Raw genomic sequence first — 121,896 nt, 5'->3', positions numbered from 1 at the left:
AATATCATCCAAGGGGAGAATGTGAAACAGGGTATACCCCAAGTTCTAGAACTTTCTAGATGGTTCCACCAATAGAAATAGGAGCCTCTCCTAGGACACTACTGGATCCCTAGGATGGATTTACCTTTGATGTCGGTACCATTCCAATATCTCTGATGGAGTCTGACAGAGGAACTATACAGTTGCAAAAGCCAGCTTCCCTTTGAAAGTTCATTCAGATTGACCACTGTCAGAGGAGAAACTCTCCCATTATGGCAGCATCAGGCAAAGCGACCACTGGGAGTGAGCATTAAAAAGAAAACAGTGATGAATGACCAGGAGATGAAGGACAAGCTAAAAAAAAAAAAAAAAAAGCAGTGACCAGAGACAAAATGGGAACAGCAGGAATGGTGAAAAGCAATGGTCACCGAATAAGGTTGCTGTGCCACAGTCTATTGGCTCTGGTATCAATTCCAACTTGTATCATCTTCCCTGTATCCCAGCAAAGGAAGACTGAAACCACATCTCCCAGTCTCCGGTATGGCTGCATTTCTGGGTCCGTGCAGGTTCAGTGAACAAGATCCACTTACAGAAGCTTTGGAAGGTGGAAGGCTTTGCAAGTGTGCCAGTGGTTAAGTGGGTACCAGCAGAGGTGAGGGTTGGCAGCAAAGGGGCTCCATGTGCCGATGGCTGGTACCACTTTGGAGGGTACAAGGATGACACCAGACGTAGTAGCAGTTGGCAAAAAGTGTGACCTCAAAGCCGAATGTTAAATGGCAGCCTCTAGTTCTCCTGCCTCCAGCCTTTCCGGGGATTTGTAAGCACTTGCTTCTCTATGTTAAATCCTTCTGGCAATACCTAGAGTGGTGAGGCAGACTGGCTGAGTGTTCACCAACCCATTTTCTTTTCTCCTGTGCACCCAACTAACCTGTATGTCTCCAAGCCTTCCTTAAGAATTAGGTGTGACCCTATGTTAATGGACTGGGACCCATCCCAATTCATCACAGTTGGACACCACTTTCAGATCTGAGCTAAACAGCCAATACTTCAAAGCTTCCGTGCTTCTCTCCCCTCTGCTTGTGGGATGCAGACAAGCACAGTGACCTTGAAAGCTACGTGTGGAGGCGGGGGAGCTGCAGGATGGAAGAGAATGAGCCTGGGTCCCTGCATCACTGTTTGGAAGAGAAGCTCTTGGCCATCATCATGGCACCGGATAAAACCACAACCAGTCTTTGGGGGTGGCGGGGGGGAAGGAGGTGTTAGAGATGAAGAAGATGTTATAGACACAATGACCAAGAACAAAATGGTGAAAGTAGCGATCACTGAATAAGGGAGAAAACAACACCAGCTACTGCTATGGCGCTAAGTCTCTAAGGCTATGAGGTTTAATATGGCAGTTAGCGGCACCCCAGTTAAAAGACATTCCTGTTTCTGCTTCTGCCCTGAACGGACTGATATCAGCTACCAAGGTGAAAGAAAGTCAAAATAAACCAATACATAAAACATACATAAAACAATACATAAAACCAATACATAAAACAATACATAAAAACATTATAGGCCACAACCAAAAAGAACACATGAGCTGCAAGAATCTGCCTAAAAAGAGAGATTTGGAGTCAGTTTAAATTTCCTGAGTGAAGCCTCAGGAATGAAGTTCCTTTGATGTCATATTAAACCCTGGCCCACGGTATCATTCCATCCTTATCCTCCTCTGCCTGCCACAAACACTGAGCTCCAGACAAACCACATAGAAGCCCCCAAACACACCACGGGTCTTTCTTTAATATTCCCCAGAGGGGCCGGGCCCGGGAAACCATCCTTCCGGGTTCCAGGCCTAGAGATGGCCCCCAAGGAGAAGCCTCCCTGCTGGACAGATTAAATGCCATCCTTATCCACAGCGGACCTTGATTCCAAGAGCCATTCCCTTTGAATGAACTCCAGGAGCAGATGCAGATCTCAGAGACAAGTGGGCGCATCCCAAGCTACAGATGTGAGGCCTGGCAACTGAACTGACAACTCAAATAGCATCTCTCGTCGATGAGCCAGGCCAGCTGGTCTGTCCCACTGGCTGGGAGCGTGCCTTACAAACGTGCCTGCCTTTTATTTTCTGATGTGTCACAATTCACCCTTTTCCTTGTTTCGGAACGTTCTGGAGCACAGGAGGCTAATCATCCCTCATGGTGTGACATCTGTTTGAGATGACCGAGGGCTCAGGCCCAGAACCTCCCTACGTCATTATGAAGGCAGCCCTATAGTCACCGTCGGTCCATCCACTGCCATTTCCTTCTCAGTGGCTCACGAATCAAGAAGAGACGGAAAGGATGTTCTTCAGGCTGGCAATGAAAACACACCCTAAAAGAGAAATAAACTGAACTAAAAGTAGAGTCCAAAATAAATACCCATCCCTGTTCTGAGAAGATGATGTCCTTGTTGACTACAGCAAAGCAAGTAGCAGAATGCATGCATCTATTTTGGTCCCACCCCTGATAAAAACGAGCCTTCATTTAGGCTTTCAGGGGCTCAAAAGAAAGGGAAAGGGGTCTCCGCTCCTGCTGCTGGTGCCAATCTGTGTTTTGACGTCAGAACACAATAAACATCGGCTCTGAGGGGACGTCTTGGAGTTGAGGACGAAGAGAGGGTGCTCCCACCTTTGGATCTCTTTCACAACAAAATGGCACCCGCTTGAGGAGTTCCTACTCACAAGTCTTGTAGAGGAGAAGATGTAAATTCTGACCCCAAGGAGCTGTGTATCTTGTCAACCCAATAACCACACTGAACCTAAAATTCATAATGAGAAACGAGGGTAATAACTCTTTGTTGAGGGTAGAGCATGCGCTGAAAACTGTACTAAACACTTTCCATACTTATCATTTAATTTACCCAACAGGACCCTGAGGTAGGTGGTTTTATTCCATTATATAGAGAATGATACTGAGTCTCCAAAAAATTAAGGACACTGTCCCAAAGCCATACCACTTGCGAGCAGCAGAACCAAAAGTCACATCTGGTTTTATTTGACTCCAAATCCTGTGCTCTTAGCTATGGGCATCTTTAATTAAGATCAGAACTCATCTGGGTAGACATGCTTACGGCTCAGGGGTAGAGATTGGGGACCAAATGTTGACTAAGTCTGGGGACAAAGGAAGTTTCAGGTTTGGGGCATGCTGCCAGGTAGGTAGGTTTGATCGACACCCAGAGCTAGGTCCTTCCCATGGCAATTCCAGGCCATGGGGGAACAGGTACAAGGAAGGAGGTCACCAGAGATCTCCCCCAAATAATAAAAATGTAGGGAACCTTGAGAGCAATGCTGTTAACCCCTAGGGGTAATTTCAGTCCACAACTTCTCTTTTTCAGCCTAAAGAAGCCAGACTCAAAAGGCTACATATTATATGATTCCAGAGAGAGAAAAGAGATCAGTGGTTGGCAGGCACCAGGAGATGAGGGTGGGGTCTGACTCTGAAAGGGCACAAGAACACTTTTGGGAGGTGATGGAAATGTTATGCATCCTAATTGTAGTAGCCTTTATACAACTGGCATTTAACTGCACACTTAAAGTTGGCAGATTTGGGACACCTGGGTGGCTCAGTCGGTTAAGTGTCTGACTCTCGATTCCAGCTCAGGTCATGATTTCATGGTTCGTGAGTTTGAGCCCCATGTGGGGCTCTGTGCTGACAGTGTGGAATCTGCTTGGGATTCTCTCTCTCTCTCTCTCTCTCTCTCTCTCTCTCTCTCCCTCTCTCTCTGTTCCGCCCCGACTTGTGCTCTCTCTCTCTCTCTCTCTCTCAAAATAAATAAGTAAACTTAAAAAAATTGATATATTTTACCTCATGTAAATTACATCTCAATAAAGCTGATTTAAAATATATACATCCAATTCCCGCCACCACCACCACCACCCCAAAGGGCACTAGCTGATGAATCCTGAGCTAAAGTTTCCACTGTGCAACTGCATCGCAATAAACTCCAGCATCTCAATCCTTCAATTAGTTGTTCAGCCTTCCCAGTAGGGAAATTTCCAGCAGGCAGCCCCTGCATACACTCCTGATATACCACATCCAGTGGAAGAAGGTTCTGAAGGGAAATGTCAGGCAAATGCTTCTGTAGCCATTTAAATAAGAAGCTGATTGCTAGGGTTACTTTGGCTTCCTGCCTTCTTTTCCAGATCTTCAGAGATCATACTATGAATGTGGTAGAACATTCATCTGGAAAATTGCCCGCTGGCCAGATTAAGGTAGCATCACTGTTTTTTAACTTATATCTCACATGACATACTGGTCTTTATCTTCACATCTTGTTGCATTTTGAAGGCCATACCTGTCTCTATGCTCAGCCTGAAAAATACAGAATAACACTGCTAAAAATACTAAATATTATAGCTACCACCTGCCTAAAAAAAAAAAAAAGGTATGGCATGTATTAAAAATGAGCATTTCAGTAGGACTAACTACACTAGCCAGGTCTATCTTCCCTTCCAGCTCTAGGTCACCTGTCCCCCTATACATTGTCTTTGGTAAAGGTATTTCTCTCTCCAATATGGCCACTTAGTCCCTTTGCTTTCTGGCCAAGACCTTCTGTTTAGGGAAGATCTGGAGGCTTCTGACCCATTTTAACAGCTCAGTTGGAAAAGGAACATAAGCCACACAAATATAGTCTAACGTTGGAAATAATCAGATCAGTCATGCAAATTAATAAGTACATAAGGTCATATCCCAAAAGAAAAGAGTGCAGTCTCCTACAACAAAAGCTGCCAGAAAGAATGGATTTTAAAGGGAAATGAAAACTAAAGAGCCAGCCCTGACTTTGGACTCTTTCTAAAAGTCTTGATGTTATCTGCTGCTAGGTGTATGATTTCCTGGGCATCGGTGTTCGGGAGGTAGCCACACTGTACCTCACAGCAAGGTGGAGACCATCCTACTAAGAGGCTTTTTATAATAAAAATAAAAGAGTTTAAAAAAACCCAAAAGACAACATTTATATCAAAACACACTTTAATCATTTATTAAAAGGGGATGGTTATAGCATTTAAAGAGCCAGTCCTATAGACTGGGACTCATGAACATCAAGGGGAAACAGACCAAGACCAAAAGAGAAAGCCATCCAAAAGCACAGAAGCACATACACCTGCTAGGTTTTCAAACTGCACTGACTTACTAGATATTTTCAATGGTTTTTTAAAAATATGTCTTCCTCAAATAAAAAAAATTTATTTTCTTACAACTTTTAGGCTTAAACAAAGACAACACTTGCATGAAACAATTGATATGACTTAATACAAATGCCACATATGCTCCAAGGGCTTTGTCATGTAACCAGATATGCTATTATTTTATCACTGCCATCTGTTCTTACGGTCCTAGAGTCATGTAACTGTAATTTCATGATGAGACAAAAAAAATCTATTTGTTTTTCTTCTACCCATTCCATAAAAAAACTGGTTAATTTTCATAAAAAGCAGGAGGTAGGAAATGGGTGGAGGGAACTGGTTGGTAAGTCTGGTTCTAGTCTTCTGCGTGCCTTTGGAATGGAGTTATGAGGTAGGAGGGTTCTACTGACTCTTCTAGAGGTGGACAAAAGGGATAAAAGAAAAATCAAATCCCCCACCTGCAGGTCCATCTGGGACTGATTTACAGTGTACAATTTAGTGCATAAAAGAGCCTCTCTCTAGAAAACTCTGAGCATCTCACAGATATAATACAAGCATGCTAAGTTTACTAATCTGCTACATATAAAACACTGTCCAGATGCTAGTAAGAAAAACCAAAGATGGAGACTTGATCCCTCAAGGAGTTTCAAGTACTAATCTGCCTAATTGAGATCAGGTCTCTTTCAGGCATGGATGAATTAACCTGGCTACATGGAGGAGAGCTGGTCATTGACACGCATTCTTACGAAGAATCCCCAAAAGCCATAGGTTCTCTTTAAGTTCCTTGATTTCCAGAGCTGTCTCACTGACACCTTCCTTGAACCTATAACGTCCCTAGACCCCCACAATCCTATCTACCCTGCAAGGACCTTATTTTCACTAGGGAAATGCATTCTCTGGAGGCAGACGGCTTCCAAAAGAACTTACCAAATCAGGGCAAATATCCTAAGTCTTCAGTGCGATAGAACTATGCTCCCAAGTATCACTACTAAGCAAACTCACTTCCAAATCCCCCCCGTGGATAGCTAAATAAGTGAAAAAGACCATTTTTTTTTCAAGGAACCTTTCATTTCTCTCTCATCCTTCCACAACTTACTTGGGTTCCTTGTTAAAGATCAGATCATAATTGAGAAGGTAACCATCATTATAGACGAAAAGTTTCTGGTCAAAAGGGTGGTAGTTAATGCTCTGAACTCTCTCCCGCATCTTAGGCATTACAACGTCTAGACTGCCCTCTCTCCCTGTGTTTGTGTCATAGTAGTAGAAAATCTCTTCCTCTCTGGTGTTCAGAGTGCGGGTGGCATACAGAACCCCGCACACCATGAAGGCGTTAGAAACCGATGGTTTATACTGTCTCGTATACCAAGTGTCTAGCACCGTGAGTGTGGTGTCATTGAGTTTGCTAATCACCATGTTACCAGTGCTGGCTTCGGTTGCATAAATCACCCACAACCCATTCTCATCCACAGCCAAGTCAATATCTTGCCAATCGACATTAGCATACGAAAAGCGGTTATTATAGGCGGCATCAGGGACAGGTTGAGTCACTTCAACCCTGTTGTCATTCAGGTTAATTTTGGCAATATTCTGGCTGCTGTACATGTTGACATACATGTAGTTGTTATAAACCGCTGTACCACTGCCTTGGCCATAGGTAATCCGATATTCTCGGGCATTTATATACAATAGCAAATCATCCAGGGTATTGTAGAGTCTGTAATATTCCAGATATCTCCCATCTGTATTCAGAGGTGCCACCCAATACAGCCCTCCATTTGGTTGCTGGGGAGAGTAATCCCGACCCCAGGCACCATACTTAAAGGAAAACCCTCTCCAGTTGAGCTGAACGATGGTCGGCTTGCTGATATTCACTATACCACCATGGCCACAGCTTCCTGTACAAACAAGAACATACAAGGGCATTCTTAGAGAAAAATGAATGACGAGATACAAATGGTTTAATGTCCTAAGAACCAAGGAACCCATAAATACTTTTCTTGTCAAGGTTTGGCAACGACCGTGGTTCTGATGGAGAAGGATCAAGACCTTCTTTTGGTGTCAGTCTCAATGCAAGCCTCCTGTCAGCTCTAGAGAAAACCACCTCCTATTTCCATTAATGGGCTTTCATTCCAGAGATGGGGATGCTAGAACTGCCAAGAGCCATATTAAAAAGGTTTGAGGGCCTAGAAAGAGGAAAGGAGGACTTGGTGGATTTGACAGATTTTCTTCTACTAGAAAGCATTTTGCAATCTTTTTTTTTTTTAATTTATTTTAGCGTTTATTTATTTTTGAGACAGAGAGAGACAGAGCATGAACGGGAGAGGGTCAGAGAGAGAGGGAGACACAGAATCTGAAACAGGCTCCAGGCTCTGAGCGGTCAGCCCAGAGCCCGATGCGGGGCTCAAACTCGCGAGATCATGACCTGAGCCGAAGTCGGACGCTTAACCGACTGAGCCACTTTTTATTTCATTTTTCTTCTAGAGAAATCAAAAAGAGCAAGGTCATCCCAGATCCTACCCTTTTTCCATAAAGCCACAAGGTGCTATTTGCCAGGATCAGGGACAACTGTGACGAAGGAGAAGACTGCCCTGGACAAGTATCCATGCCCTTCACCTTTCTGCCCCTCCCTGGAACCCCAAGTGCATATGCATGCCAGGTACCATTGCCGCCCCAAGCCAATCTCAGAAGACAAAGTTTTAAATATGGTATTTTAAAGATACAAAAAGATAGTCCTCTAATGGTGGGATTTCCGCCTTGAGAAGCCATGGAAGTGATTTTAGGGCAATAGGGCCTGATGTGTGCCCAAAGCATAAGCCTATTGCGTAGATCACTTGGTGACCACCTTGCTGCAGTTGTAAAGTAGGTCTTGCTGTTTATACCACATATTCTACTGGGTCATAGAATGACAGCAAAGCAAGTCCTTCACCTTTCTCAATCTGACACTGTCGTCATAATGTGTACAATCAAGTGGGACCAGGCTCACCGGTCCACTGACTCTAACTTCCTTGTACCAGCAGTGAACAACCCAGGCTGGACAACTGGCCCTACACGTCACACTCTGAAATGCCTGCCAACCCAAATCATTTATGAGCTACAAAAATAACATAAAACTCCTCCAGGGTCTTTATAATAACTATCCAGAGTTGAACACACATTTTGAGGGATCTTAGTAAATATCTCTTTAAAAGTGGGTAACATTGTTTATTGGATGACAAAGAAAATTCCACTTCAAGTACATTTGAGGTCATTTTCCCTCATCCTACTGCCTGGAGCTGAGCAGGTGAGGGAAGAAGGAACAGAACCTGAATCACTTGCTCTGGCTTTGAATGCTTGGAGGGAATCAGGGAGCCGTGGAGAGCACATGATGTGAGCTACAGCCAAAAGCAGAGCTCCAAAGAATTACCTGATTTATCGGGGGGGGGGGGGGGGGGGGGTAGGACATTGGTTAAGGGAGAGCAAAGCTTTGCCTGTAAGTCTGTGCCTCTGACCGACATGGAAAGACCTATTCCTTTCCTTGCTAAATGTCCCCCCCCTTCTTCCCCTCCTCACTCAAGGACTGCTCAGAGGTGAAACCATTACTAGAAACCCTGCTTTTATTCTTCCAATCTGCTGGGGCTTTTTGGTCCCAGAATTAAATACGTGCTCCTTAAATGCTCTCATAAATCCGCAGTTGGTGGGAAAGCCAGCCAACCATACAACAGGTAGAGAAATGAGACCATTCTGTACCCAACCTCAAATAATTTTGCATATCATTAAGCAGAACACAGGCGCTGGTTTATTTTAATAATGCATGCACCATTTCATAAATAAAAAAGCAACGTGTGTTCAGCCAAGAGACTGTTCTCCACCAAAGAAATAATAAATAAAATTATAAATTATTATTTCTTCTCCTAAAAGTGATCTCTCAGATGAATGCTTGTTTGCTTTTGTTTATGAAACAATGCATGAATTATTAAAATAAAGTTAATGGTGTGTTCAGTTTAATGATAACAAAAACTGTTTGAATTTCCATATGCTACAAACCAGATTTGCTAGTTAAAATACCTTCCCGAGAACTTACTTATTTAACTACATTTCACTCTAAGGAAATGTAAGAAAGTCACGTTTTTCTTGCAGGTTGGAAGACTTAGGAATTGTTTGTTTAATCGAATCTTGCTTTCCTGGAAAGAAAATATCCCGAACCAACAGCAACAAGATACATAAAGAAAACTTACGATGTATAATCTTATTCAAGCATTATCACGGGGTTAAAGATAATAAACTGTTCTGTCTTGGATGTGGAAATCCTTAGATATAAAGGAATCCAAATAAACTTCTCTTCAAAATTACTACTTCTACTACGACTACTAATGATAATGGCTTATCATTTTACAAGTCGACCAGGAAATTAAACATTGTACCTGGTATAAATACCAGAACTGTATGAAGCCTACATCTCTTTTTCTCACTTCCCAGCCATTCCTAAACACTCTCCTACCCTTTTTTGTTACCCCTCTCTCATCCTCAATGTCCTTTGGGCCATTTGGGGGGCCCTGGCTGTGGTCGAAGGAAGCAGAAACAGGGAGGAGAACTGGGCACTGTTGCCAATACTACAGATGTGGCTACAGCAGTGACAGGCCAGAGAAAAGGCTATGGCGGGCTTCCTCGACTCCCGGCAGGAAACTGGCCTGGAAACGATACTGAAACTGACAGCCATCCTGGTGCCCGCTGCTCCTTTTTGCCCAGCCAGAGCCTCCTCCCCCCAATCTGTGCCAAGCTTCCCCCAACCCCCCCTTACCTCGTCTCATATCCCTTCCCCGCCCCTTCCTTCATTTCAAGGTCTTAGCCTTCTCGGCCGTCCCAAGCTTCCACCCCTGGCACAACCACCCATTGCCCAACCATAATCCAAGAATGTGAAAGACCAATGCATCGCTTCACGTCTTCCTAGTGGACAAGAACACGCCACAGAACTAAGAGTAAAAGTACACTTTTAGCTATTCTACAGGCAAGGAAGTAAAGATACATCGGTGTTAATCGGGCTGGTGAGTGGTTGAAACGTTCTTGTTATTGCGGGAATCACAGGTGCACCTCTCTATCAGAGCATCTATGGAAGGCAGCCTGGTACAGGTGAAGCTATTGGCAGACAGATTCCAATTCAAATCCTGACTCCGGTACTTACTGGCTGTGTAAGCTTCTGAGCTTCAGTTTCCTTGTATTAAAAAAAAATAATAATAATACCTACTCTGTAGAACTGTTAAGAAGAGAGAGAAGGTATGTACATGCAACTCAACAAATGGTAACTATCAGCATTATAATCACATCACGTTATATATAGCTGAAAGTTCACACAACTGTCTCCCTTCCTACATAGTGGTTTCTGGAGGTTCCTGTATCCATCCTGGGAACCCTAGCTCCCAGAACAGGACCAGCCATGCAGTGGCACCAAATTATGTTTGTGGAATAAAAGAATGAAAGACTGATCAAAGCCCCCAAACCCAGCTTACCTTATTAATTAAACAACTAGCACTCTACCCTGCTACATATGTTTTACAAAAAGCCTGGTATTCACTCAGCAGAACATAAAGCAAGGGAACCCTCCACACAAGTGTCGCCTTGGTTGGCAATCTCATCATGCAATTCATTAGATCTTGTCATGGTGTTCTGAAAATACCCCGGGAAGCCACATGATAAGACTTTAACACACCCTAACTTGGCTTTTTTATCTTTTAAAGAATTTTTAAATGCTTTTTATTTATTTTGAGAGGGAGAAAGAGAAAGACAATGAGTGAGGCAGGGACAGAGAGAGAGAGAGAGAGAGAGAGAGAATCCTAAGCAGGCTCTGCACTATCAGCACAGAGCCGGATTCTGGACTTTATCTCATAAACCATGTGATCATGACCTGAGCCAAAATCAAGAGTCAGACGCTTAACCGAATGAGCCACGCAGGCACTCCCTAAGTTGGCTTTTTTAAAGTCTCATGCTTAGTAGCATTTTTCTTAAGTCAATGACTATCTGCAGGGGAAACTTAATCTTGGATCTATCAGTGCAGTCTCCTACCTAGACAACTGCACTTTGAGCAAAGAGGAGAGTACAATTCACCTGTGGGAATTAGGCAGTTAACCTGATCATAATCACAAAATGATGAAGACTAAATTATTGGGTACATACTCCCCAACACTGCTTTTCCTAAGGCTTGGGATTTTGGCAGGTCACTATCTTTCATCAGCCATTTACTGAGCACCTACTGTGTGTCAGCACAGAACCTGACATCATCTCCAAGCACAACCGCAGTCGACCCCTGGGCGTGTACGTACATTTTGCCTATCTCCAGTCGTCTAGATTCAGGGGGAGATCAGAGAGAGAGAGAGAGAGAGAGAGAGAGAGAGAGAGAGAGACAGTTGTTCTCAGGAAAAAAAGTTAATGAGCAGAAGGGCAATTATTTTAGATTAGAAGGTTCTATGAAATGAAGCAGAAAAGGATACCATTTGCAGCATAAACCAAATACAAAGCGCATTTTATTGAACCCTCACTACATGTACTGGTTCTAAGATCAAGCTGACCACAGACAGCAACCTGCAACTGGGAGAGAGGAGCCCCGAGAGCACGGAATTCCTTTATAGCTGAGACTTGCGTGCAGTCTTTTGTTCTGTGCAACTCTGCAGTGAAAAAAGCAGACAGGCCAGATTTTAAAGTCCCATAATAGTGAGTAACTTTAATTAAAGTCTCCACAGGCTGACAACTTTGTGGTGCCTGGGGAGTTTCCAATTCTGCATTATCAACCAATCCAAACAGAAAGAGAGCAAGTAAAAGAAATTGATTTAAAAACATGACAAAAAGTCAGTTTAATATAAACATCATAAATATAATATGAACAAAGTTGGAGGAGGGCCAAGTGGCTTGGCCGGGATCCAGGTACAGCCAAGGTTGTGGGAAAGTGAGAGGAAATCTGGGTCCAATTTGCTTAAACAACACAGCTGGGCTGGGATGACTCACAAAAGTCTAAGTGTGAGGACCTAGGGGAAAGTTCTCGAAAAAAACTTCTAACAAAAATAATCCAGCAGGCTCGCTTGTTTTCCTCTGTAGATATACTAAGAAGTGTACTTTCTCTTCCACTGCCGTTCTTGGGTTATTGCCACGGACGCTCTAGGTCCTGAGATACCCAGGGAGTGAGGGGCCTTGCATTTCGGCCTCAGCCCTGCCACTAACCACCCATGTGGCCTCAGGAAAAGCAGCACCCTCACCACCTAAGTTCCTTCCTCTGAGACATGATGGACCTGAGCTAGATGGTCCTAAATGTCCCTTCCAGTTCTAAAATGTCCTCACTCCAAAGAAGGAAGGAAGGAAGGAAGGAAGGAAGGAAAGAAGGAAGGAAAGAAGGAAGGAAAGAAGGAAGGAAGGAATAGAGGAGGAAGAGAGAAAGGAGGGAGGGAGGGAGAAAGAAAGAAAACCTTGTTCACGTGTTATCAGGGCTTGTCATTGCTTTGACCCTGTCCTCAAGGAGCCCTGCGTGGCCCAGCAGAAAGAGCTCACATTTTCAATGCACACTGACACCACTGATCCCAGACTAAATTTAACCTCAGTGTGTTCCAGAGGACAAGGCATGGCCTTTGTCCTGAACTTCCTCTGTATGTCATACTATGACAGGTTGCCAACAGCAGAGGGAGGGAAGAGAGTCTCCTGAACACCACCGAGAGGCTTATAACCATGGCAGTATCGAATTAAAGCCTTAAAGAAGCCAGTTACATTGACAAGGATCCAGAAACACACAGCCTAAGAGGAAACAGTCTGTGGAAACAGAAATTAACGAAAGTAACAAGAGCTGTATGATGTGATGAGAAGGTACAGGCCCTTTTCAGGCTGAGATGCTTATGACCCGCAGGGAGGGCTTCCCTGTGACAGGGCTGCACAGGGCGACAGAGCAGGGCTTTAGTTCACCTGGAGGGACGTGCTAAAGCACACAAGGACCGCTTTCGTTCACAGCCAGGTTTTCACTTCAATTATCATCGTTAATAATAATAACAAATTCCAGCATATAAGTGTCAATCATAGAGCGCAGTGCTTCCCAAGACTTGTTTCATTAACCCGCTCACAGGTAAGTAGTATTCTCCCGTTTTATCGAGGGGGAGATTAAGGATCTTTTGCTGTGGCCACATAGCTGGGAAGCTCAGGTCTTTGGCATCCCAAAGCCATACTCCTGACCTCTACACTCCACTGCCTCCATTCATGGAGGTATTATGGAGCACCCACCTCTATGCTATACCTAGCCCCAAGGATTATTTAGAGAGTATGAGGCCATCCCTGCCCTCCGGGAACTCACACTCTAGGCAGGATGGCAGGCCACACCCACAAGTACTGTACAGGTGGACCGTTAAATCCTCCCTGAATCCTCGGACACGCGAAAAAACAGCAGGTGCATTTCAGGAAAGCTTAAAGGAAAAATACAGGCGTGGAAGCAGGGACAGAAAGAAAGCAAGAGAAAAGGAAGAGTCAAGGCATAACCCAGCTCATCGGATACATGAGCCAATCAGCCCTTGCCATCCGCGGGACAGCACCGACGCCTTGCAGATTCCAGAGGCTTTCACCAGACCCCCCCCCGCCCCCCTCCACTCCCCTCCCCCCCCGCCCCCACAGCAATTCCATCATCACAGAGCTGTTTTCCTTGTTAGCAAATGCAAAGGGGACACGTGTAATGTGTGAGTTTTGCTTTAAATCCACTCACTGTTGGTGGTTCTCCTCGATGAGCCCCAGAACTTGCCAGCATGTGGAGCTACTAGGAGAGAGATCTTGGAGCTCGGGAGAGTAAACTCAGCCCTGCAAAAATCCCATCCCCGCTTCAACTCTGCAATCCCAAATCCCTTCCCCGCCCCACTCTCAGCCCTTAACCGGACTGGCTCAGGTGGTGACAACATGGCAGGCTTACCAGGGGCAGGAGGCGGTGGGGAGACCGTAACATTTTCACCTTTAGAGGCTTCACATTCCTTCAGCCTGTTCTTCAGAGCCAGGATTTCCCGGCGAATGGCAAGGACATTGTTTTTGTCTAGCGTCTCGAGCTGCTCTACCAGGAGACTCATATTCCTTATCTAAGGAAATAAAAATGCAGAGTGACTTTATATTATTGTGCAATTTCTTTCATAAACATTCCAGGGCTGAATTTGTCACTTAGTGAAACATTGCTAGAGAGTACACCCGAGATTCTTCGGAATGGTTTCATTTGGAAGAATACATTTTATGGTTTAGCGTGAACGCCTGTCAGATCTCAGGCAGATGTGTGTGACAAGAAGAAAATGGCAAATATTTTAACAGATTTAATAATAGAGCACAGGCTCAGTCTAAGCCTCCACAAAGGTCCATTAAAGTTCATTTCTAATAACCTTCCCCTATAAACTCGTGTTTACTCATGTTGTATTATAATTAAGTTTCTAACGAATGGCGAGGGCCAGAGAAAACTTATCTGAGATATGTAACTAGACTTCTCCATTACAGCCCACATCATGTCCATGCTAGTAAATTCTCGTTGAGATAAATTACCCAACCATAACATTAATGTGATGGTCTTTATCCATAGAGCTTAAAAGGCTTCACTAAAACATAATCGCATGAAATTCCTTTAAAGAGGGTTGCCAGTATGTGGAGAAGTGTTCCAAGAGGAATCAAGGATCACATGATCATTCAAAAGGAGAAACAGACCTAGCAATTCCAAAATCCGGTAAATTGTGGCTTTCTAGTCCCACAAGGATAAATCCAGAACAGAGAAGGCACTCAATCTAACTTGGCCATGGAGTTGTTCAGATTTATATCATCACCTTTCTAGAGACATTGAAAGGCCACCTGGGTCTGGGGCAGGCCCACTGGATGACACCTGCTCCTCAATGAACGCGTTCCCATTGTGTTCCACTCACTATTCAGACACCCCCCAAAAGCAGAACACAGGACATGCCAGGCGGTCATGAGAGAGTGCAGAATTAGAAGTCAGAAGAGAGATCCATAGCCTGGTCCCAACACCTGCCCACTTCTTAATTTATTATTAAGCCTCTCAGAAGTGAGCTCATGACTTACCTCCACTTCCAGCTGGTCAACAATTGTCGTGCTTCCAACAAAATTGTCCTTCAGCTGTATGATCAGTTTCTCCATCTCCTTCACTTCTATCTTGATCAGCTCAAAGTCCAGTTCAGTATAAGAAATGGTGTCCTTTTCCATGATCTCTACTCGGACAGTTAGGTTTGAAAGCTTCTTTTCATACACACTGATTAATTGGACATACTCCCTTACCTGAAAGGGAATCAAAAAGCTTAAGTCAATTCCCAAAGTAATACTATACAGTCTTCCTCCACTACCAAGACCTTGGGGACTATTTGTTTGCTGTCAATCTTTTTTTCTTTTTTCTTTCTTTCTTTCTTTCTTTCTTTTTTGGTAAAGAAATGGATCAAAAATATCAGGGTGCCTGGGTGGCTCAGTTGATTAAACGTCTCACTCTTGAGCTCAGCTTGGGTCTTGATCTCACTGTCCCGAGTTCAAGCCCCGTGCTGGGCTCCACGCTGGGTGTGAAGCCTACTTAAAAAAATAAATAAATAAAAGAGGGGCTCCTAGGTGGCTCAGTCGGTTAAGCGTCCGACTTCAGCCTGGGTCATGATCTCTCGGTCTGTGAGTTCAAGCCCCGCGTTGGGCTCTTTGCTGACTGCTGAGAGCCTGGAACCTGTTTCAGATTCTGTGTCTCCCTCTCTTTCTGCCCCTCCCCTACTCATGCTCTGTCTCTCTCTGTCTCAGAAATAAATAAACATTAAAAAAAATTTAAAAAAAGAAAAGAAAGGGATCAAAAATATATTTAACTAGTGCTCGCTTCCGCAGCACACATACTAAAAATTTAACTAGTTTTTCTTTAATCTATCTAAATGCAAACGAAAAAAAAAAACATTATTACAATTGGTGGGGTGGATTTTGCGCTTGCCTAGACTAAAAATAATTTTGTTTCAGAGTCATCATTCACAAGTATATTTTAATTTCCATTTTAATGTTTGAAGATATTAGGTCTCCAAACTGAACTGGTTTGAACCAGACTCCCTTGCCTTCCCTCCTCCCCTCAATGCACATACTGGATCTAAACCAGGGTTTCCCAACCTCAGCACTATTGATATTTTAGGCTAGATCATTCTTTCTTGTTGGGGGGGGGGGGGGCTTTCTTGTGTATTATAGGATGTGAACCAGGATTCCTGGCCTCTAGACACCAATAACAGCCACAGACCATTCAGCTGTGACAACCAAAAATGTCCCAGCCATTGCTAATGTTCCCTGGGGGCAAAATCACCATCACCACCACCCTCCCTCCATTTAGAAACACCACTCTAAATCTAAATATTTTCTAGAAGAGAGAGAAGTGCACTGGGTAGAATTCCTTCTCTGGTGGCCATATGCATTGAGTTTTGAGCCCCTCTACCTTTTACAAAGTGCCATAAAGACCCAACTTTACTACACAATATGTGAGTGTGTATGTGACTATAAAGTGCACATTTCATTAAGTGCACCCACATTTATTTCAAGAACTGATTATTGCAATCAGACCTTTACGCATTTGTTGCATATATTTGAATGTCTGATCATTAAGTTAAAATACTTCCAAAAATTCCCTTGGTGATTTAGTGTATAATTGGAAGCTCCAAATGGGTATTTCAATAAACACATTTGGTGGTTCTTTTTGTATCTGATCTCTGAAAGAAATGCCATGGCCTTTTTAAGGACCTGCTCATTAAAAGTTGCTGGCTTTACACTCTTTCTAAAAATTCGAACATAAGTGATACTTTTCCCCAAACTGTGCTAATGTCAAGGAGCTGATCCACGGTGCCTGGATGAATTCAGAGCCAGATGTTGGCCTGTAATCCTCCCAATACCAAAGGCAGTCTTAACTTCTGTCATTTTCGTCCTTCCACTTAACCCCACTGTGCAAATTAGAGCAGACTCATAGGCCACAGACCTAAAGGGCTAGGGCTCCAGGCAAAGAGGATTTTAATGAAAGTTGAAAATGCAGCCCTCGGCACTGCTGGTGTATCTCCTCGGGCAACTGATGCTCACTGCCATCAGATGCGCCATCGTCAGAGGCTGACAAGGCTGGTGACATTTTGGTGGTTAAGGAAGTTGGAAAAAAACAGAAAACCTGACGAGTCTCCCTCAAAGGTATAAACACAAATATAAGGTAGCCAGGTTTTAATTTCTGCAAAAATCAAGCATAAAAACTTGCCTGTAAAAATAATAATAATAATAATAATAATAATAAAGTGCCAATCCATCGCAGAAATGGAAGTTTGCAAAATGAATATTCTTGTTGGCATTTGGTCTTGCCAGCTCTTGGAACAAATGAAACACCCTCTGTTTTCCTGGAACATGTTGGTGGCACATCGCAGCTGTTGTTCTACAAAAATGAGTGATCCAACTGTCATCCCTGCTAAATAAAATGTGGCTCTCCCAGATTCTCACTGAAAACCAAGGCATAACCTGGAGTTTGCTACCTATGAGGATGTGTGGCATGCCTGCCCTCGTTCAGCCACAAAATGAAGAGTCCCTAAAGATCTGTTTCGGGAAAAAACTCGAGGTTCTTTTCAGCTGACATTTAAAGGAAAGCTCGATGACGTTCAGGAAAACTAGAATCATCCATAGAGTTACTAGAAGACAGGAGGGAATTTGAGGACTCTACTGACTTAAGTAGATTGCTCATGTAAACCCTTTACATGCACAGATTTCTAGTGTTGAGCTGGTGTGGGCAATTCCCAGAACATCTAGCTCCCCCTGGAAGTGCAAGGTCAGAAGCCACAGTGCAACTTGCACCAGAGATGTAGAGCAAGAATACGGGTCTAGCCACAGGGGGCCCGAGTCGCTCAGTTGGTTGAGTGTCCCATTCTTGATTTTGGCTCAGGCCGTGATCTATTGGTTTGTGAGTTTGAGCCCCATGTTGGGCTCCACACTGAGTATGGAGCCTGCTTGGAATTCTCTCTCTCTCTCTCTCTCTCTCTCTCTCTCTCCTTCTTTCTTCCCCCCCCCCTGCCCCTCTCCCCAGCTCTCTCTCTCTCATAAAAATAAAAATAAAATAATAAGGGTCTAGCCCTAAGAGGACACCCCCCTGTGCCAACATCTTTATTACGAGCTCCTCATCACTAGCAGTTTGAGCTTTAAAAGACTCATCTATGCTTGCCTTCAAATCACCAATCTAACAGAGCTTCCATTTTGTTTCTTATATACATATTATATCATGGATGGGCTCTAAGAATCAACATTTGTCTGGGGGGGGTGTTTTGGGGTGTTCATTGTTGTTCTGCATGGTAGACATAGTCTCATAATAGATAAGGATGCAGCACAGCTGGCTATTAAGCTAAGGAATCAGTCTGGCTCATGTTCCTGCCTCAAAACCTCTGATCATAATTATGGCCGGATTATCGGAAACAGATAAATGTACTTTGCAACATACTGTTATTTTAATATGTCTTTAACAACAAGAGGAGTTGAGCTTGAATTGACCATGAAGACATGAGAAATGCTTTGGAGCTAGGTCCACCTAAACTCAAAGCTGACTTCAGTACTTAGTAGGCAAATCACTTAATTTCTCTAAGCCTTAGTTGCTCCTATAAACTGGGGGTAATGGTAGCAAGCTTACCAGGTTTCTGCAAAGACTAGGGAAAATGCATACTAAGTGCTTCACTTACTGGATGTCTACAAGTTACAGCAATTATTAGAGAAACAGTGCTTTCAGGGGTTTTTTCTTCATCTCATTTTTAATTTATTCTCTTTCAGTGCACGACACGTTGTTCCGTCAAAGTTCTTTGTTTATAAGTTGCCTAAATGTCTCCCAGACTACCTTGACCTTCTCATGCATGAGGATCCATTGGCAAACGTGTGTCATATGAAATAACTCGCCCCAAACGCCACAGCCCTCTGGACAAAGAAAACCCTGAGCTGTCTTTTTGTCGTCCCCTCCTGAGTATAGTCACAAGAAGACATACCATAAACAACAGAAAAGTATAAAATGCTTTCAGCAGCTCATGCAGAGGCAGCTCCCTGTCTTTCCTGTGTACTGACAGATAATGAATCAACGTAAGGCAGTCAAAACCCTCTTCTGCGGGCCTGTCCAATCGGGCGTTCCCTCCAGGCCTCCAGATGAATGGTGATTTCCAAGGCAACTTAGGGACGGCTATAATAATTCACCTGAAAATTCAAAAGCCCTCGGTGGAAGAGATAACTTTGGATTGAAGGCATTACTGGCCTTCTACATCTCTTCTTTGAGGTTGATAACAGCATGGCAGAGAGAAAAGGGACTGGGATGATGTTGGAGACCCAGATTCCTGACTTGGCTCACTCGGCCAAGAGAGGAATGACCTCCACATTTATGGCTCTTGACCTTTATGGACCCCATGTTTCCCTCCCTAACATGGGAAGAGCGCTGGCCTATCGGCCTTAAAGAGCTGCTTGAGAGAAGAACAGGACTGAAAGCATTTTGAAAAGCAGAAACAAGGGTGCCTGTGTGGCTTAGTCGTTAAGCCTCTGACTTTGGCTCAGGTCATGATCTCACAGTTCGTGAGTTCGAGCCCCACTTCTCTCTCTCTCTCTCTCTCTCTCTCTCCCACCCCCCTCGCTCACTTGCATGCTCTCTCTCTCTAAATAAATAAATAAAATTTATTGAAACAGAAAAGGAAGCTGTTATTATTGTTGTTGTTATCAATGTCGCACAGAATTTCTGATGCAAATCTCAGCCAATACCTGTCAATACCTGTCTCAGGCCTCAATCACAGATTTCTTTAGGACCAGCTACTGACGTTTGGGGAACTAAAAGTTTTCCCACCTACTCCTCCCTTCCTCCCTGCCAACTATTAGCAAGGCAGATGTCATCTTCCCCCTCATAGGATCGGAATTAAACGTCCCGTACTCTCAGCCCTGGCGAGCTGCACACCTCCTCTGGATCAGTGTGGGGTTTCAAACTGCCCTTCACACTCCTGCCAGCAAAGAAGACATGCAAATCAGTAGCTTCCACTATTTCAAAGCAAATGACTCTAACTGAAAAGATCTTTACTTAGGATTTTCCTCCACTTGTTATGTTTTTATGCATAACTTCTTATCTGTGCTTGATTATGCTGGAATAAGGCTATGAATATTAATGGTTGGAATTTATAATTTAGTGCCGTGCCTTTTCTGCTGATTAATTCAAGGACATTTTATTTCTTAAGAAGCTAGGTTCCTAGAGTAGTCAAACACATTTTCCTGGACATCCATTGAAACGTAGAATATTTATCTACCAATTCGGGAAGAAAGCAGGGTCTCAGCCTCATCATCGTTTTTGTCTTAAAGGATAACTGTGCTGGATGGTGAGGCAGCTAAGTTTAAATTTCTCAGGAAAACTTATTTTGAATCCTGCAGTAAAGCCAGAGCTCCTTGTAAATTAATGGCGTTGTATTAAATAATGCATAATGTGATTATAGCCTAGCTTGGACTTCACCTGTGCAGAAAATGGGAGCGTTTCTAATTGATTTTTAACGTGGCCAAAAAACGAAGAAGGGGTCAAAACTGGAATGCCAGGTCACATTGCCCCACCGGCTCAGAGAAAGGTACACCCGGTGGGATAACTTCCTCTGGCTAGAAAAAAAGCTCTAATCAGGGGGTTGGAGTCAGGATTTTTACCAAGGCTGTGTGACCTACTAGAATTGATTCAAATTCTTCAGGTTTGGTCTAATGTGGGACAGGCCTAATGTAATGCTCCTGCTGAGACAACAGAGAATAACGCACGAGGGAGAGAATAAGAGAGACAGAGACAGAGAGGCAGAGACAGAGCCAGAGGGAGAGACAGAGAGTGGGAGGGAGGGAAGAGCGTAAATTGGAAAGAAAAAACAAGAGGAAGAGCAAGGAAAGGAGGGTGAAAGGAAGGAGGAGAAGAGGAGAAGCTTCCAAGAGTGAAGGAGTGGGGAAGGGGAAGGAGGAGGAAGAGAAGGAGGCGGGGCTTTCCAAAAGTAAGAGAAGACAAAACAAAAAACAGAAACACAAATCAGGAAGGAAAGGGAGAGAAAGATTAGAAGGGTGGACAAGGGAAGGGAGAATGGGCAGAAATAGGAAGAAAAAGTGAAAGTGAAGGAAGAGAGAACAGAGGAGAGGACAGAGAAGGCAAAGCTGGAGGGAAGACGAGGACGATCAACAGGAAGAAACAACAAAACCAAAACCAAATACAAATTGCAAGGTTGCGTTTTGCAGGGAGAGCTCAAGGCTTCTTTCCAACTGCATGCATACAATATTGAAGTGAGTTTATCCGTGGCGTGCATGATCTCCAGCCCATTTTCTTCCACGTGCCCTCATTTTTCCCGCTATAAAGAACTCCATAGGTGTGCCGTGAAATAAAGTCTAACTCCTCCAAAGGATGCAAACATGCTGGCTTTGGCACAACCGAAGAAGCCTGCAGACAAAGTCCTGAATAAAAAGTGTTCTGTTTTGTTGGTTGGGTTGCTCTTATCAAGAAGTTGTTGCAAGAGAAGGAAAAGCAATACTTACTTTAGAAAGCTCTTTCTCGAACTTCTGGGAGAGAACGTGGGCTGTGAATTCCAAGCGTTCCACTCTCTGCACGGGAAAGGTCGTGTCTGGGAGGGTCACGGAGCAGTGGCAGGTCCCGTGGTCATCCTCGAAGCCAGTGAAATTGGAAAGCGACTGTAAATAAAAATAAGTTCAACATCAGTACGAAGCTGGGAAGTGAGCTTTTGGGTAACTGGAGTGCCAGAAATTGGCCTGTCAAAAGAGGGCTCAGGGGCGCCTGGGTGGCTCAGTCGGTTAAGCGGCCGACTTTGGCTCAGGTCATGATCTCGAGGTCCGTGAGTTCGAGCCCCGTGTCGGGCTCTGTGCTGACAGCTCAGAGCCTGGAGCCTGTTTCAGATTCTGTGTCTCCCTCTCTCTGACCCTCCCCCGTTCATGCTCTGTCTCTCTCTGTCTCAAAAATAAATAAACATTTAAAAAAATAAAAAAATTAAAAAAAAGAGGGCTCAGAGGCAAGCAAGTAGAGTCCAATACGTAAATGAATAGCATCAAAGACACGAGCTAAGAGCTCATGTTTCTCAGGCAGTGATTACACTCCGTGTGTAGCCACATCTCCACCAGTCAGGCTAAACCAGGGTCAGGCACCTACACCTAAAGGAAGATTCTCCTTTCTTGAGTAGGTTTCAAGGTAATTGTTACTATTCCTAAGTAGGGTGAGGGAAAGAAGGAGGTGATGAGCATCCTGAATTCCAATTCTCCCACTTTCTGGACGTGAACCCTCTGAGTCTCAATTTCCTCATCTGCCAAACAGAGATAACCCACTTCACAGGGTTGTCCCCGTGAGTCACCAAGTAATGTAAACCAAGTCCCTGGCACGCCGTAGGCGATCAGTAAATGTCACTTTCCCTTTCCTTCCACGTACTCATTTTCTCTTCCTCACCGTTACCTCCAATTGCAACCCAATGCCTTCCAACAGAAAGAGAAAAACCTCACGCATAGGAGTTAAGGGGAAAATATACAATGCAAATTCACATCCTCTCTCCACCTGCAAAATTGCATAATTAACATTCTTTAGAGTGGGGAAAAAAACAGCCATGTTTAAAAGACTGAACAATGTAGGAGTCTGAAGGTTTTGTGCAAAAAAAATGTTTAAGTTTTCCAGCTTACCACTTGCAGAAAAGTCGTTTTAAAATATTTGATGTTTCTTTAAGATATTCAGGCTCACACTTTGGTGCCGCTGCATATTTTAAAATGACAGGTTTGAAAGATCCTGTTTTTCTTTTGTCCCCCTCGAACTTCCCCAAGGGGATCCCAGCACAATTAACATTTTTTTTTTATTACAACTATTGCCTTCCAGAGTAACTCTTAGCAGTGGACTGGCTGTGCTTGACAATGATCTCATCTGATGGCTAGCCCAAAGCTCACCTGTGGAACATTAGGCTGAAGTGTCTCTCCGAAATGACCGAGGGGAGAACACTGGTTTGCAGCATTTGAAGAGATGCAGGCCACACCTCTCAAAGTTTAGGAGGTCAGCTGGCTGCAGCGGAGGTGGTGCGCTCTGTGCATTTAGTATCTACCAGCCTCCATGATCCCCGAACAAGCCGGACCTAGATGCTTCTACAGTCAAGATGTGTTCTGTCAGTGACCTCTGGACCAATTAATTCAGGCTTTTGCAACTAAATTGCTTGTCAATTTAACCTAATCTTCTTTAAGATAAGCAAACACACACACGCACGCATGCACATATATATATATATATGCATATCAGGTAAATTCTTGACACTGCCCTCAATTTTCTTTGCCAATCACATCCCACACCTGCAGGAAATGGGGAGTAAGGAAGAGAGACAAGCAGGTTTATGCTAAACATTGGGGCTGGGAGGGGATTAAGGTACGGGTCTTTGCCAGGGATGAAGAAGGACTGGACGAGCTACACCAGAATGGAACCCGCTTTATCACTCCCACTGAAGATAGAAAGCATCTGGCTCAAGCACGCCAAGGCTTTTTCAGGAGGACCAATGTATCATGGACTTTTGAAAAAAAAAAAAAGCTTATTATTACAACTGTCTACCCCCCAAAATGTCTCGCACTGCATTTTGACAAGGGGAGGTTAATTAGCTGCACAGGACAGGGTTGAACCAGGCTTAGACTCCTCTGGAAAGCTCTGTCAAATCAGAAAATAGTGGAGATCATCAAGCAGTCTCTAGACAATCAACTCGCTAACAACTTTTAGTCCTGAAGTTCACCTGAAAGGCAGGCAAATAATTATGAGCCCTGCTGACAGCCATTCCACTGTCTTCTATTGAACGTCTCTGTCCCAGCACTGTGGACTCCCTAGCTGCCGTCCTGCTTATCATCAGCCCCGCGTGCTCAGCTGACATCAAAATGGTCCATAAGTTTGATCAGTGTCTCCCATTAGAGATATTTCTGCTCCTCACATTCAAAGACAATGAAGCTAATGGTGATGGGTCTCACTCTGTCTGCAGTGACTGCTTAAACTCGGTGTGAGTGTAGCATAAGAATTGGAGACCCAGGCGTGTGCTTGTCCCCTGGCCTCTGAGAGGGTATGCAGTCCCCCTGTGGAGGACAAATAGGACCCTCTGTACCTTACAAGACACCCCGCACTGATGGGTTCTCACTCAGCGTGTGTTCAATTCACATTTATTGGTGTCTACAACTTGCCAGCTTTTGGTGTCAGGGAGACAAATAAGACCCAATTCCCGCCCAGTGAATCAGCCCCATTGTCATTAGGGAGCCTTAGTGTCCTTTTTTCCGACAAGCCCAAACCCCTTTAGCCTGATGACAGAAGAACATGACTCCCGGTTCCGACTCTGCCAGTTACTGTGTGAACAAAGCATGGAGCCTTCTCTTGTCTGTGAAATGAGGACCCTGCAAGCAGCCCCTTCTTTGGAGGGGGACATCTGAGGCGTGTGAAGTGCTCTGAGCGCGAGAGCTGAAGGTGTGACTCACATTTGTGACTTATGGTTGCAATTGGCTCTAATTAGCAGCCAAGCCTAAGTGCCTGTAAAGATTCAAGGCATAAAATAATGGTACTCAACATTTTCAAAGTACAGAAAATGATACGTTTGGAACTTGCTCAATGACAGTTATAAAGGGGTTTTCCACCACTTTCCAAAGAGCTCATCAAGCTGACAGGCAGCCCTAGAAAATTGGGTTTATAGTAGAAGTGACACCTTGTCTGCCATAAAAAAAGAAGTTGGGGTAGTGATACTGACTCACCAGAGGGAGATAAGCGAACTGGGAAGGAAATTAAAACCTCTAAGCACAATTTAACTACCATTCCTTATCTACTTTTAAATATTTGTCTTTTTGCCAAACAACAGGCATATTGGAGTTCTCCGTTTCTTGACCTATATTTTATTTTCTGTCATTTTAGCTCATCTTACCCAAATGCTGCTTTCTGAGTGGTGATGACATTAGTGTTAACCAGTTCTAATTGTCCCCAGAAATTATTTAGTATCGTGGAATAAAATGATGCATCTGATTTCTGGCTGCAAAGAATGTTCACGCATAGTCACGATTCCCAAACCACGCTTCTCCTAAAAATTAGCAACTTGCATCTATACTCCCCTCAAACAGAGAAAGCTGCCTAGACAGAGATGCTGAAGAGGATAGGCAGACTAAGTTTGAGTTCTATCATTTGCTGGCTTAGTGACTTTAAGCCAACGACGGCACCTCTCTAAGCCTCGGTTTCCACATCTCTAAAATGGGACCATTAATTTTACCTGTCTCTGAGGGTTAAATAAGATAATATATATTATGTACTTAACCAAGTCCTGGCATTTATCAGGTGCTCAACAAACATTGTTGCGGCAGTTTCTATGTGAGCCTTCATTCGAACCATTTGTTGATCAACAAATTTTCATCTACACGGTTCTGATGTCAAAATGGAAACAATAAAAAAGCCTTTTCCTCTCCTTATCCCAATGGCCCTCCCATTCAGACATGATCACGTGAGCAGCGACCTGACCTGTGAATAAAGATCACAGAAGTGCAGAGGGGCAGGCTTTGGGGGAGTTAAGACTCCTCCACCCCAAGGCAAGCCTGGGTTTTCCAGAGCAGGGCTCCTACAGAAAGGCCCAGAGCAGACGCAGGCAGAGTTGGAAGAAGGAAATGCTTCCTGCCCCCTAATGTCTCATCCCTTGGTGCCTCTTCCCCTCTCCTCGAAGGAGATATGAAGAGGACTCATCTCCCAAAGAACTAGGCTCGGGGTACGGTCTAGGGATACAGCCTAGCTGGGACAGTCCCTTCCTAGCACAGGCTTTGGTTTTGTTGTTGTTGCTGATTTTGTTTGGCCTGTTTATTGCTACTGCTGTTGTTGTTTTCGGAAATGGCTCTTATGATTCCCTATAAGGAAAATGGAAGACAGTTAATACTCTTCTGGGGACATATCTGTGTGTAAGAGCACTTTCCTAAAGACCTCCCCTGCTTCCGCCATCCATCTCCTTTACAAACTAGGCTCAAAGAAATCCTCAGGGCTCCAGCTGGAGCAAAGAGGCTCTCACTCCCTCAGGGCGATTCTTCATCATCCTCAGGGTTCCCAATGGGCAGCAAACCAGACCGACTTTTCTGGAGCTACTCCTGGCAGGGCCCCTTCCCTAAGAGTTCTCATCTGGAACAGGATCTGGACATCTCTATTTTTGGTGTACCCCTCCCACCCCTGCCCACCCCCAATTCCCAGCGTAGCCAGGTTTGAGAACCTCTTTAAACCTTCAGTTCTTTCCCTAAAGCTCCCAGCAGAAGAACCAAGATGTCGTCTCTCTTGCTAACAATTTAATTATTTTACCCAGGTTTTAATTCATTTCCAGGGCGCCTACAGTTAACAAAGGGAGTCGTAAATCTTTTAGAGTGCTCAGGTCTAGCCATCCATGAAATTATATTCAGGTCCCCAAAAAGTGAGAGGAAGGGAATTAACACAGCTCTCAGGCCGTGGGGCCTTCTCACCTGAGACTCGGAGCCAGGGCTGGGAGTGAAGCTGTCATTGGAGCTGGGGCCAGAGATGAAGTTGGAGCCGAACACAGAGTCAAGGAAAGAGCTGGAACTGGGGCCAGGGACCAGGAGCTCCAAATTCCCTGTGGTCTGGCCAAGGAGGAACAGAAGGGCCAGGGGGCAGAGGAGGCCTGTCCTCATTTTGTGCTCTTAGCTGGAGCCACTGGTTTCTACACAGAGCCCAGGGGCTTCTTATAGTGCCCAGTGGGGATTTCCCCACGTCCAGTTTGTAGGAAAAGAGGAAGCTGCCAGGGAGCATGTGACCACCCCAGGAGGGTCAGGACACCCAGGAACCTGAGTCACCTTCACACCTTGTCGCTGAGTCCCACTCTGCCAGCTGCCCTTAGATCTAGATATCTCCTGCCAAATATTAACTCAAATGTACATTTTCAAGCCCAATATCTGGTTTCCAACTTGATACTTCCTTGAAACAGATAGGTTCAAGGTAATCTTTATGGCTGAAACAGAACTTGGAGGTCCCAGGAGTGAACAAGCCTCAGCCCTTTGCCCAGAAGCCACACCTAGTGGTTCCCCCCTACCCCACCCCTGCCCCCACCTCCCATTTTACTGAATGATGCTTTTCAGAGGAAAGTTAGGGAACTTGGTTTAGAGACTGTGAGTCTCCCTAGGGGGATTCCGTCTTCAGCTGCTACTGCCCAGGTTGTCTCTGACCTCTCTCTTGGAGTCTGCTTCTGGACAATGTTCTCCAACAACCTCAGCCAGAGCGAGATATCAGCAGTGTTTTCGCCATGGATGCTCATGAGGGGTTCTGCATTGCTGAGCACTTTCCACTAAGAGCTTGATGAAGGAGAAAGAATCCAAACAGGAGGCTGCCCCAGATCCAGTCAGGGAGGTCCATGTTGAACAGTTTCCCTCTCCAGAAGGTTCTGTCTGATCTCCATTGTTCCAGACCGTCTTGTGAACTGGTCAAGGCATATTTGTCACGAAACTGAGAAATAGGGATGCATCTTCAGGCTCCATTTGGAAAATCTGCCTTCCTCCCTGTAGAGTAAAAATGTGTTAGCCTGAATATTAAAAACCAGCTTTCTCACTCATTAGTTAGTGGCCTTAGGCAAATCACTTAGCCCCTCTAGTGTTGTAACAATTCCTAAATTGTTAGAATTAAATGAAATATTATATGAGAAGTTGCTTATAAGCTTTGAAGCGCTATACAAATGTCAGATTTTATGCTTTTTGGTTTTATTTTTAATTTCCTAAAGCCTGGCCCAATATGTAAGATTGTTGGGTTCACAGCAGGGAAAGAAGGCCGCTGCCCCACTCCATCACCCACCCTACCATAGGAATGCTTTGGAAAGCCTGATCTGAAGGGTTCCTTTACCTCATGCGCTGCATAAGGTCTCAGATGTTAATGTGAAAAACAGAGCCTCAAACCCTTGGTACACTATTCAGATTCTCATGGGAGGGGACAAGCAAAAAAAAAAACTATGAATGAATGAATGAGGGAAGGAGGATAGGAAGGGAAAAGAAGTCTCTCTCTCTCTCTCTCTGTGGTGCACCCAAGGCCCATGCGGTTGCATCCCTGGCTCAGTTCCCCACATTGCCCCTTGACTTGGGGGGTTGAGTGGATGCCCCACCTAGATCAGTCTCCCCAGCTTTAGAATCCAGCCAGCCAGGCTGTCATTGCTGCCTCCCCATTGAAATACACCTCTTGAGCCACACAGGAGGACTTCGCAAGCCAAGCTTATACCCATATTAGTGTAGATGTGATCAGAGGCAGTTAGTGGAGACCCAGAAAGTGCAGGAGCATTTTTCCAGAAGCTTTCTGGACACAACTTCTGCCTACATTATCTAATCTGTGGTGGAGACTGAGGTCAGGGACAGGTAATCCATGGCCAGGGTAAGAGGAGTATTTTGAAGCCCCCACCTCTCATATTCTACCCTGTGTAGAGTTGTCAGATTTAACTAAGATATAGGGCACCCAGTCCCATGTGAATTTCAGATAATGAATCATTTTTTAATTCAAGTATGTCCCACGCAATATTTGAGACACACTTATACTAAAATAATTGTACGTTGTTTATTTAACATTCAAATCGAACTGGATGCCCCGTATTTTCTCTGGAATCCTACCGTTGAAGTCTGCTTGCGCCACCTGGACAGAGCCTCCTGGGGCAGGCTGTGAGCCGCAAAGTTCACTGTTCCCTATGGGAAGCAATTCAGCCTTGGCCTCTTTGGCTGAAGTTTCTAGCTATTAGACGCCCAAACCAAAACAGGAGAAGCACAGGGCATCTGTGAGAATGGAAAATTGGTACACCGAATGCATTATCCTGAGACTGAACGCTATGAATATGGATATAAGGAGGAGAGCTTGCCTCTCCCTTCCATCACATTTCCCCTCTTCCTCCAGATTCCCACCAAAGCAAAGGGCAAAATCTCTTCTCATTTGCCAGCTTCTGTCTGTGGCTCTAATGAGTTTTCCTTGTCCCTTTTACCAAGGAGCATGTCAGTGCCCTTGTCAGGGGACAGAAAACAAAAAAAAACTCATTAGCGATAGTAGTCCGTAGTCATGACTACCTTCAGGGGCTTCTACGACCAATGCTTTAGGAGACCCCTTTCCAGAGGGGTTGTGTTCTTGCAGGAATGAGGCAGCAGTTCTCCCAAACACAATTGTGCCCTGCCAGAACAGAACCCCCACCCCCACCCCCCACACTGTGCTCATGAGCTGCTCTGTTCCTGTGTGCCTCTAGTTTTCAGAATAAAACTTGAATCTATTTGGTAGCCTCAAAGGCACAAAAGAACTGGCGATGCCTCAATAACGAGATTATTAATAATAGTTTGATCAGGCCCTCTGCAAATATCCTTGTCCTGAGAAACAATAAGCCTCCTGGTTATATGACAGCCTCCAAGACAGGAGAAAATTATCGGCACCACAAAGCAAACAGTGTATTATTTATAAAAATGTGTTCTGACACTGGGTTTCTCTAGAGTAAGAGGTCACTGAAATTCACTTGAGTAACACAGCGTTCCTCACTGACAGCTTGAGGTAAAGTTACTGTAGGCACTTCATCGGGGAAACCCCCAAAGGTGTACTTCTTGGACAGTTGCAACACGCAGGAAAGATGTCCATATAAACATAGCATTAATTTAATTCCCTTGCCGTTAAAAACCAATACCAAACATAACTGTGGTTCTTCCAGAAAAGAGTGTCTTTAGGGTACCTGTCTATGAAAAGACAAGAGAAGTCATGTTTAGTCTACAAACTAACTACAGAGATTGCGTTGGGGGTGACCACTCTCATGTCTGTTGACTCTGTCCCCAGCAACCCTCAAATCTCTATTAGCAATGCCCATCATCATGTGTAAAAATAATAAACTGACACCACTCATGCACCCTGGAGAGAAGGTTAACAATGTGTATTAGGCCCCACTCTGTGCAAAGTATCAGGCCCTAGGAAGAGTTAGCAAGTAAGAGAACAGCATAATTTTTGCTAATGACAATGTCTAATCCTTCTGGGGAGGCAGAGCCACTTCAAAGAATATTCTAGAAATAATAACAACAAATTGAACACAAAAGGAATTGCATCAACACTGAGGAATGACTGGATAGCCTATGGTGATCCAATCCAGGTGGTGATGGGGAAAATCTCACCAGATGGTGGAGCTTCTTAGGATGAAGAGGAAGTCCTTGTTGGTTTTGAGCCTGAAAACCTGCCCAGTGCTTGGCACTTGGTGTTCAATATTTGCTCACTGGAAAAACGTATTTAATAAATGAATGAATGAATGAATGAATGAATAGGGTGATTTAATAATAATTGTGAAGGAGATTCTTAAATTACTATTAGAGAAAAATATGAATTTTTTCAATTACTAGTAGGGAAAAGGGAAATTACGTGAGTGAAAGAACTCAGGCAACCTGAATTCTCTCCAGGGTCATGATTATGCCCATGCCTCTGCAATCTCAGATTGCCAATCCTGGTGACTCCTCCTCAGATCAGAATTCCTAAGGCTGTTCCTCAGCCTCACCCAAAACCCCAAATCAACGTTCCAATTCCATAAGCATATCCTATCTCAGGAACTACCTAGCTTTGGCTATCCCATAATGGTTTAGAAGATTCAAATTACCAAATTTTCAACCAAAAACTTATGTATTCAGTCTGCAGGAAAATCATCAACATTGACAAAATGCAGAACCAAGCTAGTAAAAAAAGCGTAACTTGGGGCTCCTGGGTGGCTCAGTTGGCTGAGCCACTGACTCTTGGTTTTGGCTCAGGTCATGATGTCACAGTTCACAAGATGGAGCCCTGCATCTGGCTTTGTGCTGACAAGCGCAGAGCCTGCTTGGGATTCTTTCTCTCAAAATAAATAAACAGTAAAAAATAAAAATAAAAATTTAAACGCATAACTAACACAAGCAGTGCAAAGTTCTCTGCAGATGCTGAAAAACACCACCAACAAAAACGCGTTGGAAGGTAACATATAGTGTACTAACTTTTTAGGAAGGAGAAAAGCTTTACACTTTTTACGGAGGAAGTTTGGACCAATGAGCCGTAAGTACACTCAGAGTATTTCCCTCAGGGATGCTGATGTGGAGTCAGGAAACACCCACTACCACCAGGGTGGACAACCTCAGGCTTATCTCTGGAGCCCACAAGAGAGTCTCTGCCCAGAGACCTAAGACCATGGACTGCTCCCTAAATTCCTCTTGCCTTCTCCTGACCACTGCATTGAGGCATCCCCTCACTGCATCCTTATAGCAACACCTGAGTTTGCTATTGGCCGTTGTAAGTCACCTGTTAGCCCTCAAAGGCCAGGTGAGTTGGTTTTCCCAGCCAGAAGTGAAGGTACTTTCTCCTCTCGCTCATCTCCCCCTTTACAGAAGCTTGCCTCATATCCAGATCACCTGAGTTATGAAGTCAGGCTTCTCCACTAGCATATAGTTAGTTGTATGTGTCTAGCTTCATACATCTCTCACCATGAGAAAGAGTCAAACTCTTTCTGCATCCAAGAACGTTTGTCGCCTGGAAATTCTGTACGTGACCACTGCAACCACGACAGCATTTTCAGATTTAGTCATGTCTTTTATTTTTTGTTGTTGTTTCCATCACTTGCTCGGCCCCGAATCTTCTCAAATCCTGCAAATGCCAAATCCAAGTGAAGAATTCTGTACTTAGGGGCAAATCAATGTAGTGAGAAGGACAAAGAGTCCAAAATACTGAGCAAAACTATTGGATCTGCCAACTTCCTAGCTGAATGACTTTGGACACGTAAGCACAGCAGAACATGTCAAACCTGAGCGGTACAATATGCTGGCCACTGGCCACATGTGTCTATCAAGCCATTGAAATGTGCCTAGTCTGAGCCAAGGTGTGTTATAAGTAAAAAAATACAGACTGGATTTCAATGACTTAGTATGAAAGAAAAGAACATAAAATATCTCATTAGTAATTTTTATATTGATCACATGTTGAAATGGTAATATTTTAGACATACTGAGTTCGATAAAACATTTTGTTAAAATTAATTTCACCTCTTTTTATTTTTTAATGTGGCTTCTAGAAAAATTCTAATTACATATGTGACCTATATTATATTTCTATTGCTTGGTGCTATGATGGAGTATACAGCATTAATTGTGATGGAGAAGTTTTGGAGGTTACTGAAACATCAGAAGTTGTACCAAATGGCTGTTTCCACTGACAGGAGGTTAGCTAACCAGGTGGGTTACTGTCATTGGATTTCAAATTTAACATTTCTTCATGAGTGTTAAATGTTACAAAATTTCTCTCTAAAGAGCCTCAAAATGAAATTATACGTAATTTTTTTCTTTATCTTAAAAAGTTTATCATGTGAGAGAAAGGAAAGATATTTCTGAGCTATTTGGGACAAAGGGAAGGAATCATGTTTAAGAATTACCTCTCCGACAGCAGTCAAGTGGGTTTTTTTTGAGCTCAAGAGATTAAAAACTAAGGTATTTCACATAAATTTCTGCTCAGAGTTCCTTTGGGGGCCAAAGACAGATACAGTAATGGTAATGGCAGGCCTCCACTCCCCTCTCAGTGAACAGGAGTAAAAACTAAGGTATTTCACATAAATTTCTGTTCAGAGTTCCTTTGGGGGCCAAAGACACAGTAATGGCAGGCCTCCACTCCCCTCTCAGTGAGCAGGTAGATAGACAGCAGCTGCCTCTTTAAACCATACACCTACTCCCCAGCTGGCCGTGGTCCATACCATTCACCGGGGCTCTTTCCTTTATGTGTGTGACCTAGCTAGCTTTTATGGGCCTTTTGGATAGGCAATTACTATTCCAAAGATTTCACATTTGAAAAGCTAGCTCTTCTGAGGCAAAGAAAATTTTCTCAACAAAAAAAAGAAAAGAAAAGAAAAGAAAAGATCACAACAAGAATGTGGCAATTTGGATATTGCGTTTCCTCAATTTCATCAGAACAGCATAATGGTAAAAGGTATTACCACAGATTACATGCCATATGACTAAACTTAGATTTATGAGTTTTGGAAAACAATTAGAACACAATGCAACCGATTTTGAACCTGCTATTTAAATAGAACAAAATTTAATGAATCATAAAAGGAAGCAATAGCCAAACATGTGCAGGAAATTTATGCAAATATGATCACAGAACTATCAAATAACTCAACCTCATCTATGATCGTTTTAACATAATTGAAGTTGACTGCTGGCTTGTCCATCCTGGGCTTCACTTAACTACCTAACCCAGCTTTGACTTATCAGGGAGTTGGCCCATGAGGGGCACAGGGAAAAATGAAAATGTGGGTCTCCTGTTCCAAAATTGTTAAGAATTCTAAGTCATAGCGAAGCATCAAGGCAAGTGTGAAGCCTTCCTAAGTGTGGGGCCCTGTGGGACAGCACAGGTTGTCCCTGTGATGTCTGATGCCCATGAAGCTGACTGCGACTATGGAAAAGGGTATCTAATCAGTTCTGGGTGGGGGTTAAGTCTTCCTACAGGAGGTAAGTCCCAAGACAATGCCTGAAACCTCCTTTTCTAGTCTCTATCTTCTAATCATGGACGTGGCAGCAGCGAGTTGGAACAGTTAGCCTCAAGCTATCACCTGTGCCTATCAAGTAGGAACTGGCAACTGACTGCTAGAACCCAAGAGATCCAGCAATATTGTGATGAGGGGGACAAAGCCTTCTCTGATTTCATCTTGCTTTTAAGAGTTTTGCATTTCAATTGCTACATGATGACATTTCAGTTTCCACTTTCCTTACAGGACAGCTTGCTACTATACTTAGAATGAATAATGGAGACTTTGATGTCTTTGGGCAAATTAATATTTAATGAAAAGTTTTCAAGATTATTTAAAATTTTTTTAAATTTTTAATGTTTTGAGAAAGAGAGAGAGAGAGAGAGAGAGCATGGGGGGTGGTGTGGAGAGAGAGAGGGAGACACAGAATCCAAAACAGGCTCCAGGCTCTGAGCTGTCAGCACAGAGCCCGATGTAGGGCTCAAACCCACGAACTGTGGGATCATGACCTGAGCCAAGACAGATGCTCAACCGACTGAGCCACCCAAGTGCTTCTTCAAGATTATTTTTTAAATATTTATAAAACATTAACTGAATTTTTAGGTGTATTGCTTCATTACAATCCTTTAGTGACTAGACCAACTATTACCAAATATAAGCAGTCTATGCATATCTTGAACCAGACCATTCCCTGGGTCAAGCACATTGATGATGCTCTACCTGTTCTTAGTTAAAGTTTGTTTTGTTTTGCATGTGAATGTTTGGTGTTGAGATCCCAATTCCTTCATTCATAGGATGGAGGAAAGAATAATCATAATGTTTACTTAATAGGACTCATTTATTTACAAATCTTTAGCAGGCGTGTCCTATGTGTGAGGCACTGTTCTAGGTGTTGAGTGATATAGTAACAAAAATAAAAATCCCTACCCTCAGGGATCTAACAGTTTCATACCAAACAGACAATGAACAATATAAATAAGTAAAGTATGTAGTATGTCAGATGGTATGAAGTACTCTGGGGAAAAATAATGTAAGAAAGGGACATAGGAGAAGTTTGGGGCAAGGGTTGCATATTTAAATCGGCTGGTCAGGGAAGGCCTTTGTGGGATGAAGACATTTACGTAAAGGTGTAAAGGGGGTAAGAGACAAAGACATGAGGTTATCTGAGGAAAGAGCATTCCAGGGAAAAGCAAATGCAAAACCCCAGGGCAGGCATGTCACCTGGAATTGAACGACACAGCCAAGAGGCTGTGTGGCTGGCACAGAATCAAGTGGAAGAGGATTGGTGGTGTCAGAAGGAATGCCACACCACACTGGACCTCAAGAGCATTAGAAGGATGTTGGCTTTTACTTTGGGTAAGTGGGAGCCATTTGAGTTGAGGAGCAACATGGTCTAATGTACACTTTAACAGGATCAGTCAACAGACTATGCTGAGAAAGTTGTGGAGGCTTCCAAGAGAATCCAGGCAAAAGACAACATGGGTCAGACCAGACTGGCAGCAGTGGAAATGGTGTGAGAGAGGAGAATATTTGCTGTGGGATGTAAGAGAAAGAGAGGAGTCAAGGCTAACCCTCAGGTCTCTGGCCTTAGCAAATGGAAGGATGACGTTGGTGTTAACTGAAAGGAGCACATTTAGAGGGGGAGTTCAGGCTGTTTGGGAATGTCAAGGTGGAGATACTTTTTAGACATTCAAGTTGCGATGTTGTGTAAGTAACTGGATCTATGAGTCTGGAATTAAGAGAAGAGGTTCGGGTCCATGATACATATCTAGAAATTGTTAGCATAGCGATGATACTTAAAACCATAAGACCCGGTGAATCACCAATAGAGAGATTACAGATTTTTTTTTTTTAAAGAGAAGACATCGGAGATCTGAGATCTGGAAGGTTGCAAAGTGAAAAGTCAGGAAACTGTGAAGGTAACAGTCCAGGAGATGGAGAAGGAGCTGCCCTCAAGGTCAGAAGAAAGCCAGGCAAGTGTGACATCTTGAAGCCAAAAAGAAAGAATTTCAAGGGGGAAAGAGCGATCAACTATGTCAAATGACTCAGATGAGTCAAGTAAAATGAGACTGAGGATTGACGACTGGATTTAGCAACGTGTGGATGAGGGTGACCCTTTGGGAGAACAGTTTCAAGAGAGGGGTGAGCCTGAAAGCATGATTGAGGACGTTTATAGAGAGTGAGGAGAAAGAAATGGAAGACAGTAAAGTACAGACAATACTACCAAAGACATTTGTTTACAAGGGTACCAAATAAATACAAAGACCAAAGGAGATAATGTGTGTGCAAGCATATTTTGAAAATTACAAAAGCACTATGTAAATGCTGGCTGTGAATGGAAAAACCCAAACCTGTTGTGTTGTAAGAATATGGCTTTCAAAATGTCAGCCAGACTCAAGAATTTCTGTGCCCCGTTTGAGCTTTGGCACCTCAAAAGACTGTGTTTCGTTACACCTAATGCTGTTTCAAGCAACCACTAAATCCTCAAAAAATCAAAGTTTGAAGACTCCTGACTGTGATAAGCATGGTCTACTAAACTCACCTTTCCAACCTAGTTTTACAATCAGCTCACAAAGTACAGGATGAGGAAAAAGTCAGAATATAGACCCAAAGAAAATCTACAGTTGCACTTTAATAAAAGGTTCTTTGTTCTTCAAGGTTGCAGAGCCTTGGAAAGTTCCCAAAATAACCAATACATCCTACTTCATTACAGCATCAAGATATTATACAACAAGAAATTTCCAGTAAGAGAATGTTCTCACCCTCTGCTGCTGAGAATGAACACCTCTGATACTATCAAAGGGTATTACAGTTGTTCAAAATGAGCATCTGTCCTATTCCCAATTCAGGATGTCAAGTTAATATTTTATTCCAGAGATATGCAGAAGGTCCACAATGTACCTGCAGGAGTCATAGGTTAAGGCAGGGTATCTCACCCCAGTTTGCTTCATCCTTGGAGGACACAGGCCCATAGGTCACTTAGAGCCAGAACGCCCAGCTCAGAGCATTGACTGAGTATGAGAGGGGAGTGGGGTCACACTTGGAGCAAAGCCAGCATTTCGATCAACATGAGCTGAGGTTCTATGCTTTTCTAGAGATCCCTCTACCAACTCATTCACCCAACAGATGCACCGGGCAATACACTGTGGACCAGCACAGTCCAATACAGACATGATACAAGCCACAAATGCAAGCCTCATATGTGATTTTCAATATTCTAGCAGCCACGTTCAAAAGAATACAAAGAGATAGGTGAAATTAATATTAATAATACATTTTATTTAGCCCAGTATATCTTAAGTCTTATCAGTCCAACAAGTAATCTATATAAAAAATTATGAATGAGAGTATAAAATTACTTCACATTTTTCCTCTTCTATTTTTTTTTTACTGAGTATTTACATCCAATGTGTATTTTATACTTCTAGCACATCTCAATTGAAGTAGCCACATTTCAAGTACTCAGTAGCCACCTATGGCTAGTAGCTACCATATTGGCCAGTACAGCTCTAGACACTGGGGATTCCATTGTGAACAAATCATGGCTTGCCTTCAAGAAGATTTAAGAAGTCTTCCAGAAGACCGTCAGGCATAGACAGGACTCAGCCAAGAAAGCAGGCTGTCAGAATCATGCCAAATGAAAGCTATAGGCAGCGTGTTAGTGACCTGCAAGAAAGTAGTACCTCATCAAATCTGAGGGTCCAAGGTCAGAAAGACTGCCTCAGAAAGTGGAAGTCTTAGCTTAGTCCCTTAAAAGTAAGTAAGAATGGAAGAGAGTGAGAGGCAAGACAGGGCACAGGAAATGTGGTGAAGACAGAGGAGCAGCAAAGTCCTGGGAGTCAGAGAGAATATGGCATGTCTGGGAACTTAAGTCATTCATTGCTGCCAGATCTTCGAGTCTGAGGAGACTGAGAATGAAGCTCTCAAGGTAAAGAGGGGAGGGACCACAAAAGGCCTTGTGAGGAGGTTGGACTTTCTCCTGAGGGTGATGGGAGTCCTTAGAGAATTCTGAGGGGGATGCTTGGTCACCCCATTTTCCAGGTCCATCTACTTCGAGCCCCTCTTTTTCAGTACAGAATGGGTAACCTCTATCGGGGAGGTGAGCTGCTTAGAGTGCTCCACTGGCTGGTGGCAGAGCTGAGACCGGAGCCCTGATGGTGACCAGGATCCTACAAGATCCTTCTCCTCTCCCACTGGGCAGGACACAGATGTATCTGAGCGAGAGGGGAAATGCCATCTCTCCACGTGGCAGATTTTGTAACAGAACTGATCACACCAACAGGTGAGGCAAGAGAGTCCAGAACTAAGCCCCTGTGGGAGGAAAAGGGAGAAGTGTGATTGTCCAGGAAGGCAGTGGGTGGCCAGCTATGGGTTCTGCTCACCTGTCTGAGCAGGATTGGGATAAAGAAAGAAGTTCCATCTGGTGAGAAGGGGAAGTACAAACATCAAAATAAAATTTCAGATGGACACAGGCTAGTGGAGCTAAGCACGTAGACTACGACAGTCTTACCCTCAAATGTGCCAGGAATCTGGAGAGCCACAGGCTGGCTGTGCCGTGTCTTCTAGCTGTATCCATCTATTTTTTAAAAGTTTATTTATTTTGAGAGAGAGAGAGAGGTAGGGGCAGAGAGAGAGGGAAAGAGAGAGAATCCTAAGGAGGCGCTGCACCGTCAGCATAGAGCCCGACATGGGGCTCAAATACACAAATCGCAAGACCATGATGTGAGCTGAAATCAAGAGCCAGACACTTGACTGACTGAACCACCCAAGAGCCCTAGGTGTATTCATTTTAAATGCATTTTTATTTTAAAAATAAACATGGGCACATTCCAGACTCACTGTCTCACTGGATGGATTTCTAGGCAGGGTGGGGCCTCACCCCCCTCTCTGGAGGAGGCCTCCAGTTACAGCCTGGGAAATGGGGAAAGCATATTAACCTGTATCTCAGGCTCAGGGAGGTTAAGTGACTCCTTCAAGGACACCCAAGAAATTGGTGGAGAAGCAGAGTTTAGGACCCACATCTCCTGGCTCGTTGGCTTCCTAGCATAGAAATGTGCACGGGAAGTTAACCACCGAGTAGGAAGCCAATTCAAGGCCACGAGTATCATCGCCTAACTGTTCCAGTATGTGGCTTAAAACCTTTGGGTGTGATGTGTTTATAGCTCTAGAACTACCCTTATAAGTGAAAACATTTCCAAGAAGTGTCCGATCTTAAAATATTGTCCATTAACGAAGATACAGAAAGAGCTGATGACCAGGAGTCTGGATGTGAGCCCAGAGGACACAATGGGGCTCTATAGGGCTGTGGGAAGGTACCAAGGCTGGCACCACCCTCTTAACGGTCCTGAAAACAACCTGTGGCCATTTACTGAGCACCTAATGTGAACAAGACACTAAGCTATATGCCTTATGGGATACACAAAGAAGTACAAGGAATGTCTCTGCCCTCTACATACTGAAAATCTAGTTGGGGAGTATATAATGTTTCTATTGATCCTGTAAAAAAAAAAAAAAAAAAAAAACAGCCACAAAATGGGTGGTTTAAGACAGCACAGGGGCGCCCGGGTGGCACAGTCGGTTAAGCGTCCGACTTCAGCCAGGTCACGATCTCGCGGTTCGTGAGTTCGAGCCCCGCGTCGGGCTCTGGGCTGATGGCTCAGAGCCTGGAGCCTGTTTCCGATTCTGTGTCTCCCTCTCTCTCTGCCCCTCCCCCGTTCATGCTCTTTCTCTCTCTGTCCCAAAAATAAATAAACATTGAAAAAAAAAAAAAGATTTAAAAAAAAAAAAAAAAAAAAAGACAGCACAGATTCATTGTCTTACAGTTCTAGAGCTCATCTCACTGGGCTAAAATCAAAGGCATTGTCAGGGCTGTATTCCCTTCTGGAGCCCCTGAGGGAGACTCCACGTTTCTGTCTTTTCTGGCTTCTAGAGGCTGCTGGACAGTCCTTGGCTCATGGCCATTGCCTCCATCTTTAAAGCCAGCAGTGTCCGGTCAGGTGTTTCCCATGTCACACCTCCCTGACACAGACTCTTTTCTTTGCCTCCCTCTTCCACTTTTAAGGACCCTTGTGATTACATTGGGCCACTGTAGATAATCAGGATCATTGCCTGATGATCTCAAGGTCAAGGTCAGCAGATTAGCAACCTTAATTCCATCTGCTACCTACTCTCCCTCTGCATGTAACCTAACATATTCACAGGTTAAACATTCAGATATAAAATTATTTCTGACATAAAGTAAGAGCCACACGGATCATAAGTGCAGCAGAGTTCAGGAGGGGAAAGACCCCTCCCTGCAGGGGTACCAAAAGAGGCTGTCCAGGCCAAGAGCCACTCGATGTGCAGGAGACACCAAGACATGCCATTGGGATGAGGGGCTTGATCTCTGTGACCCCTTGAGTCTGTCCAGTGCTAGAGTGTTATGTCCTACAGAAGCAGCAATAGGAAAAGTAGTAGCAGTGGGAAAGGCCACACTGTGATGAGGATGCTCTACAGAGATGAGGTTCCAGGCGCCAGTCACAGAGGATGTGGATGCCTGGCCCAAAGCTCGTCCCCAAAAGCACTGAGCAGCAATCAAGGCTGATTAAAAGATGCATCTGACGTTGATGCAGAGGATATGGGGGTGGAGAGTGATAAGGTGGGAAGGGCGACATTTTCAACAATCAAGAAGGATGGAAAAGGGAGAGGGCTTGGATGGTGGTGGGGACAGGGCTGAAAAGAAAGGCATAGGCACATGGGTTTCTTGCAGGCGAAATGAGAGGATCCACGGGTTGTAGAAAGTGGCAGGGGGGTGGGGCAGAGGGAAAGAGGACATCTGAGGAGCACGCATCGGAGACATGGGCTAGATTCCCATAAGAAAGTGGAAACACAGACTGTGGCCTGGGGAAGTGGCAGGAAGGAGCTAATGTCTATGATCAAGAGGAATGTAATGAAGATGGGGGGCGTGAGGACATGACCTTGTGTGACATCCTATTTAGGGGTCTGGAGGAGCAAAGCAGCCACTGAAGGAGATGGAAGCAAATGAATCCTATAGGCCACCCAGAGGGAACAGAGCTGCTCTGTGGCTTCTGGCACTATTAAGATATGAACACCTTATCGGAGAGGAAATGCAGTAAACTGTTATCAGCCAGGGTGCTTATCAGCAACTAGTCTATTGAAAAACTACAGAGAACCAGGAGGGTGCTAAGAGTTTGGAACAGGTGGGTTAGGAGTGACAGAACTGGGACTTTGCCAATAGGGTGCCCCCCCCCCCAGAGCCATGATGCCACAGGACAAGTCAGGAGTGCTGCCTTAGCTCACAGAAGGCTTCTGAGAGGACTCCTAGGGGCTGGAGCTACCTCTGAGACTGCTGTGGCAGGGCCCCTTCCTGGTTTCCCCACAGAGCCTCCAGGTTGCTGTTCTGTAATGTCTCTTGGGCAACCCCGTGTGTGTCCACAGTCTCAGGCACGATGCCCCATGTGTAAGGTACCAGTCATGTGTGTTGATTGCAGGAATAGATGGAGAGAAGGGATAGAGCCACTCAAAGTACTTCCCATCGTGGTATTTCTTTACCCAAAATTATACTATGGTGAAAGAAAACACACTGTATTGTCTCATTATATGAAACTCAAAACAAAGGCAAAGCTAACGTGTGGGGCTAGAGGTCAGGACAGAGAAGCAACCCTGGGGGCAAGGCGTGGTGACAGCGTTGTGGCACAGGGGAGGCTTCTGAGGGGTAGGAGTGCTGTTTCAAGGTCTGGGCTGCTTACACAAGGAGACAGAATTGGTGAAAATTCTGACTTGTGCTTTTTTCCGTATGTCTATTATATGTATAGGAAAGAGTTTGCTTTTTAAACATGCTCTGGGGGAAGAGAGCCCTGTGCTCCTGAGTGGCAGGTCAGGAGCCCTGAAACAGGAAGAGGAGGATATGCCAAAGGGAGGCCGAGGAACACAGAAATGAAACCTTGGCCATCCTATAAGGGCCACGCTTTGCTCCGAAGGAGGGAATCTGGTTGATTGATGGCTGAGCATCCCAACTGGGCGAGCTCACCAGGCATGGTCAGGGTGAGAGGCAGCTTTGGAGTTAACTACTTGTCACATGAAGAAGGCACTGTGGACCCTGCAGTCAGCAGGACACTGGTCTCTGTGCCGATCAAATTTATATGTCAACTCGGCTGAGCTGTGGGGCCCAGTTGTTTGGTCAAACACTAACCTGGGTGTTACTGGGAAGGTATTTTTTAAATGTGGTTTACATTTGCAATGAGCTGACTTTCAGGAAGGCAGATTGCCCTCCATAATACAAGGGGCTTCATCCAATCAATGGAAGATCTTAAAAACAGTTTCCCAAAAAAGAAGGAATTCTGCCTGTAGAACGCAACATGGAGATTTTACCTGAGTTTCCAACCGTCAGACTCAAGACTCCAACATCAGCTCTTACTTGACTTTCCAGCCCACCCCACACATTTCAGATTAGACAGCCCCCCACAATCACATGAGCCAATTTACATAAATATTGGTTTATAGAGTTCCTATTCATATTGGTTTACCCTGCTGGTTCTGTTTCTCTGGAGAACCCTGACTGAGGCAGCTTCCAATAGGCTGTTTTCCAGAATCTCAAAGCATCTTTCTCAGGCCTCCCAGGAGAGCAGACAAGGTGGGGAAGGCACTTTCGTTTTGGGGCTACTGCCTAAAGTCAGAAGCTCTTCCATAAAGGAAAAGGAAGCCACGGCGAGTCCAGGCATCTAACTGGTGGCTTTGTCCTCTCTCAACTCAGTGAATGTCACCAGGCACATTCTAGCTAGCACTGAGAAAAAAGGAAGTGCAAGGAGAAGGAAATACTGAGAGAAAACAACACATTTCCAGTTTTTCCAGCTAAGGTAACTTTTAAGATTTGTTCCAGGAGTCCCCCAAAACTCCAAACACACAGCCACACTCCTAGAGGGATATCTAAACCCACCTCAACTCTGACCCAGTTAGATGCAGCAGAGGAAGTGGGTGAAACAAACAGGAATGTTGCAGGGCTTTAATCTTCTCCAAACACTGAAATATTGTTGAGATGTTTTATCTTTCATTGCACACGGAGGAGATTAAAAAGCCATGATAAATGGTGTGCTCTCCGGGAGGGGATGCCATATATAGGGCAATACATAATTTCCTGCTTCTGGTACCATTCGGGATAATTGTCCTGGTAACGTGAAAACAGGAGGGATATTAATTTAAGATTAAAGCACAATTATAAGCCCTGTCATACTGTTAATTTCTTTTAAATGTTCCTCTGAATAATTCCACCTTGCAAGATGGAATAAGCACACAATTAAAAACTGCATTAAATAAATGAATAACTAATTAATGAATAAAAAGAACTCTGAAAATAAAATGGGCCATGCAAATTCTAAACAATAATTTTAACAGCAGGCCAGATCTTAATCCTTCAGATCTTTGAAGGAATTGCACTTGGGTGCAGATAGATAGCATCTCTCTCTAGATTTAGCTCTCAAATGGCTGTGTTCTTTGCTCACACGTGGCCAGCAAAAGCTTTAGGTGGGGGCCCTGCAGGCAATGAGGCTACATAATTGACCAACCTGAACACCATTCTCCCTCTCCAAACCTTAATACCACTGCCTTCTCCATGATGCCTGGAAGTCTACACTTCGCTTTGTCCTCCAGCCAGAAATTCTACCAGGGTGATTCTGCCATTGATTAGGAATTCCATTACGAAATGCAAATATTCCTGTAAAGCTTAAAGGTGAACCATTCATTAGCACATTGATATGAATCAATTTAATTAGATTGCTTTCCTCCCAACACCTAATTGAGGCCAACCTCTTCGGGGAGTAGAATGAAGGACAAAGGAATGGTCATTTTGCAGCAAAGAGTAATTGTAGGCTGAGACAGGTGGAAATGCCTGGTGCAGGGGCTTTCTGGGAACCCAGGGAAGATGAGAGAGTAAGTCTCCATGAGGAGTCTCCATGACACTTCTGATGAGGTCTTGGGGTGGTGGGGGGGGATTGGAACTGATGGCCAAGAGAGAATTCTTGAAGATGTCTTTGGTGCAAAAAGGAGATTTTATTAAAGCACGGGGACAGGACCCATGGGCAGAAAGAGCTGCACTGGGGTTGTGCAGAGTGACTGGTTATATACTAGGGAGTTGGGGGGAGATTAAAGTCAAGGGGAAATTCCTTAAAGGGATTTCCGTATGTTAAAGAAGACTCATGGATTACTGGAGGCCTGGCTATTGTCAAGCTAAGGTTGTTTTTTCCCTCTAGCAAAGCATTAACATTTAGACAGTAGGGAGTTTCTGGACAATAGGCTATTGATAAGAGTGTCCTTTTCTTGTAATTGTACTAAGATATTTGTAAACCCACGGAGACTCTATCAGTTTAACCATTTGTTTTCTGTCCTTTCCTTTGTTCTTGGGCAGCCAGGAGTACCTGCGGAATATCACACATATCCCGTGGGGGGCCAGTGTGTGCTATCTTGTGCTTGGCTCTCAGCTTGCTTTATGGTCCCTCATCACTTCCACAAGGGAATGAAGACTTTAAGGATGAGCCATACAGATGAGGAAGAAAGTGGGGGGCACTATCATCTAGGATTGCCTTCTACGTGCCAAATGAAGGTCACTAGGATCATGTGCATTGTACCAACTTAGGAAACTGAGACTCTTAACAAGTTATTAATAACTAAGACCACATAGTAATGTGGTAAATAGAAGACAAGAAATGAAAACGCCCATCCCTCTGACTCCAAACACCATGTTCTTTCAACCACACTACACATCTTCACAGCAACTGATGAGTTAGAAATGATTGCCTCCATTTTTTAAATGAGCAAATCAAGGCTTTTAGAAGCTAGAGAAGTGGGATTACTGGGTAGTTCCAGGTTTGCAAACATCAGCTCCTTGTACAGAACGTTGGACCAGCAGAAACAAAACACTGGCTCCTTGTACTGAACGTTGGACCAGCAGAAAACGAGGCTGAAATGTTGCAAGTGAGGCTACGGGCAGAAGGAAAAAAACGCTAATGCTACCCGCAAATCTATGAGTCAAGCTCAAATCCTCGCCTCCAGGCTCTAACAGGATGTTCTGACCTTGAACTAACACAAGTTGCCAAACCTGGGAGAGAGTCCAAGTTACACCAGAAAGCATTGCTTTCACTTCAAACCATCTTGTCCTAACGGCCATTGATAAGAGCTGCAGTTAGCAGTTCTGTTATCAGGGGCGCATTACCAACATAAAAGCCTGCGGTTATTAAAATTATCACTTAATCCTGGGAGGACTGTGAGATAACCCTTTTCACCAGGTGCAGGGTAATTCTGAGAACACCGGGCTCACAGAAAAGCCTGTCACTGGTACCCAAGGAACCTTCTCATGAGGCCGACTATAGCAACAGAGCCCAGTGCCACCTGCACGTCCAGCCTCTGTGGCTCTCTGCTTACCTGGTAGGGTCCCTGGGAAGCCGTCCCAGGCTAGAAGCCTGCTAGCAACTTGACCTGAGTGCCCACCAGACACAGCCTTCTCAGCTGGTCACCACCAGCCCCCCTGGGTCCCCAGAACCTTCCTTCTATCCACTCTGCTCCAGCTGGTTCTCCCAGTTCCTGCTCTTCCCTGGTTCCCCCTGCCCATTGACATCTTCCTCCCCCAGAGATTCCACCATGCAAGCTCCCTAAACCTGCTGGGGAAAGGGCTTCCCAGCAGTATCCTCTGTTTCCTCATCAACCCCCAGTCCCTGGCCCACCACCTGTGTCTCTCTCCCTGCTCTTCCCTCCCTTCTAGAGTTAATCTGATAAACTCACCCACAGTCCCCACTATCGTTCACTTCCTGCATCCATCATGAATTGCAGAGGATTGTGGCAATGCCTAGCTCCCATCCATTTGTTAAGCTCCCACTATGTCTGGGGCCACGTGGGGGTCCAGATATCCAGTGGTGAAGAAATAGGCAACATGTTGGGGGTGCCTGGGTGGCTCAGTCGGTTAAGCATCTGACTTCGGCTCGGGTCATGGTCTCGCAGTTCACAGGTTCGAGCCCCACATCGGGCTCTGTGCTGACAGCTCAGAGCCTGGAGCCTGCTTTGGATTCTGTCTCCCTCTCTCCCTGCCCCTCCCCCACTTGCGCTCTGTCTCTCTCTCTCTCTCAAAAGTAAATAAACATTTTAAAAATTTAAAAAAAAAAAAAAGGCAACATGTTGGCCCTTACAGTCAAATGCCTTTGAAGGCAGGGTCAAGTTGTATTCATGTATGAAATCCAAGCACCTTATACATAGTAGGTAGTCAAATTGCAGTATTAAATCTAAAGCGTATAATTACAGTTTACAGGAGTTTTTGATTACTGTCTTAAAATGCTTGAGTGTAAATGGCCAAAACAGAATCAATAGGTTTTCCATTATAGATAACATATTTACATCTTAATGAGAACCATTAATCCTTTAATTAATCATCGCTGTTCCTACCCCACCCGCCATATACTAATGGTTAGGATTTCGGTTCCTGGAAGGCCTAAGAAGGAGATATTTGAAGAAGAAGCCCCTCCAAACCACACTAAATGATCAGCCTTCTACTCTGTACACAAGACATAGGCCTTGGTTGTCCCATCTGGACTCCCCACACGACAACTAATAGAGTGCCTTACTTAACATTTTTTAGGAATTTAAAACTCATGGCCCAAAGCCAAATTTAGCCCACAGAGGTTTTGTAACATCCACAATTGGTTCCACGTTGTTTCATAAATCTTGAATTTTACAAAACGCATGTCTCAAGTGTGCCACAGGCCTCACCATTCTCTATTCTCTTACATCTGGCCCCAATTAACAAATCTATGTTAGTTGCCTGGACTCCACCTCCATCCTAAGAGGCAGTTGGATTTTTGATTCCCAAGCAATATATAACAGTTTAAAATCACTTTGATGCCCACAATAACCTTATGAGTTAAGTAGGGAGGTATCATTACCCCTATCTTGTGGTTGAAGACCCTGAAGCTCAGGAAAGAAGTGAGTGACTCCATTTTCAGTCAGTTTTTTGTGGTCTGTGTCAGCCTGGTTTGCAGGGTTTTGATGGGTTATATCGGTGGCAATGACCAGTGACTACCTCCAAGGCAGTGATGACATCTAGGGTCTAGCTTCCTTCAGAGACTTTGAACCTGTCTCCATGTATCCCTCGAGGTTCCGGAGCTGGAACATCAAGGGTTCCATCAGACCTTTCAGACAGCACGCAATTTTAGTTAATTAATTAGCACACAATTTTGATTAACTAATGAGCACAATTTTGGTGAATGTGCCTATGCTGGGAGAAATGTCTACAGCCTTCATTAGCTCTCATCAGTGTGTCACAGCAGTGTCCAGTGACTACCTGGCTGGCAATCATTTCCTGGAGAATATCTCCCACCTACCCACAGTATATAAGGCCACCTGCTTGGGCCTGGGAAGGTCTCTGGGGGTTTACAGTTAACCCAATGAAAGAACCATTATCTGTTCTTGCCAGTAGTCTCATGCATTATCTCTGTAACTGGTGGGCGAGAAGGCAGCAGCAGGGAGGGGTCTAGCCAGCCCTTGTGAGTGTCTTACCCAGAAGAAGACCCAAGCTTTTCTGAACTCTCTGGCACTAGCAACAACGTAAAATATTGCCGAGGAACAGATGAAGGAGGACGCGGTGTCTCAGCAAAATTTATCAAAACCAATAGGAAATGAAGAAGGCACTAAAAGCTTCCTAAAGATGGGGAGAGGGATCTAAAAGGCAAAATCGTTCACACAATGTAAATTCAACAGACCTCAGCAAGAATGCCGTACAAGACCCCTCCTGATTGCTGGAGCTTCTCCCTAGACCTTGCCCCATGCCTCACACTCGTAATCTTCGTGACCCAGCCACCCTTCATTCACCCATGTTTATAAGACACTTGAGTGGTCTTTTTCAAAATGAAAAGTAAATTTCACACTTCCTGTGTTAAAACCTATTGTTCTTCCCCAAACTTTACTAAAGCCTACAGAACCTTAGACTTATTGAGCACCCAATACCTAGCTACCAGGGCTGGCAACACAGCAATGAGCAAAACAGCATTTACAAACAAACAGTGTGCCCTTGTAGAACTTACATTCAGATATCGACAAAGAGGGAGTTGGTTTACTCATTTATTGGCTGTCTCTTCTGCTAGAATGCAAGCTCCTTAGGCATACTTTGACCATCTTGATCAGCTGTGCCTCCACTATGCAGAACTATGATCAGTCGTAAATGCCTAGGGGCATCTGGGTGGCTCAGTCAGTCAAGCAGCGTCTGACTCTTGATTTCAGCTCAGGTCATGATCTCACAGTTCGTGAGATCAAGCCCCACATGGGGCTCAGTGTTCACAGTGCACAGCCTGCTTATGACTCTCTCTCCCTCTCTCTCTGCCCCTCCCCTGCTCACTCTCTCTCTCTTTCTCTCTCTAAACATTTTTTTAAAAATCAGAGATGCCTAATAAATATGTAGTGAGTGAATAAATGAAAGAAATTTTCTTGATTCAAGACTTTATCCTCAATTTTAGAACAGGGGTCTGATTACACTTTCCTCTGGAAGTGTGGAAGACCATCTGAGAAGATCCTTCTCACACTGGGTCTCACCACACACCGGGATACAGTGGGGTACAGTTAATCTACCCTGGGCCTACTTCTAAGCTTGGGCAGTGAAGAAGGGCAGTGAATGAGTTGACTTTTCCTGGCCAAAGTATTCCAGTCTGTCCCTCTGCCTTGCAGGAAGCCAGGCAGAAACTCCCATTTGGGAGCCTCTGGCTACCTCATTCTCAGTCATGAGTCCCCCCTCCCTTTATCACCAACCCCTAAGGCAAGAAGTCTCAGAGGGCCCCCCACCTTCTCTGGCAGCACCTGCCTGGCTGCATCTGCTGTCTCTTCCTGGTGTGTTCAATCAGCACCCTCAGTTCATAATAAGGTCTTCCATTTGAAGCGAGTGGATGAAATTGGCCTCTGTTTCCACCATCAGACCCCCACGACCCCCATCCCCCACCAGCCATTTTACTTTGGAGAATGGGTTGCATCCACCCAGACCCCGATTAGTGGATGGAGATTCCTGTCACACAGAATGGGTTAAAGAAGCTAACTTTTGAAATAATGCTTAGCACCTTCTTCTGCCAGAGCTTAAAACACTTTGTAGGCAGCATCTAATTAATCTTCACCAAGTCCCCAAGAGGGAAAAAAAAAAAAAGCTTTTATTATCTTCTTCCAGAAGGAGAGAAAACATGGAGAATCAGCATTTTCCTCCACGGAGCGGATCTGTGTCCAAACTACGAGGCTGCTACCTCCACAAGCCACATGCTGGCCATGGCACCACCCTGCCCTGTCCTAGGGAGCTGCAGAAGAAGAAGAGACACAAAAGAGAAATCTAAAGGCCCCTCCGACTGTGATGGGAGAAGGTGACAATGACACGCCATGTCGCAGCAGCTCTTGTGACTCTACTTTCTCGCTCTGTCCTTGGGAAACACCAGCGTGCTTTGAGATGTAACAAGCTTTCATACTGAAAGATTCTTTTTCATCTCCCTGGGAAGTTGGGATACCTGGAGACTGAGTTTTGAATTACATATATTGACATCCAATTATACAGCTCTGCCTCCACGGTGTAACTCCCTTTGTCAGATCACTCTTGCTGCTATGATCTGCTCAGACCCTCTTCACTTTCATCGGGATGACTCCCTCCCTCTCAGGGCTTCTCAGCAGCTGGCTGCCCCAGGGAGAAGTCACTGAGCACAGGAGGAAGCTGAAGGAGAGAATGTCAGGCTTACTCAGGTTTTGGAGCAGAGCCAGGCAGCCGGGCGTCGTTGAGAAGAAGTGCCCCAGGAGAGTGATTTTGTGAAGAAAGCTGGTCTCTAAAGACACCTGTTCCACTGTCTGTGTCCCCTCTGTTTATTCCCTCATGGGACACAACAGAATCCCCTGAGTCATCTCTTCCAGTGATCCAGGTTCTAAATGTGATATGTCAAATGTTTCCTGCTCTGTGGTCACAAGCATGGGTGGCATAATGTGATGGCTCAAGCAGGGACAATCTAATGTGAGCCTCTGGAGACACAGTACTCTCACCTGGAGATCCTTCCTCTGGATTTCAGAAATTTACAAACTTCCTGAAATTGTAAGCAAAAATGTCGACACATGTGAATATGCCTGTTGTTCTGGAGAAGGAATCCACAGTTTTCATCTGATTCTCCTATGGTTCTATCTCTTAACAATGTTAAAATCATATATCCAAAAGAGTGACCCCAAGAAGAAATTTTCCAATAGTCTGACCAACAAAGTGAAAGAAATATGAGGGACAAGCAGGTCCGTTCACTGATACTAACAGCTCGCACGCATGGGAGATTTCCCAGATACCAGGAATTGCTCTAAGTACTCTCCACTTAGGAATTTGGGGCACCTGGGTGGCTCGGTCGGTTGAGCGTGAGAGTCTTGATTTCAGCTCAGATCATGATCCCAGGACTGTGGGATCGAGTCCCATGTCGGGCTCCACACTGAGCATGGAAGTTGTTTGAGATTCTTTCTGTGTCTCCCTCTCTCTCTCTCTCATTTAAAACAAGAAAGCAATTCATTTCATTCTCCTAGGTGTCTTATAAGGAGCTATTATTACTAACCCCATTTTACAGATGATGAAATGAGGCACAAGAGTCACAGCAAGTAAAAGGCAAACCTGGATCTGAAACCAGGAGGCACGGTGGTGAAGCCTGTGTTCTGGATGCACATGTGTGAGTGCCCTGTGGCCCGCCCCCTAGTCTTGGGTTCCTTTTCACCCACACAACACTGAACAGTTTGCCCCCAGGGCTGCAAAACCAAACTCTACATACCAACTACAACAGGAGAGACAATGGCTTGGGCAAATCTTTTCCCAGAGACGATACACTTGAGATGATCTATTACAAGCAAGTGCTTTGTAAGCCGCACGGTGCTAAACAAATGTGAATTAGGATGACAACTATGGTCTACGTTTTGTCTGATAAAGTACAATAAGAAAAAATCATGCCAAGTGCTGCAGGATATTTCTGCTTGAGCCAATCAGCTTCTGCTTTCTTCACTGTTGACCACATCTTACATTTAACAGGTACTCCTCACAACGTTAATTTAAATGCACAAAATCTGACATTCCTGTTTAGAAGTACTGGAAACATAAAACTCCCACAACTAGAACATCTGGCCTCACAGCGGCACAGATGTGTGTGCCACACATTTAACGGGATTTTTTTTTCCACTGCTCTGCACCCAGTGGGCGCTCAAATATTTTGTCAGTGTCAATGGTGACATTACAGGAGGGTACACTTTTCCTAATGCTATTCCACTTAGTTTCAAATTTCAAATTTTCCAATATGCCCCAATAAGATAGAATTTAACAGGAATTCTTCAAATAAAAATCCTCTTCATCTAACTGCAGTTCATTTGCCCATGATCTCAAGACCTTGTAGCCATAGAAAATGCCGCTTGAATCCAATTCAATGTATCTTATTTTCCAGAGTTAAAAACAAACACGTAAGAAAAGTCAGGCTGCAAATATATCCAATGGTGAAAACAAAATTGAATTACTCCTGCTTCTCACGTCAGTATGAAATCTACTCTAGGATGACTTTCAGCAGACTTCCCATTCATTCATTCATTCATTCGTTCATTGAACAAGCATTTACAGAGCACCTCTGACGTGCCAGGCACTGTCCTAGACTTTGGGGTTGCATCGGTAAGCAGAACAGAAAGATTCCAGTCCTTGCAGAGCTCACATTCAAATGAGAGAGTCATAGATAAACAAAAGCAGAATAAATAAGTGAATTAGAAAACATTTCCAAAAGTAACAGGTGCTCTGGGAAAAGCAGAGGTGGATAAGGAGGATCAGGAGCACTTGAGGGGCTTGGAGGGGCTGCAGCATTAAATGGGGTAGGCAGAGTGGACTTCCGCTGTGAAGGCGAGAGTGCGTAAAACCGTGAAGTCCGTCAAGGAGCCAGCCACCCGGATGTCTGGGAGAAGAGCAGTGCCAGCAGACAGGCAGAGGCAGAAGAAGAGCAAAAGCAAGGAGGCCAACGAGGCCACAGCAGGAAACTACAGGAACACGGTGATAGGGGCGGAGGTCAGAGAGCAGGGGTGCCTGGAGAGGGCCCAGCTCTGGAAGGGTCGGTGAGTCATTACAATGACTTTTGCTTCACTCTGTGTGAGATGGTGAGCCACCGGCAGGTTGGAGCAGAGAGGAGGCAGCATCTGACTATTATTCGAAAAGCAACCCCCTCCGGCCACTCCAGTAAGTCCAGATTGTAAATGTGTGTGTGGAAGTTGGGAGGGAGACTCCAGAATAGAAGGAGGAAGACCAATTAGGATGCCATTGCAGTTGCCCAGGCGAAGAGAGGGTATGCGGCTGAACTGGGAAGGTAGAAGTGGATGTGGTGAAAAATGGCAAGGCTTTAGAGGTATTTTGAAAGGAGAGCCTTTGGGATTTTCTGATGGTAGATATGGGCTGCAAGATAAAAAGAGTCAACATGACTCTGATGCTTGGGGCCTGAGAATTTTATTATCAAAGCAAACCAATTCCTCAGTTCTGTTAATGAAGAAGCAAAGAGAGCAGGGGCGGGGGCAAGGATGGTCTTGGCTTATGATGGCAGATACGGACTGTCCGATGGCCAAGGGACAATTGCCAAGGACATCCTTTTCTGCTCACTGCCCCACCCCTGACAAGGCACCTTGGACCTTTATTCTCTCCACCCTTTCCCTCCCCATCTTCCTACAGACCCAGAACAAGAACCGATAGACCTAAACGGTGTCATGCATATCTAGATTAAGTTGTTTCCTCTTTTCTTTTCTGATGCCATTTGTCCTAATACTCACTCTTCAAGCTTCCAGGAGTGCTCAGAGCCCTGATCTGGTGGGAGCCATGAACAAATGTACCGTTCATGGTTTTAGAGATGCTGATTCAATGTCCCTTCAACTTTCAACTCTATAGAAGCAAAATGGGTTAAACACAAATTTCATGGATTGAGGAAATTTCATGGGTTTTTCTGAACCCACCTGAAAAACTGGTTTAGTAGGTGCCATTTCAGTTACACCCTAACCCAAACCCAGAAGTTCATATTTGCTCTTTTTACAGAAGGCACCTCATTAAATCACTGTCTAGTCCGTAACCAGCTTTATTGGGACATAAATTCATTTCACTAAACCAATAAATGTTAATTCTTCACCCTGGAGATTCTAGTCGGTCTGGTTTTATTCTGCTCAAGCTCCTGAGGCTGCCATCAATTACTCATGTTTGGGTTTATATGTCATTATGGAATCACTTTAGCTAGAACTAACGGGAAGTGAAAGGGACAATAAAGCTAAGCCTCATTCCAAAGAGAATATACAGAAGAGGGCATTCACCTGAACCCCATTATTCTTTTCTATAAATTAAAATATCCTGGCATTCTGCAGCAGCAATCCATTATATTTAGATTCTCCACGAAAGCTGGGGCAGGCAAGTGGCTGGTACTAAGGGCGGCAGCTGGAGGGCCTGGATTCAGAAGGCTTGGGCTTGAGACCTGCTTTGCGATAACAAAGTGTGTGACTTTCAGCCAATCGCTAATGTCACAGAAACCCAGTCTCTTCATTTGCAATGGAGCACAAAACGATACCTGTCTCACAAACTGGGGAGAAGTACGGTGGGGGGGGCAGGAGAGGGGCAGCATCTGGTTCAGAGGTGGGCTCTCTCTTTCCGTTCTCCATTATTAACCCCAATTTGCCCCAGCAGCCTTCCACTGGGTTCTTAAACAAGTGATTTAACCACTTTGAGCTTCAATTTCCCCATTTGAAAAATGGGGCTGATCATATCTCTCCTCCACTTTCCCCTCACGAGGAACACTGATACAGATCACCTCTGTAATGTTCTTAGCATCTGACCAGAAATGGGGTCAATTTCAGAAGAATGTAATACCACTGAAGCAGGATTCCATTTTTAAAAACAAAGGCATTATCTCTCCAACCAAATGTTCTCTCCTATGATGGAAGGTTTCTCTTTAAAGCCGTCAGCTCTTTTTTTCCCTCAGATAGAAAATGGCTTCCTCTCTCAGAACCATATATAACTTCAGAAGCAAGGGGGGGAAAAAGCAGAGTTGGCAAAAAGTAGAGGTGAATTGAATGCCTGTACATCCCATTCAGGATAAACTGCCCTTGGTGTAAAACAGTCAGTAACATTTTACAAGGAAAAAGTGCGGATAAATGACTGCAGTCCCAGGACAGTGCTCCTGATGGCTTTTTATAAACCATGCACGCTGCCTGGACGCCTCTGTGCCTGCTCCCCCCCCAGCCGCCTCCACTCCGGAGAAAGATCGTGAGCGGGGCTTCGAGCCAGCCATGCCCTCAGTGCCAGCAGGCTCCAGCCAGACCTCACTCCATCTGCAAGCCAGGGAGGCTCATGTTAGCATGGGCTCCTTCCTGGGGCTGGAGCGGGTCCTGCAGCCAGACTTGGACCTCGAAAGGCGGAAAGAGCCCAGTGCTGAGCACTGAACAAAGGAGGAACGGAGCCACAGGGTGAAATGGGACAGGCATGAGTCGCCCTGGGAAGCCCGCCTGCCAATTACAAACAGTGTGACCTTGAACCACTTCTTGAAAATGAGATTTGTAAAACCTATCACATAGGTTATTGGCAGGATCAAGTTCTACAGCAAATGCAGGTAACACAGAGTTGGTGTTCGATATGTTGTTATCCTCTTCCCTAGTTACCGGGGTTATAGCTCATTTAGTCCTCACCAGGATGCCACCGAGCAATGAGGATTTGTAACTGAGGAAACTGAGGCACGAAGTGACTTGCTCAACAGCCACCGGTCTGTCTCCAACACCATCCAACTGCACAGAGGTCAGCCTTTTTATCAATAAGGAAACTGAGACTCAGAGAAGTGAGTGAGTTAAATGTCTTTCCCAATCTCTCTGAGGGTCAAATTCAGGACTTCAAGTTTCCAATTGAAGGCTCTTTGTTGCATTAGCTTAGAGTCTTAGAGATCATCTTCATTTCACAGATAAAGAAACTGAAGCCCCAAAAGACAATGACTTGCTCACGGCCAGACCCTAAATATCAACAAAGGACCTTGAGCTCTTTCAGAATATTCTAATATGTCTTCAGACCCTGTGATCTCCCAGCCTGGTGGTTTCTACTTGTCTCACTGAGAGCCTGCCTTGCACCAGACACAGTCTCCACTCAAGGAATTAACAGCCAAGTGGAAGAAGTCCATCTGCCAGGACACCTGAGTGGCAGGTGTTACTACAGGGGTAAGTCTGGATGGGAGGGAGCACATGGGAAGGACACCTGATCCAGCCTGGAGACGTGGAGGTTAGTGCCCTCGAGGGAGATCGATCTCAGCTGACGGCTGTGCAGGAGGTAGTCAAACAAAATGGAGGGAGAAGAGTGTCCTGTGTTCAGGAACTGGGAGGAAAGCACTAATAGCTGCAAGTTTAGGGAGTGTGGCCCTATTAAGAGGATTGGAGCAGGAGGGGGAAAGCAAAGAAAGACCAGGCTAGAAAAGGGAGCCAATTGGCTAAGGCCATGTAAACTGCTCCAAGAGTTGGAGCTCCACGCTGTGAAAGGCAGTCGTTCCTTGTTCCTCAGCGGACGTGCCTGTGAGTGGGAGGGCAAGACTTCTTTCACCCAGTTAGCAATTCCGTCTGCTGAAAGACACCATCGGTCTCCCAGCAAGTCCAATTTCCCATGAATATCAGACAGAAAGGGGGAAAAAAATCAAACTATTGCATAATGTATCTTGATTTCAGTAGCCTTCCTTTCTCTGTGAACAAGACGGAGAAACACGGAGAGACAATCGTCCTACTCTATGAATGTATCGTATTTTCATTCTGGACATTTTAACCCAAAGAGTTGATGAAAGGGCTGGTGTCCCGCTCAAGAGAAGTCTCTAGCAGCAAGCCACAAAACTCTCGCCCCTGATCCTTTTCTGGTGTGCCCGTACCAAGGCTTTGAGGAAGAGGTGGAAGGCTTGTTTATCAAAAGCAGAGACTCCAAGATATCAGGAATATCCAGCACTTCAAAAGAAACAATTTTACAAATCATCAATAAAGTCATATAAATAAAAATATAGCAAGGACAAATGTAAAATCCAGCATTTAGACTCAAAGAATTTACTGCATTATGAGGAAGAACTTGATAGTGGTTTGTGCGGGGGCAGGGGGGGAGGAAGTATTTTCATTAACTGAGTGACAAGATTGCTAACCAACACAAACTGAGAAGAGCAGTTTTTTGTTTTGTTTTTGTTTTGTTTTTATTGGAAGCGGAAAGAACTGAACAAATGGATAAAGTCTGGCTTGTATTTTCAGGCCGGTGGGGTCTGGGGCAGGCGTGGTCCCAGTGAGGGCCACGACGAGTATTTCTGGGAGTGACTCCTGCCCACCCCCACAGGAACGCCTCCCGTACACCCCCAGGTACAGAGCCCCTCCAAACCTCCTTTCCTACTCCCCCTAGCAATGGCGTAACTGCTGGGAAGATGCGACACAGGAGGCTGCAGGGACATCTCCTGCATTTCCATATTTCACCCCATTAATAGGTTCACAAAGTGGCTTTGGCTAGTGTACTCAGGGACTTGGAGAAATCATAGGTCTGACCCTTTCTAACCCCTAAAGCTCTGGCACAATACCTTTTCCTGAGAGTCCATGACCTTGCCAAGCTAGTGCTCATCAACCTTTTTTTTTTTTTAATTTTTTTTTTCAACGTTTTTAATTTATTTTTGGGACAGAGAGAGACAGAGCATGAACGGGGGAGGGGCAGAGAGAGAGGGAGACACAGAATCGGAAACAGGCTCCAGGCTCCGAGCCATCAGCCCAGAGCCCGACGTGGGGCTCGAACTCACGGACTGCGAGATCGTGACCTGGCTGAAGTCGGACGCTTTACCGACTGCGCCACCCAGGCGCCCCTCATCAACCTTTTTTTTATATCAGTGTGTGTTTCATTCCTTCTAGTGGCCCCTCAATCCTACGCGTTGAGAGACCAGATAGATCTGCCGGACCAGCCCTCCAGACATCCTAGACTGGCCTGAGTGCTCTGTCCTAGAGACTCACCCTGCACGCATGGCTCTCTTCAGCGGGACTCTGCCAGTGCCAGAGGGGACGTAACCCAGCTGTAGTTCACGATGATCAACCCATATTCACTGGAGGCGTGGTGAAGTTTCTAGAAATGTGGGGTAGGAGAAACAGCTGAATGACTTGGATGATTTGTCTTGGGGAGGTATTAGTGCAGATACGATATTTGTCTTTGGACATCTGAATGGTCATCTCATAGGGAAAAAGTAACAAGCATGCTCTGTGGAGCTCCGACATAAATAGCCAGCTCTGAAATGTGTAAAATGAGTTGAAACATATTTTGGTTTGTGGTAAGGCCGCACTGCCTGACAATTTAAGCCATCCATAAATGAAATGAGCTGCTTAGAAAAGGAACAATTTCTCTGTCATTGGAGGTGTTCCCAGCATATTCCTGAAGGCCAGGGGGCAAGAGTGTTGCCAAAATTACGCCCACTTTGGTAGGAAGTTGGAGAAGAGGTTGAGTTCTTTCTGAATCTATGGTTCTCTAACCTGCTGGATCTTTGTTCAGATTGCGAGGCTGCTCTGTGTCATCCATGTAAGTACATAGATCCCTGAAGATCAAAAGACAGAGAAGAAAAAGCAGGGGACTTGAGTCCGTCGTTATCTAGGCTTCCTTTCTGATTTTATTCCATGAAATGGATGAGACTCTGGAAATTGTGTTATTTCCCTAGACAAACTATCCTAGTTTATATCCCTTATCAGAAAGATTTCCGTTTTCTTCCTCCTAAATCTCTAGGCCTAACTCTTAAGCCCATTCCTTCTGGCTTGATGCTCCGTGAATATGAAGAACAATCAATCATATCCCTCATTATACCAATTCATATAACTAAAAATGCGTCGCGTAAAGCTTCTCTCCTCTAGGCTGAGAAATTCCAGTTCATTTCCTGCTCTTCTTAAGTGCTCTTTCTAATGATCACTTCCCTGAGTTCCTCTAAAAGTTCTCTAAGACCGAGCACAGAACTCATAATGACTCTATTTGCTATAACAGTGTTCCCCAAAATGTGTTCCGTGGAACATTACTTAATGGTTTTGTTTTGTTTGTTTGTTTTTTTTGAAGTGCCCTGTGATCCGATACATTTGGAACATTCCAGTCTAAGTGAAGTTAATAAGATTCATCAGAGCTCTCCCTGTGCATTATGAATCTCACGGGGATGCAATATGTAGCATCTCCCCAAACTTATGTGCACAGAGATCTCTTTTAGAGCATCTCAAAGGCCTCATGTTCCACCACAGAACACAACCTAGCACGTGCTCCACTATAAAATGATGTTCCCCCCACACACACACACACATACCACAGAGCTCTCCATCCTTGAGCCCTTTCCTAGCTATGTGATCAGGCCTCCCTCTCCTTCCCTCAGGAACCACCTCCCCAGCCAGGTTTGTCTCACAGCCCCACCTTCCTGCCACCACCTCTGTTGGCTTCACTCCCTGCCGGGCCAGACCCTACCCAAACTTCAGTCCCAGGCTAAGCCGATGTGGTATAACAGAGTGCTGATGAGCAACGGAGGTGCCCAGGATCTCAACTAGGGCAACCCCTTCAAGAGCCAGAGAAGGCCAAGAACTGCCCAGGTTGGCTTTCCCACAGCAGGAGAGAGAAAGTGCTGGGTCTGTAGCTCCCAGTTCAGTGCTCCTAAAGCTCACCAGGGAGCTGGTCCTCAAGCCGGGAACTCACTGCAAAACCATTTTCCTGGGCCTCACTTCAACCTCGTGAATCAGACTCTCTTAAAAGCCTTTTTTTTTTTTTTTTTTTTTTTTTTTTTTTTAGCCCACAAGATATCCTAGGGCTCTGCCAGGTTTGGGAACCACCACATCACATGGCACCAGCTCCAAAAGCAGGGTCACACATAAGTCCAATTTGGCCTCTGCTCCCAATTTATTTACTAGTCTGGGGAATTCAACTTATCTGAGCCTCTGTTTCTCCATTGGTAGAATGAGTCGTTTGGACCACTGGTTGACCTGTAAGATTCCTTCCAGCAATTTGATTCTGTCATTACTAAGGGCTACCTTAGTTGTGCTCAATGTTTACCCATCTATTCTGGCTGGCGCTATTCTCTCCTGACTCTGAGTATTTGCATAACTATCTTTGCATAACCATAACCAAAGCATAATATATATGTAAAATATCTCCACCTTATAATAATATTTTTGGAGTGTCTCTGATGGAACAGGTGCTTTACAAAGTTATTGCTAATGCTTACAACAATCTTCAAGGTATTAATATCCTGTTTTAATAAAAAGAAACCAGATGCCTACAATGTGAAATAAAATTTTCAAGGTCATGCCATTTTTAAGCTGTGGAACTGGATTTCCAAACCAGGTCTGCCTGATTCCAGACACTATGCTCTGTCCACAGTGCCACACTGCTTGTAATGTGAGTCATGTTTCCTCATTAAAGGTGTAAGTTTTCTCCTCATGCATCCCTTACAGCACCAGCACCTAGCTGAGTATCAAGTAGGCACTCAATAAATATTTGTTGACTTGATTAGTGGATTAACTCTCTCCTTCTACCTGGAGCAGAGACCACATCTTTTCCATGTTGTTAAAAAAAAAAAAAAGAGAAAAAAGTGCAAAACCCAGAACCCATCTGCAAGTTCTCAGTTAGCTCACAGGAGCAAATTATATCTGTGTAGACCGCACCTGTAGACGGAAGCTTAATTAATAGGCTTATCTTGGATTGAATGAGTCTAGGATACAGTACCTTAGGCAAAAGGCACAGGGGAATGTGTTGACTTGGAGGGGGCATGTTTCATTTCTCTCGTTTCATACCATTAAAACCATGTTAATGAAAATGTATTATTGGTAGTAATAATAATAAAGATGAAAATCCTCCCTTTCCTGATCCCTTACAAATGTTGTTTTTCATTTTGAATCCTAAATCCTCCAGGGAGAACAGGGAGGGAGTGTCACAAATCCAGATAATGATCTTGGGTATTACACTGTTCATTTGGAGCTCTGATTTAGCTAAGCTGACAGATGTTGGGGAAAAACATGTCTAGCCTGAAACTCTCTGGTGGCCGCCCAGCTGTGGCTGCAAAGAGGAATTGAGGTTTCTCCAACAGAGTTTCACATTCATTTAGATTCCAGATTTGACATGCAGAATCGCCCTGCTCTAAAGGTAGAAGTTGAAGCTCACTGATGTTGGGAACTGACTCCAGCCTGATGCTTTGGGGACTGACAACCGAGCCTAACCACACAGCTCACTCAAAGTCCTTGAAATTACTGTCGCTGGTTATGCCCCGCTGTCTTGACAAAAGTGCCTTTCTTATTACCCAGTTACCATTTACACTAGGAAAAAAAAAAAGCACCTTTGTGTTAACTGGCATCATGTGACACTTTCTTTGTTCTCTCCCCACAGCAGTTTAGAAGAGGGGAATATTTAATTCACCTTTAAATGATACCACTTTCCCTAATGACAGTCAGAACTCATGTTTTTTCCAAAATAAATAGGCGAGAGGCACCCTGGGAAAAGACCCACTTCAGAGAGACAAAACAACAAAAAGGGCGACCTTTGATGTCCTTGGGCCTTAGTTTTCCCACCCGAAAAAAATTTTAAAGGCATTTTGATCTCAAAGGAGAAAATCTGTTCATTAAATATAAGGCAGGAGGTCTGTTCCTTCTCATCAACGGTGGAGGGAGGTCAGCACTTGGCCTCGGCTTCAGAAAGCAGAGGTTGGATGAAGACATTGCGGGAGGCTCTTCCTGGGCTCTAAACCTCAAGTAAACAAATGAGCCTGGATTTCATAAACGCTTACACAAAATTTACAGCACCTAAATAGCCTAAATGTTTTCTGAGAAGCAGAAGCCTTCCGGTAATCTAGAATACGTGGCTTAGAGCATTGAGTGCTAATTTTTATTACAATGAAGACTGTGGACAGGAAAAAAATGAGGGAGTTACTTGTAAACATATTTAAACTAATTCATAGAAAAGAAAAAGACATCGATACTTAATTTGTCACCATAAATGAGTTCTAACCACTGGTCTCTTAGAAATACTAGTGTCCTAAACATTTTCTTAGAAATACTAGCCTCCAGGTTCATTCAGAAGAGCATGGGACTCTTGATCTCAGGGTTGTAAGCTTAAGCCCCTCGTTGGGTGTAGAGATTACTTAAAATTAAAATCTTTAAAAAAAAAATGCTAGCCTACTTATACCTCAACTCCCTTTTCAAGTAAATAAATGCATTTGCAAACAGGGTTTGAAAAGGGAATTTTAACGAAAGAGTCACTTAGAGGTCAACCACGCCCTGGGACAGAGGACTGTGGGGAGACCCCTGACCCCTAGCCCCTGTCCCTCGGTCATGACAAAAGTCTTGAGGCTACCCTCTTGGACTTTTATTTCTTTCTCAGACTCTGGGACCTGGCTGTGTTCTGTACTACTTTAAAAGTCAGTCATCTCGTTTAGAAGACATTAGTAGACTCATTGTACCAGCATCAGCTCTGCCATAATGTCATCAGAATTCACTCATGTCTTGCTACAAAATGGGAGAACAAAGGTATTACTCCAGGGTCAATTGTCCATGAGAATGCCTAGAATTTGTATTGCACCTTTATTTTATAAGGGCTCCAAAGTCATCAGAGGAAGGCATCCACATCTAATATAGCCCCAGAGAATGATAGCATCATTCCTTCCTTCCCCCATCTTTATGATGGAGACAAAGACTCCTAAGCAGAAAGTTTATGTATCTTGTTCAAGGTCAACCAGATCATTCCTTCACTCATCCAGCAAATGTTTGTGGAGCATCTCTTCTGTGCCAAGCTCTACGAGGTAAAGGATGACTAGAACTCTGTCCCTACCCCCAGAGGGGCAGCAAGGGGGGATGGAGAGATTATCACAGGGAGGTGGTGAGGCTATCATTGAGATGTGGACAGGGAGCTACTGGAGTAGAGAAGAGAAAGCTCCTATTTATCTGAAGGGGGGCAAAATCCAGAGTAGAACCCAAATGTTAATTACAAAAAAAAATGCCTACTCATCCCTCTCCTAGACAAGCAGTTCTCGCCCTAGCAGAACATTAGAATCACCTGGGGAGCTTTCTCAGTACCGAAGCCCAGACTCTCCATAGACTCATTGAATCAGGATCTCTGGTACGAGGGCCTGTTATGGACTGAATGTTTAGGTCCCCCTAACATTCGTATGTTAAAATCACATCCCCAGGACGATGGTGTTAGGAGGTGCAGCCTTCGGGAGGTAACCAGGTCACGAAGACGGAACCCTCACGAATGAGACCAGCACCCTCATAGGAAGGAACGGAAGAGTTCTCTTTCTGTCTCTGTCTCTGTCTCTGTCTCTGTCTCTCTCTCTCTCCCTCGATTCTCTGTCATGTGAGGATACAATGGGAAGATACCCATCTGCAGACTGAGAAGTGGGTTCTCACAATGTAACAGATCTGCCAGCACCTTGATTGAGCATGGACTTCTCAGCCTCCCGAACTGTAAGGAATAAATGATTGTTGTTTAAGGCCCCCAGTCCATGATATTCTTGTTATAACTGCCCCAACCAAGACGGTACCTGAACATTCATCTTTTTTGAAGGCTTCTCAGGTCATTCTGTAATGTGCTATCAGTGGAGAACTCCCATGTTAGACTAGACCAAGGCTGTCTCGACAAAAGCCAGTAGGTCACGTAATAAAGCAGTGTTGTTTATCTCTTTATGTGTGTGCCACATCCCACCTTCTAGATCATCAGCCCCTTCAGGCCAGGGACTAGGCTTTTAACTCTTCCACAGCTCCATTCAATCCCAGGGGACCAAGCACACCATACTTACTCGATAAATATTCAGCAAGCACCTCCCTCCACTTCAGCGAAGATAACAAAATGATGCTTGAACTTGTCCATGAACGTCTTATGTTCATAACTCAGTGGCTGAGGTTGTGCCAACACAATAATGAAGTATCACAGGTAGGTTTAGTTCAGCTGGATCAGAAGGATGTGTATGATTAAATCCAAAGACAATGATTGACTTGATGTCCAGCCACCATCTGCTAATGAGTTTTTCCTCTGGAAAAGTGGAAAACAAAAATGTTGCCCAAGACAGCACACTGCCATTTATCAGAGGGCAAAAGACTTCAATTCCAGTGAAATGGAATTTTTTTTTAAAAGCAAGTTGACAGCATCCAGTTCTCAGTTGGCAATCAATGGATATAGAGGGAAATGAATTCAGGCTTTTGTTGGATTAACTGCTGGCCTTGTAAAACGGAAGCCACCAGGAAGCTGTGCCAAGTTTGGGGTCCACTAAATCAGTCAGAAGTTTTCAGCATTAAAGTCTCCCTGACAATGGCTGTCTGGGACAGCAGGACAAATGGGGGCTGCTGGCTGAAGCCTCCCTGGTGAGATGCTGCTCAGTGAGGTGCCCATGCCAGCTCGCTTCTCCTATGCCCAAGACAGAGTGGAACTTTTCTGACTGAACTAAATCCTCCAAGCCTCATTAAATCACGCTTTAGTACCACATTGTTCGGCCATCGCGGCTCCCAGTGTTGTATGTCAAACCTGTCCCCTCACCGTCTCGGATAATAAAATGTTTTATGGTTTTGCTGGATGATTGCTCCGCGTCCCTTTTATTTTCAAAATGGCACATAATAAATACCCCCACAGAGGAAAGACTGACTTAATGGAAAACACTGCACCGGGTAGAGCCAAAAGCAATCAGGCTCACCCTGAAAAGACAGCACAGCTGGTGGGGGTTCTGGAACTGTGTCATTTGCAAATGTTTTCTCATCCATTCATGAAAAGCACGTCTAGCAGGATGTAACTCTATGCCCACCCACCCCCCCTCCACCCACAAATAAGCGGCCTATGAACAGTCAGCCCCCCCATATGGTCAGTCCTGACCTGGCTGCAATGACCAAACCTCAGTTCAGCCAAAGGTACCTTGTAGAAAGATCCAGTGGACACGTACATGCTGTGCTACAGGAGAACTGACAACTCCTACTCACCTCAGGAGGCCAGGGAGCACCTTGTCATTCTTGGCACATCTGTACCTTCCCCCTGACGGCTAATCCTGTGAGTCCTATCACTTTGTTGTCTGCTAGAGTAACTGCCATTCCCTCTCAAAAAAAGTCCAATTTAGCTTCTAAAGAAGGGACCTGTTATCTAGCATTGAGGACGTATGGAGTTCTGTTTCGAGTTCAGTCTGATATTTTGATATCCCAATTCAATTATTTTAATAATACATAGGCTTGAATTTCAATCTAACCTAGTTCAGTCGACTTTAAAAAAACGAAACTTTGATGCCTTTTTGTAAAAATTAGCATTTGACTTTGGTTTTAGGTTCCAAAATTGGTGTGATATATTCCATTTTGGCTTTGAAGCTTTTGCTAAGTACTTTGTTATAGTCAGACTCATTATCTGGGATAGGACCATGCTTGCGAATTGTACCCTAATCACATGATCACTGCTGGGAGATTCTGCATGTAATTTAGCCAAAAGTTAGCATTGCTCCCAATATAACGGTTACAAATGGACATCTCTAGACCTATTCATTTAACTCAGGGGAAATTGAAATAATTTCTTCTTTGATCGTTCTTATTTAGAGCTCTGACACAGCCTTTAAGGTAACCTAGAGACATACAGGTTAGCCAAAGAACTGTCTGTTTTGCTTCCTAGCATAAAATGCAAACGTCAAACATCTTTGAAGGGTGAACAGATACATTTATTCGTGGTCACTAATGGCCATCTTTAATCAATGACACCATCTCTTTAAGGAAACAAATGAGTCGAATTTGTCTTGTAAGTAGGAGATAATTCATTAATGAAGTTATTGCTCTTCCCAGCCAGGACATTAGCCAGCAACTGGCAAAATGGACTTTCTCTGCCAAGGTCCTATCAGTCAAGAGAAAGCAAGTATTTCTATGTCAAAACCATCATCTCCAATATAAAAACCTTTTTTAGAGTGAAAGAGGTTTGTCTCAAGTAAGACCATCCAGAGGCAGCGCAATGGAGGAGGGAGGGAGGGGGGTGGGGGGCCCACAGCTGCCTGAGCTTCTGGCTTTACCTAGCAAGCCAGTGTCCAGGTCATCCGTAGTCAGCACCGCAGGCCCATGTGTACCACAGGACGATGTGTGCAAACCAGCCACCATCTCGGTGGAGAGGTGGACATGCCTCCCTAGGAAGCTTTCATGACCCTGGGAGGAAATAAAAAATAACCAGTCATCTTGGCACACTTTTCCTAGACTCTGCCCCATCATCGGAAAGCAAGACAAAAGCCTGGACATGCCCAAGACATTGAAGGCCTTGCCAACCTCCCTTCTGCTGTGGTCATCTCCCCAGGCACTGAGAAGAAGGGAATGGTCCATGTTGTGGCTCGAAGATGAGTTCCCCAAGCTTTTTTATTGCATACCCTAGCCATAGATGTTCTGAGCACCCACTCCTGGTAAGTTTACGTTTATTTATTCATGTGTAAATCAAAACTAAATACAACTATGTTAATATATCATGTGCATTTTTTAACTTATACATAAAACAGACATTTTATAAGAATGAGATCAAATATAGGGCTCGTGTTGACGAACTAGCTATCTCGGTCAATCTTTCCGGTGAAAACAACTAAAGATGCTAGGTATGTATTTTCTTAAATCTGTGTAAGTGTGAGGATAAACTGGCAAGAAAGTCATAAGTCTTCAGAGGCCAAAAACTAACTGAAGATGGAACCCAGGAAGTCAATGGAGCACGCAGGCACCTTCTACCTGGGGACATTTGCCTAATCTGGTGAAGTCAAGCTTCAGTTTTCATGGTCATGGCAATCAAAGGGCACAGGAGATAAGGACCTTCAGACCTCTCCACTTGTAAAGAATCTAATGTGAGTCCCCACTTACAAAGCTGGAACCCCAAAGGCTATACTCTCCATGTACGAATGGATTCGAAGTACAATCACATCCCCCACTTAGGAGACAGCAGAGGAATTGGCCTGTCTTAAACCTTGACATAAAGTAAAGAGGAAAAGAAATGTCTCTTGAGAATTTGTAACCAGCAATTGACCCTCACACAGCTTTTTGGTTCAAGTTCTCTGGGCCTTAAGCCAAGACTTTAGTTTAAAGTGGCCTTAGGTAGGGGCCCCTGGGTGGCTCAGTCGGTTAAGCGTGTGATTTCAGCTCAGGTGATGATTTTGCAGTTCTTGAGTTCTTGAGTTCGAGCTCCGCATCCACAGAACTGACAGCTCAGAGCCTGGAGCCTGCTTCAAATTCTGGCCTCCCTCCCTCTCTGCTCTTCCCCCACTCACACTCTGTCTCTCTCTCTCTCTCTCTCTCTCTCTCTCAAAAATAAATAAACATTAAAAATTTTTAAAAATAATAAAGTGGTCTTAGGTAGGTAGTACCCCCGATACCTGATAAAAACAAACCAAGGACTCTCTGGAATAACCCATCCTTGACTCTGGCCTTAAAGAATTCCAACTGACAAAGTTCCAAGAAATCAGATATCATAACAACAACAACAACAAATCACAAAATACCCAAGGAAATAAGGCACTCTGAGCAAGAGCCTACAGAAACAATTATTAGACAGAATCAGTCATGGAAAAACTTGAAATGCTAGAATAATCAGACACAGACTACAAAACAAAAATACATGTTTAAAAAAATAAAAGAGAGATTGAAAATCTATATAAAAGGGAGAAGAAATTAAGTGATCAAACTTATCAGGAAAAAAAATGCACATAGAACTCTTAGAAATGAAAATTGTATTTGAAATTAAAACTCAGCAGATAGTTTTACCAGCAGATTAGAAATAGCTAGTAACATAACTAATAATGAGGAGATCTTCAGAAATTATCTGAATTTCAGCACAGAGAGACAAAAAAGTTGGAAAATGCATAAGTGACATTAAAAGCCAGAGAAGAGTGAAGGGGGTCTGTTGTACATCCAATCAGAGTTGCAGAAGAAAAAAGAATGAATGAGGAGCAGAAAATACTCAAGAAAAAAATAGCTAGGAATTTTCCAGAGTTCATGAAAGACCTTAGCCTAACATTCAGGATATATAAGGAATCTCAAGCAGCAGGTTAAGTTAAAAAAAAATCCAAGGGCTCTTGGGTGGCTCAGTCAGTTGAGGGTCCAATTCTTGGTCTCAGCTCAGGTTATGATCTCACCATTCATGGGTTCAAGCCTCACGTGGGGCTCTGTGCTGACAGCACTGAGCCTGCTTGGGATTCTGTCTCTCCCTCTCTCTGCCCTGTCCCTCATCTCAAAATAAATAAATAAACTTTAAAAAGAGAATCCACACCTGGACACATCATAGTGAGATTGAAGAACACCAAAAAACAGAGATGAGAGAAGAGCTGTGTTGTCTACAAAGGAACAACTATGAGACAGAGAAGCTGACTTCTCAATGGCAGCCAGAAGACAACAGGAAGATACAGAAATGCACTTGAATGGAAATAACAAGCAATCTAGGATTATATATCCAGCAAAAATATCTTTCAAGATAGAGGTGAAATTTTCAGACTCTCATTAAAAACAATATTAAGGTACTGCAGTCAGGGAAAACAAATTATCTTGAATGAAATATATTAGATGGAAGAAAAATATGATGAGGAAAAAAAATACTAAATATATGGTTAACTCCAAACACATGTTATATAAATTGCATAGAAACAAACTATGTTGCTGCATGGTGAAGGAAAAAAAACAGAGAGTCTGGGTCCCTGGTATCTTACAAAACTTCATTCTCTGAGCACATACTTGGACTCTTTACTTCTCAATGTATTGTGAGTGAGTGGGATTAAGGTATGATTTATACACAATAAAATGCATACATCTTAAATGTTTAGTACAATGAACTGTGACACCCATGTACAACCACATAACCAACAGCCAAACAAGATATAGACTATTTCCCTCCCTGCAGAAAGTTCCCTTGTTCCCCTTCTCAATTTCCCTCCTCCTGAGGCAACCACTCTTCTGATTCTTATACTCTAGATTAGTTTTGCCCTTTCCTGAAACTTCATATAAATGGAATTATGTGAACTCTTCTTTTGTGTTTAGAGTCTTCTGCTCAATGTAATGTTTTTGAAATTCATCCACGTTGTATATCAATAAAGTATCCTTTTTATTGTCGAGTAGTATCACATTATATGAATATACAAATAAATTATTTATCTATTCTCCTATTGATGGACATTTGAATTGCTATTCTTCTGCTGATCCATTCTAATTTGGGATTATTGTAACAAGGCTACTATGAACAATCATATATAAGATTCCTGGGGATGCACATTTTCTTTTGGGTAAATACATAGAAATGAAATTTCTTGTGTCGCATAGTAAGTGTAAGTTTATGAATATGTGACTGTCAGTTTTTGAAAGAGATTACCTCATTACAGTGCTCCCAGCAATGTATGAGAATTTCAGATGCTCCAACACTTGATATTCTCTCCTTTAAAATTTTTTTGCCACTCTAGTGGGGTTTTAATTTTCATTTTCTTGATCACTAATGATATCATGTGCTTATTAGCTATTAATATATCTTCATTCAAGAAATGGCTACTTAAGAATTTTGTCCATTTTTATTGTTTCTCTTTCTATTGTTGATTAGTAATAGTTCTTTGTATATTCTAAATATGAGTATTTTTCCAAATAAAGGCTGTCTAATGAATAGAAATTTTTAATTTTGGTGAGGTCAAAATCAGTGTATTTTTGTGCCCTATCAAGAATTCTTTGCCTACTTCAAGTTCACAAAGATATTCTCCTGTTTTCTTCTGGAAGCTTTATAATTTTTAAAATTTTAAGTTTGTAATCCATCATGAATTAGTTTTTGTGGATGATGTGAAGAGGGGGTTAAGGTGCATTTTTTTCATACAAATATCCAGTCATTCCAACACCATTTAAAACACTTACCTTCCTCCCATTGAATTGCATCAGGGTATTTATTAAAAATCAGTTGACCATATATATGTGGGTCTGTTTTTGGCTTCTGTTTTATTCCATTGATCTGTCTATCCTTACATCAGTATAATATTATCCTTACATAACTACTAAACTTTCTTGATTATTATAGTTGTATAATGTCTTAAAATCATCTGTGTAAATCCTCCAACTTTATTTTTATTTTTCAGGATTGTTTTGTTAGATCTTTTGTATTTCCATAAAAATCATGGATTCATCTTGACAATTTTATCATAAGCATCTGCTGAGCAATGGATTGAGATTTCACTGAGTCAGTAGGTCAATTTGCAGAAAATATCTTTATACTATTTATTTATCCAATCCATTAACATTCTATCTGGACTTTTTAAAAGCCATTTCTATCCATTTAAGGTTTTGTCACTCAGTCAAAATTGACTCTAGTTACTAAATCAATAAGGGAATATAGGTAGAATGTCTAATTTCCAGATAATAAAGAGGGGCAGGGTAAAACAAATGTTTAATTGCTCAACCCAAAGACAGAATGAGGGGTGGGGGGTGGGGGGAAGAAAAGAAGGATATAGAAAAAACCATCATTGAAAGCATAAAAGAAGGCTATGGAAATATATCCAAATAATGTCCAGTACAATGAATATGAATCATCAGCCAGGATGTCAAATAGAATGTGCTGCCGGCTCCCTCCACCCAAAACAGTTGCAAAGAAATTACAGAAGCAAGAGGGGGAAGAGGATTTCAGAAACTAACCAAAAATTGAGAGAAAATTCTGGAAAGATGGAAGTATGACTTGAATTGGTATCAGAGGATAGGTGGGAATGTAAGTGGTGTAGCCTGTGGTTGGGAGAAGGCAGAGATAGAAGTATAGATTGGTGGGAAGATTTTAAAATTCTACTCTTGCCTCTTTTCCATAACTGCCTTGATGTATTCTTTGATTGTCTCTTCTCTGTAGAAATCAACGGAAACAGCCCACACTGCAAGTTCAGTCGTCCAAGAGGGAAAATAAGGGAAGTGCATATATGCTCTGCTAAAGTGAGTAGTTGAGGAAAATAACCATTAGCTGACCATCTACCCTTAGCCTTAATTCTTCTACAATTTGCCTTCCAAAGCCCCAGAGCTGGCAGATAACAACCTGCGAGGATTACATTTTTCCGTGTGGTGTTTCCCTTTAGGGAAGGTTGGAAGTGAAACTGTAATCACAGTTGCTCCCTGGCACCGTGGCAGCAAAGCAGGGGCAGTCATCAGTGACTTGTGGAGCTTGGACCTTCCTCACAGGCTGGCCCCTCCTCTCTTTTTCAATTCAAAGACATGACAGATTGGAGTCTGGCCTTCAGCCCCCTTTTCAATGCACCCTTCTGGACCCTCGAAGAGTGCAACCACCTCCAAAAAAATTCAATGAGCTAGACTATATATACCATCTGAAGCAGAATTATGAGATATAATTTGAGAGAAGCTCAATGAATATATTAAGGAGATAAAGGAAGATATTAGCCACTTGAAATAAGAATAAGAATCCACTTTTAAAAGAGGAAATATTATATGTAAAAATATGAAAATTGAAATAGCGAACAAGATAATGAGATAAAAATAGACCTGATAGAACTAAAAAAGAAGGAACTGTGAACATATAAACTGGAAATTCATATTGAGGAACTTTTGAGGAGGCAACAGTCAAGACACAGAGATACAAACATATAAGACAAAAACTAAAAGATATGAAGGGCAGAAGTAGAGGAACCAGTATATAGGTAATAGGAATTACAAAAATGAAGAATCCAAATGAAAAAGAGAAAACATCATAAGAATGATGGAGACAGGGGCACCCAGGTGACTCAATGGGTTGAGCACCCGACTTCGGCTCAGGTCATGATCTCATGGTCTGTGGGTTCGAGCCCTGCTTCGGGCTCTATGCTGACAGTTCAAAGCCTGGAGCCTACTTAGGATTCTGTGTGTGTCTCTCTCTCTGCCCCTCCTCTGCTCACATTCTGTCTCTCAAAAATAAATGAACATTTAAGGAAAATTTTTTTTAATTAAACAAAAAACAGAATAATGGAGACAAATGTCCCCCCAGATAACTCAAATTGAAAGAACTCATAGAGCAACCAAAAGGAGAGATAGGAAAAAATTCACATTTTAGAGAAATTTAAGAATATTAACAATAAGGGACATCTGGGTAGCTCAGTCAGTTAAGCAGTCAACTCTTGATTTTGGCTCAGGTCATGATCTCACAGTTCATGAGTTCAAGCCCCACAGTGGGTTCTGCACTCACAGCACGGAGCCTGCTTTGGATTCTGTCTCCTCCACTCTGCACGTATGATATCACGTGCATGATTTCTCTCTCTCTCTCTCAAAAATAAATAAATATTTTTAAAATTTTAAGGATCATTAAAAATAAAAAGAAGATTCTACAAGATTCCAGAGGTGGGGAGAAAAAATCACCTCTAAGAAAAACAAGAATCAAGCACAATGAGCTATCACCTCATACTTATTAAAAAGGCTACCATTCAAAGCAATTTTTTATTTTTACTGTTTATTTATTTTTGAGAGAGAGAGACAAACAGACAGACCGCGAGCAGGGGAGGGGCAGAGAAAGGGAGAGACAGAGAATCCGAAGCAGGTTCCAGGCTCTGAGTCCTCAGCAAGACTGACGAGGGAGGGGCTTGAACTCATGAACCATAAGATCATGACCTGAGAAAATGGCTACCATTCAAAAGAAATGACAAGTGTTAGAGAGGACGTGGAGAAAAGTGAACCTTCATGCACTCTTGATGGGAATGTAAATTAGTCCAGACACTAAGGAAAACAGTGTGGAGGTTCCTCAAAAAATTAGAAGTCAAACTACCATATGATCCAGGAATCCCACTTCTCGGCATTTATCCAAAGGAAATAATAACAGGATCTGGAAGACATCTGCACTCCCATGTTTATTGCAACATTATTCCCAATAGCCAAGATAGGGAAAGAACCTAAGTGTCCATCAACAGATGAATGGATAAAGAAGATGTGTTATATAATATATAATGAAATATAATTCAGCCATGACAGAAAAGGAAATCCTGCTGTGGATTCCCTACGTGGTCCCACACAGAGGGGTTTTGAGGGCATCATACTAAGTTAAATAAATCATGCAGAGAAATACAAATACTGTATGATATCACTTACATATGGAATCTAAAAATACCAAACTCATAGAAAGAGAGAGTAGAATGGTGGCTACCAAAGCCTGGGGGCAGGGGTGGGGGAGGCGTGGAGGAGGGAAATGTCAGTAAATGGTACAAACTTCCAGTTATAAGATGGATAAGTTCTGGGGATCTAGTGTGCAGCATGGTGATTACAGTAATAATACTGTATTATATACTTAAAAATTGCTAAGAGTATAGATCTTAAATGTTCTCACGGCAAAAAAAGAATAGTTATTATGTGACGTGATGCCTGTGTTAGCCGACACTATGGTGATAATAATACTGTAATATATAAGTGCACCAAATCAACACATTGTACACCTTAAACTTACACAGTGTTACGTATCAACTATATATTAATACAGCTGGGGAAAAAAGAAAGAGGCATCAAATTGACATCAGGTATCTCAACCATAATACAGGATCCAAGAAAATGATGGAATAATATTTTGAAGAATTTCAGTGAAAGAATTTTGAAACTATAATTTAAAATATACAGCCAACTCATTATGTAGCTCTGACGAGGTAATAAATATTTTCATGCATCTGTGACCTTACAAGTTTGCCACATTTGGGGGGAAGACCCACATTTGGGGAGACATACTTAAATAGCTGAAGAAAAGATCCTAGGAGATTTTATCTATGAAAACTAAGATATGTCAGATATGAAAACTAAGAGTCACTAAATACTTTTGTGAAATGCATTGTTGTCTTAAAAAATAAAAAAACAACAAGCAGAGGAAAGGGATATGACCAAACAAAAGAAAACAGGATGTGTATCCACCATATCTAGAGCTAAAATTCTACACAATCTTAACAAGATTAGAGGAAGAATTTCAACACAAAGGAGATATCAGAGCATGCCAAGTACTTGCAGTGTTAAGAAGACATGGATATTAGTATGCTTAAGAAATCAGGGATAAATAAATACAAGCCTGTGTCTTAAGTTAAAGGAGGCTACCATATAAAAAAAAATAAAATACATAACATTAAACTAATAGAAGAAAACTCACACCCATACAATGGAAGAAAGGAAGCACATGCTATGGAACACATAAAATAATTCGCTAGCAATTAGTTTTAATATCATAATAATTAAAGTAGAAGTCATTATGCTAAACTCAATTAGATAATACAGAACTTTATATTGCATTTTAAAATAAACTACAACAAAACAGAATATTAAAACATACAGACAAAAGCAGCACCTAAAAGACTCATGGAAAGGCAGAAAATAAAAGATTGATGAGACACATATGGTCTAAAATAGAGCTGAGTAGTAACCTTAGTGTCCAACAATGTATGTTATAAGGCAAAAAACATAAATGGCCTAAAAGTGGTAAAATAATAGGAGAAAAATAAATCAATCATAAATCATACTTGCAGCAGACAATACTGTCTCAAAATATATTAGGCAATAATTGATAGAACTGCAAATGAAATAAAAAAATCAACAGTTGTAGTTGGAGATTTAACTTACTCTTCTCAGAAACCACAAAGTTGAGCAAAGGGCACTGAAGATATAAACTATGTAGTGAGTACGTTTGAGTTCAGAGCATTTGCATTTTTAAAAATTTTTTAATGTTTGTTTATTTTTGAGAGAGAGACAGATAGAGCGCAAGCAGAAGAGGGGCAGAAAGAGAAGGAGACACAGAATCTGAAGCAGGCTCCGAGCTCTGAGCTATCAGCACAGAGCCCGACATGGGCTCAAACTCATGAACCATGGGATCATGACCTGAGCCGAAGCTGGACACTTAAACGACTGAGCCACCCAGGCGCCCCACACGTGCATTTTTACAAACATGCATGGGACATCTACAAAAGAGCTATGTGTTAGGTCATAGATGAAAATGCAAAACGTCCAAATGACCAATATCTTAAAACTAGGTAATGTAATAAAATAAAAAATTAATTGTAGGGGTGCCTGGGTGCTCAGTGGGTCATGATCTCATGGTTCCTGGGTTCGAGCCCCCGCGTCAGGCTCTGTCACCCTCTCTCTCTGTCCCTCCCCCACTCACTCTCTGTTTCTCAAAAATAAATGAATAAACATTAAAAAAAATTAATTGTAAAGAGTGGCTTTAAAAAAATCCTGTGGCTTTGAAAACTAAATAACATTATTAATAAATAATTCTTGAGTTACAAAAAAAAAGCAGAAATGAGGGAAATTTTAAAATGGGAATGAAAACACTATATGTCAAAAATGTGGACAATAAGAGGTATTTGATTTTTACAGCTTTAAATGCATGAAGTGATGGAGGTATGGTGGTAATCTTCTTGCAATATATAAGTGTATCCAATTAACACGCTGTATACCTTAAACTTATATAACTCTGTATGTCAGTTATAAGTCAATGAATCTGGAGGGAAAGAGAAAATAAGAAAGGTTAAAGATAAACAAGCATCTGATTAAGTGAGATGGGAAAAAGGTAGTGTGACAAACCCAAAGAATCAAAAAAGAAAGGAAACAATAAATGCAAAAATCAATGAAACAGACTAACAAATGATAGAGCTCATTAAAACTGGTTCACTTAAGAGGTTCGTAAAAAGAAGCAAACCTCTGATAAAATAAGAGAAAGATTTTTTTTTAATATTCAAGTAAAAATATACAGACAGAGGAGAAATAGAGAGACTTTTTAAATAAGAAGAGGGTGTCATAAATAACTAACTGTTAATAAATCTGACAGTTTGATAAAATGGATAAATTCTTAAAGAATACAAAATGCAGTATATGGTACAAGAGGAAATAGGTAACTTGAACGGACAAAATTATTAAGTATTAAATACCTGAAGTATTCAAACATCTACCCTCTCAAAAAAAATAAAAAGTTGGGGTGCCTAGATGGCTCAGTCGGTTGAGTGACCGACTTCGGCTCAGGTCATGATCTCACGGTTCCTGAGTTTGAGCCCCGCATCGGGCTCTGTGCTGACAGCTCAGAGCCTGGAGCCTGCTTCGGATTCTGTGTCTCCCTCTCTCTGCCCCTCCCCTGCTCTCTCTCTCTCTCTCTCTCTCAAATAAATAAACATTAAAAAAAAATTTTACACAATAATAAACAGCCAAATGATTTTATAGGTGAGTTTTACTAAACTTTCAAAGAAGCACTAAATTCTTATACAAGCTATTCCAAAGAAAAGAAAAGAAAAGAAAAGAAAAGAAAAGAAAAGAAAACAGAAGCTATCCAGCTCATTTCAGGCAACTAGTGAAACCTCAATTCCCAGAGCAGATGAGAATAATAAATAAATAAATAACAGCATTTTACTGATGAACATAAATGTAAACAAGTTAATCTAGTCCTACTGTGGTAGGGTCCTCTCCCTAAGGAGAGGGTAAAAAAGAGAAAAAGAGAAAAAACAAAAAAAACTCAAGGTAACCTGGCTATGGGTGTATGTGACAACATCCCTCATGACCTTGTAACATAAGACCACTTAATCAGAATACATGTTTGTGTGTGTTACCATATATGGAAGACAAAGAAATAGAAAATGTATAAAAAACGATGCCACGTGATGCTTGGTGCTCAGTTCTACAGTACGAACCCAACTGAGAGTTGCTGGCGGGAATAAAGTTGCTTCCTGAAAAAAGCCTTGGTGTCATGACTCTGCGAGAATCCTGCTACACTACAGTGTATTATAAATACTAATATATCATTTTCAAGTGTGATTTATCCATGTACTGTAAGAATGATTCAACATCAGGAAAAAAATTCTATCAGTGCAACTTCACACATTAGTAAACATTATCTCAATGCAGGAAAAGCCTTTATTAAAATAAAACATCTATTCATAACTTTAAAAAAACCTTAGGATAAAAAGAATAGAAAGGAACTTACTTTACTGGATAAAATTTATATACAAAAACCTATAGTTAATATTATGCTTAATGGAGAAACTTTAGATGCTTTCCCTGTAGCGTTGAAAACAATGCAAGGATTCCCAGAAGCCTCACTACTCTTAACATAACTAGAGTTTTGCCCTATACTGTAAGGGAGAAAAGGAGGTATGGTTAAGAATTAGACAGGAAAAGATAAAATATCTGTCATCCTCTGATGATATGATCATCTGTTTAGAAAACTTAACAGAATTGACTTCAACCTATGAAAAGCAATAGCCAAAAATAATCCATTCACAAGTGCAACAAAAATTATTAATTTCCTTGAATTACATTAATCAAAAATACACAAAAGCTCTATGGTAAAATATTTTAAGTTCTAACAAAAGAAATAGAAGATGATCTGAATAAATGAAAAGCTGTTCCATGTTTTTGGATGAGATAATATAATAAAGATGTCAATTTTCCTCCAAGTTAATCTATAAATTCAATATGATCTCGAAATTCCATTTAAATTTTCTGAAATACTCAACAAATTTAATCTAAAATTTTTGTGAAGATACAAACACTTATACATAGTTTAGTTGGCCTTGAAGAAGGGGCAGGCATTTGACCTGCCATACTTAGAATACTCTTTTTTTTTTTTTTGAGTTAAGACTTCATTTTTTAGAGCAGTTTTAGGTTCACAGAAAAATTGAGAGAAAGATACAGAGATTTCCCATTTAATCCCTGCCCCCAACACACGCATAGGCTCCTCGCTTCATTATCAACATTTCCCACCAGAGTGGCACATTCATACAATTGATGAACCTACATTGGCATATCACCTAAAGTTTGTAATTTACATAAGGATACACTGTTGGTGTTGTATATTCTATGGGTTTGGACAAATGTAGAATTACTTAATCTATCTTTATGGTATCTTACAGATAAATCTTACAGATTTTCGCTGTGTAAAAGTCTCCTTCCATTCATGTCTCCCTTCTCCCTTACCCTGACAACCACTGATGTTTGTACTGTCTTCATAGTTTTACCTTTTCCAGAATGTTACATAGTTAGAATCATACAATATGTAGTGTTTTCAGATTGGCTTCTTTCATTTGGTAACATACATTTAAGTTCTTCCATGTACTTTCATGAGTTGACAGTTCAATTTTTTTTAGTGTTGAATGATATTCCAATGTCTAAACATACCACAGTTTCTTCACTAACAGAAGAACATCTTGGTTGCCTCCAATTTTGGCAATTATGAATAACACTGCTGGTATTGTGCCGATTTTTGTGTAGACATATGTTTTCAATTTCTTTGGGTAAATAACAAGTATGATTGTTGGATTGCATAATATATTCAGTTTTCTAAGAAATTACCAAACTGTCTTTCAAAGTGGTTGTACCATTTTGTATTCCCACCGGCAGTGAATGTGAGTTCCTGTTGTTTTACATCCTTGCGAGCATTTGGTGCTGTGAGTGTTGTGGATTTTGGCCGTTCTAATCAGAGTGTGGCCATATCTCGTTGTTCATAAGAAATTCTTTGTGTATTTTCTTTTTTTTTTATGTTTTATTTATTTTTGAGAGTGCAATTGGGGGAGGGGCAAGGGATCAGAAGTGGGCTCCGCACTGACGGACTAACAGCAGCAAACCCCACGTGGGGTTCGAACTCATGAACCGCAAGATCATAACCTAAGCCAAAGTCAGGTGTTCAACCAACTGAGCCACCCAGATGCCCCTGTTTGTGTATCTTCAATAACAATCATTGTAATTTGCAAATATTTCTCTCTTTTGCAAATAGCCTATCTTCTCATTTTCTTGACATCGTCTTTTGCAGAACAGAAGGTTTTTTTTTTAATTTTGTTTTAATGAAGTCCAGCTTACCAATTGTTTTATTCATAGATCCTGCCTTTAGTGTTGTACCTCAAAAGTCACAGCCATTCCCAAGATCATACAGGCTTTCTCTTATGTTATCTTCTAGGAGTTTTATAGTTTTACATTTTACATTTATGCTTGTGATTCATATTGAGAGAATTTTTGTGAAGGATATAAGGTCTGTGTCTAGACTCATTTTTTTTTTGCATATAGATGTCCAGTTGTTCCAGTATCAACAAAGACTAACTTTGTTCTGTTGTATTGCTTTTGCTCCTTTGCCAAAGATCAAATGACTATATTTACGTGGATCTATTTCTGGGCTCCCTATTCTATTCCAATGATCTATTTGTCTTTTCTTTCACCAATACCACCATCTTGATTGCTGGACCTTTATCTTGAAGTCTTGAAGTTGAGTAGTGTCAGTCCTCCAGCTTTGTTCTTCTCCTTCAATATTGTGTTGCCTATTCATGGTCTTTTGCCTAGGACACTCTTTAAAGCTATAGTAATAGTAACAATAATAATATGGTTTTGGTTCATGTAACTCAGAGACAGATTCATAGATATATAAGAATCTATTATGCAATAAATGTGACATTAAAAATCAATAGGAAAAACAGATACTTTAGTAGATGCTGTCTTGTTGTATGAAAGAAAACAAACTAGATTTCTTCCTAATACTACCTACAAAGTTGAATTCTAGATGAATTTATGACATGAATATAAAAGGTAAAAGGATAAAGTTACTACAAGAAAAAGTAGGTTTTCTTTGTAATCTAGTATTGGGAAGAACTTCTTAAAACTTTAGATGCATACACCATTAGGCAAAAGAATTGATGAGTTTGATTACATCAGACTTAAGGACTTCTATTCAGCAAAATGTACGATGGAAAAAAATTAATAAACAACCAACAAAACAGAAAAATGTATTTGCAGTGTCTAAATCTGACAAAAGACTAATATGTAGAATATCCAGAAAATGACTGCAAATCAGTAAGCAAAAGATAGAAACTATAAAAAAAAAAGACAAAGCATATGAATAGGCAATGAACAGAAGAACATCCCAAAAGGCAACAAGCACATAAGAAAATGTACCAAAACACTGGTAATCAGAGAATACAAATTAAAGCAAAAATGCTTATCACTTTATACCTATTAAAATCGTTAAAATTTGAAAGGTAGATGAGCTCAATTGTTAGGTGAGGATGTGGGGACATAGGAAAACCCCATCCACTGCCAGTGAGATTATAGACCAATGAGAGAAATCAACCCTGCCTATTCAAACTACATACACACATTCCCTCTGGTCCAGAAAATCTGGTCCTGAATATACATTCCAGACAACTTCCCACATAGGTCCAAAAGGAGACATGTTGGAGGATGCACATTGTAGCATTGCTTAGGAAAACAGGGAACTGGGGCAACCTGGAGTTCATCACTGGGAGAGTCAATATAATAGAGACTATGAACAAAGCAAAGAGTAGGATTTTTGAAAAGAGCAATAATATTGACAAAACACCAGCAACATTGATCAAGAAAAAAAAATGGCACAAATATACATTTTTAGGAATAAAAAGAAGATACAACTTCACGCAGTGGAAATGTTTTTAAAGAATAAGGATATTATGAACAATTCTATGCCAATAAATTTGAAAATTTAAATGAGATGGACACATTCCTACAAAATTCCTAGAAATAACAAAATGCATAATATGAAATCCCATTTTAAAAAAACTTGAATCAGTAGTTAAAAATCCTTCCATATAGAAACACAAAGGGTTTTGCCAGAAAATTCTATCGAACATTCAAGAATAATTTTAATCTTACAAAAATCTACCCAAGAGCAGAGTAAAAGAGAGAATACTCACCAGCTCAACTTATGAGGCTGGCAGCATAACTTCAGTTCTAAAATCTGGCAAAGACCGTTTGAGAAAAGAAAATTACAGAGTCAATCTCATTTATGAACATAGATGCAAAACTCCTAAAGAAAATATTATCAAATCAAATATAGCACTATGTGAAAAAATATACTGTGTCATGAACAACCTGGATATATGCCAGGGTTGAAAGTTTGACATTAGAGAGCCAATTTGATGTACTTGACCACAATAAAAGATAAAATAAGAAAAAGTATGGTCATTTCAATAAGTACAAATAAATGCATTTGATGGAATTCCAAGTATTTTCATAATAGAGGGCAAGTTTCTTAGCCTTTTAAAAGAGATTTACTGGGGCGCCTGGGTGGCGCAGTCGGTTAAGCGTCCGACTTCAGCCAGGTCACGATCTCTCGGTCTGTGAGTTCGAGCCCCCAGTCAGGCTCTGGGCTGATGGCTCAGAGCCTGGAGCCTGTTTCCGATTCTGTGTCTCCCTCTCTCTCTGCCCCTCCCCCGTTCATGCTCTGTCTCTCTCTGTCCCAAAAATAAAAATAAATAAATAAAAAATAAAAATAAAAGAGATTTACTGAAAAGCCTAAATGACTCATAAATCTTTGTGATCTTGGGTTAGGCAAAGTCTTCTTAGATATGATACCAAAAGTACACATGACGAAAAAAATAGATAAAGTGGACTTCACCAAAATTAAAAAGTTCTGTGTTTCAAATATCATCATCAAGAAAATTAAAATACAAGCCATATAGGAGAAAATATTTGCAAATTACATATCTGATAAGGGACTCGCATCTAGAATACCTAGAGAACTCTTACAACTCAAAAATAAAGACACATAACCTACTTCAAAAATGGTCAAAAGACCTGATAAACATTTCTCCAAAGAAGATAGATGGTTAATAAGCGCATGTAAAAATACTCGTCATCATTAGCAATCAGAGAAATGCAAAACCCCAAAAGATAAAATGTACAGTTAACATATGACCCAGGAATTTCATTTCTAGATATATGCCCAAGAGAACTGAAAACATATGTCCACACAAAAACTTGTACATGAATGTTCATAGCAGCATTGTTCATAATCGCCAAAAAGTAGAAATAACCCAAATATCCATCAATCAGTTGAAACCGTGCTCCATAGGGTTAATGAAGTTGAAACTGGAAGAAAGTTCAAAGCTTGTTTTTCAGAAAATTGTTTCTCCTTTATCTGCTATTGTGTCTTTTCGGACGCCAGTAACAAATCCACTAGCTGTCTCTGCAGAAGCCTGCACTCAAGGTCAACTGATAAGGGTCCAGACTATGAACAAGCAAGACTCTACATTCCTTACCCAAGATAACAAGCCCAAGACCCCATCCAGTTTATACTGGCTCTCAGAGCATGCCCATAGCCCATTCTCCTTGTCCTAAGATAAGCTCCTGACATCAGGCTCAGTTATATCTCAGTCTGATGTTGTCTCCACCCCAAAGTGAACATGGGATGTGTGTTACACACATGTTTGCTCAATGCACATGCACCATCTTTCCTCGTGAATAGTCAGAAGTTTCCCTGCCCTGTTCATCAATATGTATGTAACTTCAACCCCTATAAAAAACTGTTCTCTCCCTCTTCAGGGAGGTGGATTTGAGGCTTGTCCTCCTATCTCCTCATTTAACTGCCTCACAAATAAACTCTTTCCTTGCCACATACCTGATGTCTCAGTGATTGGTTTTGCTGAGCATCAGGCAGATGGAACTGGGTTTAGTTACACAATGAATCCATAAATAAAATATGCCATACCCACACAATGGAATATTATTTGGCAATACAAACAAATTATGTACTGATACATGCTACAACAGGGATGAAACCTAAAAACATTCTACTAAGTGGAAGAAGCCAGCCACAAAAGGCCATATATTCCATTTATATGAAACATCCAGAATAAGCAAATCTACAGAGAAAGAAATATCAGTGCTTTCCCAGGATTGGCTGCGTTAGGGGTGGATATTGGGGGAAGGACTGTTAGAATGGAGAGTGAATGGCTGCTAATAAATACAGGGTTTCTTTTTGGGATAACAATAATGTTCCAAAATTAAACTGCGATAATGGTTGCATCATTTTTTGAATAGATTAAAAACCATTAGGTCATACACTTTAAATGGATGAATTGTATGGTAGGTGAATTATGTCTCAATAAAGCTATTTTTGAAAAAGAAGACAAGGTGCCTATAATCTCTATAACACTGCACTGGAGACACTAGGCAGTGTAGGAAAACAAGAATGAAAGAAAGGAGAAAAGGAAGAGAAGGACAGACAGAAAGAGGGAGGAACAGAGGGTAGGTGGGAGTATGGATTGGAAAAAGAGAAACAAAATTGACAATACTAACATATGATTAGCTACTAGAACTAATAGTAAAGATAAACAAAGCCACTGAATATAAATTCAGTATTCAATATTCAATTGCATTTCTCTGTACCATCAATAATACTTGGAAAATACAGGGGTTTTTTTCACTACAATACCCCCCAAAAACTAAAAGCTAATAAAAAATATGCAAAGTATTTATTACAAATTATGAAGTTCTATGAAAGACATTAATGAAGAGCTAAGTAAATGGAGAGATATCCATGAGTTGAAAACTCCATATTGCGAAGATGTCCATGTTTCCTATTTTACTTAGAGATGTGATGTAATTCCACTTAAAATACTGAAGTTTACTTATGGGAGATGACAAGGTGATTCTAAAATGCATACAAAAAAGCAAAGGCCAAGAATAGTCAAGGGATTTCAGAAGAACAAGAATGGGGAGGTAGGAAGAGGACTTGAGGGGATAGGAATTAAGATTGCACAAAAGGGTGGATCTAGGTTATGTAGGGCCTGAAGTTTATGCAAATTGAGTACCCTTCTAAATAAAATAATACAAAATTATAACTATTAAGTCAGAGACCCAAGCAAATGAGAGGTACTGAAATGAGGAGGTATTGTTGTTCAAGGTTCTTGAGCTTCATGGTAGATCCACACCCATCTGCATGGTAATGGTGTTGGAAGAAACAAATATACTAATGGAACAGATCTGGGAAGCCATAAGCAGACCACCCGCATCTATAAACACTTGATTTAAGATTGAAATAGAATTACAGAGCAGTTGGTGAAGAATGGGGTTTTTTGATGCCAAATCCATTGATATTATTTTGGAGCCTTCCTCATGACATACTCCAAAATCAATTATGGAGTAAACTAAAATCCCAAATGCAGGAGTCAAACCCATGAAATGTATAATAGAAAATATTGAAAAATATCTTTATGATTCAGCATGAGAGAGACTTCTTAAGACACAAAATGTACAAAGCATAGAGAAAAAGCTTTTAAAATTAGATTTGATTTAAGATATTCAGTTAAAAACTAGTTTGCATCAAAATACTGTATAAAGAAGATAAAGAGACAAAATACAAGCTGGAGAATATACTTCAAAATGCATTTAATTGGCAAAGGATTAATATCCAGAATATATAATATTTTAACGTTCTGAAATGCACATGTCTTTCATATTTTAGCATCTTTTAGATCAGACGCATCTTACTATCAACAGTGTGTCACAATTTGTTAGTATTTCTCCTTCTTAGTAATAAATAAAATAGTAGCACCTCTTATAATCAGTGATCTCTTAGATTTGATGAAATTCATTCTAACGAACCACAGATCAACGCACAAAACAAGGCAAACAAAACAATTAGATCAGGAAGAATACTTGAACAGGCACTTCATAGAAAGGAAAATCTGCATAAACTATAAATATGGGGAGAAAATGCTCAACCTCATTAGTAACTGGGGAAATGCAAATTAAAACGATAATGTCTTAACACTTCACACTTACCAGCAAAGCAAAAATTAAAAGTTTGACAATACCAAGTGCTAGAGAGAAGGTAGAACATCCAAAACTCATGAATTCTGCAGCTGGGAGTATAAATTTGGACAATTATTTTGGAGAACATTTTGGCTTCATCTAGTTTAAAAATAAATATACATAAACCTATGACTCAGCAATTCCAACCCTAGATTCGTTCTCAAGAGAAATTCCTGCACGTGCACACAGGCGGTGTGTGCAAAGTACATTCAAACGCTGCCGTTTGTGACAGCAAAATCTAGAGACAACCCACTAGGTTGGATAAATAAATGTGGTGTCATCTCACATGGGATATTATGCATCAGTGATAATGAACAAAGTATGGCTACCCTCCCTAATAAGAAATGATCTCATGAACACAATATGGAGCAAAAAATAAATTAAATATATATATATATACGTATATATATATATATATACATATATATATACATATATATATATACACACACACACATATATATATACGTATATATATATATATACACACACACACACATATCAAGCTGCAGAGTACATATAATATGCCTCCATTTGTAATCAGAAACATGCAAAAATTAAAGAACATTTTATTCAGCCTGCAAATACACATTTTGAAGCCATGAAAAAGAAAGATGATGAACACAAAACTTATAATAATGGTTGCATCCTTAGAGTAGAAAGAAAGAGAAGGATCTAGACAGTAGTGCCTCCAGGCTTTAGAGGAAATTAAAATATTCTATTGAAAACAGGGCCATGGGTACACCTATGTTTCTTATATTGCTATTCTTTTTACTCCACTCATATTTTATGGGTGGTCTTTTAGCATTTACCAAATATTTGATTTCTTCCATTTAAAAAGTCAAAGTCTTCACATCTAACCAGTTTTTCTACTAATATGTTGTACCACCTTGTGAAAATCAATCATAAGTAAATTTTACTCTCCAGTGTCTCTGGCAATGACTGAGTCACCAGGAAAAGGCTTAAGGCCAGTGTACTCTTTTAAAGATGACAAAAAGTTCTGTGTGCCTAATGGAAAAATCTTGTTAAAAAATAGTGTATATAGAAACATTATTGTGCTAAATGGAATAAGCATTAGTTATCTAGAAAATTCATAAATGTGGAAAGACTTAAATACTCATAACAGATGAAGTATTATACATTTAAAATAAAATACTTATGAATAGAAGTCCTCATATTTTCTTTCCATACCCAATGAAAAACACTTCCACTTTAGAAAATGCTGCACTAGAAAATAATAAAAATAATAATAACAAAATTACCTGGATTTCTTGATATCTCACTAATCCAGATTTCTTAAGCTTAATCTCATAGTCCTTCACCGAGCCTAAAAGTCAACTTTTTACAATCATTTTTAGAAAGGAAACTTCCAGAAGTTTAAAGTCAGCAAAGATTTATTAAAAAAAATTAAATAGCTCAGTCAGTTGAGCATCAGACTCGATCTCGGCTCAGGTCTGCACTGACAGATGGAGCCTGCTTGGGATTCTGTCTCTCCTCTCTCTGCCCCTCTCCTGTTCATTCTCTCTCTCTCTCTCTCTCTCTCTCAATCTCTCTCTCTCAAAATAAACAAACTTAAAAAAATTAAATCATGGGGGAAAGCTTTAACAGTACAATTTAGCATCTGCTATGTGCCAACGTCCATGCAGAAAGCTAGGAATGAAACAGAAGGCAAAACAGGGTTGCACACTTAGATGCTTCCAGTCTAGTAAGGGAAACAGCCATTAATCAAAGAATCACTCAAAGTTCAATTACAATGGAGATAAGTGCTTCATGACAAGTGTCAACAGAAAGAAATGGCCTGGCCAGCAAGGATGGTGCTGAGCTATGAAGACAGAGTAGGTGAAATTTAGATACATGTGTTGGGGGAAGGGGAAGTGAGAGGTGATGGAAAAAATTCCAGGCAGAGGCACCAAACAGTGCAAAGTCACTAGAGCTGAAATTGCACATGGTTTATAGTTAATAATCACACCAAGAAGACATGGAGGTAGTAATAATAAATATGTAAACAGTAGTTTGCTCAGGTGAGCAAACAGTACACTAACTTGTTGAATAAATGGCAGCTGTTTCATATCTAGACTTCGGTAATCATAACTAATCTTTTTATGTGATTGATAAAACTTGCACTACCAACTTTCTGGTTTCAATTCAGATTACGTTTGGGAACATGTGAATATTTACAAGGTGAACTCAAGAGTAAAATGTAAAGACAATGAGAAAGTAAACTGGTGGATTCAAAAAATTATGTTATCACATTTAACATCTGAAAGTAATTTCACTCAAGCACAGAAAGCCTAACTTCATTTGTTCAACACTCCGTGGAAATATAGTCACTCATTCATTCATCAAATATTGAATTAATGCCCAGTATACCCCAGACAATGTGATAGGTATGAAGAATATATGGATGTAAAGATATGGCGGCCCCTCACAGAGCTTGCTGCTTCATTGTGAATTGGTCACCAAAGGGAAAGTCACATAGGAAATTGGGGCAGAGCATTGCAGGCAGTAACTCACGCATTGTTAGGGTTTGACAAATCCTTAAAGATTTTGAATAGTAAAAAATATAAGAGCAATCAACACACAGAAAAAAAGAAAGCCCGTTGGAAACATGAAGAAAAACCAACAGCTACTGAAGAAAGAAAATACAACCATTATATTCTACTGGAATCTGAAGTATAAGATAGTCAAATAAATACTCATAATGATATGATCACTTCACTGCTATAACCAAAAATAAATCTATTTAAAGGATAGAGGAAGGAGTAGGGAATAGAGTATGAGAGGTACATTATACTAGAAAGAGAATAATGTCTAAAGTTAATAAACCAATCAATAGCAATAACTATGCAAAGAAACAGCTAAAAGAGTTCAAAGCAGTTGCTTCTGAGAGGTGAGCTGAGAGATGGTTGTAAGACAGCTTCTTTTAGTCTCACAATAAGCCCCTTTGCAATCTTTGGGCTTTTGTTTTTCATGCCCATATATTACTTTGATCATTTTTAAACAAATGCTATTTTTAAAAGAAACTATTACAAAGGAAAGTCTTTAAAAACTCATAAGGTGCAGTACATATATCAGTAAATGAAAAATAAAATGTGACCATGACTATATGAGGGAGATACAATGGGGACTAGAAGGAAGGAAGCATGGGCCCATAAAATGCTATTGCAAATCTACTCGGGTGCCTGGTCCAAGTGGGTCCCTCATTAGAGAAATATGATGTGATCATTCCCATCTTCACTGAGAGCCAGGTTTTTCACTGTGCCATTTCTTTCTTATCTGGTGGGATTTTCACAGGCCCAAGGCTCTTGGCATAGCTGCTCTATTGCATTGCCATTATGCAGAGCATGCCTACTCTGCACATTTCCTAAATACCTCTGAGGGCATTTTCCAAACACGAAACACATGAACAGGCATGGCAGAGAGGCTGGCATGTGAAACCTCCCAGTTACCTAATCTTGCTCCTCATGAGAAATCACTTTCTATTGCAGTCTTATCTCCTACATTTTGTGGAATAATAAACTCACCATAAAAAAGAAAAACGTAGGCTTTTTTTTGGAAAGTCACTGCACATGTTCAGTTGTTCTAGAAAGTTCTCTTGGGAGACATTTGTTCTAAGGACATTTTCTTCTTCATGGAAAGGAAGGCAAAAGTAGGCTAATTCTTAAAATGCTGACGGCCACCTCGGCCCCCTCCAGAGAGCAATGCAGTCACTCACCTGTCTTAGGGAAATGTGTATATTTAGAGTGAAGCTCTATCCTGAATTCTATATATGAAATAACCATTTACCTTTGGGTGATTCTGAAGTATCTATCACCCCACCTGCCTTCTCTCATCTATTCTGCATCCTCTGGGTCCAGGAGCATTAATGGAAAGCTATTGATCATGTTGAGTGAAATGCTGAAAAGGTTACTGAGAGTCAAGGGGATCCTGCTCTCAAGGGGCACAAAAAAGCAGCCAGGCTTCCAACTCAATCAAGGATTTATCTTATATATTGACAAAGGCTACTTCTGCTCCTCTCAAGGGAGAGGAGCATGGTGGCTGGCTCACTCTGCCCGATGCCAAAACTTCCCCATTAGGGGACTAGTAAGAATTTGGAAACATTTTATTTCTTGCTCTGTAGCTTTTAAATGACTAGCCAATCAATTTTTTAACTTAACCCCACCATCCTCCAGGTCAAGAGTCAGCCTTGTCTTATGAAGACATGATGAGGAAGACAAAGAGGGTACAGGTACGGCTCTGCAGGAGTGAGGGGGGGTGGCCACAAGCAATCCCCCTTCAAGGGGAACAAATCCTCTTCAAGAAAGGCAGAGTTTTGCCAGGTCTGGGCAGGGCAGTGCAGGAAACTTGACCTGTGTGTCTTTGCAATGAATTGTTCATTCCTCTGCAGTCTAAATGTCTACCCTACTATCAGAGTAAGCTGCTAGAAACGTCACAGGATTTAGAGAAAGAGGGCATTAAAATACATGTTTAAGAAAGCAGTGAAGGGGAGAAGGTAGTTGAAGAGCACAAACCTACAGCCATAAAGGATATAAGTCCTGTGGATGGAAGGTACAGCACAGTGACTACAGTTAATAACACTGTATTGGCTTTTCAGACGTAACGGCCACCAAATGTTGATGCTCAAGAAGAATCGTATTGCCATTTATGACCTGCTTTTCAAGGACGGAAAGATGGTGGCCAAGAAGGACATCCACATGCCTAAAGACCACGTCATGAAGGCCACACAGTCTCTCAGCTCACAAAGCTACATAAAGGAAGAGTTCGCCATGGGGTTCCTGGGTGGCTCAATCAGTTGGGAGTCCAACTTCAGTTCAGGTCATGATCTCATGGTTCATGGATTTGAGCCCCATGTCAGGTTCTGTGCTGACAGCTCTGAGCCTGGAGCCTACTTCGGATTCTGTGTGTGTGTCTCTCTCTCTGCCCCTCCCCCTCTCAAAAATAAATAAACGTTAAAAATTAAAATTTAAAAAAATTGAACAGTTTGCCTGGAGACATTTCTACCGGTACCTTACCAGCCAGGGTATCCAGTATCTCTATGACTGCCTCCACCTGCCCCCTGATATTGTGTCTGCCTCTCTGTGCCACAGCCGTCCTGAAACCTGAGACCAGCGGGCCAGGGCCCAATAGTCTGGAGGGAAACTCACAGGAGGGGAAGCTGACAGAGACACCTGTAGACGAAGCACTGTGACCCCTGATGCCAACAAGAAAGCTGAAGCCAGGATTGGGTCAACAACTGAATTCCAGTTTAGAGGTGGATTTTGGTTATGGATGTGGTCAGCCACCTGAGTAAAGCTGGAGGAGACTATTCTCTGTTGAATAAATCTGTAGCCAGAAAAATAAATAAATAAATAAATAACACTGTATTGTATATTTGAAAGTTGCTGAGAGAGGAGATCTTAAAAGTTTTCACCACTTGAAAAAAAATTGTTTTATCAATATGTGGTGATGGATGTTAACTAAACTTACTATGGTGATCATTTCCCAATATCTACAAATATGGAATCATGTTGTACATCTGAAACTAATATAATACGTCAATTAAATTTAAATCTAAGAGAGAAAAATAAAGAGAGGGAGAAAGATGGAGGGAGGAAGAAAGGGAAGGAAGGAAGGGAGGGAGGAAAGGAAGAGAGAGACAGAATGAAAGAAAGACAGAAAGAAAGGGAGGGAGGGCAGGAGGGAGAGAGAGAGAGGAAGGAAGGAAGGAAGGAAGGAAGGAAGGAAGGAAGGAAGGAAGGAAAAGAAAGGGCAAGAAAGAAAGAAAAAACAAAAGAAAGAAAGAGAAAAAGAAAGAGAAAGAAAGAAAAGAAGGAAAGAAAGAGAGAGAAGAAAGAAAGAAAAAGAAAGAAAGAAAGAAAGAAAGAAAGAAAGAAAAAAGAAAGAAAGAAAGAAAGAAAGAAAGAAAGAAAGAAAGAAAGGGAGAGAAAGACAGGAGGGATGGGGGGGGGCAGGGAATGCTTCATAAAACATATAGATGTGCCCAAATTGGCTTCAGCACAGAGCCCTGAGTTCTGGAAGGCCCTCCTGGCAGGAGGGGACTCTTCCCAGTATGCTCTCTTCCATCTTCATCTTTATTCAGGGAATTAAGGCCTGGCCATCAGGAGTGCCAGAGCCTTGATAATTTAAGAAGAGGTTGAGGTCCCCTCACCTTCTCAAAAGCTGACCAAAATTTTTTTTTGTTCAACAGTTCTTCATGGGATGTCTTCTCACAGGTGCCTCCCTTCACCCAGAACACTCTCTGCTCTTCTGCTCATCCTACAGATCCGGCTAAGGTTCAGCTTCCTTCAAGAAAGCCCGGCCTGCTCCCCACAGGTTAGAATCAAGCCCCTCTGATATGTGACCCAGCAAGAAGTATTGCAATATTTGCTCCTCTCTCCAGAAAAACCATTTCTTCCAGTCAGGGCCTGACTCATTGTAGGCATGTGATAAACGTTGTGGGATGAATGTGTATATAACTAGGACTATGGAAACAGAAAGATGAATTCTTTCTCTGAGCTCAGGGTCAGGTAGCTGGGATGAAAAACAGCAAGCAAATATACACCGATTCCTATATGCCAAGCACGGATTTAAGTGCATTGCATGTATTAACTTATCTAATTCTCACTGTGACCTTACAGGTAGGTACTACCATTATCTGCATTTTGCAGATAAGGAAACTGAGACACAGAGTATCTTGCCTAAGCTCCCACAGCTAGTAAGTGTCTGACATGGTATATAAACCCAGGCAGTTGGCTCCTGAGTCCAAATTCTCACCCACTTTGCTGTGTTGTCTCAGGTCCCAGATGAGGACAATATACAGTGTGAGTCACACCCACCCCGTGCATAAAGTGAGGTACACAGTGCTCCGGGAGACAGGAAAAAGAAAGTCATCCTAGTTAAGGAAATTTTCTGATGTCAGACCTTAGCAGCACCCTCTGGCCTCTTCCTCTCCCCTGCCCTCAACCTCATAGATTCTGCAAACAACCAATTTTGAAACCAAGTTCAAAGTTTCAGAACCTTTTAACACCTGATCAAACTCAGTGCCTGAAATTTAAATGGGAAGTTGAGGTTCTAATTGTAATATATTTCAGCATTTGGCTATAAATTGCTTTGTGAGTGGAACTGGCAAAAATCCTTTACCTCCCAGATGAGAGAAAATAAGCTTGCTAAGTATTATATATGGCACGACCTGACATAAAATATTTTTTAAAAGAAGGGCCTCTTGTTCTGACCCCCATATTTATGGGCTTAAAAATTGAAAAGGTTTAAGATGAGAGGGGTTTTTTTGTTTTTTTTTTCTTTAATGTCCATCTTTTCATTCTTTCATTACCATGAGAACAAAGTGGCAATTCGGGGCCATCATGGGTAATTCCACAATGCGCCTTCTAGGGAATAAGGGAGAAAGAACCCTGTGTATTCAGTATTCATATGTTCCTGCAGGGCCAGAGCCCATGACCTTGTGACCTGTAGCCACTGATGGCAAATGCCCAAAGCTTCACATCCTTGTCCAGCGGCTTGCCCAGCATTTTGAAAGGACAACGAAAACCTTCCTGGGCATCTGGTCGCCTTAACCCCATCCTACTAATGGCTCATTCTGTCTTTGAAGAGGTTGACATTTATTATTGTAATAAATATCATTTTCATCCTTCCTGACAACATAAGTGACTAAGGCAACTAAAGAAAGGAGATTCGTAGGGTGGAAAATACGAGAGAGGCTCAATTCCTTTATGGGCACTCACTGTTTGGGGGACGAAATAGGGAACTCTGAAGCTGCCTTTATAAAGCAGGGATTTTTAAACAGAAGTGTTTAGACTTCAGAATTCCAAACATTTGCTTTCTCTTCCTCATTCATTTCAACTGTAGAAAAGTCATGAAGCGTATTAATTTTTCACGTCCAGAGAAAAGGGTGATGTCCACATGATTCACACACATTTACTTGGTAGAGATATGGTGGCATTTTGATACGGAGAAAGTCAGGATGGGAAGAGATCAATAGACAGAGCACTGGCATTTCACTTTAAAATCACCTTCTCTTCTCTTAACGGCATGCCTGGGTGGCTCAGTCAGTTAAGCATCCAGCTTCGGCTAAGGTCAAGATCTTGTGGTTTGTGGGTTTGAGCCCCATGTCAAGCTCTGTGCTGACAGCTCAGAGCCTGGAGTCTGCTTCGGATTCTGTGTCTCCCTCTCTCCCTGCCCCTCCCCTGCTCGTGCTCGGTCTCTCTCTCCCTCAAAACTAAAGAAATATTTTTTAAAAATTTAAAATTCCCTTCTCTTCTCTTTTTCAGGGCAAGTCTCACTCTTTGAGAATATTGTTCCTGCTCTCCCAAAACCCATGCCAAGAAAACCTCCCCTTTAAACTTCCCTTTAGGCTGTCAAGCAGAGACCATCATAACGCATGACTATTCTTAAAGAATCTCTAACATCCCTCCATTGTCCACTGAGTTAATCACCTCCTTCCTGGCCATCGATTCTTTTCCCTAAAAGTTACTTTTTCCTCAATGCCATCATCATCATCATCATCATCACGACTACCATTTGCAGACCGCTGTGCTGCTGGCGGGCATTCTGTCCCACAGACATGACCTCATTCTCTCCTCACAACAGCCCTGTGAGGCAGGCGGTGCCATTCACACGGGAGCCGAGTCTCTGAGAGGTCAGGAGTTTGCTTAAGATCACACAGCCCACAAGGAAGAGAACCAGGATTCAAACCCAGGACCACTGCTTCTAGCACCCTAAAGTCCTGCAGGTGGACCTCAGGGGTATCCAACCCCCAATGCGATGGGTAGGAGGGGAGGATGGCCATTGAGAACACGGAGTGGGCCAAAGTGAACCTGGCCTCCTTTCCACTGTAGAAGCAGCAGCCAAGGAAACGGAAGAATCACAGATTCCTCCAGCTGAGAAGTGCCTTCGCTGCACTTCATTGTACAAAGGAGCCATCTGGGAATCCTACTAAGAAGCAGATCTGATTGAGTAGGCCTCGGTGGGCCTGACAGCCTGTACTTTCCACCAGCTCCCGGGTGCTGTGCATACTGCTGATCTGTGGATACTCGGAGAGCAAAACCTCCTGCCTGATGCATGACTCCCTTGCACAGACCCCCAAAGAGTGAAGGAACTTTGAGGGGAGGGGGCTGATGACCCAAAAACTCCTAGAAACACTGAGCCCCAGCTTCTGAAGTTGAATGCATACCTATGCCAACAGTTCAGTAAGATCGGAATTCTGTACTATGAGTTTTCTATGAATGAGACTTACCTACTTGCATCTCAGTTTATGTTCAGTCAATATCCAAATAGAGCTGGAAATAGCCCCAAAATGCATTTGGTAATGGAAATACACACTGATTCTTAACTTGTGTTGTGACACATGAAGCTTTAATTATTTACCAGTTCTTAATGCCTGATTCATAATTAATACCAGAATGCACTTCTCTCCCTAGCTGCTCCTTGATTGCTGCCATGGCTATGGATTAGCATATCAAGATCAAATTCATCTTTTCTTAGGAAACCCATGAATATGTATCTAGCTCGTTGAAGGAGAAGTTTAGAATGCAATTTGCCAAAGCATTAAGGAACTAATAGGAAAGGAAATTGATAATGGTCACCTTCTTAATTTGAATTAATTTCATTAAACTTAAATTAAAAATTAATATGACTGGAAAGTTTAAATGGGTCGGTTCCACCCTGACAAAATAGCAAAATCATCTGCAAGTTTTAAAATGTCCCTTGTGAAATGATTAGAAGTAATTCCAGCTTTGTCCCTAATAATGTAATTTGTTAAAACATACAGATTGTCCCTGAAATGTTACTTTGTAGAAATCCAGAGTAGTGATAGCTCCCATGGAAACTTCTCCTCCAGGGGTGGGAGTCAGCAGCCCGGCCACCCGGCCAGCACAGTACGCCGCCTTCCTGCCCAAATCCCGGCCCACAGACAAACTGCTTCCCTCATCAGAACTCACTGAAGAGTGAAGCAGATGTTTTCAAGTATCACCCACGGAATTCTTACTAGGATCCCCTCTCCCGGAAACGTGGAGACTTGTCTCAATAACAAATAGAGGATTTGTTATTGCAGTGTTCACGTGGGCCTCTAGCTTGAAGTGAGAAGGCAAATGTACATTTGGCAGTTCTGGGTGTATCATGCCCACATTTTCACTGTTCCCCTTCAAAGTCAGACTGTAGAATTCAGAATCTTCTGAGATTTCATCTCAGCAGTGTACAAATTCAACATTTTCAGACAGAGCCCAAGCACGTGCACACACACACACACACACACACACACACACACACAGTTGGCTTCACACACATACACATACAGCAGGCCTCATACACACACACTCAGCTGGCCACACACACACACACACACACACACACACAGCTGGCCTTACACACACATGGTTGGCCTCATACACACATATGGCTGGTCTCACACATACACACACATACACACACACACGCACACACACACACATACACACACACAGTTGGCTTCACACACATACACATACAGCAGGCCTCATACACACACACTCAGCTGGCCACACACACACACACACACACACACACACACAGCTGGCCTTACACACACATGGTTGGCCTCATACACACATATGGCTGGTCTCACACATACACACACATACACACACACACGCACACACACACACACATACACACACACAGTTGGCTTCACACACATACACATACAGCAGGCCTCATACACACACACTCAGCTGGCCACACACACACACACACACACACACACACAGCTGGCCTTACACACACATGGTTGGCCTCATACACACATATGGCTGGTCTCACACATACACACACATACACACACACACGCACACACACACACACATACACACACGGTTGGCTTCACACACATACACATACAGCAGGCCTCATACACACACACTCAGCTGGCCACACACACACACACACACACACACACACACAGCTGGCCTTACACACACATGGTTGGCCTCATACACACACATGGCTGGTCTCACACATACACACACACACACACACACGCACATGGCTGGCCTCTATCTGTCCACCTGCCCGCACCCACTCTGGCTATCCAACGTGCCCACTTCATCTCTTCTCCAGTGCTTTTGTCCACACAGGTGCCCTGCCTAGGTCACCCTCCCTCTGGCTGCCAGTCTCTTCCTCTTCTTTTCCTCACAATCCTCTCTCAGGCCCCAATCCAAATGTCTCCTTCCTTGGGGAACTCCCACGACCCTCTCCCCACCCCCATGACCCTAACACCCGACTTGGCTGCTCTGGGCCCCCCACATCCAGTGCGCCTTTTCTTTGCCATGTCACCTCCACGAAGTGCTGAGCTCCTGAAGCAGAAGTTAGTGCAGCTCCTGGCATTTAGAAATTAATAGATAGGGGTTAATGAATGACGAGATTATTAGACTCATTCTTCTGGTCCTTCTCTTGCACCCAGTGAGATCCATGCTGGTCAATTGTTAGGACTGGGTTATGAGCCCCCGGAGCACAGAGACTACAGTGACCTTGTCTGTCCCACACCGAGCGCATGCCCTGCACATTACAAATGTTTGGTAAATCTTTCTAAATGGATGGATAAGTAATAACCGGCCTCCACACCGGTCAGAACAACATATCACAGAGAAAGGCCATGCAGTGATTCTCCCCAGGCACGTCATGCCCTGCTTCTCCCTCTCAGTCTTCCCTCAAGATCACGGCTCACACCAATGGCACTCCACAGCTCAGGGCTCCGAGCCTTGATCTTCTCGCACTTCTCATGAAACAATGTCCCAACACTGATGGCAGACTGTGACCGCACGGCGCATCACCCCTCCTTTGGTTTTCCCCCAGATTATTTCATGTTAAATAAATCGTCTTAAAATTTTTTATTAGTTTATTTATTTATTTGTTTATTTATTTGAGAGAGAGAGAGAGAGAGAGAGAGAGAGCAAGCAGGGGAGGGGCAGAGAGAGAAGGAGAGAGAGAATCCCAAGCAGGCTCCACAATCATTGCACAAAAACCAAAGCAGGGCTTGAACTCATGAACCGTGAGCTGAAATCAAAAGTGAGCTCTTGATCTGGCTGAGCCACTCAGGCGCCCCAAATAAAGCTGGCACCCAACAGGTTCTCAGCAAATCCTGAAGGTGGCATTAGAAATCACCAGAAGTAGCAAGCATCCAAAGGGAGAGCCACATTCTAGTTTGCTTTGTTTGTTTTTTAACTAATGCCAAGGCAGAGTGCTTATCGCGCTCCTGCTGCCACTCCCCACCAGGCGTCCCAACTAGGGGGCTTGATGTGCAGCGAGTGGATGACCCCAGAGAGGGGTGCTCTCTTGGATCTTCGCTCTGACAGACATCCCTGACAGCAGGCGCCCTGGGATTGAGCCTTCTGTCCCTACCGCTTGCAGTTTGGATTCAATCTTAAGAGCAGATTTCCCTTTTCCTTCATCAGACAGTATTGTCAGGCTCACCTGTGTCACCGCCAGCCAGCCTTGGAAAGTTGTTTGGCCATCCTTGCCCCTGGGTTCCCAACTGCCCATCAGCAAGGAGACTCTTCTCCGGGCAGCTCTGTGTGTCTGGGAAATGGGATGGAAGAATCACCAGAACACTCCACTACTTCACCCTGGGCTGCCAGGACTGTGACAGCCTGTCGTATCTAGGACACTGGAATCAGGGCATCTCTCTGTGGGACTTCTGGGGGCCCTTCCCTGCTGGGGCCAGGATAAAGGACCATGACTCTGGCCAGAAACTGAAGGCCAATTCAAAGGTCTCCTGCCCTGTGAAAACGTGCATGACCAGCTCACCATCACCCACCTCAAGAACAGAGTTGGTTACTCCCTGTCCTGTGTCCTGGTAGTTAATTCAGCCTCTTACCGTAATCATGCTATGTGTTTAGGGGGTCTCTGAGGGAGCTGAAGACTGAGCTCTGAAAAGTCTGATCCCGAGACACATTTACACACTCCCCACCGTGAGGAAGCACGGGAGGCGGGACCTTGCATGCCTGCGTGACCTTCTCCCTGCCTGGGGCCTGCCCTTCCCATGTTGTAGCCATTTTATCTTCACTTGGTCTATACAAAAATAATCGTGGAGTGAATAAAGGAGGTGTGGGGCCAGGGGATGAGTCTTTTGTTCTTAAGATGACTCATTAGTAAGGGTCCAGACCCAGAAATCCACTGGGATGATCTTACATGTGAGACACACACTATAACTTCCTCAGACCCTGTGCCCTGCTGCAGAAAGGAGAATGAGTTTCAGCTCATCTCCTCGAAGTGTCAATCAACAAACATTTCTGGAAGCTTATTATGGACAGCATTGTGGGAGCCCAGAAGGGAAACGGAGAAAAAAAACACAAGGCATGGTCTGTATGCACATTAAATTCTGGGACAGATTGTAGATACAGGAGACCAGGGGAGGGAGTAAACTCATAGATGGAAAAATCTTCATGAAGCAGATGGGATTTAATGAGTCTTGAAGAATGAATAAAATTTAGGTAAATGGGTGCTGATGGGCGATGGAAGGGTGTTCCAAGTGGGTTGAACAGCATGCACAGAGGTGGGAATGAGTCCAGTGTGTGTAAGGAACAGATTCACAGGCTTTGCCTTTATTCCTACTCCCTTGGTACATTTTTTTTTCTTCCAGGGCAAGGAGGAGAGTATGGGTCTCTCTTTCTATCTTGCTCAAGTTCCAGAGGAAAATGATGCACAAGGGTCCCAGGAAACAGCAGAGTCAGCCTGGTAAGCCAAGTGGGAGAAGGAAAAGGAAGCCCAGTTGTTCCTCAGCAGCTTTGGGTGGATGAGGCTGGCCCACGCAGGCAACTGGCGCACTTCTGGGGAAACATCTTGATTCTTCTCCAAACAGGTGCAGGAGGCACCCTAGGTGTGCGTGCAGGGAGACACTCAGCAGCTTCGTGTCTCCTTGTCCGAGACAGCCAGGTGGCGAGGTGCCAGCACCCTTGCTGCCCGTCACTGAGGATATTTATGGCATGCATTTTTATTTGCTTTCCTGCTAGATCTGAAGAGATGGATGGAGGTTCTGGTTGAAGCTGGAGCCTCCAGTTTTACTAGGAGTCTGGCATTCACATGCAAGACTGTGATATGGCAGGGTTCACCAGAGCTGTTAAAGATGCCGAACTTTCTAGCTGCATGTTGGAGAAGAATTTCTCAAAAAATCTAAGCCAACCTCTTTCCTTCAGTAAAAATGAACGCCCAAAAATGAATTCTCTCACACAAACCATTTCTCCTGGTTGAACATTATCAGCCTTTGGACCTTGGCTGAAACCAAGTAGTTTCACCGTCAATTCACGAAATACAATTATCCGCTGTCTGGTTTTCTGATAGCAATTCTTTTGTAGGTGAAAAATACAACCGTTGAGTCCACTATTGAGAAACCTTGATGCCAGAAAACAGAGAGCCAGCAGCAGGCAGCTCATCGAGCTCCAAACCTATTTTTCCTGGCACCCAGAGAGTGAATTATCCATTGGGATAATCTTACATGTGAGAAATGCACTTTCGGATGCCAATACTGGCGTGGGGGGAGGGGGGGAGGGAAAAGAAAAATGTGTTCTGTCTCTAGCTTTTAAGCACAATTTTCTAAAACATTCTTGAGTTGCCACTCAGGGGTGGGATAGGGAGCCCAAGTCAGGAGTCCTGGAAAGATTTTCTGCCTTTCCCTCATCCAAAGAATATCAAAATCCATTAATTATCTCATTTCCTTGGTTTATGGGTATGTAATTCCCACCAACAGGGCTGGGGATATTGAACCCCATTCTGTTGTGAGCAGAAAGGAAGAAATGCTCTCGCAGGGAGACAAGTGCTCACTTGCGTGAAGTAAATTACCTCTTCTGCAGTGCAAAATGGTTGGGATCCTACCATTTGGGCCCTGGAAAACACCCCCTCGGGAACAATCTGCTCAACCACATGTGATAAATTCCGTCTATTTTTAGACTATCCTCTGGCTTGCCTGGGTGTGAGCCCAGGTGAAGAGAGCTAGCCAAAGCAAGTCAATCAAGTTAACTTTTCCCTCTGTTTTGTTGGCTTCTTTCTAGGTAATCCATTTCCCGTACCCATGCACACACCACCTCTCATCCTTACTCCTCAGTCTCTATGCCTTTCTCCCTCAATCTGGCCCTCCTCTCCTCTTACGACCACTCTCAGATTTTCCCAAACCCTCTTCTCCTTCACTTCCCATATGATACCTCCTCCTCCCCCAGTCTCTCCTTTCCCTCCCGCTTGCCTCCCCTGAAAATGAGTCATGGTAAATAGAAGGCCCTGGCTTTCAGTACAAATAAATAGGAAGAAAAATTCATCGGGAAAGAAACAAACAAACAGGATGTCTTCTTAATGCACGGTTAAACCTTCCAGAGGCTTAATGAAATTTTGGCACACATATGGCATGTGAAGCTTACATCTCTGCATTATAAATCTGACATCAACTCACAGATATAATGATTTTGGCTCCTTGCCTTGCTAAAAAGAAGACAAAATGTTTGCAGTCATTATTGGCATTACTGTCTAACAAGAGAAAGGAAGACTCTAATTATGACTAGACAAACCATGAGCAAGGTTCATTTCATTGCAGTCCTGGGAAAACAATGCATTGGGAGAAATTAATGAGGGCAAGGGATGGATAAAAGAGAAATGTCTTTAATTTGCTGAGTGTCCTCAGCTACTCTTCCAACCCAGCCATCATGGATTGCGGGCTTCCTTGCCCGTGTTAATGTCTCCAAACTCTCAGCCCACGTGTCCTCTTGCACTGCCTGGAGGGCTCCTCTGCTCGCTCTGTAGAAACACACCTAAAAAATGTTGTCAGCAGATTGAGGAACGCTGAAAACACTCTTAGGCAAGTTAACGGTTTACAGGAATCTGGAAGAATTCTCTGTGTTATGGGAGTGACCATATCCTTATTCTTGGTCTTATAAATTCTACTTTCCATAAAATGGGCTTATACCAGCCACCTCTAAAGCCACATCCGCATGGGCAAGTAAGAAGCCTTCCCAGAGTCGACAGGGGGAGACTTGCTGTTCAGGAGCCCAGCTGGGGTGAAGCATTAGGAGCCAGGGGAAGCTTCTAGGCAGAGATCTGGCCATGGCCTGTAGCCACAGAAGATCACCAAGCACTTGCATTTCAGGAAAGATGAGTCTGGTTTTATCCCTATATCCTGGTTTTCAAGACACCCAGAATTGTCCCTGAAATAAGAGGAACAACTAAGGATGGGATCCCCAACCATGAACACCCCCTCGTCCCCATCCCTCATGCTGGCTGGTGGTAAGGGGCCCATTCCGGGACCCCAGAGCCATCAGAGGCCCATTTCTCAGCCTTCTCTAACTCAGATTTCATTACTAGTCTCTCAGAAGCCCCACTCTAACACTACCTGGACTCATTCCATTCTCCACAGTGGAGATCTGTATATTTGGAGGAATTTGGGATCAGGGAGGCATAGTAAACACAAAAGCAACAGGCTCTCTCCTGGCTTCAACCAAGGAATGGGCCAAAGGAAAGAAGGAAGGCTTATGGAAAGCAGACATTCAATCCGATGGCCTGCCTCATTTAAACCCTAAAAACTTTAGTCAAGGGAGAATAAACATACAAAAGTGTAGTATTGCCTCTGAAGGCCTGGGAAGGCCCAACATTCTGATGATCTGCATGTTGCATTATAAATCTGGAACTTTCTGGAGTGATCATGAAAATAAGCATACCATTGTTGCTTATTAATCTGTGGATTAACCAGACTTCTAGCTGCCTGTTCTTTTCTGAGGTACTTTGCTATCCTGTATTGAAAACCCAAATAATGGGTTTTGGTAATGTCTGCTACCATAGGTTTGGTTTGGTGGGGAGTAGATGGGAGGTAAAACGGTCCAAGATCACCTTGGATCTCACATCTTCTGGTTCCTTCAACCCAGCCTCACTTTGGCTAAAAGAAGCCTTTGAATTGACAATGGAGCTCATCCATCTGTATTCTAGTTGACCACTGCCATGGATAATTAGCCATGGCTGTTTATTTACATAACTTCTATTTGCCTAGGGGCCCATAAGCTTATTTATTCCAATAAGCAGGCACTTTACACCTGTGCATATGGGGGAAGAAAACTCATGACTTTTTTACTGAAATAGGATGCTCTTGTTAATAATCCTACATGTGACAGTAGTAGGTTATAATCAACTCTGGACTTGGTGTTTCAGAACTGTCTTCTACTTGAAAAATAATAATAAATAACCATATTAATTTGAAACTCCAAGGCCAAGAAAACTTCACAGCTTAACCCACTTTAAAGTAGCTAATATTTTTGTTCAAGGAACAGTGGGGCATGAGGCAGCTGAGGGAAAGCAGTTGCTTCCAATCAAGCATGATTTTGAATAACCAATATTGATTTAATGAGGTTTTACTCTATATCAGCACTTCAGCCAGCATATTATAGCCACGCAACCTTCCAAGGTCAAGCTCAGAGGTTTACCCCTTACCTGAGGTGGAAAATAATGAAATCCATTTTCCCCTGGGGGAAAAAATACCTATAAATCACATTTTCCATACCTCATGTGGCTGCCTCAAATGGCCCTACTATACAACATGTCTATCTGTCACTCCTTTGGCTGCCTCAAGGAGACTCCATTGGGCTCTGGGGAGAGAGTCAGCAGGACGAAAATGACAACTTGGGCATCAGACTGACAGTTTTGAGCACAGGCTATACTGCAGTGAGGCTGGGAGTTTAGGGAAAGATTCTCTCTGTATCTCGGGGTTGCTTTTTCCCCCACAAAGTAAAATGAGCATGAACCGTGAAAGTCAGTCAGCCTAAAAATGGGAGCAGCCTCAGAATACAAAGGCTATTGGCTAGATGACATCTTCCACACTGCTTTTTATTTTCATAAATCAGGACTGTCAGCTACAATGCCACCGTTTCGAACTATTATTAGTGTTCCCTTGTATTGCAATTAATGCAAATATGTAACATACTAATACCAATTGGTGGTCTTATCACATAGATTATAAATCACTCTTAGAACTCAGGATCATTACATTAGAGTTGAATTCACACATCTCCTTTATGGAACTATGGGATCTTAAGGGACACTGTGCCCTAAGACAAGAGGGAGGAGATTTGGGGTTGTTGCCAAGTATCCTCCAAAATGGATTCAGACCCTGTATGAGACATACAGGTAATAAAAGCCATGTTCCAGGGGAAAATAGATGGAACAGAGTTAATGATTTGTGATATTGTAAGATTGCACATATTTTTGTTCTATTTCAACTCTGGAAAGCTGTTCCTTTGATAGTTGTGCAACTTCCTAGTGGCCACTAGAGGGTGCAGCAAGGATAATCTAGGCGCTGCCCTCTATAGGTGGTTGGGAGACAGGAAGGGAGCTGTCCAGGGACCAGAAGAAAGAGGAGCGCCTCTAGGAGAGACTGGGTAACCGGATACTGTGCAAAGCTGTGGTGCCTGGGTATTGTCATCCTGGGTGAAGGTGGAGGAAAGTCAGCAATGCCCTGCTAGCCAACCACTAGGTCTGGAAGCCCAGAGAGTAGGAGTAGGGGTTCTAGCCAGCTAAAGATTGCTGGTGAAGTGTTTGCTATTGTGGCTTCCAGAAAATGACTTGCTGAAGATATTATCAACATGTACAACTATGTGTCTATTTTTGTGAATTATCCTAGATTATCTTCTCCTATATAGCTTCCGCAGGTGGGTAGCATTATCTATAACAGGAATTCTGAAGCCATAAACCCAAGGATATCTCTAACACACCATCTACCAGCCAATTGCTATTTCTTTGCCACAATGTCTCCCTGCCCTTCTCTCCACCAAAACGTTCATTCCCCTTCATCTCATTCTCAGCCATCACACTTCCGCTCATTAAGCACCCACTATGTGCTAGAGCTAGGATTACAGTGGTAGGAGAGAGAAAAGGCACAAATCTTGACGTCAAGGAAATTACCAAAGTCTCCTTCTCCAAAAATGAGCTACTGGGACCTCATCAAGATAAAAACTTCTGCACAATGAAAGAAACAATGAGCAAAACTAAAAGGCAACCAACAAAATGGGAGAAGATATTCACAAATGGCATATCAGATAAAGAGTTAGTATCCAAAATCTATAAAGAACTTATCAAACTCAACACCCAAAAACCAAATAATCCAGTGAAGAAATGGGCAAAAGACATGAATAGACACTTCTCCAAAGACATCCAGATGGCCAACCGACACATGAAAAAATGTTCGACATCACTCATCATCAGGGAAATACAAATCAAAACCACAGTGAGATACCACCTCACACCTGTCAGAATGGCTAACATTAACAACTCAGGCAACAACAGATGTTGGCAAGGATGTGGAGAAAGGGGAACACTTTTGCACTGCTCATGGGAATGCAAACTGGTGCAGCCACTCTGGAAAACAGTATGGAGTTTCCTCAAAAAATTAAAAATAGAACTACTGTATGACCCAGCAATTGCACTACTAGGCATTTATCCATGAGATACAGGTATGATGTTTTGAAGGGACACATGCACCCCCCATGTTTATAGTAGCACTATCAACAGTAGCCAAAGTATGGAAAGAGCCCAAATGTCCATCGATGAATGAATGGATAAAGAAGATGTGGAATATATACATAATGGAATATTACTTAGTGATCGAAAAGAATGAAATATTGCCATTTGCAACAACGTGGATGGAACTAGAGTTTATTATGCTAAGCGAAGTAAGTCAGTCAGAGAAAGACAGTTCACTCATATGTAGAATTTAAGATACAAAACAGATGAACATAAGGGAAGGGAAGCAAAAATAATATAAAAACAGAGAGGGAGACAAACCATAAGAGACTCTTAAATACAGAGAACAAACTGAGGGTTGCTGAGGAGTGTTGGTGGAGGGACAGGCTAAATGAGTGATGGGGCATTAAGGAGAACACTTGTTGGGATGAACACTGGGTGTTATATGTAAGTGATAAATCACTAAATTCTACTCCTGAAATCATTATTATAGTATGTGTTAACCAACTTGGATTTAAACTAAATAAAAATAAAAATAAAAAGTAAATTGGTCTTCATCAAGAAAAAAAAAGTCTCCTTTTCTACTTCCTTCCACTCAGTATGCAGGGGGAAGATCATGGGAAATAAAATCTGGGAAAATATTTAGGGGCCAGGTAGTGAAAAGCATTAAATGCCATGCCAAGGATTTAAATGGCATCCCATTGGCAATGGGAAGCAATACAAGATTTTAAGCAGGAGATTTAGATCCACCTTTGAATTTTCAAAAGATCTGGAGTCTAAAAAATGTTTTCAACTTTGTTATTAAGGGCAGTTAAAACACTGAAATGGCACTTTAGCCTGTTGGATTGCCAAAGCTGTTTTTCAAGAAAATAATCAGTTTGAGCAAGGAATCCTGAAAATTAACAATATTATCCCTTACTGATAGGAGTTAAATTTGGCACAGTCCTTAAGGTTAATTTGGCATGTATATAAAGCATACAAAGTGTTGCATCCCCTTAAATCTAAAATTGCTACTAATTCAAATGAGAAATGGTAGAAGCCTAATCTAAAGCAGAGACTGGAAGGTAGTAAGGTAAAGAAGAAAAAACTGGAAAAGGTTTATTCCAAAGACAGAAGCCATAAAAGCTGGTAACCAATTATATTGGGAATGATAAATAAGGAGGAATGTGACTCCATGGATTTCAGCCTAGGCAACTAGATCTATGTAGATGCTTTTAAATCACAACAATTAGAACAGAAAGAGGGATAAATTACAAGAGGGTAATTAAAAGTTAACTCTCAAACATTTAGGAGAACAGAGTGTATAAGGGGAAATGTCTGTGGGACACCCAAATGAGAAGCCTAATTGGATATGAAGATTGCAGGAGAGGGAATTTAGAAAGCATTTGTGATATTTAAGAAGAGTGTTGAGTGGTAAAACTAGAAATTATATTGCAAAGACCTAAAGAATGGAAAGCCAAGTAAGGAAGTTGAAATAGAGAATAGACCATAGAGTTGGGGTACTAGCTTGAAGGATAATAGAATCAAGGGAATGATTGTTTGTGTCCAAGAGTTTATCCATGAAAGTAGTTTGATATTTTAAAGCTGAGTGGGAACACCCAGTGGAAGGGAAGAAAGAGAAGGGGAAACAATTTTAAGAAGGTAGGGGTTGAGATGCCTGATTTAGCAAATAAAACTACAGGATACCCAGTTAAATTTCAGAAATATAGTTAATAATTTGTTAGTTTAAGTATGCCCCATGCACTATGTGGGACATACTTGTAGTAAAAAAATTATTTGTTGTTTATCTGAAATTCCAGTTTAACTGGGCGCCCTGTTTCTCATCAGGCAATTCTAGGTTGGGGAGGACAAGGAGCCTAGGAAGAAGGACAAGTGGGAAGGGTTGTGGACATGTCTGCTTTGACATGGTTGAGAAGAGGACCAGTGAAGAGAAAGGCATTTCAGAGGAGAACACGAAGCCAATGTATGGACCTCAGAAATCATATTCTCTGTTTTCTCAAAGATGAAGGTCAGGTCATCTGTGGAAACTGAGTAAGTCAGAGGACAGTATGGAGATGTGAAGGGAGAATGCAAAAGTTGGGATCATCAGCTGTGGAGAATGGAAGGGAGAGCCAACTAGGAAGAGGACTGCCAAGAAGCATGGAGGATCCACAGGCTCCAGAAATTGTCCACCGGTACCGGACAGAGTGAATAAAATGCAGTTCAAGGAGAAGCCAGCGCCAGAAGCAGGACCTCAAAGGCCATGTCATGGAGTTTATATTTTATTCTTACTAGGTCATGGGAAGCCAGATCAGTGAGAGGTTTTGTGGTTTTTGAAGTCTTCTCTGGCTACTTGTGGGGAAAGAACTAAAGGTGAGCAAGAATAGATGTTGGAATATCAGTGGGGAGATTAAAATAATGTTCAGGAAAAGGATGGAAGAAGCCCGGAGAGAGAGACAGACAGAGAGATAGAAACAGAGAGACAAAGAGATTGAAAGAACTGAAGACAGAATAATCAAGACTTGTCAATTGAGTGCATTTGGGAAATTGATTAGGAAAAAAGAAGTAAAGGAGAGATGTTCAAAATAATTACCTAATTTCTGACATGAACAAGTGAGTAAAGAAAGAACACTGAGATAAGGAAAACAGTCTACGGCCATGCCCTCTTGTCTGACCTCAGAAGCTAAGCTGGGTCAGGCCTGGTTAGTACTTGGATGGGAGATAAGGAAAACAAAAGGAGAAACAGGATTAGCCAAAGCGACACTACACCCAGCCTTCCTTCCGGACCTCCACTAGAACCATGAGGGGAAGTAGAAATGGCCTGGATTGTGCCATCTATCTATTCTTTGAGAATCTCAGCACTAAGCAAGTCACATTCATATCTGACTCTATAACAATGCTATAGGGTGTTATTATCCCTGTGTAGCAGGATAATATTTGGAATTATTCATTAGTTTTCTGTTTTTCCTTGGCAAGTTTGCTCTACCCACCTCTTCACCACTCCCAATTCAAACAGCTAGACAATACTAGTCAATACTCATTGCGTAAGGGGGCAGATCATACAGGGTGGAACACAGAAGAAAGAAAGAAAGAAAGAAAGAAAGAAAGAAAGAAAGAAAGAGAAAGAAAGAAAGAAAGAAAGAAAGAAAGAAAGAAAGAAAGAAAGAAAAGAAAGAAAAAAGGAGAGACGGAAAGAGAGGGAGAGAGAAGGAAGGAAGAGGGAAGGAAGAAGGAAGAAAGGGAGGAGGGAAGGAAGGGAACGAGGGAGGGAGGGTAGAGGGAGGGAAGAAGAAAAGAAAGAATATTCTAACATTCCACTTTAAGAATCCAGTGTTCTTACAAGACTCAGAAGGACCTGGGCATAGGTTAAATGGTGGAGTGGAGTGAAGTCTCAGAGCAGACTTTGAAACTAGAAAGCTTTTTTTCTGGCTGGGGAGATGGAAGACAAAGAAACCACAAGACCATGGATTTTGCTGAGCCTCAGAGTGGACCTCCTGCACCTACTGACCAGCAGAGATGGTAAGGTCTCCAGAGAATTATGTATACTGAGTCGAGACAAGAATACTTCAGCAGCACGACAGAGATTTTTATGCCCTAGTATTGCCTGGAAGTAGCAAAATTATTGCAGGGGTCTCATGCAGAACATGGAATTAAAAGAAAACCACAGGATCTGATAAATCTACATGGAGAGGAGCAAAGGACACTGCATGGGGCAACCTGAGGTCTACAGGTGACAAAGATCCAGATGGGGCAAAGCACACTGTGTTAGGTTTTTGTGGACGGATGACAGCAAGGGCAAGATAAGCTCTGCCACTACAAGAAGGAAGGAAAAGTGAGAATGGTCCCCTAACTTGGCTGTGATGGACTTAACTGCCATCACAACAGTATAGGGTCTTGTAATAGATTTAAAAAAAATTGTTATTGGAAAATTTTGAAAGTTACCTTTTGGACAACTGAGATTGATGAACTGAAAAACAGATACTTCTATCTCCTGCTTACATTTCATAAATGGACAAACTCAGGCTGAGAGTTGCTGAGCCTTTCCACAAAACTGAGCAAAGGGAGGAGCGGAGTAAAACCCAGGTCTTCTCGCTCCAAAACCCACCTGCTTCCCACCACCCTGACTTGTTACTCAAGGAGAGCAGTTCTCGCCCTCCGCCTCCTTTTTTTCCTGAAGTATTGACTTCCATTACAGATCAGCCTCAAGAAATGGTGAGAGTTGTCATTGCCAACTATCCTGAGAATGCTTTGAGATCTCAAGAGCTTAAGAAGTCTTCCAAATTAGAAACTTTCTCTAAACAGTTACTTGGATGTGGTGGCTGTCAGAATCACTAGACCAATGAATGCAGTAAAAACAACAATTTGCATTCTTAAAGCCCAGATAATGCCACCCGGAGTCAAACTGAGATTTTTATGCTGCCATTAAAGCAAAGTATCAGCAATTCCTCAGGGAAAGGGGAAACCAAGAGTTCAAAGGACACATTAGCAAGTTTCTCAATTAAATGCCAAGCAGTAATACAACTTTGTTTTAACACCCTCTTACTTAGCCATTTAATTTTTCTTGAAAAGGAAAAGCAACCCTCGGGGGTGTTGAACCTAATGCCTGTCTAAGCAGACGAAGCTAATGCTTTCTCAGAGAGGCTACTGAACAATATATCTGATTATGTCTATTTCTGAACAGGAAAATTGATCAATTAAGGGGAAAGGAGGTTTGCCAAGCTGAGCACTGAGGAAAAAAAAAATTTTTTTTTTCAAAGCTGCAGGCGATGCTCCTGCTGGGAACTAATGAAAGTTCCACATAAGAAGTTAGATTCCAAATTGGAAGTCATGAGAAGTTGTGTTCACTTCAGTCAAGCCAGAGTGAGGGAACATGTCGAGGAAAGATGGAACACGAACAGTTCGTAAACTCGTTTAAGGAACTGCTAAATGAGCTCCCAATGGGCCCTGAGCTCTGCTATCTGTGCAAGGAGCTTCTTTCTAAAAATGTCAGTCCTCAGAGGCCAAGAGATGATGGGTGTGTTATCTGATCTTTGTGGGCCCAACATATCACACGAGAGACCTAAATACTTCAGAAAGCACTAGGCCATGTAACCAGCAGGTATACTCTATATTCTTGCTGACTGCACACCTGATGAATAGTTAGTTCCTTAAGAATGTAGGGGACAGGGGTGCCTGGGTGGTTCAGTCGCTTAAGTGTCTGCCTCTTGATTTCAGTTGGTTCATGACTTCAAGCCCCATGTTGGGCTCTGCACTGACTGTGTGGAGCCTGCTTGGGCTTTGCTCTCTCTCTCTCTCTCACTCTCTCTCTCTCTCTCAAAATAAATAAACTTTAAAATAAATTAAGAATGTAGGGGAAGAAGCACATGTCGACATAGCATACCACAAAATACTCTATGCTATAGCAGAAAGGGAGGTTCAACGTTTGATCGAATCATAGGAAGCCAGCATGTATGACGTGAATGCAAAGTCACGTCCTTTTATCTCTTTTAATCATTGCTGTTCATGAGCGCCTGTTGCATGGTTAGCACTCAGTTGGTACTTGTTAATTAATGAATGGCCACAAAGACCTAAGGAAGGTCAGTTACTCTAAGCCTTCAAGCACTAGGCGTGGTGACAATTCAGATGAAAACGTTGGTGAGGAATCTATATGCCTGTCTCTCATGGGAGATCTTTGGGAATAAGACAGAATCTGCCTGTGACAGTTGGCATGTACTCCTGTCTAGGTAGGGGACAGGGGAGGAGATGAATATACATAATGGCCTGTGACTTTAAGGTTCTGTTGGGCATATCTCTCACACTGGCACTGGCCAGACTTTCTCTCCCAGTTGTCCCTGTGGTCTTGTGATAATGAATCAATAAGAGGTAGAGCTAAAACCACTCCCTCCTGGCCTCAAATAGTCAAATAATCATGATCTGTCTTTCCTCATCGGTGGTTCACACTCGAGGAAATATTTAATTTTTCATATCTGAACTTTTTCTGTATCAAGGATGGTAAAGCTGGGTTTACTTTTGAGAACCTGACCCCTAGTCTTCTCCCCACTCCTCAAACAGGCAGAGCTGGCTCCCACTATGGAGCCTTGTTCCTGTTGTTCCGGAACAACTTGTTCCTGTTGTTCCGGAAAGTTCAGATGTACTAAGCTTCAGAGAGTGGAAGGTGCTGTCCCAAATCCCAAGTTAGGTATGGTCCTTACCTTCAGGGAACTCTCATAACAAGACCTCTGGCTCTACAAAAAGGTCAAGTTGTAGGCCTATCATCTGCTGCAAGTGATCCACAAATTCCTCTTCACTTTCCCAGTGGAAATTTGAAAATTGGCACCAATCATGACATAGGACTTAGTAATCGCAAAGGACACAGGTTCACACAAGGGCATTTTTCCCTTTTAAATGAATTTGTGGGAACAACCACCCCAGAGTAGGGACAGGACTCCTGTCACTGAGCCCCATTGAGGCCCGATGTGAAATGTGCTGCCCACCACCGGCCTCCCTACCCATACCCCTACCCCCCACCTCCCCACCACCATCTGACTTCAGTGCAACAGTTTGTGGAACCATATGGCAAAGGTTGAGGTCAGATGGATAAAAACGTTTCATTGCGCTGAAGAATGGTTAACAAACACTTGAATGTAAATTCTAACACATTGTGAAACTGTGGCAAACCGGGCTGAAAAGGGACTTTAGTTATGGCAGGAAATCTGTTTCTCAGCTCCACCCCACCCTTTCCAGTTCATTACAGGTATTGTGGAGGGAAAATGGGGTTTTGTGTCCTCTCTTGGCAATCTGCACCCTGCTCTTCTGCCAGATTTCTAATGACTTTGCAATGATGATTTAAGAGGTTTTGTGCCTGCAAGTTGTAAAGGATTTCAGCTTCGGGCTGCCCTCCTCTCGGGGCCCCTGAGAGGAGCGCGCACGCAGTCGGCTCTCAGCGGGACCAGCTCCTGCAACTGTGTCCTAATCTCGCTTCCCCGCTTGCCCTCCACGTCACAATGCTCTCTGAGGTCACTGGATCAATCCAGAGGCAAGAGAGACCCCTCCAGAGCTCAATGGTTTACACTGGAATTGGATCCATGTCAATTTGTAAACGTCGTTGGTGGCACAGCCACCCCCACCTCCAAAACTGAAACTCCCTGTAACCCCAGGCAGGAATTTGAACTGAAAACCAACTTTCTCCGTCAAGCCAGCAGCTGTCACTCAACACACACACACACACACACACACACACACACACTCACTCACAATGCAACAGTCCCTGTTAAATTGTCCTGAATGCCTCAGCTCTCTCCTTTGAGGCCCAGAGCAGGGGAAACTGCAAGGGTTTGCAGGAGCTTCCGGGGAGATGAGGGCTTGGGCAGATGGGCTGGAAGCACATGAGCTGCTCAGTCTGGAGCTCACTCAGAGACCTCTTCCTCAGCCAGACACCTACCACCGCCCTCCCTATAACCCCCATTCTTCAGCCCTTGGCCAGGATGGTGCAGGAGCAGGGCCACCTCTAGCCTATAAGGGACTCATATTAGAAAGAGCATTAGAAAGAGCAAATTAGAAAGAACATTTTCCCTCATGCCCACCTGGGCAATCTCACTGCCTACCACAGGCATGGCTTGGCACCTTTTTGCTATCTTACTCATTTTTCTTTTGCTCTTTTGGAAATGACACACTTACAGCTGCCATTTTTCCTCTGAGCACATACCTCCTGACACCCACCAGTGACAATTCTCTGTATTCCCAGGGCTGGCCTACTACATAACAGTGCATTTACTGATGAATTAAAATAATGGAGGATGGCAAGATAATCAGGATTTATCACTTGCCCATTGTTTACAGCAGTCTACTGGGCATTTGTCTGTTCTTTGTTGAGTTTAATCCCTTTGCTACAATTAACTCAAGAGTGTTCTTAGATAAGACCTTTCTCTCCATATTCTGTTTCCCCTTCAAAAACTGAAGAAGTGAAGAAAGTAATTCCTAAAATCAAATCTCATTCGAAAAGATTCCCACTCAATGATCTAAAATGTCCTTTAAATATCATGTAAATAGCATGTTTCTGTAAATATAAGATAAGGAAAAGAATATATTGGCCGTGCCCAATGTCAAAAGTAAAAAACGGTATAATGATTCCGCTGAGAAAAGAATTCACACTCTCATGGGGAAGGATGAGATACTGAATGGGTATGATGACATCAAGGTCAAGTTTCCTTTGCCTGTCTTCTGCCTGCCTTCAATCAACAAGCTCTGGTTTCCAGGCAAACCTGGTAATCACCGAAAGATTTTTTGCCTTCTTTCTATTTCCTACATGCAAAAGAAAGGACTTGGGTAACATAAATTGATTGGAGTTGGTTTCTTTTCCTGGGTGCCTTTAAACTCTCTTACATTATTTGGAAATGAAAAGAGGGTGGGGGGAGCAAATGCTATGAACATCCAATCAAAATAGCAAAGTTGAAATCGTCTACCCCAGAACCTTTACGATGAGTTCTTTGAAGACCTACATCAGACATCAGAATTTACTGTGGGGATTTCTGAAGTTCCCGGCATATCTTGTGAGCTTCCCACACAATCATTTTAAATTGGTCAAGAAAAAAAAAAAGGGAAAGAAAAAGAATCCTAGGCTCCCGAGGTTGCTGGTGACAAGATAGACAATTAGAGATGTGTGTGGTATGAATGGGGCTGGACAGAGAAGAGGAACACAGCACACGAAGCTGCATTCAGTGTCCAAATTATTTATAAGAAAGCATGTGAAATGGCTCTTTCCCATTGTGTTAATAATATTTGAATAGAAATGGAAACTTTTCAGCTTTTCAACAAGAAGCTCGGGACCTTCCTCCACCCCTCCTGGTTTCTCCCCAACTCACCTCCTCACCCCCCACAAATGATTGATAGCCAAGGAATGGGAGCTGTGACAGTCCCTTTCTTTGCTTTCTTAACCTCTTTTTCCTCCTTTCTTCCCCACAAGGGGGAAAACACAGGCAAAAGGCAGTGGGAGGGGGTGAATGTCCTTTCAGCTGCAAGCCTCGGAAAGAAAGCTTTCTCTGCAGGGAGTGGGGGATTGAAGCGTCAGTCAAGAGCACTTTGGAAGTGTTTGTCTTGGCCTCCCAGGGGGGTTCCACTGATTCCAGCACCTCATTCCCCTCGTGTGCCTTGGCTGAGCCCCAAGGTCTTATCCGGCTCTCCTCCCCTGCCTCAAACCGCCTGCCAGCCCCATGCTTCCAACTTTCCATATCAAGTGGAGGAGAAAGAAGCAGGACAGAGGGAAGAAGGAACAGGAGCCGCCAGGCTGTGTGAGCCAAGCAGGGCTGGGTGTGCTCCTCCAGCCTGCAGGGGCTTTCACGGAGAGCTGTGAACCGGGCACCAGCCAGGCTGCCACCACTCCTGGAGGCTGTGCTAATGTTATTGCTGCCTGTAATTAAAATACAGGCCTGCTATAAAAAGAACTTTTCATTTAAAGGTTTGATAGAGATGCATTAAGGATCCCTATACATGAATGAATTCATAATGGCCAAATGACATATTTATGCCATGTACTTAGTTATGCCTTAGCTAACTCCATGATTCTAATTTATTTGCTGGTAAAACACCATCCCTGCTGATGTGCTCTGCTGAGTATACTTCTGTCAAATACCTATTCAATAAACAAACAACATGACATATAAAGAACAAAGCCCATTGTGGGGAATAGCTCAGGATTTCACCTTTCTGGTGACAAACCCTGAGCTTGCCCTGCAGGTTGCTCTGTGGGAGCATCTCCTAGAGAGACACCAGGCCTCTTGCATCCCCCTCCGATCTCTTAACCGTTGGGCCACGGTCTCCACTTTGTGCTGATTCTGTGTATCCCTGTAACCCGACTTCCTTCAGGTTCAGGGACTCCAAGAACACACTCACCAATACCACTATTGAATGTCTATTACTACCCTCTACGAGATTTCCTCATGTTTCAGACTCCATACACCATTGGCAGGCATCTTATCAATTATGAACATCTACCAACGGACCTAGTAATCATAGCTACCATTCACTGAACACTTAACATGGGTCAAGGGCTTGGGATACCTTACTTTCTCTGCCTTGGATAATCCTTTAAATATCACTGGCTCCAATGTGTTGATTAGAAAATTGGGTGTTGAGGGAGCACCTTGGTGGCTCAGTCAGTTGAGCATCCGACTTCAGCTCAGGTTGTGATCTCATGGTCCATGGGTTCAGGCCCCACGATGGGCTCTGTGCTGACGGCTCAGAGCCTGGAGCCTGCTTCAGATTCTGTGTCTCCCTCTCTCTGACCCTCCCCTGCTCCTACTCTGTCTCTCTCTCTCTTTCTCTCAGAAATAAACATTTTTTAAAAAGTTTTTAAAAAGATTGGGCATTGAGAAATTAGAATATCTTGCCCTAAGTTATGCAGCAGGGTGGTGGCAGAGACAGAATTTGGAATCCAGGTCTGTCTCTCTCCAAAGCCCACAACCTTTACAATACATTATGCTTCCTCTAAGAGTAATACTAATGGAGAAGAATGATAATAATTAATAGAGATTTTCCTGTATTCTGTGCAACTTTTAAGTGTTTTACATATAATTACTCATTTAATTAATGAGGTAGAGTTACTATCCCCATCCTACAGATGAGAGATAGGCAGAGAGCATGAGTAATTTTCCTAACAAAGTTACAAAGCTGGTTAATGGTGATGTCAGGATTTGAACTCATGCAGTCTGCTCCAGAGCACATACTCTGGATCAATATTCTGCTCACTCTGAAGGCTACCAATCAGACCATGAGTAGGCCTCTCTGGAGAATCCAGTGGCTTCTTCCAGAATTGAGAATTGGGACCCAAGAGAGTGATGGACAGAGCAGAGAGAGGTGCCCACAGACATGTGGGAAAGCATGTCCTGGATATGTGGAAAGAATATCCTAATGTCTTGTGGAATTTCTTCTGTCCACCTGCCAGCCTTTCACATAACCTCTTGCTTCTTATTTTTTCTTTTTCCTACTACCTGGAGTTGGGCCAAACTTCACAGGTTAAAGACACAGTCCTCTGCCCTTATATCAGACACCAGCTATAAGTTTAAGGATATGCATGCTATTCTCACTTCTCACCCACTGGTTACAAATTTGGGTATTCCCACTACGCCCTCAGGTTCAATAATTTGCTAGAATAATTCATAGAACTAAGGAAAGCACTACACTGATGATTACAGTTTTATTATAGCAAAAAGATGCCAATCAGAACAGATCAAAGAGGGGTGCCTTGGTGGCTCAGCTGGTTAGGCATCCAACTCTTGATTTGGGCTCAGGTCACTGTCTCATGGTTTGTGGAATTGAGTTCTACATTGGGCACCACACTGTCAATGCTGAGCCTGCTTGGTTCTCTACCTCTCTCTCTCTCTCTCAAAATATATAAACTTAAAAAAAAAAAAATCAAAGGGAGGGACCTATAGTGTGAGGTCTGGGAGAATCCTAAACGTGAAGCTTCCATCCTCCTCAGGGACTCTCTCCCTACCATTGATGTGTGGTAATATGAAAGAATATTGCAAACCAGGGAAGTTTACCCAACCTTCAGTATCTAGAGTTTTTATTAGGACTTCCTCATGTAGGCATTGATTAATTGAATCATTGGCCACTCGATTGAACTCCGTCCCCAGCCCCCTTTCTCTTTCCAGAGGTTGGGCTGATATCACTGGCCCAAAGCCCCAAACCTCTAATCACAAGTTGGTCTTTATGGTGTAGTCACCCATATCCTGGGTGACCTCATTATCAAAAACTATTAGGTGTGGTTGGGATACCTGGGTGGCTCAGTCAGTTGAGTGGCCAAATCTTGGTTTCTGCTCAGGTCATGATCTCACTGTTCATGGAATTGGGCCCTGCTTCAGGCTCTGCACTGACAGCGTGTAGCCTGCTTAGGATTCTCTGTCTCCCTCTCTCTCTGCCTCTCTCCCACTCATGCTCTCTCTCTTTCAAAAATAAATTAAAAAAAAAACACTAGGGAAGGTCCAAGATGGAGGAATAGCATGGAAGTTTTTTTGTGTCTTGCATCCATGAAATGTAGCCAGATCAACTCTAAACCATCCTGCACACCTAGAAAACTGATTTGAGGATTAACACAACAATCTGCAAAACCTGAACCACAGAACTCAGCAGGTATGTGGCACAGAGAGGTGAACTGGGGGAGAGAGAAGCCGCAGAGGGCAGGGAGCTGGTTTTGCTTGTGGAGAGAGGATGGAGATGGGGGGAAGAGTACAGGAAAAGCACATCCCCCCAAAAGCAGCTGGAAAGAAAGTGGAAAAGTGGAAACAGCTGCAGGGACTGAACTAAAAAGGGAGAAAGGAGAAAGGAGAGGGTTTAAATTCCATTAGAACTCGACAAACAGGGGGAGTGCAACTCGATACCTGGCAGTGCTCTGGTGGGAAGGGCAAATCCCCAGGAGCAGACAGCAAGGTCCAAGGGGTCCAAAGGCCACAGAGGCAGAGGCGGTTCCTCTGCTGGGAGGACATTTGGTAAAGGATGTACCGTGTCCCCACAGGTTAAAGTCCCAGCAGACTCTGGAGATCAGTCACATTCACTGGTGTTGGAACAAGGACGTTAAGGGTGAAGCCTGATGCCAGATGCGTGTTGTGATTTACCATAATCCCTGAAACGCTGCTGCCACATGATTGCGTGCATTTTTCTGGGGCCAGCTGGACCCACCCGCAGTCCCCAGGCATTGGTAGCAGCACAGTCTCCCGAACATTCCTGGGTGCAGCCAGCAGCCAGTTGGTGACACTCTCCCCCAGAGGGTCTGAGCGGGTCAAAACCGCAGTCCCTCAGAAGTAAGGGGTTGGGAAACACAGCTGCATCTGAGATAAAACTCAGGAGGAAGGTGCCACCTGGCAGGCTGACAGCTTGGTCACGGATAGTGTAGAAGCGGGGAGTGGACGGAAGCCGGAGACAAAGGAGGGGTGCGCAATTGCTGGTGGGGGAGAACAGAGCTCCAACACTAGAGACTGGGTAGGTGGGTGATGCCATTTTCACCCCTTCCGCACATGCACATGCGCAGCTACAAGCGCCACAACAATCCACCCCAGTAAGCTAAGCAGCGCCACCTAGTGGAGAATAGAGCTATTACACTAAAACCTGCCCAACTGGGCCAACTGTGATCTTCACAGAACCTCAAGTCTCTCCACCTGGTTAGTTTACAGACTATAAAGTGCTTCATAGTTTGACTTCTAGGGAAAAATGAGGTAATTTCAATCATATTTCATTCTGTTCGCTGGTCCTTTTATTCAATTTATTTTCTTTTTCTTTTCTTTTCTTATTCTTGAATACAGAAAGAGAAAAAAATTTATTTTTATTTTCCATTTTTATTAAAAAGATTTTTCTTTAGTCGTTCCTGGGTGGATCAGTCAGTTTAGCATCCAACTTCAGCTCAGATCATGATCTCATGGTTCATGGGTTACAGCCCCTCATCGGGCTCTGTGCTGACAGCTCCGGGCCTAGAGCATGCTTCAGATTCTGTGTCTCCCTCTATCTCTCTGCCCCTGCCTGCTTGCACTCTACCTGTGTCAAAGTTGAATAAACGTTTTTTAAAAATTAAAAAAATTTTTCTATTATATTTCTTATTTTTTTGTAAATTTTTAAAATTCTATTTTACTTTCATCATTTCATTTTATTCTATTTTATTGTATTCATTTTCTTCAAATTTGCAAACGTTTTCCTCCCCCCCTTTTTTCCCCTTTCTTTCTGTTTACCTTTTTCCTCTAAGCTATCAAACTCCTTTCAACAACCAGACCTAGGATTTAGCATCCTATATTTTATTTCTTTGTGTTGTCTTTAATTTTTAATTTTTTTACTTTATTAATTCCTTTTCCTCCTTCAAAATGACAAAATGAAGGAATTCACCCCAAAAGAAAGAACATGAAGAAGCAATAGCCAGGGACTTAATCAACACAGATACAAGCAAGATGCCTGAACCAGAATTTAGAACCACGATAATAAGAATACTAGCTGGCATTGAAAATACATTAGAATCCCTTCCTGTGAAGATAAAAGAAGTAAAAGCTAGTCAGGATAAAATTTTAAAAAGCTATAACTGAGCTGCAATCTCGAATGGACGCCATGGAGGCAAGGAAGGATGAGGCAGTGCAGCTAATCAGAGATACAGAAGACAAACTTATGGAGAATAATGAAGCAGAAAAAAAGAGGGAGACTAAGGCAAAAGAGCACAAAATAAGAATTACAGAACTCAGTGACTCATTAAAAAGAAATAACATCAGATGCATAGGGGTCCCAGAAGATGAGAAAGAAAAAAAGGGGTAGAAAATTTATGTGAGCAAATCATAACAGAAAACTTTCCTCACCTGGGGAAAGACACAGACATCAAAATCTAGGAAGCATAGAAAAATCCCATTAGCTTCCACAAAAACCAACTATCAACAAGGCATATCACAGTCAAATTCACAAAATACTCAGGTAAGGAAAGAATCATGAAAGCAGCAAGGGAAAAAAGCCCTTAACCTACAAACAAAAATTAAAGGAGTTCATGACCACTAAACCAGCCCTGCAAGAAATTTTAAGGGGACTCTCTGAGGGGAGAAAAGATGAGAAAAAAAAAAAAAAAGACCAAAAGCAACAAAGACCAGAAAGGACCAGAGAACACCACCAGAAACTCCAACTCTACAGGCAGCATAGTAGCAATATATTCATATCTTTCAGTACTCATTCTAAACATCAAATGTTTAAATGCTCCAATCAAAAGACATAGGGTAACTGAATGGATAAGAAAACAATATCCATCTATATGCTGTTTACAAGAGACCCACTTTAGACCTAAAGACACCTTCAGATTGAAAACAAGGGGATGGAGAACCATCTTTCATGCTAATGGTTGTCAAAGAAAGCCAGAGTAGCCATACTTCTATCAGACAATCTAGATTTTAAGATAAAGACTGTAACAAGAGATGAATAGGGACATTAGATCATAATTAAGAGGTCTATCCACCAAGAATACCTAACAATTATAAATATTTATGCTCCAAATGTGGGAAAACCCAAATATATAAATCAATTAATAACAAACAAAAAGAAATTCATTTATAATAATACCATAATAGTAGGGGATTTCAACACCCCACTTAAGCAATTGACAGATAATCTAAAAAGAAAACCAACAAGGAAACAATGGCTTTGAATGATACACTGGACTGGATGGACTTAATGATATATTCAGAACATTTCATCCTACAGCAGCAGAATACACATACTTCTCCAGTGCACATGGAACATTCTCCAGAATAGATCACATACTGGGACAAATATCAGCCCTCAACAAGTACAAAAAGATCAAGATCATGCCGTGCATATTTTCAGACCACAATGCTATGAAACTCGAAATCAACCACAAGAAAAAAATGTGGAAAGATAACAAATACTTGGAGACTAAAGACCATCCTACTAAAGAATGATGGTCCAACCAAGAAGTTAAAGAGGAAATTAAAAAGTACATGAAAGCCAATGAAAATGATAACACCAGAGCCCAAAACCTCTGGGATGCAGCAAAGGTAGTGATAAAAGGGAAGTACATAGCAATCCAGGCCTTCCTAAAGAAGGAAGAAAGGTCTCAGATACACATCCTAACCTTACACCTCAAAGAACTGGAAAAAGAACAGCAATAAAACCCAAACCAACAGAATACAGGAAATAATAAAGATTAGAATAGAAATCAATGCTTTCAAAACCAAAAAAAACAAAAAACAAAAAAAAAAAACCAACCAGATCGATGAAACCAGAAGCTGGTTCTTTTAAAGAATTAACAAAATTGACAAACCACTAGCCAGTTGGATCAAAAAGCAAAAGGAAAGGACCCCTATAAATAAAATCAAGAATGAAAGAGGAGAGATCACAACCAACACAACAGAAATACAAACAATAGTAAGAGAATATTACGAGCAATTATACGCCAAAAAAAATGGGCAATCTGAAAGAAATGGACAATTCCTAGAAACATATACACTACCCAAACTGAAACAGGAAGAAATAGAAAACTTGAACAGACCCATAACCAGTAAAGAAACTGAATTAGTAATCAAAAATCTCCTAAAAAAAACAAGAGTCCAGGGCCAGATGGCTTTCCAGGGGAATTCTACCAAACATTTAAAGAAGAGGTAACACCCATTCTTTTGAAGCTGTTCCAAAAAAATAGAATTGGAAGGAAAAATTCCAAACTCTTTCTATGAAGTCAGCATTACCTTGATTCCAAAACCAGACAAAGACCCCTCTAAAAAGGAGAACTACAGACCAATTTCCTGATGAACATGGATGCAAAAATCCTCAACAAGATACTAGCCAACTGACTCCAACAATGCATTAAAAGAATTAGTCACCACAACCAAGTGGGATTTATACTTGGGATGCAGGACTGGTTCAACATCCACAAACTAATCCATGTGATACATCACATCAGTAAAAGAAAGGACAAGAGCCACATGATCCTCTCAATAGACGCAGAGAACGCATTTGACAAAATACAGCATCCTGTAGGAATAGAAGGATCATACCTCAAGATCATAAAAGCCATATATGAAAGACCTACTGCTAATATCATCCTCAATGGGGAAACACTGAGAGCTTTCCCCCTAAGGTCAGGAACAAGACAGGGATGCCCACTCTTGCCACTCTTTTTCAACATAGTATTGAAAGTCTTAGCCTCAGCAATCAGACAACACAAAGGAATAAAAGGCATCCAAATCAGCCAGGAGGAGGTCAGTCTTTCCTCCTGGAAAAATGACATGATACTCTGTATGGAAAACCCAAAATATTCCACCAAAAAACTTCTAGAACTGATACATGAATTCAGCAAAGTCACAGGATATAAAATCAATGCACAGAAATCAGTTCCATTCCCATACACTAATAATAAAGCAACAGAGGTAAATCAAGGAATCGATCCCATTTGCAACTGCACCAAAAAACAGTGGTGCCTGGGTGGCTCAGTCAGTTGTGCATCCGACTTTGGCTCAGGTCATGATCTCAGGGTTCATGAGTTCGAGCCCCGCATTGGGCTCTATGCTGACAGCTCAAAGTCTGGAGCCTGCTTCGGATGCTGTGTCTCCCCCTCTCTCTCTCTGACCTTTCCCTGCTCATACTCTGTCTCTGTCTCTCAAAAATAAATAAACATTAAAAAAAATCCTACAATTGCACCAAAAAAACATAAAATACCTAGGAACAAACATAACCAAAGAGGTGAAAAATCTATACACAGAAAACTATAGAAAGCTTATGAAAGAAACTGAAGAAGACACAAAAAAATAGAGAAAGATTCCATGCTCCTGGAGAGGAAAAACAAATATCGTTCAGATGTCAATACTCCCCAAAGCAATCTACATATTCAATGTAATCCCTATCAAAATAACACCAGCATTCTTCACAGAGCTAGAATAAACAATCCTAAAATGTGTATAGAACTAGATAAGACCACGAATAGCCAAATCAATCTTGAAGAAGAAAACCAAAGCTGGAGGCATTACAATCCTGGACTTCAAGCTGTATTACAAAGCTATAATCATCAAGACAGTATGGTACTGGCACAAAAACAGACACTCAGATCAATGGAACAGAATAGAGAACCCAGAAATGAACCCACAAACGTATGGCCAACTAATCTTTGACAAAGCAGGAAAGAATATCCAATGGAATAAAGACAGTCTCTTTAGCAAGTGGTGCTGGGAAAATTAGACAGAGACATGCAGAATAATGAACCTGGACCACTTTCTTACACCATACACAAAAATAAACTCAAAATGGATGAAAGACCTAAATGTAAGACAGGAAGCCATCAAAATCCTCAAGGAGAAAGCAGGAAAAAAACCTCTTTGCCCTCGGTCACAGCAACTTCTTACTCATTACACCTCCAGAGGCAAGAGAAACAAAAGCAAAAATGAACATTGCGACCTCATCAAAATAAAAAAGCTTCTGCACAGCAAAGGAAACAATCAGCAAAACTAAAAGGCAACCGACAGAATGGGAGAAGATATTTGCAAACGACATACCAGACAAAGGGTTAGTATCCAAAATCTATAAAGGACTTATCAAACTCAACACCCAAAAAACAGATAAGCCAGTAAGAAATGGGCAAAAGACATGAATAGACACTTCTCCAAAGACATCCAGATGGCCAACGGACACATGAAAAAATGTTCATCCTCACTCATCATCAAGGAAATACAAATCAAAACCACAATGAGATGCCACCTCACACCTGTCAGAATGGCTAACATTAACAACTCAGGCAACAACAGATGTTGGCGAGGATGCGGAGAAAGAGGATCTCTTTTGCACTGCTGGTGGGAATGCAAACAGGTGTGGCCACTCTGGAAAACAATACAGAAGTTCCTCAGAAAATTAAAAATAGAACTACCCTATGACCCAGAAATAGCACTACTAGGTATTTATCCAAGGGATACAGGTATACTGTTTTGAAGGGGCACTGCACCCCAATGTTTATAGCGGCACTATCAATAATAGCCAAAGTATGGAAAGAGCTGAAATGTCCATCGACAGTTGAATGGATAAAGAAGATGTAATATATATATATATATATATATATATATATATACACACACACACACACACACACACACACACACACACACACAATGGAGTATTACTCATCGATCAAAACAAAAATCTTGCCATTTGCAACTACATGGATGGAACTGAAGGGTATTATGCTAAGCAAAATTAGTCAGTCAGTGAAAGACAAATGTCATATGACTGTATTCACATGAGGAATTTAAGATACTAAACAGATGAATATAAGGAAAGGGAAGCAAAAATAATATAAACAACAGGGAGGGGGACAAAACATAAGAGACTGTTAAATATAGAGAACAAACAGAGGGTTGCTGGAGTGGTTTCAGGAGGGGGGATGGGCTAAATGGGTAAGGGGCATTAAGGAATCTACTCCTGAAATCATTGTTACACTATATGCTATCTAATTTGGATGTAAATTAAACAATAAGTTAATTTAATTAATAAGTTAATTAATTAATTTAAAAAATTTAAAAACCTATTAGGTGTGGTTGAAGGGGCCCACCCTGAGTAACCAAGATACTCCTACCACTTGGGAAACTCCAACGATTTAGACGTTACCTCCCAGGAACCTGGTATAGAGGTCAGCCAAATTCTTTATTTCACCTACAGTGTAGATTTGGGGCAACAGACACCTTTCTACAAATCTCATGATTATATTCTGATAACAGAACCAGAATGAGAAGCCAGCATTGATTCAATTTAATCACTACTAAAAGGTCAATCCAATTTTTTCGGCCATCTTAACTAAATTAGAAGGCTCATACAGCAATCCAATCAGTTTCTCAGATATTAACTATCAGATAACTGATGCTAATGGACTTTGATCAAGTATTTACAGTGCCTACACTTTGTTGGGGTGTGAACCCC

The 121,896-nt window shown here is 42.5% G+C and overlaps 1 protein-coding gene, 1 long non-coding RNA gene and 1 pseudogene across 2 annotated transcripts; 1 reads left to right on the top strand and 2 right to left on the bottom strand.

The window, feature by feature from the left end:
* Nucleotides 1–4,993: 4,993 nt before the first annotated feature.
* OLFM4 (olfactomedin 4) lies at nt 4,994–26,968 on the bottom strand. Its single transcript, XM_047872827.1, has 5 exons — nt 26,555–26,968; nt 21,614–21,766; nt 15,161–15,373; nt 14,025–14,184; nt 4,994–7,020 (listed from the first exon to the last, which is right to left on the bottom strand). The coding sequence occupies exons 1-5, from the start codon at nt 26,738–26,740 to the stop codon at nt 6,218–6,220; spliced, it is 1,515 nt and encodes a 504-aa protein (XP_047728783.1). The 5' UTR covers nt 26,741–26,968; the 3' UTR covers nt 4,994–6,217.
* A 232-nt stretch (nt 26,969–27,200) lies between these two features.
* LOC125173570 (uncharacterized) lies at nt 27,201–64,751 on the bottom strand. Its single transcript, XR_007155083.1, has 4 exons — nt 64,572–64,751; nt 62,346–62,578; nt 56,563–56,671; nt 27,201–27,601 (listed from the first exon to the last, which is right to left on the bottom strand). It is a non-coding gene; the product is annotated as an uncharacterized LOC125173570 (long non-coding RNA).
* Nucleotides 64,752–87,677: 22,926 nt separating this feature from the next.
* Nucleotides 87,678–88,357, top strand: LOC125173556 (40S ribosomal protein S10-like; annotated as a pseudogene).
* Nucleotides 88,358–121,896: the final 33,539 nt, after the last annotated feature.

The sequence above is a fragment of the Prionailurus viverrinus genome, chromosome A1, assembly GCF_022837055.1.
Source record: "Prionailurus viverrinus isolate Anna chromosome A1, UM_Priviv_1.0, whole genome shotgun sequence".
Taxonomy (NCBI): Eukaryota; Metazoa; Chordata; class Mammalia; order Carnivora; family Felidae; genus Prionailurus; species Prionailurus viverrinus.
The sequence above is the reverse complement of the archived record's forward strand: the minus strand, read 5'-3'. Positions and strand labels throughout refer to the sequence as shown.

Excerpts from the sequence above, each read along its gene's own strand:
- OLFM4 (XM_047872827.1), bottom strand. The coding sequence starts at position 26,740 with ATGAGGACAGGCCTCCTCTGCCCCCTGGCCCTTCTGTTCCTCCTTGGC. Across the intron at positions 15,374-21,613 it reads TCGAGAAAGAGCTTTCTAAA|GTAAGGGAGTATGTCCAATT; the intron begins GTAAGTATTGCT and ends ATTCCCTTTCAG. Across the intron at positions 7,021-14,024 it reads CCCACCGCCTCCTGCCCCTG|GAAGCTGTGGCCATGGTGGT; the intron begins GTAAGCCTGCCA and ends TTGTTTGTACAG.